This window comes from Bidens hawaiensis, unplaced genomic scaffold (assembly GCF_021521415.1).
Source record: "Bidens hawaiensis isolate Kalapana, Puna unplaced genomic scaffold, B.hawaiensis_p1.1 tig00038070_1, whole genome shotgun sequence".
Taxonomy (NCBI): Eukaryota; Viridiplantae; Streptophyta; class Magnoliopsida; order Asterales; family Asteraceae; genus Bidens; species Bidens hawaiensis.
The window spans coordinates 46541-186481 of NW_027505522.1; the positions used below are offsets into that span (position 1 = coordinate 46541).

Below are 139941 nucleotides of genomic sequence, written 5' to 3' on the forward strand. Positions count from 1 at the left end.
GCGGGGTTCTAGGGGCGGCAGCCCCTAGCGGGGTCCAAGGGGCAGAGCCCCTGGCTGGGGTTAAGCTGCCAGGTCAGCTTGGAAAAATTTTATTTTCGATAACTGCCTTAACACATTTTCCATTAGGTTTTTAATTTATTTTATAGACGAACTTCGCTTCAGGCGAAGTTAAACCTTAGGCGAACTTGGAAACAGCTTGGTTCTGGCTTGATTCGATCGAATAGGAACACGTTCGATCGAATAGGAACACGTTCGATCGAATACATCACGTTCGATCGAATAGGAACACGTTCGATCAAACAGGAACACGTTCGATCGAATACATCACGTTCGATCGAATAGGAACACGTTCGATCAAACAGGAACACGTTCGATCGAATAGGAACACGTTCGATCGAATACAACACTCATTCGATCGAATACAAAACTCATTCGATCGAATGAGTTGGAGACCATTCGGTTGCTTCCCTATTCGGTCGACTGGACTTGTTCGATCTACGCATTCGATCGAATGGACTGATTCGATCGACTGGTTCGATCGAATGAGTCTGATTCGACTCCTTCAAGCTGGGCGACGGAGAAACCCACGGGTTTTCCAGATTTTCCAGATTTTTGACCCAAAATCGAAGTTTTTGACATGGAAATGCTCGGGATTGAAAGGGCTATCGATCCCTAGTACTTTTAAACACAAAAGCTTGTATTTTGACACCAAAACAAGGCGGTTTTTGACCCGAAAACTCAAGTTACGAAAATGGGAGTTTTTGCTCGATTTGAGGTCGGAAATGGTTATGAAAACGGATGATTTTCGAGAGGGACTTACCAAAAACGATTAGGAACAAGATTGTGGACTCGGATTTGTGATTTGAGAACTTTCTCTCTCTAGCTTCTCTCTCTAGAAATGAGAGTGTTTGGGTGGGTGTAAGTGAAGGAAGATGGTGAAAATGGTGGAAGTGTCAAGAACTTTCGTTTATATACTACGGGTTTGGTTAGGCTCGGGTTGGCTTCCTACGGGTCGAGACAGGCCGAGTTCATAAAATAACTAAGCCCAAGACCCGTTCCTTACTCGACATTAAATAACTAAAACGTGAAATTACTAAACATAACTTTCTCTATTCAACATTATAAATTTTAGGATGTTACAACGTTCCATATCAAAGAATCCTTGACCGCCAAACGCAGCTTCAAGGTTTACATTTTCCTCCGGTGCCACAACAGGAGCAGCAGGTAAAGCTTGTTGTACCTCAGGAGGTGGTTGAGGTGCTCCAGCCTGTTGTGGTGCCGGATCCCGAAACTCGTCACCACGAGCTGCAACATACTCTGGATTGATCAAGTACCCAAACAATGGAGTATGTCGAGGACGGAGCTCAGGTTTACTTCTTGCACTTGATGATTTACACTGAGCGAAGATTCTCTTGCTTACACTCACCACATATCTAATCGGGCGGCGCTGAGGTAACGTGGGAGCAACGTGATTCAAGATCATTTGAAGGAATCTTGGATACATCAGGAATCTCTCACGCGCCACCGCTCGTCTTTGACGGTCTATCTCGTAGAACACCATCTGACTAAAGCTATAACGCTTATTGTAAGTCAGTGCTGTCATCGCCGACTGCATCGTCGCACCCATTCCATCTGTACCAGCCTTTCTCCCCGACATACACACGATCATCACGTGCATGAGAAAGCGCCATTGGTCCAACAAGAACCCTTTTCGTCTTTGAGTATCCCCCAATGGACCAGAATAGCCCATTCTTAGAAAAGCACCATCTCTGAATGGAGCCACGAAGTCTGTAGGATCGTCTCTCGTTTCATCTCCAAATTGCAAGGCCACCCTGATCTGCTCAGACGAGAACTGCACTACCTGATTGTTAATCGTTGCACGCATAACCGGGGGCTCGACTCGACAATCATATTCCACTGTCTCCCAGAAATCTTCTATGTTTGGTAGGGAGATGGGCAGTGTTGTAGTAATAGCGTGGAAGATACGCGAACGGATAAGAAACGTGATGATCTCGCGAAAATCATCAACACCGCTCGCATCCGGGTCCAAAGTTATGTACATGTTGTGCCCCGGGAAAAACTGCCGATTGTTATCTCCTCCTTCGTCACCACCTGCACCACCTGCTCCTGCAACAGCTGCCATATATGCAATACAAACGGTCTAAGTTAGAGAAATGTCGAGGCAGATCGTAACTTCGCTTATTACCATGAGCGAAGTTATAATTTATTCTGTATAGGCGAAGTTAGGGGTGGGGCGAAGTTGATAATAACTTCGCCTTAACTTTAACTTCGCCTGATAAATGTTAATTAAAAGAAAATTAAAAGGGCTAGGCGAAGTTAATGATAACTTCGCCTAATCACAACTTCGCCTCATATATTGTTAAATAATTAAATATCAGGCGAAGTTAAACCTTAGGCGAAGTTAAGGATAATTTCGCCTAAACTGTAACTTCGCCTGAATCTGAAGCGGCAACAGTAAAGACGTCCAAACGAGGTGAATTTTATGAGTTTGATGATTGTGGACTCTACAAAACATGTTTTTGAGGAGATCACGACGATCAAGATGATTACGACCACGTGAAAATAAGTTTGAAAAGCGGGTGTTGAGGGTTTGAATGAACGGGGTCACTATCGGGTCGAAACGACCTTGATTAACGTCATTGTCATAGATTATAAGATATGACGACACTACACACCTTTATATCGGATTAAAACTGAGATAAAACAACGAGGTGTGAGTCGAGAATTAACTTCGCCGAGAGATTATTTGATAAGTTCGCTGGTTTTTGAAAAAGTATAAAGGGTTTGACCAAGATTTTCTTTATATAGGGTCAAAGTTGCACAGGCGAAGTTGGGGCTAACTTCGCTTACCCCTTAACTTCGCCTGTTTTATTAACTTCGCTTGATAACAATGTTACATAACAGACCCTCATAATTAGGACGTTATGCCACTAACTTTTAAAACTTCCTTTAAAGAGTAAAATGTTACGATCAACTACCAAGTAACCAGTCATAAAACCACAAACCGACATAAGTAAAATAAAATTTAGAAATAAAGTACACGGGATCAAATTTCAGTCTCGACAGGGACTACCACGTTTTAGAAAAGATCCGAACAGGAATCATACTAATTAAGTGACTGTCACACAGATCCATGTTCAGCTGTATTATGACATAAAGAAACAGGTTGTGAGCAGGTAAACAAACTTAGTATGGTTTTCATCGCTTCTGTGATACAATTAGGTTCAATTAAACTCAAAACTTAAATGGGCAACACATCAGAGATTGATATGTCTCCTATCTATCCTCAAAGCGTATTAGGCTTTCCCCAAGTCACCCCGAGTTGACTTCGACCCGTAGTGTCTGATTAAGCTGTAAATACATCTCGATATTCATCTCGTTCTCGGTCTTGCCTCTTGATTGATAAGTATAACATAATAGACTTCAGAAGGCTTAAATAATAATAATTTTTTTTCTTTTTTTTTTTTAAAGATTTCCATAGTCGTAAACAGTAGACTACTGCAAGTCCCGAATCTGGAACACTGCAGTTTCTTGACACACTATCTTCTCGGGAACCAGAACACTCACGGGCTCGTGTATGACTGGGTAATCGCTTTTCTGCCTATCATTCGGAAAGATATATATGAAGACATGCACAACTCTTAATGAGTTTCCACTTAAAATCGAGGAGAGTTAGTTAGTATCACTTCTACTCTTATGCACCATAAAAGGCTACCATGACAGACAATGACTGTTCTAAAGTCTTTTAGGCCTAATAACTTCACTAGTTAAGCACACAGAATTAGTTTGTCTATCACTTTCCAAGGTTGGATCAAATTTTCTTTTAAACATTGTATAGACACTTCTTACGAAGTAGTAGACTTGAAAAATAATTTCATCTCCCTTTAAAATATTTTTAACTTCTATCGCCCCGATCAAGTCAAAGTCTTCAGGTAAACGGCTATCCTGAAGATCCAATGGATCAGCTGGACCGACCACATACGAGTATGTGTCCTTCTAACTAAGTATGAACGACTAATTTTCAGCGAAAGAATAAAAACACATCATAAACCGCCCCGGTCACTTTCAGTCATCTGGTTAATGGCTATCCTCATACTCTACAGGTAGAAATGAGGACCAATCATATCCGAAGATATGTCCTTCAAACTGAAGCAACCGACATAATTCTAAGCGATAGTGACGTTTTTTTTTAAATAAAAGAAAAACACGGTTACTCGGGATTGATCATCCCATTTAGCTCAACAAGGTTTTGAAAACGATTTTTGTCAAACGCTTTAGTAAACAAATCAGCGAAGTTATCTAACGAGTCAACCTTTTAAAGCACTATTAATTTCTTCTCAGCACAATCCCGTATAAAATGATGACGGATGTCAATGTGTTTAGTTTTGCTATGCTTTACGGGATTGTTAGTTACTGAGATTGCAGCAGTGTTATCTATGCAAATAGGAGTATGAGTGAAATTCAGACCGTAATCGCGCAATTGCTGTTGTATCCAAAGAACCTGAGAGCAGCAGTTCGATGCTGCCATGTACTCTGCTTCACATGTAGAAATGGCGACTGAGGTCTGCTTCTTGCACTGCCATGACACTAATCTGCCTCCAAGAAACTGACATCCCCCTGTTGTTGACTTCCGATTCTGATTGCACCCTCCATAGTCTCCCCCTTTCGTGTACCACAACCCCAGCTTAGGCTTGCCATTGAGATACCGCAATATCCTCTTCACACCCTTCATGTGAGATTCCTTTGGGTTTGCCTGAAAGCGAGCACAAAGACAAACTGCAAACATAATATCAGGTCTAGATGCAGTTAAGTACATTAAAGAACCTATGATTTCCCGATATTGGGTGGGGTCCACGTCTGCATCACTGTCTGAGTCAGCACCCAGTTTGTGATTGACGCAGACTGGAGTATCAATTGGAGTGTTGTCCTCCATCTTGAAGCGTTTGAGAACGTCTTGGACATATTTAGTCTGATGAATGAACATCCCATCTTTCTTCTGATCAACCTGCAATCCTAAAAAGAAAGTTAGTTCACCCATAGCACTCATTTCAAACCTCAGTTTCATGACGGCTTCAAACTCCTGACACATGGCGACTTTTGATGCAGAAAAGATGATGTCGTCCACGTAGACTTGAACCAGAAGAAAGTCTCTTCCTTTTCTCTTAACGAACAGTGTGCTATCGATCTTTCCCCTTTCAAATCCATTCTCAAGCAAGTAATCGGATAGAGTTGCGTACCAAGCACGAGGGGCCTGACGTAGCCCATATAGCGCTTTTCTTAGCTTGTACACGTGATCAGGAAAGTCTGGGTCAGGAAAACCCGGCGGTTGCTCAACGTACACAACCTCATCGACTTTACCGTTAAGAAACGCACTTTTCACGTCCAACTGGAACACATTCATCTCCTTGTGTGCAGCAAATGCCAAAAACAAACGAATCGCTTCCAATCTCGCCACAGGAGCAAACACTTCATTGTAGTCGATCCCTTCTTGCTGATTAAAACCTTTTACAACCAGCCTTGCCTTGTTCCTGATAATTATCCCTTTTTCATCTCTCTTGCATTTGAAAACCCATTTTGTGCCAATCGCATGCACATTTTTCGGTTTTGCAACCAATTTCCAAACCTCCATCTTCTCGAACTGGGCTAACTCTTCTTGCATGGCTTCGACCCACGAGCTGTCTTTTAGAGCCATTTGATAGTTCTTTGGTTCAATCTGGCTAATGAAACAGGTGTACAAGCACTTGTTAATGATACCTGTTTCTTTGATACTTTCGTAAACACAAGTGTCCTCATTCAAGCTTCGTCTTGTTTGTACACCATCAGACAGATCACCTATCACGTTCTCCAAAGGGTGATATTTATGAACTCCTGTAGTCGGAACAGAACTGACTTGCAGATTGTCTTCCAGGTTCGAAGATAGTTCATCAATGGGCGATTGTTGTTGAGAGTGAAAAGGATTGAAGAATTCGTCTTCAGTAGAGGCAGCAGGGGTGTCAACAGCAGTTGACGAGGAAGGTTGACATTCATCGTACTACGGTCGTTGCACAAAATTTTCTTCCTCATCATAAAGAATCTTCGTGGCTACTCTCTCATCAGCTTCTGCACAATCCAAGTAAGGCAAATTAAAAGATTTAAAAAGCTTATCATAGTCGAAAGCCCTAGCGGGTCCCGTGCTTGGTTTTGGTGGTTTGTAACTTGTGATGTCAGTGTTACACACCACCTCAACCTTGCTGGTCGATAGATTAAAGACTCGTCTGTTGGGTGTCCGAACAACATAACCGACTAAAATACCTTCGTCGGCTAGCTCACCAAATTTTGAGTTCGTCTTTAATATCGAACACGGGGACCCGAATGGTTCGAGACCATTAAAGTTAGGCTTTCTACCATGCATAAGTTCATAACATGTTTTATTCAATCTTTTAACAGTTAAAACTCGATTAAGGATATAACAGGCTGTTGCAACAGCTTCAGCCCAGAACACCACAAGAAGTTTAGCATCAGCCAGCATGGTTCTGGCTCCTTCAATTAGCGTTCTGTTCTTCCTCTCAGCCACCCCATTTTGTTGCGGAGTATACGGAGCGCTGTACTGGTGGTCTATCCCTTTCTGTAAGCAGAATATCTCCATCTGATAGTTTCTGAACTCTGTCCCATTGTCACTCCTGATGTATTTAACCTTTCTCCCCATAATATTCTCAACCTTGGTAATCAAGTTAATTACCAACTGAACCGTTTCATCCTTTGTCTTCAGGAAATATACCCAAGAATATCGAGAGAAATCATCAGTTATCACCAAGCAGTATGATGTTCCACCTAGGCTTTTTACATTCACGGGACCGAAAAGATCCATGTGAAGTAGGTCTAGGGTACTGACTATTGAATTAACCTTCTTGGTGTGATGAGATTTCTTGTGTTGCTTTCCCTTCTTGCACGATAGACATTGGTCTTCAAAGTTGAAATTTTTCAAGGGAACACCCAGCACCAGCCCATTCTTGACAATGTAGTTCATTTTTCGAAGATGTATATGCCCCATTCTTCGATGCCATAACTCGGACTCCGATTCAGTTGCTTTTGACAGAAGACATGATTCTTCTGTTGCCATCTCAGTCGATCTTATGTCCATTACATATGTATTCTTTTCCCTTGGAGCCTTCATCACTATCCATGCCCCTGGTATCTTGAAACCAGGATACAGTACAATCGCTTCATTTTTGGTAAAGTGCACAGTGTAATATTTGTCACAGATCTGAGACACACTCAGCAAATTAGGCTTCAGCTCTTCAACGAAATTCACCTTTTCTAACTTCATTTTACCATTAGTCACCGTCCCAATTCCAGTAATTCTACCACCACTCTCTCCAGCAAAACTTACTCTACCTCCCTGAACAGGTTTCCATTCGTGTAACAAATTCTTGTTACCAGTCATGTGCCGGGAACAGCCGCTATCCACAACCCGTAGATTGTCTGCAACCCTGTTCAACTGTTCCTGCACGATTAAAGCAAAGGATTAAAATCTGGGGACCCAAGACCTATTGGTCTTGGGTCGATTATATCTGTTAAAAGGCATCCCGTACTTTGGCTGTCCAGAGTTAGTATGAGAATGATTTCTGTAAGTCCTAAAAGGATACCTTCTTGTAGATTGACTATGAGGCCATCCAAACCTTCGTGAATTAAATGTATTATGACTAGTGGTTTGGTTGTTAACAGGGAAAAACTGAGATCGATTTCTTTGAAAACCTGGATTAGTCTAATATCTGAACTTTGATGAGTTTGCATTCTTACCATTATAGTAATTACTGTTAGCTCTATTCTCAGTTTTCGGAGGTCTCATACCTCTGAATCTCTGATTCAGAGGGCAATCAGCAATCAGGTGTCCTATTTGATTACATCTGAAACAACTCCTGTGTTCAACTTTCATCTCAACAGTTGTTTCTGATGTTGAGGTAGCATTACTACCCGTTTGTCTAACATATGGTGGGACATACGGGTTTAGAGGAGACTTCTTTTCAGTAGGTTTATACTCCTCCCCACGTCTTAGTAACACTACCTCTTCTTTTGTCTCACTAGATTCGGATGTCTTGTCCGAATTTGATGAGACAGAGCTTGGAACAGAAATCTTAACACTCGAAACAGGCTTAGTCGTATCTTTTTCACTTAATTCTGGTTTATAATTGAAACTTTGACAGGTCCTGTCTGACTAATCTCAACATCAACAGATTTCTGATTACTAGGATCATAAGTATAGTTATGATTATAAGGTGGTGGTACTTCAGAATATCCAATTCCTCACCTTTTAACTGGGGAACGTTGATCACTTACGAGGTGATCAAGTATTGCAGAGGAATTTCTAAACTGATCAAGCTTTCTGTTTAGTCCCACCACTTTCACCTGGTAATCAGCTATTTGTTTATCCCTTTCAGCAATTAGTTTGGTTTTCTCTTCTAACACTTCATAGCTAAGATCAATTACTTGTATTTTTTCAGCTAGACTGGCTTTAAGACTTCTGATATCTTTTTCACTAGCTTTTATTTTTACCGAGTAACTGTTTTCTCTAGTTTTAGTGTAATGATGATCTTCTTTTAATGTTTTAAATTGAGCATCCAAACTAACAAACTGATCAGTTATTGTTTTCAATTGTTCAGACAGATTTTCACATTTCGTACAAAGGAGTTTAGAACTTACCTCAGAAAGCTGATCGTTCACTTCTGCCATGTAAGCTTGATTTTCTCCAGTCACTTTCTCACTTCTTGCAGTTTTAATGTTCACCAAATTTGCCTGTTCGAAGTCTTCCTCAACTTGTAGATTCCAGTTATACCCACTATTGTGTCTAGATACCATAGCCTTATTTTCACTACTTCCCCCATTCGGTTGTGCTGGCCTGTTCTGACTACGTTCTACTCTTTCATTTGTGCATTCTTTAGCAAAGTGGCCATTCTGTTGACAGTTATAACACCATACCTTTGACTTATCAAAACCTGGTCTTTCACCAACGAATTTTCTACCAGTCTTCTTCATAAACCTTTTAACTCTTCTTACTATCATTGCCATCTGCCACTGCAGATCCATCTCTTCTAGATCATCAGCATCAATCTGATCATAATCTTCATCCAAAGTTGCGGGATCGACTATTTTACCTTTGATGTAGTTTTCATAAGAAGCAATGAAAGATGCATAGAGAGCAAACTGCTGTTCAGCAGATTTAACACTCATGGGCATCTGAGAGTATTTGTTGTTCGAAACACTTGAGGAAAAACTACCCTTTGTTGCTTGAGGTTTAGAAGTATTTGTTCCACCAGCCACGAAACACACATCACCATCCATGTTGAGAGTTACATGACCTTCATGAGTTGAGTTAGCGCTCGAGTCTCCCTTTGAGTAGTAAGCAGATGATTCTGACCTTGAACTTGAACTTGAATTAACTTCCGCACCATACATTCCCGGATCCTGAACCTGATCAGTTGGTGTCTCTTTTCGAACCATGTTAAGTTCAAAAGTTCGTAGTTTATTGACTGCTGTTTCCAAGTCAATGTTGGCAAACTCTTTATCTTCTCTTATCAAGACAGTGTACATTTCTCATTTCGGTGGGAGAGCATCAAGAAGTTTTTCTACGATCTCCTCTTCTTTGTAAACAATGGAATAATTGCTGAGTTCGGTCATCAGGTGATAATATCTTGTGATTATATCATCAAGTGATTCATTCTTCAAATACTTGAACACCGAGAATTGGGTTTTGAGTAGCTTAATCTTGGATGCACGTATCCCCACATTACCTTCATATCAGTTTTCAAGCGCTTCCCATAGCTCTCTGGCGGTTTTATATTTCCTGAAGGTGTGAAGAATCTCTTGTGGAAGAGCCATTGTTATCGCAGCATGAGCTTTGCTTTCAGCCTCATACATCTTCTTTTCTTCCTCTTCCATCTTATTGTACTTCTTAATTTGTTCGCGACCCTCATACAAGGCCGTTGGTGGGATGTATCCATCTTGAATGCACACCCACATCTTAGCATCTTGATATTTAACATATTGTTCAAACCGATCCTTCCAAGCCACAAAATCGGTACCCTTAAGCATTTTCGGTGCCTTAGTAGCTGAACCTGCTTCCACCTCCATCTTCACCAGTTCCGTAATGTTTATAGAAGTCATCTTTAAAAGAAATACGGCTCGAAAACATAAAGAAACTCAAAAATAATATTTATAATTCTGAACAATACCCAGTAGGCGAAGTTAATAATAACTTCGCTTAAGTCTTAACTTCGCTTGCTTTCTTAACTTCGCTTGATTTAAGCGAATTTGTGATATAGGCGAAGTTAATGACAACTTCGCTTAAGGTAAGCGAACTTGTGAGGTAGGCGAAGTTAATGACAACTTCGCTTAATCTTATATCTTCGCCTAAACCCTACAAACAGTGGCGGCAACTTCGCCTGATGAACACAACGATTTTGCAGGTTTGATTTAGACGTATTGCGAGGTATGTGAAGGTGTAATGGGTTGTTTTTGATGGTGGGAGAAGGGTAGGACACGAAAACTCGGTATATTAACGTAAACTCGTCCCGCGAATAGTCGAACGGAACGATTTCTACACCCGTGTGATAATCCCGAACCACACAATCACGAGCAAATGCTCTGATACCAATTGTAGGTTCCCAGCCGGATCTACACGGAAATATCTCGTTCTACGTAGGTGCGGAATCCCTACATAAGACGATACGAGCGTAGAATCGATATACGTTAAACACAAGCAAACACACGTTACAATAAACAAAGAACACGTTGTATTGCAACTAATAACACGTGATTCACCGATCACAATTACACGTACTGAATCGTTCATTACAAAACAAGCCGCAGCTAAGCTTTTATGGTTATCGACAACTTTGCCTAACATGTTAGGCGAAGTTGTTGATAACTTCGCCTGTTCCACAAGTTAGCTTATAAGAGGCGAACTTGTGAAACAAGTTAACAAAACATTAATACAAATCCAACTAACACAATTGCAGACACTAGATACTGAACTACTGACATCATGTACCAACAACAGGTCAAAGTACATGATGCAACCCTGTAGTGATAAGATGTATCACAACCTTAAGCCTAACTACTGGTGGAATGGAATGAAAAGAGATATTGCCTTTTATGTTGCTAAGTGTTTAACTTGTTTACTATTAAAAGCTGGAAAATAGAAGCCGTCAGGCTTAACGCAACAATCAGATCCTCCAATTTGGAAATGGAAAATGCTAACTATGAATTTCATTACGAAGCTTCCAAAGACTTCATGATAGAATGATACCATATGGGTTATCATTGACAGACTAACCAAGTCTGCTCATTTCTTACCAATCAAATAAACATTCTCTATGGATAGATTATCGGAAATACACGTGAACAATATCTTATCATTACAGGGTGAGCCATAATCTATCATATCCGATCGAGACAGTAGATTTACATATCATTTGTGGAAAAGTTTTCAGAATGCTCTAGGTACGCAATTGAACATCAGCATTGCTTATCATCCGCAAACAGATGGACAGATCAAAAGAACAACTCAAACCCTAGAGGATATGCTATGAGCGTGTGTGATAGATTTAGGAGGAAGTTGGGGTGACCATCTCCCTCTATTGGAATTCTCATACAACCACAACACTCACATGTGTATTCAGACTTCTCCATTTGGTGCATTATACTGACGTAAGTGCAGAACGTTGATATGCTGGTCTGAAAGTGGAAATAATCAAATGTTTGAACCAGAAATAGTCTAGATAAAAATAGATAAAGTATTGCAAATTTATGGGCGACTCAAAATTGCCAGAGATAGACAGAAAAGCTACGTAGACGTTCGTCGTAATCTGTTAGAATTTCAAGTAGGCGACAAAGTGTTGTTGAAAGTATCTCCTTGGAAAGGTGTTGTACGATTTGGCAATAAAGGAAAATTAAGTCCTCATTTCATTGGACCATTTGAAATCCTCGAACGAATCAGTAGAGTACCTTATCGCTTACGCTTTCTAGAATACATGAACGGAATAACTGTTTGGCAGGCGACTCTTTAGCCATGACAATAAGAGATGTTGGCATCAATGAATATCTAAATTTTAAAGCGACCTCTATTGATAAGATTTAAAAATTAAGAAACTTAAGAGACAGGAGCTAAAGCTAGTCAAAATAAGATGGAACTCTCAAGAGGTCTAGAATAAAGAGGTCTAGAATATACCTGGGAGTTAGAATCCGAGATGAATAAGAAATACCCACATCTGTTTTAATAAATCTCGAGGACGAGATTCATTCCATGTTGGGGAGGATGTAACATATCGTAAATTTCGGGTCAAATTTGTCAACTTCCAAAAGTTTAAGAATAAAAATGAAAAATCTAATTTTTCAAACTCATCAAGCTACGAGATGGACTAGAGATAAGCCCGTCGCGAAACACAATGGAGTCTCACAAAAATCAAGAAAATGGTAGTGTCGCGCTACACGAAAACTTTATCCATTAAGTCATCCCGATACGCAATGACTAGGTTAAGTAACTGATGACATGTGTCGAACCACGTGTCAACACGTGGCCTAACTGAAGTCATGATGTTGCGCACTGGCCACTTAGAAAGGTCATCGTGATGCGCGATGGTTCCTATACTTTGCCTATATAAAAGGGAGACCAGGGTCTGCTCAAAGCATCCCAAACACACCTTCTTTAACACACACAACACCGGGAAGCGTTCCCCGATTCCCGAAATTCCAAAGGTATAAGCCCCAATATATGACGTAGAGTAGAAGTGCTGCTCGTTCAACCTTATGTGTCCAAATCTATGTACCCGTATAAGGTAGTGGTTCTGCTTAAGTATTATTTCATTATGGCTTAGACCCTAGTCGGAGGTATATCCTAAACCTTGATAAATATAAGTATAACATAGTTTTTCATATGCAAAGGTTATAGTCAAAATAATGTTTCTTTATGACTAAGAAACCTATAGTTTTATACAAAAGGGATATAGTTAAATTGACGTTTTTTTCTTAAAGAAGAAACCTAACATAAGTGTTTCTTAGTGAAGAAGAAACGTGGTACATAACTGACAAATAAACAGAAAGACTAAAAGTCTAAATGTTTTATACAAATAAATAATTTGTCAAGGTTAAATCTATTATACAAGGTTATTCTCGTACGACAGGTCCGAGGTAACACACAAGCAAAAATCACTACAGAATATTGATCATAACAAAGGTGAATAAGCTTAAACTATTAGAACTCCTCAAATCGAGTCATTAACAATTAAATAGGACCAAGCATCCCTAAAACTTTATAAACAAAAGTAATCGCTGGACCTCAGGCTATCGTAAACATTTTTTGGATCCTTAAATATGTGGGTAGTTGGCTGGCACATCGCACTATACTTGGTCATTCATCCGCCATGATTGGTCGGGTCCAAGTTATACCCGTGTGGGGAATGTATTTGTGTATATTGGTATTTTCTAAGTACTCGTACGCTACGATGTTTGATGAGCAGTTTCGATTTGAGCTACGAGTTTCCTTTTCCATCACGGGCATGGTCACAAGATACCCGTAGGGAATAATTAAGTATATAAAATGTTTTAGAGTCAACGTGTTCACCAACATGTGTTCTGACGTATTTTATAAACTGTTTTACAGGTAATGAGGAATAGAGATTAGAAGATGGTGGTGTTAGCCATTAAATGTTCTGATGGCTTATATGTTTTAATAATGTAAAAGATGTAAATTATTGTTTTTAAAGTTAAACACTTTTGTACCATCTATCGGGTATTTAATTCCCGACATTTTAAATATAATATTATTTTAATATAAAAGACATCCTCTCTGGAATATTTACAAAACAAGTACCAATGTTGGTCAAACGCCTAGGCCCATGGAGCTGGGTGTGACACAAGCATAAACTTAAAAATATTAAAGTTTGATTTGGTTGCCTTTGGTGTCTCTAACATTGGCTTGTCATCCTCAGGTTTGTCAACCTTTGGATTCTTATCTTTAGGCTTTGTCACATTGGGCTTAACACGATCTTCTAATGTATCATGTTTCTTGTTTTTCCAGAAAGGATTTATTACGCTTTTTAGTTTTTCCAAGAAGGTTTCTTTTTTGCGTTTTAACACGAATTTTCTTCACACAATTGGGTTCATTATCAACTTACTCAACCTCTTAACTTGAGCTAGTGAAAGTCCTTCTATGAGATTTTGCAAACATTCTTTGAATATATATTTGTTGATTGAGCCAATGCTTACAATTCCTTCCAAGGTGTGAAGGATTACCACAAACAAAACAACATTTGCGTCTAGGATAGGAATAATGGCAATCAGTTTCATAATGTGAACTATATCTAGACGAAGGAGAAAATGGGGTAGGGAAGCAATAACCTAAAGTATAACAACCATTCAATTACACATTTGGATAATAACCATAGCTATCATTGACATAAGGATAAGAAGGTTGAACATGAGCATGATTATCCGTAACAAGATTGTAATATTGAGGATGATTCAAGTGATTTGTAGTTTGGGAAAATGACTGTCGATTATGTGGAGGAATACATGTGGTAGATGAAGAGTAGAATTTGTGGAATATTTTTAATCATCCTTAATTTTGTTTTCTTGTTTTGTGACTGCTAATCCTAATATTCACAAAATCAGCTTTTCAATATTTAATAACAAGTTTTTCTAAGTTAGCACAACCACTCTTAACGAAGTTATCATTAATACTCATGTCAGTCTTAATAAACGAATATTGTCCAGATTTGGGACTAGAAACAAAATCAATCTCAGATTGAGACGAACCATCACCATTGATACCATACGAATAAGGAATAGTGTTAAAGTCATTACATACTGATGTGTCAAGTTTCTCAAATTTGTTACATTCAAAATTCAATATAGAAGAGGAACAACTACTATGGCTAACACTACCCTCCTCAAACTCCTGAGAGCTTACACAACCTATTTTGCCAGATGAATTAATATTATCTATCTTAGAACTATCAGTGTGATCTATAGTGCTAGCTGGCTTAGAGGCGATCCAATAGTGCTAGCTGGCATAGAGGCAAATGGATCATGTCATGGTTTGTATCCTATACCATACTCCCTATCCTCGTCATCCATTTTTATGTGGAAAGTGAGACATCTGAGTGTAGTCAATGATTGAATGGGGGAGGCATCTCAACGGATTGAGATCTAGTTCCCACTTTAAACTTAACAAGTATTTGAGATTTAGCAACACCATCAAATGCGCGAGAGGACAGTTGGAATTTATCGATAATAATGGCTTTATATTTTAACTAAGCACGAAGTGTTTCTAATTCAGCATTGAGTTCATGAATCATTGTTTAAAATTGTCATATGACAATTTTGTTCCAATAAAATCCATTTTCAATTGTATAAAACTTTCTCTTTCAACTTCTAAGTTTTTTTAAAAAGATATCTTCAACTTTTAAGAATTAAGTTTTAAAATAATGCATTTTATCCATCTCATGATGTAGATGTATATTCTCACCATGATACCTATTAACTTAGGCAGTACACATAGGAGAACAGAGAAAGTCCTGTACCTCAGGCACAGCCTGGAGAGCATAGTTGACTTCACTTGCATTGCCTCCAACTGAAGCCGCTTTGCCCCTTGACATGCATCATTTTTCATCACGGAGCTTGATCCAACACCATCAGCAACCTTCTTTGCATGATCTTCAGCCATGACCGTGTTTGTTGAATTAAGTGGCTTTGTTAAATCAGTCATCTGCAAGATTGCGTATGGTTTTGTTGGTCAAGAGTATTCGTTGGTTGTGGTTGCATGTTCATATTGATGATAATCGAATAAATTGTCGTTGGAATGGTTTCTCGAGCCATCTTGGGTCCACTTATTGGAATGGTAACAAAGGGTCTTGGCAACGATGTGGTTGTTGGAGTTGATGGAAGTGCTGGAGGCGTAGGCGGAGTCGGGTGTGGCAACGGTAGCGGTGTGGTTGAAGAGGAGGAAGCATATGATGGAAGGAAGTTGGTGAGTATGGTGTCAGTCTGCCCCAACTGCGCAGCGATTTGCGTGATAATATTTTAAGGTTTAGATGATTGAACTTGCATGACTTTTGAATTTGCCGGTGCCAGTTTTGTGATTGAGGGTTCAACTGAATCATGGTATCTAGGGTACCAATACGGAACTGATTAAGCATTGCAGCAGTGAAAATATCCCATGTAATTAAGTCTAAACTCCGATGCCAACCATTGAACCACCAGAATGGTTCATCAACGAAGGATTCAACAACATAGGGAAACCGATCGTCGCCACAGATCGCGTAAAAGAGAAAATACCGTTCGGCTTGAGAGATCCATAGAGCGGGATTAGATCCAGTAAAAAGAGGTAATCGTGGATGCTCCCACAAAAGTTCTTCCAAAGCCATCTAGCCTAAAGCTCAATAAAAGCACAAATTGATACGGTTTATTCAAGACAACCTCAAATCTCCCAAGAACACAAGATAAAGAAGAAAGAAAACCAAATAATTATCCTCTGATTATTATTAAAAAGTTCAACGGTATTTAAAGAAAATAAGAAACATAGAAAACATAATCAAACTAGGAAACAAATTGATAATTAAAATAAAAAACTTGCAGATCAACAAATAAGATTCGTCTTCATGACGAGTCGGCTTACGACCGGGCCCTTTGAACTATTTGGATCGTATCAGCACACCTCCTAACTTGTGTGTCTCTGTCTAGTATGATTTCTCATTGTTGAAAAGTAAATCCGATAAATGACTTCATAACACTAAAATCATTAAAAGAAATGCCTGTTTAACTTTGGAAATATCTGGCGTGCTAGCTTATTATTACAGTTACCGACTAAACACTGCTAAAAGTGTCAGAAACCATGCATATACCATGCTATATTTGTGGTATGAAAAGGGAACAAATTGGAACAAAAAACATTATGAGAAACAACATCAATGAACAGTTAACTGGAGACACCGAGTAAAATGGTATGGCAAAATTCTGATTTTAGCAGGCTATTATTAATACCCCTAGCTCAGAAAAAATTCACCCTCTCAATTCTAACACTAGTGAATGATCATGTAGGTACAAAAATGGTTGTTTATCCATTTTCATGTTTGTGTCTATACATATATATACAGATTTTCATATAAACATATGTAATATGCTACGCATGCATATCCATCATATCTTAGGTTCAATCAGAGACATGAACACAAGACTCATATTATAACTCGATCTTAGTAATTCGATCTCTCAACTCGAAATCACAATACAATCGATATAACCCTCAAACTTGGATATATATACTAATGAAGATTGAAAACCTAATTAGAGTCAAATACAATTAAACTAATCATTAATAAATACTAATTAATAAAACCGAACATTCCTTGTGGCCCAAGTCAATTGCTCAACTCGTCCACCAAGTAATTCTACCTTTAACCCAAAAAATCATATGCTCAACTTGGTCATTAAGGCACCTAACTCATCATAGGCTCGGTTCGATGGACCGGCCCAAATCGATATTACAGGCTAATGATCTATCTATACATCTATTGGTGTATACATGTTATGCATGCATATATATATGCACCCATGTGCATTGGTGATCCATCCATACGTTTATACGTACCTACTTACATATGTACATACATGCGGGTCATATAATGATATAATGGATAGTTAAGCATATCGATCACCGCCACCCGAACTAGAAAGAAAGCCTAATAGCCCATATCCGGGATGTACACAACTATACCAAATCAAGAAAGTTTCAATTTGGTACTGCCTTACCAAACATTGGAGTTAAATCTCAATTTTAAAGATTTCAACAACTTAAACAGAAGTATTTACTACAACCCAATGCATGCTTCATCCGCTGTGTTGGCCGCCAAGGAATTGAAGTGGCGGTTTTGGAGAACATTAAAATAACTGGAAAAGAGGAGGATGTTAGTTCTCATGAAGATGATGATTGGTGTTATGATCCTTTTAAGCAAGTTATGGAATTTCCACCATGGTTGGTTAATGCGAATGAAACCTCTTGCTCCCAACAATTATATGATCATCAACTTTCTCATGAATACTCTCCTGATCCTGCATTGCCTTGGTAAGATTCTCATTCTTGATTCATTTTCAGAAACTAATACTTTATTTATCAAGCTTGCATTTTTTTTTTTGAGTGTTTTTATTTCTTGCGATCGCTCTTAAAATAGCATTTCGACTTATTTGCACAAAGATGCAACATTGCAAGTTTGCAACTTACTTTCACTGATGCAATTGTATCTAATTAAAAATGGTAAGAACCTGAAGCAAAGATAACAAAAAAAGTAGAAAGAAGGCTCTTAATGTAATACTTCACAAAAAAATTTAAGTGAGAGCAAATGTTGCACGAAGCCAAACTAATTTTGGTAGTTTCATAAAACTTAGGAAATGAAAAATAAATGTCTAAAATATGATTAGATCACGTACTAAGGGGATGTTTGGCACCTTATGTTAAGCCATGAAAAAACCTGATCGATTAAGAGATAGTCTTTGAATAATTTAGCATATCTTTAAAACTTACCTATTAGAGGCTTCTATTATTCACATTTTTCTACAATTAATAACGAGTTTTAGGGAATACCGTTAAAACAGCTCAAAGTCGTTTTTGTCCATATTTTATGGGCATGCAACTCCACGGAGCAAAAGTTAAGCTTATTTTAAGTTTTGGACCTTTTTTTAGCTCATTTACTTTTTTTAGCTCATTTACTTTTATCAAGTTGGTTTTAAATACTGTCTACCAATTCTTGAATAAGATTCGTATCACAATATTTTGCATTGCGTATGTTGCGAAAAAGATGAACACATGTTGCAATTAATCCTTACCAAATCTAATCTCACTACCACTAGAGTTTAATTTAGGTTACTAACCGAGATGAAGCAGTGACTGGCTTTGTTTTTCGTATTATTATGGAAAATAAAATTAAAAAAAATAAATCCAACACAATTGCATTATGGGACTTCAAAACCATGACATTGAGACCACAGAGGTCCCCATCACCATATTTTCTAGGTTGTGCTATTATATATGTACTTGGTCTAGTTTTTAAATTTTGTGACAGTTGGTATTATGACCTCTTTTAATTTGTTTCTGGAATTAATCGTTACTTTAAAAACTGGAAATATTTTGTGACAGTTTGTATTATGACCTCTTTTAATTTGTTTCTGGAATTAATCGTTACTTTAAAATTTTCATGTTGGGTTACCTGCTTATGATAAACTGGAAATACTATCTTAAAAATCTGGAAAAATAATGTCTAGTAATTAAGCAATTAGTCTGTTTAAGTTTAGCTGTGTCAAAAAATCCGATTTTTTTATGTAAGGTCAATTTTTATATTTGTTTTAGGCACTTAAAATCTCGGAGATGACCTTGTATAATCTTTCTCACTACCCTCTTCATAAATGCTTGTTGGTCCGGCCATTTTTCCCCAACCCGTATTATTCGGATGTCAAACGTGTTTTGGTCATGTTGAGATTGTGTTTGCATGTTTTATTTGATGAGGAAATATGTAACTAACAGTATATGGTTAAAAAATTGCAGCATGGACATAAGAGCATCTACAACAATAAAATTTATCAAACCGTCACATCAACGTCACATCAGATTTCAAACTTTTCTCAAAAACCTCTACTTTTTTTCACAACAACAAACATCCACAAACCATCACATCATCACCTACTTTTACAATTAATTTATGTTTAATTAGATTATTTTTATAAGAAACTTAGTTTTTATATTTCCCATATATTTAATTGATACAATAAATATTTATAAAATATAATTTTTAAAGAAAAAAATATTTAGAAAGTATAACTTTTGAAAAAAAAAACATTTAAACACAAAGCATTTAAGAATATGAGAAATTTAGTTTTTTGGCATATGTTATGTGTTTGCTAAAATTTATAGAAATGATTATATATTTTATTTATTTTAACATCTAGCTATTGGAACATGAATTCAATTTAGTTAAAGAAAAGATGAAAAAGAAATAAAAGAAATACAATGTAAAAATCTAAGGTTAATTTTGCTAAACATATAAAAAGAATGATGAAGAATATAAATTAGTTAAAAAGAAGTGTAAAAAAGAAAGAAAAGAAAAATACATCATACTATTTAACCTAATACTTTCTTCTTTACTTTCACTGCCGTCAACCATTTTTCCATTTCCTATCCTGAATATCTCTTGGAGCTTCATCCATGGTTATATAACAAATCCATTAATCCATTGCATTTGATTTCTTAACCATTTCTATTCAAGATTATTATTTTAATTTTTAATTTGGCCTTTGGTGAAGGGCCCACTTTTTCCCGTCCGCTGCAGGGTTGCAGATTCGGACCTGCAACACAACCACCACCTCCACATCGGTTGCATCTTCAGGATCCCTCGTCCGTGATATGCCATGTGTATTCAGACCTTAAGGATTGACCCCCCGTTGTAAATGCTCTAAGTACCTTGAAGGGATGGATGGTGAGGAGTGACTGGCCTGAAAAGAGAACTTGATGGCTTATTTAGTTAATCAATATATTATATTATATTATATTAATGCAACATTTTGTGTGTGTATAACAAAATTGCTATTGAACACGGATGTATTATTGCATGAAAATAAACAGATAAATTTATAAATAAAGTTTTAAATGAATTATCAAGTTATATTTTAAATTAATGATAAAAGTTCATAATTTTGTGTATCGAATGTGCCACAATAGTCATGTATATCATTTAAGACCATATTATATTACAGAAATAGCTATTAATTTTTGTTGACGATATGATGTATATTTTACATTACATATATAGGGTTTGGATCAAATACAAATAAAATTAACGTGTTAATGTAAGGCTCCGATCCCGGTGCCCTACATTGGACGTCGGAATTACTCATAAACACAGTTCTACAAATCAGAGTTAATTAAAACTTTTCGCGGAATATAAAACATCAATCATTCATTACAATTCATTTCAAATCTTGTCTTTACATATAACATAGAATATCAGATCACTTCTTCTTCCGATGCCAGTCTTTTAACTCTATGCCATGTGTCCATCTCTCAAACCAGTCGTTTCATTCTACTCACATGCGTGCATACTAAAAGTCAGCTACGCTGAGTGAGTTCTAGTTAATTAGGCAACATACATTACATTCTCCTACATTCCTTCACGTATCCGAAGACACGTATTAATACCTTAACTTTGTGTAAATATCCATAAGAGGAACGTCACGTAATATCTAACAAAAGAACTATTAATATTTCCCATACCATATATTCTCCATAGAAGGAACAATCTATATATATTTTCCATAGAATGTACACTTTATATATTATACATAGAAGGAACACTATATATTATCCATATAATGAACGCTATACATTATCCATAGAAGGAACTCTATATACTATCCACAAAAGGAACACTATACATTATCCATATAAGGAACTCTATATATTATCCATATAAGGAACACTATATACGTTATTATTTAATATCCATTTAAGGAGCATAAACTTTATTATTAAATATCCATTTAGGGAACACTAATAAGATCCACAGACCTTATCTACACTATCCCTTCCCGGGTCTATACACAATAGAAGTTAGAGGGATTTGTCATCATAACTTACTATATTAGACATCGAGCCCGCATACCGTTCATACACTTGCTTCCACATACCATACGTACAACTATAATCACTTCCCTTGGCGATACGTGCAATGTCTGAAGACCATTCACGCACCGACAAGCATTCATCCATAACCTTAATATAATATTTATCACATAAATCATCTATGGCATACACTTACCACTCAAGGTAAGTGTATTAATATTTCACATTGAGTATGCACACAGCTTCGAAAACATAAAAAGGAAATGAGGCTAGAAACTCACCTGGATTCTGTTACGTTCTCTGTTCACTGTTATTCCTTTATTTAACTGAGCTCTGCTAACTGCATATGAATCATGTGTATCAATACTTGTCCTAATCACATTATTCATATTTCAGCCAAAATGGCTAAATCTGGTCTATTCTAATGGTCTTGTTTTAGAATACAATTTACTTAGAATATTTGCATACCTTGTATTTGAATGGTATTAGAATACATTTGCGTTAGCATACATTTGTATTCTAATGGCATGTGATTAGAATACATTTGTGTTAGCATACATTTGTATTCTATTGATCATATTGTATTCTAATGATCATATTGTATTCGAATCTTTCAATGTATTCTAATGAGTCCATTGTATTCTAATCTTTCAATGTGTTCTAATGAGTCCATTGTATTTGAATATTTCAATGTATTCTAATGATTTCATTGTATTCGAATCTTTCAATGTATTCTAATGAGTCCATTGTATTCGAATCTTTCAATGTATTCTAATGAGTCCATTGTATTAGAATCTTTCAATGTATTCTAATGAGTCCATTGTAATTGTGTGGTTCATTGTAATTTAATGAGTCATTGTAATTGAATGATACAATGTATTCGAGTCTGCCCATTGTAATCGAACATGGGCATTGTAATCTAACAAGGGCATTGTAATCGAACAAGGGTATTGTAAGCGAACGATATAATGTATTCGAGTCTGCCCATTGTAACCGAACATGGGCATTGTAATTGAAAAGGGGCATTGTAATCGAATGATACAATGTATTCGAGTCTGCCCATTGTAATCGAATGAGTCATTGTATTCGAATCCTCATATTGTAATCGAACGAACTGAAGTTGTTTGGCCTTTTTATCACTATTATCATTACGTTCCATGACCTTAACACCCTATTATGGTTTGGTATCATCCCATAAACGTTTCCCTAACCGTTTTCGGCCAAAACTTGACCCGTCCAACCATAACGCTTGGACCTTTGTGGCTAAAACGTTTAAAGCTAAATCTAAGGTTTATTTATGAACCGTTTATAACAATGAGTTTGTTAAGTCCATTTTAAACATCAAGTTTGTAACTTTATGATTCATCTAGACCCGATCTACTCTAGGGTTGAGTTTTAGGGCAAACCGTTCATAAAAACATAACCTTTAAAGATAAAGAACATACCTTTACTCGTTTTTAGGCTATGAGTTAGCTTGGTTATGAACTTTAATCTTGTATCTCGCTTAAATATCTGTAAGTCCCGAATCTGGATCACTACAATATGATATCAACCAACACATGTCAAATATGCGGAATCTAGTTAACGTGGTGATTCAAGAACAACGATGAACAATATGAATATAATAAACACGATAATACTCCAAATGCACACGATTATATTATTAAATCGTCTAGTACATGAGATTACCCAAATCGGTATTTGCTCTCTAGGATTATGGTGGCTCTCAAAGTTCTCAACAACTGCTCAACCACTAAGCCCTATACAATAAGATCTATATATAAGGTAGCCAACAATCAAGCCCAAAGTAAAGCCCAAAGCCCACTGAGATCCCTTAGTGATCTCGGTTAACATACATAGCCCAACACAAAACCCAACAAACATAGAACTAAGTACAAACCACCAAATATGGACCCAACAATCTCCCCCTTGGTTTGTAGCTTCGTTCTTGTTTATTTCACTTCAGTTTTGATCATGTCATGGTCTTTTGATATGCGTCAGTCTAACCAAATCATGACCCAACAATCTTGCCCTTAGACTGATGCTTTCAAGATATTCATAATCTTTACTAGAACATAATCAGCAACTTCAGTGATAATCAACTTCAGCATCTGCATCCAATAATCTATCATCTCCCCCTTTTTGACAGCATCATCCAATTTGAATCTCAGATACTTCATATGTTTCCGTTGCAAGAAATCAGTCTTGAAAGAACAATCAACTTTGATAGAAAGATCAACCAAAATATTTTTGAAAACAATTAAATAAAACAAAATAAGACAGACATATTTTTGTAATTTTTATGTTTTTCTGTTTTTTTTTAATTTTCTTGAAAAGACTTGAGATGAGATCATACCAGCTAAACCAAATATAACACAATAATCGATATCGGATTTTATAAGCTAAAATCAAAACGATTTCTTAACACATTTGTTTCGACAAGAGTAATCAAGAAGTAAAAATAAAATAAAACCAAAAACAACAAATAAAACAAATTTAATCACCCGGTCTTCTTGTAATTTAGCAAAAATATGGGATCAAATTTCAGTTTTTGATAAAAACGCCGCCTTTTATGAAAAGATCCGAACATGGAATCATATTGCTTAAGGTGTTGTCACAAGGATTCATGTTTAGCGTTATTATGACATAAAGAGACAGGTTGATAGCAGGTATAACGAACTTAGCATGATTTTCATTGCATCAGTGATATGAATTAGGTTCAGTTCGGCATAAAGCTTAGATGGACATCACTCATGGACCTGTGATGCCTCCTATCTCTTCTCAAAGCGTATTTGGCTTCCCCAGATCACCCCAATTTGACTCTAACCCCCTAGTGCTTGATCAAAAGATTTTTATAGATAGACAAACAAGAATTTGAGCTTTAAGGTTGAACGTTGGACTTACAAGCCATCCAAACTTACAGGCCTATCATTCGAGACATGACAACACTTACTTTTGTGCCCCCATCTCTGTAGTTCTAGTTTGACGCTTTAAGCTTTGAAATACGAAAGTTTTTATTTTTGCTTCACAATAATCCCTTTTTTTATTATTCTGATTTTTTTTTTTTTTTGTTTTTTTTTATAACTTGAGCAAAACCTTAGAAACATAATATTTTTGGTGATCAAAACACTAATGGGTTCGTGTATGACTCGGTAATTTCTTTTCTGGTAATTGCTTTTCTGCTTATCCTTCGGAGAGATGTATATGGAGACATGCACATTTCTTCAAAATGACTCTTCACAGTAAGTTTAGCAAATTTAGTTTATATCACTTCAACTTTTACGCATCATGGAAAGCTACCATACAAATCAATGACTGTTCTAGAGCCTTTTAAGCTTAATAACTTCACCCATTAGGCACACAGAAACAATTTATCTATTAATTTCCAAAGGTTGGATCAATTTTCATTTGAAAATGTTTTGAAGCTATTAAAAAGCTGTTAACTGAATAATGATATCACTTCCACAGAGTTACAGAAGACACACATGTTAAGAACTCAGTTACCCCGGTCACTCTTCAGTTTTCAGGTAAATGGCTATCCCGTATGACCACTAGTGGTTAACAGGACTAAAACACATATGAGAATACGTGTCCCTCTAACTTGGAATTACCGACATAATTTTAAGTGAAATAATTCAAAACTCAAAAAAAAACAAAACACATCACAATCGCCCCAGATGCTTTCAGTCTTTAGGTGAATGGCTATCATGTGAATCTACAAGTAGATCACCGGACCAAACATATACAAGTATATGTTCTTCAAACTTGAGCAACCGACAAAATTTTAAGCGAGAGTGAATCTTGAAAAACGTAATCAAAACTTTTATTATTTTTGTTGGACCCAATTTTTTTATTAATAATAAACACACACACACACACACACACTCTTTTTGAATTTTTTTATTTTCTCCCACTAAATTTTTGCAAATTTATAAAATATGTACAAATTTAACCTCAAAAACACTCAATCGTCGAAACATAGTAGTACTCAATAATAATATGAAGAAGTGTGGTAGTCAGCCAACTGATGTACTATCATTTCTCATGTACATTCAAGTCATTTTATCATTTTTGGAAAACAAAATACACTATACTTGAAAAACTATAGGTGAACATATTTTCGTTATTTTTTAAAAATTTAAAATTTTAAAATCTTTTTGATTGATCAATCTTTCATACCAAAGTGATACAGTTACCTTTTATCTTCAAGACATCATTTTTCCATTTGTGAGAATCTCCCCCTAGGAATAAGCTTGTTTTCAGATTCTGCATCCTTGCGAGTTGAATGTCTGGAACAAACTTTTTAATATGCAATGTATTCCCTGATTTGTTCCTACACACTTAGAGAGCAGATTAAAAACATTCTATTACCCTAAATCCCGTCCAGGCAACAAATAATCCATTTTATGGTTTAAAGATTTAAAAACAATGGATATTTGCCCTGTCATGTGCCTGGAACAACCCATTTAATAAACAATGAATTTTTGGTTGTTCCTACACGCATAGCGGGATCAGCTGGACATAGGAACCCAAGTCATAAATGTCTTGGGGTTCCCTTGAGCATCAACATATGTGACCTCTTGCCAACTCATATCTTTCCCATCTTTAACAGAATCATTTGTTAATACAGATTCTGTTTGCTGAGTCTTAAGTTTCCAAGTCGGTCTTGGTTTAGTGAAATTTGAAAGAATAGACTTTGGAGTGGAACAATTCGAATTCGAATTCTTAGAACTCTCAAAACTCTTTGATTTCTGAAAAGTTATTTTTCTTTTAAAAGTTTCTAAATCATTTGAGTGCAAACCTGTCATATTAACTTTGAATCCTTGAGTATATGTGACCCGTTGTACAGATACTTGGGTTTTTGTAAAATAAGCATTTTGTTTAACCACGGGATTCGGTTGAAACTTGTTACCTTTCACCTAAGAAGCTTGTCTATTAACAGGACGATAGTGACACTCCTTTGCCAAATGCCCGCCGTTCCCGCAGACGAAACACGCCTTCATCCTTCTTCTAATGTCAACGGAAGCACTTGCCTCATGTTGGAATTCCTTCTTAGGAAAGGTTTTTCCATTCTTCTTGCCCCTTGGTGCAGCCTTCTGATTTTGCTTGTAATAGGGAACATATAGACGATGAACACAATTTCTGGCTATATGTCTAGGCGTGCCACAGTGGTAACAAGTTTGCCTCTTAATATAAATAGTACCCGATGATTTATCAACACATGGAGATCCGGGCGATCTATGAGGACGAGACTGTCCTTGTTGTGCTGATTTCTTATGTGCATACCCTTTGTTGCCACAACTCTGTGTATTATTATTAGTACAATTTTGTGTTGTGGTGTCATCTGAGTTTGATGAAACGTTAGAATAAGATTCATTTTCACTAGCCTGAACCCCTTTACTATCAGAAGCAACATCATTTACTATATCTGCACATGAAGTAGAAGCATCAAAATTGTTCACACATTTAAAAACAGGCTTGATTTCCTCTAGGGATCCTGATCCAACAATTTCAGGTTGAACCTGTTTACCATACTTCATGTATTTTACCTTTTCTTCCTGCTCTTTGGTAAGAGGAAGACTAGTATAGTTGCTATTGTATGGTGGGAGTACTTGACTATATCATATACCCTCACCTTCGTTTTCTTTCCACCATAATTGATTTTTAATCATTGAATTGACTACTTTACTGGAACCAGCGAATTTTTTAAAGTCTAGTTCAGCCCTTTCAAATTTACTAGTTAGATTCAAAATTTCTAACTTGGAGACTTCCAGTTTAGCAGTTAATTCAACGATTCCTGTTTGGCATCTAGGTGGTGACAACATTTTATACTGAAATCAGATTTAAGCTTAGAGATGTCCTTTTTCTGTGCTTCTATCTTATCTAGAAAGCCTTTTCATTTTTCTTAAGTTTGAAATTTTCAGATTTTATTCTTTCCATGTCTCTAATTAAGTTATCATTATAGAGCTTATATAACTCTATCTGCTTATATAACTCTATCTTATCAACACAATCTAGAGAACATGATTGAAAACTTACCTCAGATGAACTCTGAAATACTACTTGTGAGGGAGCAGACTGATTAAGATTGATTCCAAACATTGAGATGGGTTGTGGAGAATCTATTGAGTGAAAGGAATTAATACGATTTTTCCAGCCAAATTTTTTCGAAAAAATATGATCGCCGAAATTCTCAAGAAAGATGTTCCACTCAAAAGAGGCGTCTAGGAAAAATTTCGTTCAAGACAAATTTTTCGAATTTTCCCGCAAAAATTCACCGAAATCACCCAAAAAAATTTATTTTTCCCAAAATTTTCAAAAATGAATTTTTACTTATAAAGAGTTGTAGAGGTAGGGTACCAAAAAACCCAAATACCCTTAAGTACCACCCGCGGGTCACAGATAATGTTCTTATAAGCCACCCGCGGGACATATGGATCACCCACATATCACGATAGAGGAGGAACGTCCTCATAACACTCGCGGAAGCATCCGTGCATCCTCAAAAGTCATCCGCGGGACAAGACATCTGTCCGCATAAAACAACTGGAGGACAATGTCAGCGGGACAGCTGTCACCACTCAAGTACTCTCTAGAAGAAGGCTCATGATTTTTACTTGGGGAATACGTGACATATTAGCCAATGAACAAAGGACACCTAGCCAGGTTGTTATAACCGTGCACATGGCCAGGGTGCGATTCGTCCTATCATTTGGCGACACGTGTCCAGGTTGTTACGCTCATGGACATGAGATGTATAGCTCAACCAATCACAAGAGGACACGTGTCTAGGCGGTTATCAAAGGTCTTCTAGAAGAGGACAGATGCCCCAATCATCTTCCATCATCCTTCGGCTATAAATACCTTGTCAAACTGTATGAGGTATTCATTCACTCACCTACATCCTGACTGCACTTAGTCTATATACTTCAGTACTCTCTATTAAGAACGTCACTGATTCTCACGCCGGAGGGTGGTTACAGGAAGACCTCCCCTCTTGTCCTTCCTGTAACGAGACTCACGGTGTCTGCTTTGAAGGTTCCGATCACTAGACTTTGAGAGGTTGTACTCATATCTTGGTTGTAATTATCGTATCCTACCTTGTGGACTCATTAGATCCAGGACCCATACCTGGGGAGTGGATCTGTGTTTCTTCATTGGCGCAATCCGTGTTTTGTGTTAGAACAGCAATAGTTTTCGTTGGTTTTTTGGTTCGTTTGATATGAGTAAACTTCCTGAAGGGCCGACGGGAACCCCTGCACCTGATTCACGTGTAACTAACACATAAGCACCTACGGCTCTTAGTGTTTTTGCACGTATTACGACTCCAAGTGGCCGTACTCTTGAGCGTGTCACAACTCCGTGGTCAAGAATCACCAATGTAACACCTGGGGGTTTTACCCTAGAGAATGTTACAACACCAACCGGTCCCACTCCCACAGATATGGGACGTGGCTCGGCACCAGAAGGTTCAAATCTGGGTATGATGTGCGAAAATATATATATAATAATCACGAATCGCAACTAAGCTTTAAAAACCAAACAATCTATCCTAGTTCACACAGACGGCAAGTGTACCGGTCGCGTATAGCAAAGATGAGGAAAGTCCAGATTTCGAACTCGAAGACACGTGAGAACGGCTCAGATTATAAATCCCAATCCAAGTCCTACCTTAATAACTAATTGATTTTATAATTTTTTATTTTATTTTAATTAATTTAATTAACTTACTTAACTTAACGAAACTAACGAGAAAACTTAACGGAACTTAGCGGCACTAACGGAGCTCTCAAATATGATGAAGGTGAACCACCTAGGTAAGGTATCTTGACGACTATCAACGACGATCGGGTGACAACGAACACATAAAACCGGGTTCTAAAGATGATCTCACTAGACAATAATAAGGGAAAACAGGTCCCCACGGTCAGTTTTACTAAAGACCCCTAAAAACGTCTAGAAAAGAATAATAAAGCACAGTTGATTTTCTAAGTACTCAATTGATTTATTACTTGGTCCGTATCAAAATCACAAATTCCTCTAAAGCTCGTAATCGTAACAAACCTAGGGAATAAGCGGTAATTCAATATTAAAGATTAAATAACTTGGCTTACAAATTAACCTAATCAACGGCTAGAAAACCGCACGTGGTCTCGCAATGGCAAACTAAATTGAATAGACCAAAGAGACAAACCAACTCCTAATGTTTTGGTCCAAGTAAAAGGAGATGAACCATTGAGATGAACAACTTTAACCAAACAAACCCTATGGTAACGTCTACCACAAACAACCAAAAACACCAAGTAATTAGTCTAACATGCAATCCTAAACAAAACACGAAACTAATTCATGTTAAGATAAGATCACACGGGGTTTAATTAATATAATATTGAACAACTCAATAGCAATCATAGAATAAAATCAATATAATATGAACTTGACACTAGAAAATCAAATATATGTTCGTTACTCAACCCGAAACAATCATCAAAACATCGTCATTCAACCAAACCTAGGTAGTTCTAATTAGTTTAGCCAAGCATGATGAACGAGCAGTAGCAAATATCAATAATAATGATCATCATGTGTTTAAAAATCAGATTACAAATTGTGTTTAACTGATGAAATCAAAACTAAACTCACAACCTTGGCTGGAATCTTTTTTCTGCTTTCTGCCTTGATGTATGCAACTGCTCAAAGTCTCCTCTTAAATCAACTGCTCATTGTCTGCGGCTGCTGTCCCACCAATAGTAGCTCCTCCAAATATATTTATTACCTTCGCCGTCACAAGTGGTGTCTTTTTTATAATATATTCTGCCTTCCATGAACAAATTGTTGTCCAAGCAATCCCACCGACATCACGATAAAACCCTCCAAACCAGCACACCACCACATGTTCCTCGTGGGCTGCATATGCTTCTTTTTCTAATAAATCTCCCTGGCCCAAACTACATCAAGAAACCTTTATTACTTAAGCATTTATTTAACTTTAATTATCATGGCCCAATTAAAACAATTGACTCCAAAATCCCATGTAACATTTCATTCATTTTCTAAAATTTGAATTAATTACATTGTGAACATGAATGAATTGGAGTCATTCGAATTAATTATTTTATAGATTTGAGCACTTGTCTTTCTTCGTGTAATGAAAATTTATTGATATTATATAATAATACTATTGGATCAGATAATTTAAAGATCCAAGTGCATAGGATAAACAATGTTATCAATTTTAAGTGAGTTTACTCGTTTTAGCCCTTTTGTTTTTTCAAAACCTTTAAAATTCAAATATGAATCAAATAGAAGTATATTTAATAAAAAATATGACTCAAAAGTACTAAAAAGTGTATGAAGAATGTATATCATTTAAATATAATTTAGTGCACATCAAATATCTCCACACTTAAACTTTTTTCGTCCCTGAAAAAGAAATCTACACAGGATCATAACCAAGTGAAAACAACAAACTCTCAGATTATTTAATATTATTAAAACAATAGAAACAGCTCGACATACTGACCGCGATTGCCGATATTGTTGTCCACTTAAACCCAGCCACTAACCTATCAAGCCCCCCTTTTGCATTAAACATTTTAAGTTCAAAAATCATGGCTACACCTACCCCATCTCAGACAAAGAGAGCTAGAAAACTAGAGTCGAAGCAAACTGGCTCGACAAATCACCATAAGCCAAGGACTCGTTGATGGTACTAATTAGATGCACTCGAAGAAATTTTGATGGATGAATGGTCATGTGGAGTTCGTACGAGTTATTCCTAAATATTATTGGACTTTGTCCTATAAATTCCTAATTTGATATTTATTGACTAAGATCCTTCGAGCCCCAATAGTGTATCCTCAGAGTCACTATCCTCTTGGTAACACGTAAACTCTAAGTCCCGTCTAGTATGTGCATCTTTGGCCTCTTTTACTATTTTTGAGAATGCTTTTTTGACATTTTACAATACATAACTTTCTTCACAAGCATTTTGCTTTTCTTGAACAAATTTGAGAATACACAAACATAACATTCAATACATACTTTTCTATTTCTTTCTTTTCTTTTCTTTCATCTTTTTTTTCTTTTTCATCTCTTTTTTCTTTTTTTTTTCTTTTTTTTTCAATCTTTTATATCACCCTAAAATATATAACTATTTCTAAGCTCGTAAAAAGATGGACATGTGGTGGTGTGCTGGTTTGAGTGCATCTAAGTATACCATCTCAAAGTTTTTAGATTATGGTAATCCTCCCTAAGCATCGAAATTCAGTTTCACCGTTTTTCAAATTATTATATATATAAAAAATGCTAAAGAGGACTATCAAAGCTAGTTGGGCCTACCGACACATCCCAAATCAGATATGTGAACCATCCCTTCTTTTATTATTATATTATATATTTCAAAAGTTCCGAGAGTTCGTTAGCACATTGGTAATAATATCATTTCCTGCTTAACGTAGAACAAAAACAATTTTCTAGGGACATTTTTCTTTAAAACTTTTTTTTTTCATTTTTTTATTATTTTTTTTCAAATTCAGTCGCCCCAGCCACTTTCAGTTTTCGGGTCAATGGCTATCCCGTATGTCTACAGGTGGATAAAAGGACTAAACATATACAAGTATATGTCCCTCGAACTTATGTAGCCGACATAATTTTCAGCGAAAGAACAAAACAACTTTTTTTTTTAATATATATATTTTTTTAAAATTTTTTCCTACAACTAAGTAAAATAAATTCCCATCCCCACACTTAGAACGAAATCGTCCTCGATGAGAACAAGGAAAAGAAATAAAATAAAATGAAAATAAAACTTAAAGTAATCAAAAGTAAAACAGAGAACGGGTTACTCCACTGGTTTATATGCATATTCTTCATCAGCTGTGTATCATTCGAGCGACCGTATAGCATTTCATTCGCGGCCGCAACCTCGGGAGAACCAGTTCCAAAACGCCATCAGAGCTACAATGCGCATAATAATACCTGCAATAACTCCAACTCGCTCGCATGTAGCGGCGTACAAAACAGAAAACAAAACATAAGAAATAAGCATATTTTTGTGTTTTTTATGAATTTTTTATAATTTTTTTTTTTTGCTTTTGTTGGTTTTATAATTTTTTTTATAAATGAAAAGATAAACAGAATACCCTCAAAATCAGCTGCTCGAATGGAGATTGAGTACGAGCGGCTTCAATTGGGAAGATCCTTAGTAACAAAAATAAAAATAGCTAAATCAAAAGCTCGGGCTGCCTCCTGAGAGCGCTTGGTTTAACGGGTCCTCAGCCTGACCCCTCTCTCACTTCTAACCCAAAGATGTTGTAAGGCGCAAAACCTCGCCTTCCTCCATGCTTGCCTTCTCACCAATGAAGTGCTTCAGACGGTGACCATTAACTTTGAAGCTCCCATTCTTGTCTTCAATTTCTATTGTTCCATACGGGAAGACTTTCTTAACTGTGTATGGTCCATACCATCGAGACTTAAGCTTTCCTATAAATAATTTAAGTCGGGAATTAAACAAGAGTACGACGTCCCCACACTTGAACTGTTTATCACTTCTCAACTTCCTATCATGCAGCTCTTTGGTCTTCAACTTATAATTTTACGAGTGTGCATAGGCATGATCGCGGAGTTCCTCTAACTCATGTATATGATGGAAACGGTTATCTCCAGCAGTCGAAAGATCAAGGTTAACTGTTTGAAGCGCCCAAGAAGCACGATGCTCCAACTCAACAGGCAGATGACATGCTTTCCCATAAATCATTCGAAACGGTGTGGAACCGATCGGAGTTTTGTACGCTGTACGGAAAGCCCACAAAGCATCATCTAATTTGTCGGACCAATCCTTTCGGTTTAGCCCAACCGTCTTCTCAAGAATGCGTTTAATGCCCCGGTTACTCACTTCCACTTGTCCACTGGTCTGTGGGTGGTAGGCAGTCGCAAGCCGATGGGTGACCCCATAGCGTTGCAACGCCTTCTCCATCTGCGCGTTGCAGAAGTGAGTGCTCGATCGCTGATCAAGGCTTTCGGTACACCAAACCGAGAGAAAAGAGTTTTTAGAAATCTCACTACAACTCGGGCATCGTTAGTGGGCAAGGCTTTGGCTTCGACCCACTTGGAGACGTAATCAACCGCCACGAGTATATACTTGTTCCCTCTAGACGACGGGAACGGGCCCATAAAATCAACACCCCAAATGTCAAAAATCTCGCAAACCTGATTTGCATTTTTGGGCATCTCATTTCGAGATGAGATGTTACCAACACGCTGGCATCGGTCACAGCTATTAACGAACGCGTGAGCATCTTTGAAAATCGAAGGCCAATAGAATCCTGAATCGAAGACCTTCTTAGCAGTAAGAACAGCACCATGGTGACCTCCTGTCGGTCCCTCATGACAGTGGCTCAAAATCCGCCACCCCTCTTCAACATCCACACATCTCCTCACCAGCTGATCAGCACCTATACGAAAAAGAAACGAGTCATCCCAAATGTAGAACTTTACGTCAGCAAAGAATTTTTTCTTTTGCTGGTGAGACATCCTCTTAGGGAGGGAACCATCGACTGGGAAGTTAGCGAAATCGAAAAACCACGGGTAGCCGTCATCCTGGGCTCTGACAAATATGAGATTCTCTATCGGGAAATGGTCATTGATGATGACCACAGCATCTCCAATCTCGGCTCTCTCAAGACGTGACAAGTGATCGGCCGCTACATTCTCGGCTCCCTTTTTATCACGGATTTTGATATCAAACTCCTAAAGCAGTAGGATCCAACGGATGAGACGAGGTTTAACGTCCTTCTTGCTGAAAAGATAACGATTGGCAGCATGATCCGTGTAGACGATTGTTTTGGAAAGGACAAGATAGGACCTAAACTTATCGAACGCAAACACTACAGCTAATAACTCTTTCTCGGTGGTAGTGTAATTCTCCTGGGCACTGTTTAGGGTCCGGCTAGCATAGTAGATCGGGAGGAAGTGCTTCTCCTTCCGTTGTCCAAGCACTGCTCCAACTGCATAGTCGCTCGCGTCGCAAGTCAATTCGAATGGCATAGACCAGTAGGGAACAATCATGATCGGGGCATTAATGAGTTTGTCTTTTAGAAGATCAAAAGCCTCGATACACTGTTCAGAGAAGACAAATGGAACATATTTCTCTAGTAGCTTGGTCATCGGTCTCACAATTTTCGAGAAATCTTTAATGAACCGTCTATAGAAACCAGCATGACCTAAAAAGCTACGGATGGATCTCACAGAAGTGGGTGGGAGAAAATTAGAAATGGTTTCAATTTTAGCTCGATCGACCTCGATCCCCGCACTTGAGATCCTATGTCCTAGAACAATGCCCTCGTGTACCATGAAGTGACACCTCTCCTAGTTGAGGACTAGGTTAGTGTCGACACAACGAGCCATCATCCTATCAAGGTTAGAGAGACAATGATCGAAAGAATTCCGGAAGACAGAAAAATCATCCATGAAAACCTCCAAGGAATCCTCGATCATGTCGTGAAAGATCGCCACCATACATCGCTGGAAAGCAGCTGGAGCGTTACAGAGTCCAAAGAGCATACGTTTGTAGGCAAACGTGTCGTAGGGGCAGGTGAATGTGGTTTTCTCCTGATCATCGGGAGAGATCGGGATTTGGAAATACCCGGAGAAACCATCTAAAAAACAGTAGTACTGCTGACCCGCCAAACACTCAAGCATCTGATCAATGAAGGGTAGAGGAAAGTGATCTTTCCTAGTTGCATCGTTCAGTCTGCGGTAGTCGATGCAGACTCTCCAACCGGTCACGGTCCTAGTGTGAATAAGCTCGTTTCTTTCATTTGTGACAACAGTCATGCCACCCTTCTTCGGAACCACTTGGACCGGACTCACCCAGGCGCTATCAGAGATGGGAAAAATGATTCCCGCATCAAGGAGTTTAATGATTTCTTTCTTAACAACCTCTAGCATTTTCGGATTAAGCCTCCGTTGAGGCTGAACGACGGATTTGAAATTATCTTCCATGAGGATTTTATGAGTACAGAACGAGGGATTAATCCCTTTTATGTCGATAATCTTCCATGTTATTGCCTCCTTATGCGCTTTCAGCACCTTCAACAACTTCAACTTCTCGACCTCCGTTAAGGCAGACGCGATGGTGACGGGTAGCTTCCTCTCTTCATCTAGAAAGGCATACTCCAAATGATCGGGTAGATCCTTAAGTTCTAAGGAAGGAGGAGGGCTCTCAATGGAAGGTCGGTCTCTCGGATCGTCTCGCACGATCTCAACAGCTGACTCTGAATCTAGGGGTGGTGACACGGTGTCATCCATCAATGGTGGAACGGTCATGGAAACCATCTCTACATCTGAAATCTCCCTATCGAGAATCTGTGGGTCCAAGGTAGGTCCTCCACAGATGTCAGTGAAAAACTCCCGCACATGAGATACGATGGTGTTAACGAAATACAGGGAGTCGTCCGCCGACTTGGGGTGTTTAAGTGACTGTCTTACGTAAAAGGTGACGTTATCATCCCCAACTTTCAGAATCAATTTGCCCTCACGGACGTCGATCAACGCCTGTGCGGTGGCAAGGAATGGTCGGCCTAAAATGAGCGGGACACTATCGTCCTCATTCATATCCAGAATGACAAAATCCACCGGGAAGATGAACTTGTCGATACGAACAAGCATGTTCTCGACCACCCCTCGCGGATATTTCATGGAACGATCAGCAAGTTGGATACTCATTCGGGTTGGCCTCGGTTTGCCAAGACCCAACTTACTGAAAACAGAATACGGCATAAGATTGATGCCATCTTACTTGGAAGAATTTGATAGTTACGACTCAACTTACCAACGGGGAATACAGTATGTACACTGGTGATGGTAGGATGAGTTCTCAGGCAAAAAGAAGCCGTCCGCATGACATAGTCCGCCACACCGAATACCATAGCAATGCGGAACGAGACTTTACCAAACCATACCGCCCCACGGCCTTTGCCAAAAAATCAAAATTCATAGCAGTAATTGCCATTGCACCCTTCCCTGTCAATGCCAAAATACCTACATCAGTAGGCAAGTACAATGGTATGACTGATCCAAGTGATCATCTCTAGAACTTCATGGAAGTGGGTGGTGTCAGTGTTTGGACGCTCCCTTATTGGTGTCATATGTTCGCATTGACACTAATAGGGGCAGCAAGGAATGGTTTGAAAAGTTACCCGACGGTGAAATTTCTAGTTGGGACGATCTGGTGAAAAAATTTTCTCAGCAGTTTAGCCAGCAGAAGAAACATACGCGAGACCAATCAGAAATTTTAGATGTTGTTCGCCGCGATAACGAGTCCATAGAAGATTTTATCACCAGGTTCAACGATGAGAGCTTGAACATCGGCGGAATCAGTAAAGACATGCTTCACAGTGCCTTTCGCAAAAACGTCAAATGTGATTATTTAGTCCGCACACTTACGGGCAGAGATGGAATGCCAAAAGTGTGGGACGACCTTATGACTGCGGCAAAGGTGTATGCTAACACTAAGAAAACATTGAGGAATGGTAACCCGAAGCAAAAAATTTAAAGTCGAATTTCAGAATCTGAGACCTAATAAACAGGCGAAAAGCCCTATCTGGTCAAGGCTTCAGCCAAGTGCGGAAGTGTCAAAACCATTTGATGCAAGATCCCTCATAGGCAATAAGAACAAGGCGGGACCCGCAAAACGAGGTCCCAACAATTGGACTCCTCTTTCAAAGACTCCCGCCGAAATTCTCACTACAGAGAACATAAAATTTAGAAAGCCACAGCCACTAACAAGAAGATCATTCTTGGATGCTACCAAGCACTGTTCGTATCATGACGACATTGGCCATAATACGAATGAATGTAGAACATTGAAAAATGAAATTGAGACGGCTGTGAAATCTGGAAAACTCGGACACTTGGTAAAAAATGGAAAACCGGACAACGATAAAGCCCCCATTCGAGACAACCAACGTCCGGGCAAAAAAAAAGTCAAAGATCTGAATGTTCATATGATACAAGGCGGATACAGCACAGAGAAAAAGAGGAAAGAGTCTGACGACGAGGAATAGAAGAATGAGCCAGTGATCTTTCCGCGGATCAAGGGAGGCCGGAACAATAAGAACCCCCTGATCATTACTGCCGTCTTCGGACATTATCGTTCCCAGTACGTCTTCTTCGAAACAGGTAGTACATCAGATATTATGTACGAACAATGCTTTGAACAGCTTGACGAAGAAGACAAAGAAAGATTGAAACCCATTCATGCTCCAGTATCAGGGTTTGGAGGGGAGATAATGCATCCACGAGGGGTAATTTCATTTCCAGTCACTCTAAGTGACGGAACCCATTCGAGGACCGAAGAGGTTGAATTCTTAGTTTTGCCTGCAACGTCAAAGCATGATATCATCTTAGGACGTGAAGCAATTGGGGATTTCAATGCTCATCCGTCCACAGCTCACGGAGCAGTAGGAATTCCAACTTGCACTGGCATAGCAATAATTCATGTTAATCGGCATTGATTTGCAACTGAAAGTTCAAAACCTAGCAAGATTCCAAAACAGTCTCTGAGGACTGAATCAGAAAAATGGGTTTTGAACAAAAAGTTTCCTGATCAAACTGTAACAATAGGACCTGCTATCTCTGCGATAGTACGGACGTTCTTGAAACAGTTATTATCAAAAAATATCGATGTTTTCGCGTGGCAACCCGCGGATATGACGGGTGTCCCGCGGAACATTGCGGAACACAAACTAAGGGTAAACCCGTTGTTTACGCCAACTGTTCAAAAACAACGTAAGATGGGTCCGGAACAAACAAAAGCAATGAACGAACAAGTCCAGGACTTCTAACAGGCAGGGATCATTCGTCCAATCCGTTATCAAACTTGGGTCGCCAACCCAGTTATCGTCCCCAAAAGCAATGGGGCATGGCGGATGTGTATCGATTTCAAGGACCAAAACAAAGCATGTCCCAAGGATTGTTATCCTTTACCCGAAATAGATCTCAAGGTTGATGTTGTAGCACCATTCAAATTTAAATGCTTCCTGGATGCCTATAAAGGCTACCATCAGATCCGCATGGCAGCGGGCGATGAGGACAAAACAGCATTTTGTACCGATCAAGGCACCTTTTGTTACAAAATGATGCCTTTCGGACTGAAAAATGCGGGAGCCACATATCAATGATTGATGGACATAGCGTTTAAAAGTCAAATCGGTCGAAATTTAGAGGTGTATATGGATGATCTCGTAATCAAAAGTGTTGAGGAAGATCAGATGTTGAGAGATATTGAAGAGACTTTTGAAACCTTGAAAGGTATTAACATGAAGTTGAATCCGGCTAAGTGCTCGTTCGGAATGGAAGAAGGAATATTTCTGGGAGTGATTGTCACGGATGCGGGCTTCAAAGCTAATCCGGATAAAGTTCAAGCTATAGCTCGTATGTCTTCTCCTTCTTCCCTCAAGGAAGTTCAGACACTCAATGGGCGATTGGTTGCTTTGAATCGATTCTTGGCAAACCATGCAGCCAAATCTCATCCATTTATCTCAACACTAAGAAATTGCCTTAAGAAAGCACATTTCAATTGGACTGCGGAAGCTGAACAAGCTTTTGTGGAGGTGAAAAAATGTTTGATGGAACTGCCTACGTTAACCGCACCCTGTGCGCGGGAACCTTTAACGTTATATTTATCAGCTTCAGATATTGCCATCGGGGCTGTCCTTCTGACAGATCGAAAAAACGTCCTAACGCCGATCTACTATGTCAGCAGAACGCTATCAGACCCGGAAATGAGATACTCCATGCTCGAAAAACTCGTTTTGGCACTGGTCTATGCTGCCCGACGCCTCCGTATGTACTTTCAGGGGCATCCTATCAATGTCTTAACCGGGTACAAGCTCAAAAACGTTCTAAGTAAACCAGATGTGTCTGGGCGTTTAGCCAAATGGGCCATCGAACTAAGTGAACATGCAATAGAGTACAAGCCTAGGCCAGCAATCAAAGAGCAGGTGTTGGCGGACTTCGTGACAGAGGTCCCGCATCACAAAGAAAAAGAATGTTTAATCGAGCAACAACCCCGAGCACCTCCGGAATTAGGACAGATTTGGTCTTTATTTACGGACGGAGGTTCAAGCAGTGAGGGATGTAGCGCTAGCCTCAGGTTGGTAAATCCCGAGGGCCATGAGTTTACATATGCCATAAAGTTGGATTTCAAAAGTACCAACAACGAGGCAGAATATGAAGCTTTCTTGGCGGGCCTACGGATTGCCAAGAAGCTGGGGGTTAAATATTTGGAAGTCCGGGTGGATTCCATGTTGATTGCGGGGCAAATCAATGGCACATATGAAGCAAAAAATGATATCATGGCTTCTTATGTGTCGCAGGCAAAATATTTGATGCTCCAGTTCTCTTTTTGCAAAGTCATTCATATAAAGAGAAGTGAGAACAGATCAGTAGATGCTCTCAGTAAATTGGCTTCAACAAACTTTGAACATTTCGCCAAAGACATCTGCATCGAAATATTAGACCGCCCATCTGTTTCGCAACATCAAGTTTTAGTGATTCAAACGGTAGTGGAATCCTGGATGACACCCATTATAGAATACCTGTCATCCGGAGCACTTCTGGAAGGGAAAACTGCGGCTAGGAAGGTAAAGCACAAAGCCTTGAATTATCAGATTCTTGATGGTGTGTTATACTGACGTTCCTTCCTCGGACCACTACTTCGATGTGTGGATGCCGAGGACGCGAACTACCTAATCAGAGAGGTTCACGAAGGCATTTGTGGTCTTCATGCTGGCCCGCGCATGGTCGTGGCAAAATTAATGGATGCCGGTTACTATTGTCCAGGGATGCACTTGGATGCTGTGAATGAAATCAGAAAGTGCGATTCTTGCCAACGGCATGCCCCTATTACGCTACGACCAAAAAACGAGTTAGTTCCAGTCACTTCAGCTTGGCAGTTCCAGAAATGGGCAGTTGACATAATGGGACCTTTCCCTGAAGCCCCCGAACGCGTCAAATTCTTGATAGTAGCCATCGACTACTTTACAAAGTGGGTGGAGGCTAAACCGATGGCTTCCATAACAGCAACAAATGTTAAGAAATTCCTATGGGAATTCATAATATGCCGGTTTGGCCTTCCTCTGGAACTCGTTAGTGATAATGGAACTCAGTTCGCGGACAGTGGGCTACAAGAATGGTTAAAAGAATTACACATTTCTCAAATCTTCACCTCAGTAGCCCACCCGCATGAGAATGGTCAGGTTGAACGAACCAATCGGACCATCAAAGAAGGAATTAAGGCCAGACTAGGAACTAAAAGGACGGGTTGGGTCGATGAATTACCTCACGTGCTATGGGCTTTCCACACTCAAAAGAATTCTAGTAATTCTAAAACCCCCTTTAGTTTAACCGATGGCACGGAGGCCATGATTTCGGCCGAAATCGGAATCCCATCCACCAGAGTCCTTACGATCGAGGATAACGATCATGAACTCCGGATGAACCTTAACCTCCTTGAGGAAAGGTTGGTAGGTACCGACATGGCATCAAGCCCATCCCCATATCTCGGTACCGGTACCAAGTTTATAAGAAAATCAGGATCAGGAAATTCAAGATCAGATCGGTAGGTACCGACATGGCATCAAGCCCATCCCCAGCAAATACCATAAATATTTTCTTTAGGGAATTTTTTTAGACTACAGATGGGAGATTGATCATGTACTATTCAATATTCACCGTTATTCATACAAGGAAATATGAATCCCTCATATGTGTTCCATAGGTTAGACCAACCATAAAAAAATTCCAAATTTGTCCAAAACTATCATATAAAACAATTCTATCCATCATACAGTACACCTGCAAACTCCGCAAGGAAAAAAAGTACAAATACAGTTAACAGAACATAAAAAGTAATTTCTGTTGGTTACACCTTCACTATACACAAGTACATTTTCGGCTTTTTGGCTTCTGTTTCCTCTTTTAACTTTCACGGGGGTTAAAAGTTTTTTCTATCTTTGTCTTCTATTGTGTCAAAAAGAGTTCATATTTCCGGTTGATTTGATTTTTCTTCAATATATGTGAACTCGAAGGAGCCCAGGCTGAGGCTCAGAGTAGTCAAGGCCCTCTTCTTCCAGCAGGTATCTCTGAACAACAGGAAGTCTAGCTGGCATGTGGGTTCCTCTAGTGTGGTGGCCCGATCCAACACATATGTACACATGTAGACACTGATCTGCTGACCTGGCAGCATTTCTCAGCATTGTGAGATCTCGTTTTAATACATGAGTTGCTTCGATTACATGTAGCCCTTGGAGATCTATTAACCTCTCATGTCCTCTTCTTCCATTAGCATGCATAACTGGACTCACTGGATTCCTACATGAATATTAACAAGAAGGATCCCAGAAACAAATGATTTGAAGTTAAGTGACAAAGTGCATAAAGTTTATACATGTGATACTTTCAATCTATTTACTTAGGAATGGGTCGATTCAACTTATATTTTATCTCTAAAAAAGGAATTGATTATTGACCTATTATTTCTCCAATTGAATTGACAATCTTTAAATTGGAAATTGTAAACAAAAATCAATAATCTTAACTATGAAACTGTAGGTTGCAATCATGATACATCATTTGAATAACGGATTCAGTAGAGGCTCAAAGCAAAACTAAATTGTATATGGGTTCATTTGGGTCCACCTTAAATTAGTCAACAGGTTAAAATGAGTACCTTATTAATGAAGGCCAAATTGGTTTACCTTATATTAGTCAGTGACTTCCCGGGTCAAACCAGATAACTATTATAAAACTTCTTAACTTAAAAGAAGGTCTAAATGGGTTAGCAGTTAGCACTTAGCACCACCCAAGACCATTGATTGTCTTCACCTACTTGTCACCACCATCACCGGTGCAGCCGCCATCGATACTCCACCGCTGGCACATCCACCACTGTCGCCTTCGGGGCAGGGCGGACACCTTTTTTTTCTTTTTCTAAAACGACACATTTTAAACCAGGGGTAAGGGCAGAGATGGGTTTTTTTTTTAAAAACGACTCATTTTAACCACGGGGGTGGGGTGGTTACTTTTTTCCTAAAATAACTTACTTCAACGGGGATGGGGTGGGTACTTTTTGTCTTAAACGACTTATTTTTTTTTTCTGACATAACTAATTACAACCCGGGTGTGTGGCTGGGTACCTTTTTTTCTAAATGATTCGTTTTAACCTGATTACAATTTAGCCAAACCTATTTTGACCCCAACCAAATTAATACGTTTTTGCAAAACAGCCCATACTGACCCAAATTCATTTTGCTTAGAACCATTTTGACCTGAATTCGTTTTACTTATAACATGTTCTGACCCGTAACCTGAAACCGCCCAGTTTGCTGGCCTATATGAAACCATTAATTTTGTTTTCTAAAATAAACTTCCTGATAGTAATAAGGCAATGCAAGCAAAAGTTCCTAGATTCATGGAGATATAGAACAGCTTATAAGGTATCATGCTTGCATATTCATCATTTGAGTCTCCAACAATTATTCCAATAACTACATATCCGATTTGCCCTGTGGGTGATATGCAAGCATACATTTTATGCTTGTTTGAGTAATTGTAATGAGATTCCCCACTATCATGCTAAGAATAGCTAGGATTTCCAGAATAAGATGCCATTCGTTTGATGAGAAATAGAAAGAAATATCGAAAATTCGAGTGGCTGAAGAAACGCAGAAACATAACTAACCTCTGACGATATATAGATTCTTGAGCTTTTACATGAGCAGCCTTCATTTGAATGTTGTGCAGTTGCCCCTTTACACTTAGTTCCTTGGCTAAAGCCTTGTGTCCAATAAGGTAAGCCTGACGTGCCTATTATTATCGGTTGTGTTTTATTTCAAACGGGTCAAACCAAACCAATAAATATCGCTAACTGAAACTTGAAGTTGACCAATATCTACTTCTAATGAATATACCTGTTCAAAGTATGCATTGCGTAGGCATGCATGATCACGAGCTTCACCAAGCATCTCAGAATACATATTTGCTGTGATATCAGCAAAATAAAGCATTCGATTAACAAAATGATGAATTTAACAAATAATCAAATATTGTATTTCATCAAGAACATTACGGAATGCATCTCCAGTTTCAAGCCAGACAGGAGCAGAACGGGCTGAACTCCGGTTAGCCAATCTATCTCTATATTTCATCCTTCCATGGGCATCATAATAAGAGCTGGTCAAATCACGAGAACTTCTACTTGACCCAATGGTGGCATCTTGATAAGGGTCTCGGTTATGTTTCTGATTAAAACCACCATCTGCTTGAAGCTGTATTATAAGATTAAATTTTTTTGTTAATGCAATAAATTGTCATATGATGGTTTGTGGTTGTTACATGATACTAATTGAACTGTATATGATAAACCAACTCTGTTAGAGATGTGAAGGATATACCTCAAGCTGAGCCAGCCTCTCAGTAGTCAAATTCAAGTTTCCTGCAATTGCAAAGTAAGCATCTGCAGGACTTTCAGCAGTAGAACCTGCAAACTGTGAAGCCAAAAAGTCAAGAGGGTTGACTTCCGTACTTTCATGTTGCTCATTAAGCATGTCATCTAGGTAAGCATGCCCACGATCGCCATTGTAGGGAGGCATGTCTCTGACACCATTGACCAGCTGTTGACCTTGCATATCCCATGGTTTAGCAGACAGACTTTGAAAACTAGAAGCAAGTGGATGATGAGATGATTCCTTTTGAAAATTGTTAGTGAACCGTGATGTTTCATTAACATCTGCTAAAGATAAAGTTGACAAGCGAAGTGCATTAGTTCCCAGAGAATCATCATCTGTTGCAGCATTGAAGTCGGGAGTGATGTCATCAGGTAGTTGGTGACGCCAATAATCGTGCGCCTCATCATCTGAATTATGTGACACAGATGACTCCGATCTATCTAGTACTGCTTTCCCTAGTGTTGTAGTAGTACCGAAATCACCAAAACTTGAAGATGCATCAGGAGCACCAACAGTTGCAGAAGGTGATCTTAAAGCAAATGGAACAAATTCTTTTGCATCTGGATTTAAACGTATAGTTTTGCCTGTTGCACTAAGTGTTTTGTCAATGGAAGAAGACCCTTTGTTGAACAAGCTCATCCTTATTCAAGATCAAAAACTAAAAGGTATATAACAACACTCTAAAATCAACCTGCAAGTTGCAGACTGCCTTACCCAAAGCCTGCGAAACGCATATCTTGTATCATACTTTACTCATACCAACATGGTTTGCGACAAATAAATAACTCCTAAACTTAGGTTGTAAACGAACAGAACGTCCTGCAACCGTTCGCTCTGAATGAACAAGGAACTTCGTTCGATTTACTAAACGAACAAACACGAATAGAGGCTTGTGTTCGTGAACATATAATAATAATAATAATAATAATAATAATAATAATAATCAAGGTTGCAAAAGTCGCTAGGCAGAACCTAGGCGGCCGACTGGGGAGTTGGGTGTACTCGGGGAGTACTCAAAGAGTACTCGGACATGGTAAATATAAAGAAAATTAATATTTGGATATTATATACATGTCAAATATCATAAATTTACTAATATTTATAACAAAATAGGTAAAGATCAATAAAAATAAGAGAAATACATTTTTAAATAATAAATTATTCTAAAAATTGTTAGTCATTAAGTAAAAATATGATATTTATTCTTTAATATTAAAGAAATATGAGTTATGATTTATTTTTTTTAAGCTAAAATCGGCCCAAGTTTACCTACTAGATGCGATTCTGACTGAGGTTGACCACCGTCAATTAATTCTTAGTAACTAGGCGGAATTAAAGAAACTCGCCTCGGCGACATACCTTGTAGCGAGTACTCGGGGAGTACTCGGCTTTGGAAACCTACTTTTACAACATTGATAATAATAATAATAATAATAATAATAATAATAATAATAATAATAATAATTTGTCCATTTATGTTTGTTCATGAAAGGTTTTTAATATTTTTAATGACTTTTCTAATCTTATCACATATATATGAGTATGATGCGATTACTTTGTATGTAAAATAAGCATATGAATAAGAATGTTAAGAAAAACACCAACACAAACTCGGTAGCCTAACCGAACCGATCGTTGGCACAGACCACTCGTTTACAGCCCTACCTAAACTTAAGGTCCACATGAAAATGCATAAAGCTTGAAAAACCTAAATTATAAGCAGAATAATAATGAAATATTCAGCAACAAAAACTTGTTGTAACAAGTCCTGATAACAAGTAATAACAATTGAACGTTATCGATACATGAATCCGTGAGTGTGAGTTTGATATACCTTGGCGGAGGTGGATGATTGAAGAAACCGTATTATATAATGGATCCATATCCGATTACACTATTACAGCAGATGAAGAAGACAGGTAAGGTAAGAATATCACACGAGAAGATAGAAGATGATTCAGGTAGGTTATGTTGATATTTCTAGCCTTTTATTTAACTAGGTAACAATCCCGACACATTTCGACGAGGTTCGGTTGGTATCGGTTAAGTTAGTTACATCACCAACATTAAATCAAAAACTATATTTTGTAAACGTTCAAAACAGTATCAACACACATATAACTTAAAATAAAAAGTGACATGAATGCCACTATTGGTCAGGCACGTACCGATATATGCATTTAACCCAAACATAAAATAGTAAACACACGTAATATTAGTGACACTGGTGCATACAAAATACCAATGTGTTTAAAACAAAAATATCCGGCTACGTTTGTTATGATACCGGAACTAAACCAACATAAATTTTGTCAAGATAACATGTTTAAAGCACGGATGTAGTGGTAGCGAGTTAACACGAATTCGATCGAAATCAACTAGGTTCGTTACGTGTACCGAAACTAAACCTAAAAAATTTCAAGCTATCATATTTAAAACAAATAAAACATGCTTAAAAAACTGAAAATAAAAATAACAAATAAAGCAATCAAACAACAGATGCATACAAAAACATACAAGAATAAAAAAAACGTTCACTGCCTGAGGAAATAGAACTTGCACACACTACACATAATAAAAGTTACATACAACATCTTCAACCATTAGATCAAGTTAATTGTTTGTTTAACTTCAAAAATTTTAAATTTTGTTGTACAGAAGATCAAACATAATTTTTTTAAAAAGAGTATTTGTGAAGTTAGCATTTTGATTTTTATCTATATAGATAATGAAACAATTGCACTTGACACAATAGACACTCGACACCTCATACAAATATGTTTTAGTATTTATCTTCACTTTTAAGATTGACGCTAGCTAGAATTATTACTATTGTTGTTTTTACTTTTTAGACTTGTTGTGAAATAAGGGGAAAAAAATAAAGAAAAAAAACAAAGAAAAAACATAAAAAGTATTTTAATAAAACCACAAAAATGTGAAGGAAAAAAACTAACCAGTAAAACACAAAAAGATATATTATAATCAAAACACAACAAAACAGTGGTAAAAAAGACTGGTGAATATGGGTAAATATGTGAATTTGGAAGTTTTAATAAAAGCAAAGGTAAAATTGTCATTATAAATTATCTAATTAGTATAAAATAAGAGTTTAGTGCCATAAAGTGGGTACTTTTTGTTTTTATTTATGTATTAATGGTTTTGAAAAAAGACAAAAAGATATATTATAATCAAAACACAACAAAACGGTGGTAAAAAAGACTGGTGAACATGGGTAAATATATGAATTTGGAAGTTTTAATAAAAGCAAAGGTAAAATTGTCATTATAAATTATCTAATTAGTATAAAATAAGAGTTTAGTGTCATAAAGTGGGTACTTTCTGTTTTTATTTATGTATTAATGGTTTTGAAAAAAGAAACAAGCATTGGTGTTGGCTGGTTGGTTATGTTGGTAAGGGAAGTTGTTTGTGCCAATTTGGAACCTAGGTTCTAGTCCTTAAAGCAACAAATCATTGTTACAATTTTTTAATTGTGTTATTTATGTTTTTGTGTATGGTAGAATGGTTTATCTTTCAATAATTGTGTTATTTATGTTTTTGTGTATGGTAGAATGGTTTATCTTCAACATTAACTTTGGCGTGCACCGGATAGTTGTGTTGTAAGTGAAACTGATTGAGTTTGCGTACAATCACCGCATTTTGTTTTAGTATCGATATAATAACGAAAACCGATAGGATACCAATTTTGTTTTTTTTTTTGTTTTTTTAGTTCCAGTATCGTAACGAACATGGCAGAGACTGTCCCAATTTGTGTAGACTCATCGGCTTAACGCTCGGGTTTTACCAAAGCCCGAGCTTTACTAACTGACACCACCTCATTGGTACACCTCAGTTTTTAAAATGTTTTTTTAATTCTGATGTCATAACGCACATAACCGAAACTGACCGAATTCGTGTCGACTTACCACCTTGAAAGCGGGACCTACAATGTTTGGGTTTTACCAACACTCGAGTCTTACCAACCTACCCGGCGCATTTGCGTCGGGTAAAACACTAGTTTGTTATAAACTAAATAAGTCGAAACGAATGTATTTGCAATTTTTTTAATTAAGGATACGGAAATACACAATTGAAGTTTTTAGACTAGGTAAATATGCAAATAAAGAGGGTGTAAAACAAGAAATATATCATTGAATTTTTGGATTGTGTATGTTAAATATAACAGTGGATCCGATGGAGATCAAGAAGAACTGGTCTTCTATATGCAGAACACAAAACAAGTATTGCTTCTTTTTGAATTGTTGCTATCGTACGTACAGAAAAGTAAACAAATGACAAAAAGCTTGACTTTGGTTGCGCTCCACAATTATAATTGCAAACAGAAAGAAATTCTCTTCCACAAACAAAAAGACTTCGATATTATTATTAAGTGAAAGACACACGAAAAAAACTTAATAATCCTATGTGAACCAAGGGTTACACCCTTAATTCGAGTCCTACCCGTATTCAAACACACAATTTGAATCCAACTCAAATAGGTTTTAGGATAAGACTAACTTAATAAAAGAAGAACAATTTATTAATAAATAATAAACGAACTATTATTTAAAATCTCTTCCAAGCCACCTATGAGATTTACTGAACCGCCCTTTAAATATCATCTCGTTTAACACCCCCTCTCGATATTTGCTTCCTTCATTTCCAAGCGAGTACAAAACTTAACAAGCTTCTCTTTTGACAAACTCCTTGTAAACATATCAGCAGCTTGCTCCAACGTGTTCACGTATTTAAAATCAATTTCTCCATTTACTATTTTCTCACGAATAAAGTGATAATGAACTTCAATATGTTTCGTACGAGCATGAAACGTGGGATTCTTAGCCAATAAGATTGAAGACACATTATCCCCATACAAGGAATTACCTTCTCGTTCTTACCTTGATTTAACTCGTTTAGAAACGGAATCAGCCTCACGCACTCTTGCGTAGCCATAGTCGCAGCCCGATACTCCGCCTCAGTAGTCGAAAGTGACATTGCAGGCTGCCTTTTGCTACACCAAGTTACAGCACTTGAACCAATCAACAAAACATACCCAGTAGTACATCGTCTCATGTTCGGATCTTTCCCGATTAATTCCATACTCGACTGCCTCTTAAACTTAACACCATAGCTCATAGTCGACTTCACATACCGCCACACTAACCTAGCAGCTTCAAGGTGCGGTTTTCTTGGAGCTTGAAGAAATATGCTAAGCACACAACCGACATACGCAATGTCGGGTCGAGTTAAGGTCAAATAAATAAGACTACTAATTATTTGCCTATACATGGTTACTTCTTCCAACTCATTTCCTTCTTCGGCTCAAAGAGACCCATTTGGTTCCATGGGTACCCATATCGGTTTGCAACTTTCCATACCGAATTTCACCAAAATATTAACGACAGACTGATTTTGGTGAAGTATAAAAATCATCATTCTCGTACTCGAGCTCTAGACCCAAAAAGTGCTTAAATTTTCCCAAGTCTTTCATGAAAAACGAGTGCACAGGTTCGTTTTTAACTGCTCCACCACGTAGACTAAATCGCTAGTTATAATTAAGTCGTCTATATAAACGAGGACAACAGTGGTTTTGTCACCTTCGGCTCAGACGAACGTATCGTCTATTGTAGGAACAAATCCATTAAGTTCTAAAAACTTACCAATCTTACCGAACCAGGCCCGCGGTGATTGTTTTAAGCTGCAAATTGCTTTCTTTAACTGACAAACATAATTAGAAAAATTTTGACTTAAAAAACCTCCCGGTCGATCCATGTATATTACTCTATCCAAATCCCCCTACAGAAAAGCGTTACTCGCATCCATTTGCCATAAATCCCAACCTTTGCACGCGGCAATAGCTAAAATTACTCGAACCGAAACGAGTTTAGCTACGGGACTAATATATCTTCATAATCGATCTCGTACTCCAATGAAAAACCCTGTGCCACTAATAGAGCCTTATATCTTTCTATCGACATGTCGGCCCGTCTTTTAATCTTAAAAACCCACTTACACGAAATCGGTTTTACATCACCCGGCTTCGGAACAAGATGCCAAGTCTCGTTACCGACTAAAGCTTCTAACTCTTGCTTCATGGCTTCCATCCACTTAGGATCCCGTAGGGCCTGCTCTACGGTTCGGGTTCACGTTAAGTTTCTCGACTAACAAGTAACGCGACGTTTGCATACCTTGGGTTTAGTTTACTAACCCGTTCGGCCCTCCGGACAGCTAGTGAGCTTCCCTCGACGGTTGCTGAAACATTCGGACTTTCGGACCGAGACCTGGACTGACCGGTTGATGTCCCGGTGCGCCACGGACTGATCCGTGTGTTGCTTTGTGACCTTATTCCTTATATTTGATTCTCAACAGGTTGAACAATGGGTTCAACCTCCTCTTCATTGTTTAACTCCACATCAACATACTTGTCAACTTCTTGTCTTAAGTCTTGAGTGTCGGGTAACACTTCTTTACTTGGAGATCACCATGATGAATTTTCATCAAGTATTACATCCCAAGACACATAAATTCGCCCGGTACTCGGCTCACAACATCGCCACCCTTTCTTTTCATTATCGTAACCAACAAAAATATATCTCGTTGCCTTTTTCTCTAACTTGTGTCTGAGATGCCCCTGGATGAACACGTAACACACGCATCCAAAGACTCGAAAGTAACTAACATTCGGTCGGATTTTGAACATTTTCTCGTATGGTGACTCGTAGCCCATTCCTTGTTGTGGCAATTGGTTACTTATAAACGCATGTTACGGACTGAAACCATTGTAAGGTATGAGACTTGTACCACATTGGTTGTATGGGCAACTGATGTGGGGTTTGTAAGACAAATGGGTTCCCTCACCTATGAGACCATTCTTTTGGGTTGAGTTCTGATATGGTTTAAAATATACATGTTATTTTATAAATATTTCCTACAGTTTTAAGTATTTTGAGCCAGTTTTTTATTGAATATATTTTTATTTGGCTCATAATTGGATTTTAAAGATTAAATTTTTAAATGAGCTAAATTAAAGTATTTATGCTAAACTTGAGACCACAATGGCAACAAAGTAATTATTGGTGGAATAAATGGCCACATATTTTATGGAGTTTCATGTTCACATGCTTAATAAAAGATAAAATTCCACGTTAACCATGCTCCAATTACTTATGATTTTTATTTCTCTACAAAGTGCAGGGGAGCTCGTTGAACTATTTCAAATGGACTCCAAGGCTAAACAAGTGAACAAAAAGGAGAAAGAGAATTGGGCCTATGAAATTAAACTTGTTGGTGGAGTTTGGAGTAGGGCTCAAGTTGAAGAACTATTAGAAACCCTATTATATAAATATTAAGAGAGCCGAAGCCGAGAAAGGGAACATAAGATTTTGGTGTGGTGTCTCATAATCGGCTAAGGTGGAAGGCATCACACAAAAAATCAAAAATCACAATATATATATTAAGTTTTTTTGGAGAGCTTCCTAGGGTTGAAAAGTGCAGAGAGGACGAAAAGAAGAATAATAATAATATTATTATTGTTTGTCTCGGCTACTGTTCATCGAAAAAGTGAAGCCAAGTTGACGTATACCGGCAAGTTACTAAATATTATTTTAATCTTCTGATATGAACTTTAATCTCATTTACTTTTTGAAGAGGTATGTACCCGCCTCAACACCGAGCGAGGCGGGTCAACCCACAAGATATAGACAAGAGGCTTGAAATCAAGACATTACGAAGGCACAAAGCCAAAACCTATGCGCATGGCGCATATCACATATATGCTCATGCATCACATGCTCAGGCATCATATGCCCAGGCACCACAGATGCTCAGGCATCATATATGCTCAGGCATCAAATGCCCAGGCACCACAGATGCTCAGGCATCACATATGCTCACGCATCACATATGCTCACGCATATCACATATGCGCGTGGCGCATCAGCGCGTGGCGCATATCACATGCTCGTGCATATCACTTCTGCGCATGAAACATCTGCGCGTGAGTATAAAGAGAAGACCTCGCGCATCCTCAGGATTGGCGCATATCACACATGCACATAATCAATCTCGTCCTTATCCAAATCAGGATTAGGGCAACCTTGATTGTGCACGTCAGACAACCTTCCAGAAGGTATCTTTTTAAGGAATAAGAATATGCTGATGTCGACAGCTGCCAATGAAAGGTGGACAACTCAGCATAAACCATGTGCTACCACGTGATTATAACCAATGAAAGAGCACCAGGTGTCCCCAAGGACACGTGGCGTAAAGCAATTGGAGGAGGCCAGCAAGGCCCTGATTAGGTCTAAGCCCAATCAGTGGAAACCCTAGCACTATAAATATCACATCAAATATCATCAGATAACACACTGAAACAGACAAGAACAGAGTATTCAGCTATTAAGCAATACACTCTAAATTCCTTACTCTCACATATTATTATCTTCTCCCACAAATACTTATTCTCACACCGGAGGGTTACCCCAAAGAGGACCCCTTTGTCCCTTTCTGAGGGGTAAGTTTACGGTGCTGTTCATTTTGTAGGTGGAAGAACCCAAATCCAAGAGAAACCATCGGTGAAATAGCATAATCACACCCGAGGAAAGTAGATCGTCTACCAGTGAGTCGATCCACGTTTCTTCATTGGCGCCATTCACTGTTACAACGGCAACAAGATCTCATCAGATCTCTATAAAAAACCAATTTTCACCATGGTTTCTGGCGTTCGTAACGTTGATCAAGTTCTGGAGGATATTAAACGTGAGGATGTTAATGAGGGACAACAGTTTCTGAGGGCGCCGCGTGATTCTACGCGCGCCACCAGTAACCGTCCTTTCATCGCAACTCCTCATGGCCAGACTGAAACTCTTCCAGACGATCTTACGTTACAAAATCTTGCCGGCGCGAAACAAAAAGGACCAATGGGTCCAGAAGATGAAACTAATGACCCCAAAGAATGGCTCATAAACGAGCAACGACGTCTAATGGACAAGTACAATGAGATGGTCAAACAGAAAAAGTTAGCCGACTTAACACAAAGGCTAGCGTTTGACAAGCAAGCCATTCAGGGAACAAAAAGGGCGCGCGCGCCGGAAGATGGTCATTCCATTCACACTGCACACACTGAGTTTAGTGATGAAGAAGTGCACAGCATGAGGAAGACGCGAGATACTCATGCAGGAGGCTCACAGCCCCGCGCGCACGTGAACATGGCGCCTGGAGCCAGAGACGATCTGGATCTGCACGCGCCATACAGCCCACCAGTAAGAGGGCAAGTGGATGTAACCACACCATACAGGCCAGCCATCTTGCTAAAACATTCAAAGTTCACTGAACGCATCGCGAAGGCCCCCATCCAGCATAAGACCAAGATGCCAAGTGGTTTGGGTAAATATGACGGCACAACAGATCCAGACGATTTCTTACAAGGGTTTTACAACACTGGAAACCTAGAAAGCTGGACGATGCCAACATGGTGTCACATGTTTGCTCGCTGCCTCGCGGGCGCGGCGCGTGTCTGGTTTGAAAGCTTGCCTACTGGGCAAATCGATGGGTTCGAGGAACTATTGGAAAAGTTCCAAGCTCACTTCGTACAACAGCGCAGACACACGCGCGACCCTGATGACATCATGCACTGCGTGCGCAGGAATGATGAAACGATTGAAGACTACATCACTCGTTTCAATCAGGAGTCTCTGGCAATCGGAGGTATCAATGAGCAACTATTGCGCGTGGCCTTTATACAAGGCGTGCGCAGTGATCAACTCCGCCGAGCTCTTGTGAGCAGAGATGGCATGCCAACCACTTGGGCCAAACTAATGGAAGCATCGCGAGTCTTCGCGAGAAATGAAAAACAAATTGCCCAAGATAGGGCAAGAGAAAGAGCGCATCAAGCTGAGTCACCGCGCAAAAACGAAAAAATGGGCAAACAGAACTCTGTATGGTCCAGGTTGCAATCAACCAGTTTTTCTTCCACAGAAAAGCAGGCGCAACCAAGCTCACCCCAGCCCCAAAAAGACGTTCGTAATCGCGGGGAGGGTGACAAGAGGGAGGGCGGCAGAGATCCTAGCAGACCTCTGCCAAGAATATGGACTCCCCTCACTAAAACGCCTTCACAGGTGTTAAGCACTGAGAATGTCCAATTCAAAAGCCCCAAGCCACTACACTACAAGGGACCATCAGACAGTGGCAAGTACTGTGAATTTCACAAGTCTACAGGGCACAACACTGATGCATGCCACCACTTGAAGGATGCAATTGAAAAGGATGTGAAATCAGGCAAGCTGGCTCACCTGGTGAAAAACTCAAGACCAGAAAATGAACAATCAGGAGCCTCAGCCAGCAAAAAGTACAAAAGAATCTGTGTAGCCGAGGGAGGAAGGCAAGGGCAAACATCAAGAAAGAGAAGCGCGCAAATCCAAGGAGATTGGCGCGAGCAACAAGTAATCTTCCCAAGAATCAGGGAGGCCCTTCTATCAGCAGTCCTCTTGTCATCACTACACACATTGCTCATTACGAAGTGTCGAAAGTCCTGGTGGACACTGGCAGCGAATCAGACATCATGTATGAGCAATGTTTCAGGAAACTGGATCCGGCAGACCAAGCAAGGCTGGAAATTGTGAATGCACCAATCTCTGGTGTTTCAAATGAAATCATTCATCCCCTAGGTCAAATACAATTTGAACTAACCATGGGGGATGAAAAACACAAGCGAGCCGAAGTTGTCAACTTCTTGGTCTTGCCCACCACCTCATGCCACAATATGATCTTGGGTAGGGAAACGATTTCCCAATTCAACGCCATACCGTCGCCAGCGCACGGCGCATTGGGGTTCCCAACACCAACAGGTGTAACTTTTGTATACAGAGATCATTTGTGTGCAGTGACAAGTACTCCGCGGGAAGGGAGAATGAAACTTCCAATGGCAGACAACGCGCCAGAGGAATGGATTCTCAACCCGAAATTCCCGGAGCAAAAAATCACAATTGGCGCTACGATATCAGACGACACGAGGTTGAGAATGAAAAGGTTGCTCACAGCATACATGTCGGTCTTCGCGTGGCAACACTCTGATATGACTGGGGTTCCGCGAGACCTGGCGCAACATTCTCTCAACACGTTCAAGTCTGTAGAGCCAATTGCTCAAAAGAAGAGAGTCATGGGGGATGAGAAGGCGAGGGCCATGAATGAGCAAGTTGAGGATCTATTGCGCGCAAACATCATCCGCCCGATACGATACCAGACATGGGTAGCCAATCCTGTGATGGTAAAGAAAAGTAACGGGTCGTGGAGGATGTGCATTGACTTCAAAGACCTCAACAAAGCATGCCCAAAAGATTGTTACCCCCTCCCAAACATCGACGCAAAGGTGGACTCCGTGGCGCCATTCAAACTCAAATGTTTCCTGGATGCCTACAAGGGCTATCACCAGATTCAAATGGCACCACAAGACGAGGACAAGACCGCATTTAGAACCGACAAGGGTGTTTTTTGCTACACAAAAATGCCCTTTGGCTTGAAGAATGCGGGCGCAACCTACCAAAGACTTATGGATGCTGTTTTCAACGAGCAAATTGGAAGAAACCTAGAAGTCTATGTGGATGATTTGGTGATCAAAAGTAGGGAGGAAAAGCAAATGCTCAAAGACATCGAAGAAACCCTTGGGCGCCTAAAGGAAGTTAACATGAAGCTCAATCCGAGCAAATGCACTTTCGGCGTACTAGAGGGAAAATTTCTAGGTGTAATGGTCACCAAGGATGGTTTCAAGGTGAACCCTGAGAAGGTGGAGGCCATCCTTGACATGCCCTCGCCATCCACCATGAAAGAGGTCCAGAAGCTGAATGGTAGATTGGTTTCAATCAACAGGTTCCTAGCGAACCATGCAAGCAAATCTACCCCATTTGTCAACACATTGAGGAATTGCTTAAAGAAAAGCCAATTCAAATGGACTCCTGAGGCCGAGCAAGCTTTCAGGGAGATAAAAGAATATTTGATAAATCTACCCGCGCTCACAGCTCCACTTCCTGGTGAAACTTTGACATTATACATATCAGCAGGAGACCGCGCTATCGGCGCAGTATTATTGGTGGATTGCAAGGGAATCCAAACGCCAATATACTATGTGAGTCGGGTGCTGACAGATCCTGAGACGCGCTATTCCATCATGGAAAAGTTAGTTTTATCACTAACACACGCGTCGCGCAAGCTTCATAGATATTTCAATGGTCATCCCATTGAAGTTCTGACTGGTTACAACATCCAGCAAGTTTTGCGGCGCCCCGCGCTCTCGGGAAGGCTGACAAAGTGGGCGCTGGAATTAGGCGAGCACACGATCGCCTATAAGCCCCGTCCAGCAATAAAGGGACAAGTCTTGGCTGATTTCATTGCCGAGGTCCCCGAAGGAAAAATTGAAGAGGCTCAGCGCGAGGTAGACCCTCCGCGAGCCAATGATGAAGAAAATGTGTGGAGATTGTTCACTGACGGAGCTTCAAACAACGAAGGGTCCGGCGCAGGACTAAAACTGGTGGATCCAGATAATCATGAATATACTTACGCCATCAGGTTGGATTTCAAAAGCACCAACAATGAAGCTGAGTATGAAGCCCTGCTGGCTGGCCTGCGCATCGCGCACAAATTCGGAGTTAAAAAGCTGGAGGCCCATGTTGATTCATACTTGATAGCAGCACAGGTCAATGGCCTTTATGATGCCAAGGAGAACACCATGCCTCTGTATCTAGAGCAGGCGAAAAAGCTCATCGAGCAATTTGACTGCTTCAGAATCATTCATATTCCGCGCAGTGAAAACAAATCTGCTGACGCGCTGAGCAAGATGGCATCAACCAGCTTCGATCACTTTGGCAAAGATGTCAGAGTAGAAGTAATGAGCAGCCCGTCGGTGGGAGCGAAGTCTGTCCTTGTAACTCATACAACCCCTTCATCATGGATAACTCCAATAATGGAATTCTTGAAGGAGGGAAAAGTACCAGACGATCGCGCACAGGCGAGGAAGATAAGACACAAGTCGCAGAACTATGAACTGCTTGATGGTACATTATATAGACGCTCTTATCTTGGACCGCTCATGAAATGCCTAGATGCTGAGGAAGCAAGCTATGTGATCAGAGAGATACACGAAGGAATCTGTGGAATACATGCTGGCCCGCGCATGGTGGTTGCCAAGGCAATGAGCGCAGGTTACTATTGGCCAGGCATGTACTTGGACGCGTTAAAAGAGATCCAAAAGTGCAAAGCATGTCAGAGCTATGCGCCAAACACCATGCGGCCAAAGAACAACTTGATTCCGGTGACCTCCGCATGGCCTTTCCACAAATGGGCAATCGATATTGTGGGTCCCCTACCGCAAGCGCAAGGGCGAGTAAAATTTTTGGTAGTGGCGGTAGACTATTTTACAAAATGGGTTGAAGCCAAGCCACTAGCAAAAATAACAGCCGAAGCGATGAAGCAGTTTATCTGGAGCCACATCATATGCCGTTTTGGCTTGCCCATGGAAATAGTGAGCGATAATGGCAAACAATTCACTGACAGGAAGATATCCAGCTGGCTCAAGGAATTGCGCATCAACCAAACCTTCACTTCGGTATACCACCCTCAGGGAAATGGCCAAGTGGAGCGCGCGAATCAAAGCTTGTTAAATGGGCTGAAGAAAAGGTTGGAGGGAGAATCCCATTCTTGGGTTGAAGAGCTACCTAATGTCCTGTGGGCACACAGGACATTAAGCAAAACCAGCAATGGCGAATCCCCGTTCAGCCTAACCTATGGAACGGAGGCAATGATTCCAGCAGAAATTGGATGCCCGTCCCATAGAGTGCTCATGATGAACAAGATTGATAACGAGCGCGAAAGGAGGTTGGACCTCAACTTACTTGAAGGGCGCAGAGAGGTGGCTATCATCAATGAAGCCAAGTACAAGAAAAAACTGGAAAAATATTACAATCAGCGCGTGAAAGAATACAAATTCAAGAAGAATGATTTTGTCCTTCGAAACAATGAAGCTAGCCGCGCGATACCCCCGGGAAAAATGTCCCCCAATTGGGAGGGACCTTATCAAATCTCAGAAGAATTGGGAAAAGGCGCATACGCTTTAAAAGATTTGAATGGAAAGAAGATCCCGCGCGCTTGGAACGCGGCACAGCTTAGAAAATGTTTCATGTAAAAATGTCAAGTTTGTAATCAAGGCTTTTTAAGCCATTATGAATAATGATACGCGCTATCTTCTCTTAATGTGGATTTTATTACCTTTTGCATACATGTTTCACACTTCCCTTTATTAGTTTTGAGCAATATGACAACATTGTATTGACATCAAAACAAAATAAAACGAAGTAAAACATACATGCGCAAACGCGTTAACGAGTCTTAACTCTAAAACGTCAGGGCCTTAGCCCAAAATTATGAGCCTTAGCTCAGGGCCTTAGCCCAATAATGTGAGCCTTAGCTCAAATAACTCACAACATCCATCCTACATGCTGCGCAGCCTGACCATAAAATACCTAAACACAACTAAGGCAAAGCAAATGCCAAAACATAGTTGTTAAGGTCTCAGGTCGAGGTCGCGCATAAAATTGTAATGGATATCTGAGTAACACATTGACACGTAAAGGCTAAAAAAACTCATAATTCCATAATGCGCGATAACGTCGCGCAAAAGAGGAATAATGGAAACGCCAAGACATGTGTCAACATAATCAAGATATGGCAAAATCACTTACAATATGACAAAGATTAAGTATAATAATTTCCTTACAACCTTGTTCTTATTTCAACGTGCAAGCATATCTTAAATTCAACAAGCAAGCATTCAATATAAAGAGATGAATGGGAAATGGGCAAGATGCGAAGAAGGGAAAAACAACATTTCATTCCAAAGCGTTGAAATTTACAAGTTTACAAGATGAGATACAAACTACAAATAAAAATAAAAAACATGAAGGGCTTCTCAAGTCTCCACGTTGACATCAGCCTCTTCATCATCCTCATCACCGCCCTCAGCATCTGGCGCAGCCTGCTCCTCGTCATCTCCAAACTGACCATAGTCAAGTTGTTCATCAAGAATGGAGTCTTCTATCACAGTAGTGTCAGGAGCGGATCCTTTGGCCACGCCAGAGCCGCTTGCAGGAGCAGTATTCCCCGCGCCATCATCGCCGCCACCAGCACCTTCGCACTCGTCAAGTAATTTCTTTAGCGCGCCGAGGTCGGGCTGGTCAACAAGCGCGGATATCTGCAAATCATAAGCAAAAATATGAGTACAAAAATACTTGGAAAATAAATCAAAGTAATCTCATTAAAATTAAAGTACCTGCCCAAGGATGGGAATGGGAGTATTCAAATACTTCTCCCCCATCGCGGCCATGTCCGCGCAGGCAACGTCGCTCTGATAAGGGTATTCGGATGGGTTCTTCTTCAGCATCCCATATTCATAGCCATCCTTAAACCCTTCAGCTCGACCCACCAAGCGCGCGGCAGCGTTGCAGTCCATCACAAGGGCCTGGAACTCGTCTGAGTATTTCATCGCATAAGCGCAACGAGTCATGCCCTGTGAGACTAGCCATTGGCGATCCTGCGCGAGAGAAGAAACAGTCGTCTCGAGGGCAGGAATCTGAGAGTTTAACAACTCAACAGTTTCCTTAGTCTGTTTAAGCTCCTCTTTGTCGGACGCTGCTGCCGCCAAGGCTTCTTCCTTTTCCGCCCGCGCAGAATCAAGTGCTTCCTGGCTAGACGCTGCCATCGCCAAGGCTTCATCCTTCTCGGCCTGCGCGGCCGCCAGCTCCTTCTTCAGGCGCGCAACCTCACTCTCCAGTGATGATTTTTCAGTTATAGACTGGACAAGAGCTTGGTCACGCGCCTCCGCCTCCAGCTCCAAGTCGCGCGCTCTGCGCGCGTACTTGGCCGCGTCCGCCTCCGCCGCTTGTAGCTTCTCCCGCGCAGCCTGAAGCTCATGCCCGCGCTTCACGAAGGCGCTGTTGGCACTTGCTCTGTTCTCACTGAGCTCTGCTTGGAGCTTCTCAGCTCTCTCTCGAGCATCAGAAAGATGCCAAGCAGACACCTTAGCCTCTTGCTTGGCTTCCGCAAGAGCATCACGTACCTTTACGTAATCATAGCGAAGCTCTTGGGAGGCAGCAAAGAAGGCCGACCCAGCAAACAGATGATCGTTTAGCAAGTCATCGCGAGCGCGGTCCTCCTGGAACCTCCTTTCAGCTGGAGGCACAGCATGAGCCCAGAATTCCGCACACACACCCATGGACTGAAATGTGTTGTCTTCAGTAATATTCCATCTCGGGCGGTAAATGTGATCGGCTTCCTGCAAAAGCAAAGTAATTAGCTAAGTCATCAAAACACAAAGATGGAAGTCCGCGCAGCGGAGCAAAAAAGAACCTATACCTGCGGGGATGAAGCAGAAAAGTCAGCGCCAGCCCCACGAGAAGGCTCCGCCGCGAAACCTCGTGGCGCAGCAGGGCTGGCGCGGCCGCCGTCGGAGTCTTCAACTTCAAACTCCTCATCCTCCTCGGAAACAGGCCTTTTCTCCTGCGACCTAGAACCAAAATCGGTCTCGCGAGGAGGGCTGTGCGCAGGAGGAGGTGAGGGAGGTCTCGACGCCGCCAGGTCGGCGCATAAAACGGCCTCCTGCTCCTTAGTAATCCCGATGAGGGGAGATTCAGCACTTACAGGAGCAGGAGCAGAAGCAGCGGCGCTGGCACCGGCGCCAGGAGTGCCGCCAGCAGCAAGAACGCCAGCAATGACTCCTATGAAAAAAGTCAACAAAAAGAAATGTTCATGACTTACTCTAAAAGAAATAAGTCAGAAAATAAAAGCGCAATACATACCATGGCGCAACTCCGTTCGCGAGGCAAACATCGCCATGAAGTCCATTCTACCCTTTTTTGAGGGTAAAACGGGGGACTTCGAAGGGACCTCCGGCGCAACCTCGGCATCTTGTGGCGCTTGAGGTTGATCCACCAGGGTCGCCGGCTCTACACACATTTGAGTGAGCAAAGATTCGTTAGTAATTCTATCAGAATCGCGCCCACAGAACCATAAAAGATAGGCAAAGGATAAGCAAAGTATACCTGTCGAAGGCGCAACACCGCTTCCCTTTTCCGCCGCGCGAAGGGAGGAGGTAGCGCCACCATACCTCAAGTGGACAGGAGGTCTGCCCACTTTTTGAGGCAGGGAAGACAAGGAAAACTTGGTGGTAACCACCTGGGTTTTCTCAGGTCCCTTCGCCTGAGTAGGAGGATCCTGAACAACAGGGGCATCATCTTTCTTCTGTTTTTTACTGGCCCCTGCACCAGTTTTCCCCTTAGCTTTACGCTTTAGTTGGGGCGCCTCCTCTTCCTCCTCCTCTTCCGCGAGCTCCAGCTCGTAGTTCTCGAGCACATCTACAATACACGCAACAGAAAGGTTAGCCAAATTTGGTATTATAAAGGCATAAACAAAAGTACAAAGGCTTACCAGGCGCATCGCTGTCAAAAAGAAATCCCAGATCAACAGGGATGAACATGTCATCAAAGCGATCGGGGAAACCAACCTCACCAGCGCCGAGCGCGACGGAGCCACCCTCCATATGCTCATCATAGGCGGCGTGGATATACTCCTTGGTGACTGCACAAAACAAGTGAAATGATATCAGCAAAACGAATTATATTCGCGCAGAAGTAAAGCAATGAGATTAACTTACACAAGCCGTCAACTTGGATAACGGGCTCAGTCGCGCTGTCCGCCCAGCGCCTGCTCATACCAACCCCCACCAGCGCCTCCTCACAAATGTTCTTGGCGGGGGATGGTTCAGCGGTCAACTTATTAACCCAGGCGCCAGTTGGGTTCTTGAGGACACCCACATCCGCAGGCGCAGCAGAGATCTCGCGCATGGTCATGCGGATGGGGATCACACCAGCCCTGATGTAAAAAAACCTCTCAGACCAGTCATGAAGGCTCTTGAATGAAACAGTGGAGCACTTCACCTTCTGACTGCGAGGAATAAAAGAGAACCAAGAGTCTTGGATCTTGGGCTTGTAAAAAAACTGAAAGCGCCGAGGGGTGGGCTCCTCGCGCTGAGATTTGCACATGAACTCAAAGTGAGTCATGCGCACGAGTCCAAACGGATGGACTTGGGATATATGAATCCCATAAAACTTAAGCAGCGCACCCACAAACCTTGTCATCGGGAGACGAAGGTTGCAGTGGCTGAAAAAATGGCAATACAAGGATATATAGCCGGCAGGCGGGTCCGCCGCCGTTTGCCCGGCCCCAGGCAACATGCAGCCAAAAAGAGGGGGAAAACCCTGAGAGGCGATAAGGCTGTCAAGATCGGCCTGCTTCAGTTTGCAGGGGATTTCATTCCACCTCTTCACGGCCTTGGTCCTCCCTACCTCCTCCGATGAGGCCTCAGCAGCCTTCTTCCCCTTGCCGGTCTTCTTCAATGTAGACATTACTAACGATTTAACACGGCAATGGATGGGGGAGATTGTGTTGTCTGAGCTATCAGACATACAACGGTGAAAACGGACAAACGATGCTTCTGAAGAACAGAAATCTGGAAGCAGAAGACACGTAATCGGAAGAAAGAAAGGAAAGCAGAGAATAAAACAGCAAAGAAGATGAAGAAATAAAACTCTAAGGGCTGGCTTTTATAGTCCCAGGAGAGAGAAATATTGGTGCTGATCGGACTTCACGCGCCCCCACTGGCAGGTGTAAGCCAACGCGAGCGCGACACGTGTCCCTGACACTGTGTGAGGGGACACGAAAAGAAACTCTACAGCTGTTGCCAGAATTCACGCGCCACCACTCGCAGGAACGGACCAACGCGAGCGCGACACGTGTCCCTGACAGCATGTGAGGGGACACGAAAGGCAACTGTTGGTGCATTTTGTGACCGTCGCTATGCAATTCTGACCAGCGGAACGCCACAGGCGAAGTTAGCACAACTTCGCCAACGGCGAAGTTGTAACAACTTCTGCCTTAGGCGAAGTTATCACAACTTCGCCAATGGCGAAGTTAGCACAACTTCGCCTACTGAAGCCCAGGCCCGTGAATGTTTGTCTATATATAGTTGTGTCTTGTTTAGTTTTAGGTATCCAGAAATTAGTGTGTGTTTGAGCAGCTTGTTTATTGAGAGAGAGTAAGAGACTAGAGTCGTGTGAGACGACCCGAGGTAGAGCTCACCTCGGGTCAGTCGTGTTTTCTGTTTTTGTTACGGTATGTAACGTGATTATTTTATATATGAATCTGCAGATTTGTTTATCCCGTTCTAGTATTTGTTTGTGTATTTGATCGTGTACGTGTTTGTGTTATTTGTCTGTACACCATAAACGAGTCTAGGAGGATTCCGCACTCCTAGACCTCGTGCGGATCTCGTATCGATCGCCGACGCCCCGGGGGGACTAACAAGTGGTATCAGAGCCTTAGGCTCTTATGCTATGGTTCGAGATCTGCGTTTTGGTGTTTCTGGCACGTTTCTGTGCGTTTCTGGCCGAACAGCGCCGCAGGCGAAGTTATTGTTCATCAGGCGAAGTTATTGTTCATCAGGCGAAGTTGCCGTCACTGTTCGTAGGGTTTCAGCGAAGTTATGAACAGGCGAAGTTATGAACAGGCGAAGTTATGGCCAGGCGAAGTTATGGCCAGGCGAAGTTAGCAGCCAGGCGAAGTTATGGCCAGGCGAAGTTAGCAGCCAGGCGAAGTTATGGCCAGGCGAAGTTATAGCCAGGTGAAGTTAAAAAAAAAAAAAAAAAAAAAAAAAAAAAAAAAAAAAAAAATTGTTTGGAGTTTTCGTCTGTATGGCCAGGTGTACACGATTATTGTGAGACCAGAGATGTTGTTCCGTCAACAAGTGATCTTGTTATCTCTTGGTCTTACGTGTGAACAAATACGTGTCAACTCTGGATTTGGAGTTGAGGTTGTGAATGGGATATTGTTTGAAACTGGATATTGACACATATTCGGGTGTTTGTGGGCAATGAAATTGTTGTTGTTCGAGGTTAACCAATTGAAGAAAGTCAAATTCAACTGAAGGTTTTTGTCATTACTGGATGGCGGTCAGAGCATATTATTTATGTTATTTTCAAGGCGTTCGAGAATTGGATCCTGAAACGTGATGCTTATTTATTAGAGTGAAAATTCTGGAACAAGTTGGATGTAATCGGGAACTAAAGTGTTTATGTTCTTGATCGTTATCCCTGGTAATTGAAGATGCTTCGGATGAATTAATGGTCATATGTTAGATTCTGTCAAGGTGGTTTTGTGATGAAATTGATCACTTGATGTTGAGTAGTTGAAGATTAAACCTTATCGTATGCCGACGAGTTGGTGAAGTTGTGGAGGAAGCCCAACTTCACGTGTTGGTGAAGTCAGATGGACTCACGTGATTGGTTGAGATGATCTATTGGCACGAGGATGCATGCATTACAAAGACCTCAATCGTTATAGTCGGAGAAGCTTACACTGAAGGGGAGATCTGATATGGAAGACGCTGGGTGATTGGTAGATTTGTGAAGCTACAGGACAGTTTCAGACACGGCTGGTTGACTGCAAACAGAAGATCATCAGTTAAGAGGGAGTCTGTTGGTGCATGTTTTGTAACAGATGATCTTTCGTGTTTGTTAGAATTGAGAGCAACGGTCAAAGGGGAGACTGTTGGTGCATTTTGTGACCGTCGCTATGCAATTCTGACCAGCGGAACGCCACAGGCGAAGTTAGCACAACTTCGCCAACGGCGAAGTTGTAACAACTTCTGCCTTAGGCGAAGTTATCACAACTTCGCCAATGGCGAAGTTAGCACAACTTCGCCTACTGAAGCCCAGGCCCGTGAATGTTTGTCTATATATAGTTGTGTCTTGTTTAGTTTTAGGTATCCAGAAATTAGTGTGTGTTTGAGCAGCTTGTTTATTGAGAGAGAGTAAGAGACTAGAGTCGTGTGAGACGACCCGAGGTAGAGCTCACCTCGGGTCAGTCGTGTTTTCTGTTTTTGTTACGGTATGTAACGTGATTATTTTATATATGAATCTGCAGATTTGTTTATCCCGTTCTAGTATTTGTTTGTGTATTTGATCGTGTACGTGTTTGTGTTATTTGTCTGTACACCATAAACGAGTCTAGGAGGATTCCGCACTCCTAGACCTCGTGCGGATCTCGTATCGATCGCCGACGCCCCGGGGGGACTAACAGCAACTGTAGCACCTCGAGCACACGAAAGGTCTGACACGTCTCCATCATGGCCCACGTCAGCAACAACCAACCACGTACAGGGACGATTCGTTTGCAACCAAAAGGATAGAATTTCGCGCAACGATGAATAATAAGAAGAAAAAGACAAACCCCTACTAAAATGACAAACTGTTAAGTCTAATATCTATCTTGCCTCGCTCGCGCGAGACAAGACACACATTAGACTGGGGGGGCTTGAAGAGGTATGTACCCGCCTCAACACCGAGTGAGGCGGGTCAACCCACAAGATATAGACAAGAGGCTTGAAATCAAGACATTACGAAGGCACAAAGCCAAAACCTATGCGCATGGCGCATATCACATATATGCTCATGCATCACATGCTCAGGCATCATATGCCCAGGCACCACAGATGCTCAGGCATCATATATGCTCAGGCATCATATGCCCAGGCACCACAGATGCTCAGGCATCACATATGCTCACGCATCACATATGCTCACGCATATCACATATGCGCGTGGCGCATCAGCGCGTGGCGCATATCACATGCTCGTGCATATCACTTCTGCGCATGAAACATCTGCGCGTGAGAATAAAGAGAAGACCTCGCGCATCCTCAAGATTGGCGCATATCACACATGCACATAATCAATCTCGTCCTTATCCAAATCAGGATTAGGGCAACCTTGATTGTGCACGTCAGACAACCTTCCAGAAGGTATCTTTTTAAGGAATAAGAATATGCTGATGTCGACAGCTGCCAATGAAAGGTGGACAACTCAGCATAAACCATGTGCTACCACGTGATTATAACCAATGAAAGAGCACCAGGTGTCCCCAAGGACACGTGGCGCAAAGCAATTGGAGGAGGCCAGCAAGGCCCTGATTAGGTCTAAGCCCAATCAGTGGAAACCCTAGCACTATAAATATCACATCAAATATCATCAGATAACACACTGAAACAGACAAGAACAGAGTATTCAGCTATTAAGCAATACACTCTAAATTCCTTACTCTCACATATTATTATCATCTCCCACAAATACTTATTCTCACACCGGAGGGTTACCCCAAAGAGGACCCCTCTGTCCCTTTCTGAGGGGTAAGTTTACGGTGCTGTTCATTTTGTAGGTGGAAGAACCCAGATCCAAGAGAAACCATCGGTGAAATAGCATAATCACACCCGAGGAAAGTAGATCGTCTACCAGTGAGTCGATCCACGTTTCTTCACTTTTGTTTCTTATTTTCATATGAGTAGCTAAATATTTTAAACTACCTAGGTTTTGGTTGAGCACTATGTTAGATTTGATGGTTTGACGGTAAAGTTACAAAAAATCAAAAATCACTATACTACAACCAAATTACTAAATTTGGTTGATTTAGTATTATGGTAAAGTTTTTTATTGGTTTGTTCATGATATGGTTGAGTGATTAAATTTAGTTTATTACTTTAATATTTACTTCACTTGTGTTTAATAGTTTTTGGTGATTGTTAGACGCATGATTAGGTTGTTTACTTTGTGTTTTCAACTTGTTTGCGGTTTATGGTCGAAACAACCGTAGAAATAAATTATAAAAGTTTATTAGATTTTATTGTTCTTTCACTAGAGAGACCGGGAGGTGATTTAGTGTTGTGTCATCTTTGTCTTTTGCGGGTTTGGGTAATAATTGCACGGGAGTGAGTTATCCTAGGTCCCTAAGATTATTGTGATACAAGTTGTGTTCAAGTTAATTAAAAATACCCTCTTTATATTAATATATTGTATTTAAAGAGACCGGGAGGTGATTCCGGTTTTGGGGTACCATAATATTATTAGGCAAGGTGAGACCGGGAGGCGATCTAGCGTACTTTAGTGGTCTTTAATACCATATTTTTAAGATATTGTTTTTCAACCAAGTCAAGTTCGTTAACTATTAATTTAACTAGTATGATTCCAAAACTTAGGTAGTCGTTTCTCATATTTGTTTTAAAACCAAATTTTTATAAAGTTTTATTTTTAGTTAATTTATAATTAGTTAAGTTTTATTAGTTTAATTAATATAAAAAATTATAAAAAAATCAAAAGAAAGTCTAGATTAGTAATCTTTTTGGTTTAATAATAAGAGTTTACTCATAGTGTCCTAGGTTCGATATCCGTTCTTACTTGCTAGCTACATTGCGTCCGGTACACTTGACGATTGTGTGTGGTTTTTTAGGTAAATTCGGTAAAACTTGGTTTTTAATATTATATACCGCGTTTCAGCACATCAAGTTTTTCTGTTTAGCTTGTAACATTGGTATCAAAGCCGATCTATCCTCTTGACCGGTGAGCTACACACGGTAGGGCGACAAACGGTTCTTCAGCATCAACAACATATATTGCAAAAGAATCACGAATTAATTCAATGGAAAATGATTGGGAGGAAGTTTTATCCCTCAATCAAGAAGGAACAGTCCAATAGTACTGCGATGTATTCGAGTCCAGGTATAATACCATCAACGTCTGCGAAGTGTATGCAATATACCTCTTTATATCTGGTCTTAAACCAGAAATCACTGAAGTTTTTAAGGGGCGCCATAATATTGGAAGCAATTTAACTTTGAATGATGCGTTTTCTTTAGCTTGGATACAAGAAGTGTCAACATATTCTCGGGTAAGAACATATGTTTATCAACAAGAAAATAGTTTGATTACCCCTAGTTATAAAAGTGATAAGGAAATTAAAACTGCCCACAAGGTGTTTGATGAAATTCCTAATAGAGCGGGTGATGTGTTTAAAGAAGCTATGGATGAATATGATATTAGAGATAAGATTCAAGAAACCATTGGTGTTTTATTTGATACTAATCAAGAACATTGGGTTGTTATACACAAGAACGTTCAATGTGAAATTGGTGTTTTAGATCTGGATATGCAAAATAAAATTTATGGGAAGGTCCAATTCAGCCCTTGGTTAGATAAGTTCAGTTTCATGTTATTAGATAATCAGCTTAAATCTGATGAAAATGTTCGAGTCTTGGGTTTAACTTTAACGAAAGAATTAGCTTCATGGAAAGGGACGAAACGTTTGAATTATTATTGGAGTGATACAGGCTGGGGATGAATTGAGAATTCATGTAGAAATGATTATGGTTACCAATTTGTGGGTACTTTTGATGATGTTAATATGAGTGTCAGGTTCGGAGCATGTCACCAGGAGATAATAAAAGAAGATTATTATTGGGGTGATATATGTTGGGGGACGACTTGAGAATTTTAGGAATGCTTGTTGTTTCCAATTTGTGGGTACTTTTGATGATGTTATTATCGGTGTCGAGTTAAGAGCGTGTCACCAGGAGATAATAAAAGAAGCATTACTTCTTTTGTTGATTCTTGATGCGATAGACCAGGATCTCTTCAAGATGAAGGCATGGGTGTATATGTGGCACCAATGGAAAACCAAATTATGGAGTGTTAAAATTAGCTCAGAAGGGTTTTTACAAAGTCTTACCTACCTTGTTTTCATGACTTTTTTCTACACAAGAACTGGTTGCATATTATAATGGGCTTGAATTGTTGGTCTACTTATTATGCGTGGTTTGAAATTATCAAATGTGGAGATAAATTGCCATATTGTTGATGTCACCATTGGAATATTACTCGACTAAACCAACAAATTGAAAGGGCACTCTTGAATGATGATATTGCCTATAAAAAGGAAGCTTATTTTGAAATGATATGGTACAGTAACATTTCGCATACACCCTTTGTGGAATGTAAGAGTGGTAGAAACCTGAACACAGTGGACAAGGATAAATTTAGGTTTTCAAAAGGTGATGCACTATTCATTAACACAATACAACAATACCTTTATCTGATTTCACGGATGATTCCAGAGTTGTATTGGGAAATCATACCCGAGTAGCATTAGGAGTCGAATGCGGTGTGCCAAGATTTGGTGCCTATCTATTTTCAAGGGATGTACTCAATATGTCTACAACTCAAAATGATATACATGGAAAAGATATTTAAATTGCAATGGAATGTGGTAAGCTTGTAAGGGTGACAACTTTTAAAGCAAAACGTCTTCCATACTCGAGTCAGAGTTATGCAACTTTTGTACAAGCGGTAGTGAGGTTGTATTTGGTAGTACATCCATATATGCTCAAAAGAAATAAAAGAGATGTTGAGCATACACTGTCTCACAAGAAAGAGATTATTTTATATGCTAATTTTACCAAGTATCACTAGAAATTTCAAGATCGTCTGGTCAACAAATCAATGAGAAAGCACATTAGAGAGCATCGATTGAAAATAAAGAATATGACTTGCAGTTTTGGGTTTTTTCTCTTCAAGTCGTCAGATTTGTTTGCATCAATGGCACTCTATTCTCATGTTAAGCTCACAACAATTCAAGGGTACATTAGTTAAGTTTCTCCTGGTTGCTGAAATTTGTTTTGTCTTAGCCTGGTATGATGGAGATAAATATGAAGCAAGGGGTATTGGTGCCTTTATTGAGCCTCTGCCTATTATTTTACTGCTAACATTTCACGCAACAACTATTTTTTTTTACAAGAGATAAGGGCTAAAAAGTTTGTAGAAACACTCAAAGACACTACATCAAGAAAACCAACTATAATATGTTATGGGAAAATGGCTTTAATTCTTCGCATTACAGGGTATCGGTGAGGGAACCCATATGACTTATATGTAGGGCCCCGTTACCGGTAGCCATACTTGGTGTTGGATTTACTCATAAACACAGTTCTACAAATCAGAGTTAATTAAAACTTTACACGGAATATAAAACTTCAACCATAATATAATACATAACCTTCAAATCTTGTCTTATAAAACATTCATAGTCATTTAAAACAAAACATTGTCTTTAAAACATCACAACATTTCTTCGAGATGCCAGTATCTTCGATTCCATGCCATGTGTCTTCAATCAAGCGAGCTGCCTCAACCTATTTGCCTGCGTGCATACTAAAAGTCAGCTACGCTGAGTGAGTTCTAGTTAATCACATAACTTACTTTACATACACATATGTGTGCCCGTAGGTACGCATTACATACTTAAACTGTCCATCGTTCTTTCATATACATTCATAACTAGCCTTACGTTATAAAGAGCATTCGCCTTACATACCTCGGATATTATTAGGGTCCGGTACCCTCCATCCTCGGATATTATTAGGGTCTGGTCACCCTTCATCCTCGGATATTATTAGAGTCCGGTCACCCTTCATCCTCGGATATTATTAGGGTCCGGTACCCTTTCTTCCATGCCTCCTTAACATACTTTCTATATACATAATCGTAAGTTTCGCACATACATACCTCATTCACTCTTCATCTTACAACATACATATAACATCAACCATTTCCTGACAGTACATGCAATTCCGAAGATCGTTCATGTACCGGCAAGAAACCATTCATACATTTCACATAATACATATATGGCATACACTTATCACTTAGGATAAGTGTATTAACTAATCACATCGAGTATGCACACAGCCCCGAAAACATAACAAGGAATGGGGCTAGAAACTCACCTGAAGTCGGTTACGTTCACTGTTATTGTTATTCCCTTCTTCAGTTGGGCACGGCTAACTGTATAATAATTACATGCATCAATTAACTATCACTACTCATCTCGCGTTTCTAATCTAATTATTACCCTCAACGAGCGGGGGTCCGGGGGCAGCGCCCATGGCAGCGGGGTCTAGGGGCGGCAACCCCTAGCAAGATCCAAGGGGCAGAGCCCCTGGCTGGGGTCGAGCTACCAGGTCAGCTTGGAAAAATTTTATTTCCATTAACTGTCGTAACACATTTTCCATTAGGATTTTAAATTATTATTTAATTCGCTAACTCAAAAGTTCAAGGGACTGTTCTGTAATTCTGTTAAACTTCTAGTTCGTTACTTATCCTTAACGAATTGACTTGTCATGACGAACTGGTTCTTTGTAACGAATTGAACCCTCTAACGAACTGGACCCTTAACGAATCAGTCCATAGCGAACCAGTCTATGCAACGAATTGGATCTTCCAATTCGCTATCTTTTAACTATAGTGAATCAAGGGTAGTTCGCTATCTTTTCCCCTTAACGAACTGAAGCTAGTTCGTTATATTCCCTTAGACGAATCAGCTAGCGAATTACTTCTAATTCGTTAGCTACCCGTTAGCGAACTAGGGTTAGGTTGTCAGAGAATGTCAGGAACATTCCCTGACATCCTTAAATACCCCAGCCGCCTTTCCAGCGCCGTCTTTCCGGCGTCGACGTGCCGGAAAACCGAGCGGTGGCCGGAAAAACGTTGTTTACTCGGTTTTTCACCGTTTTTCATCCCGTTCGATCCAGATCTGAGCTAGGGCGATCCCTAAGCTCATCCTAGGTTCGGTTTATACACGATTCCATCCGGATCTCGTGATTTAAACGGTTTAACGGTGTCGGCTCATCATTCCGTGACCATATCTAACGGGTTTAAGCTAAAACAACATCATACTATCATTACCTTGGGTCGGTGCTCGGTTTCCTTCTTGGTTTCGGCTAGAGAAAAGGGAAGAACTAGAGAGAAAGCTTAAGTGTGTGTTTTGGATGGTGTATGGAATATGTGAAATGAATGATTAAAGGTTTATATATTTAGGGATCATGGGCTCAAGCCCATGGACTCTACTTCTTTCTTTTATACCCAAAGTCATAACCCATATCCATTTAACCCAACACTAGCCCAACTCATTTCTATTTATATAAACAGATAATGACCCACAGTAAAATAGACGAAATTTATATTATTATTATGATCAAAAGTAGGATGTTACATTATAAACCCCACATCAGTTGCCCATACAACCGATGTGGGAAAAGTCTCATACCTTACAATGGCTTTAGTTCGTAACAATAGACTCTCCTTAAGGTCCAACGTCCTCGTCGGTCACAACCACGCTGGTCACGGCTGGCTCATTCCTGGCCACTACTTCGAGTTCTCACTGGTCACGACCACGTTGGTCACGGTTGGCTTCCTCCAGGCCACCACTCCGAGGTTGGATTTGATACCAATGTTACAAGCCAAACAGAAGAACTCAACTCAAAAGACTAGTATGAGTAGTGAGGGAACTCATTTGGCTTATAACCCCACATAAATTGCCCATACAACCGATGTGGGGCAAGTCCCATACATTGCAATGGTTTCAGTCCATAACAATAATGTTATAAGCCAAATAGAAGAACTCAACCCAAAAAACTAGTCTGATAGGTGAGGAAACCTATTTGGCTTATAAACCCCACATCAATTTTCTATACAACCGATGTGGGACAAGTCCCATATCTTACAATGGTTTCAGCCCATAAAAATAGGCCCTCCTCAATGGCCAACGTCCTCGTTGGTCAAACTGGCTCACTCCAGGCCACCACTCCGAGTCCTCGTTGATCACGACCACGTTGGTCACGGCTGGATTTATCCAGGCCACCACTCCGTGGGCTATCACTCCGAGGTTGGCTCTGATACCAATGTTGCAAGCCAAACAGAAGAACTCAACCCAAAATACTAGTATGATAGGTGAAGGAACTCATTTGGCTTATAAACCCCACACCAGTTGCCCATACACCCCATGTGGGACAAGTCCCATACCATACAATGGTTTCAGTCCGTAACAACGCAACGATAATCATTGCCTCCGCCCAAAATCTCCCCGGTACATTCTTGTTGTGCATCATGCTTCCAATCATGTCGGTTAGGGTTCGATTCTTTCTCTCCGAAACCATGTTTTGCTCGGGAGTATTAGAACACGTTAGTTGGCGTTTAATTCTATTTTCTTTTAGAAACAAAGAAAATTCACTGGATGTATACTCGCCTCCATTATCGGAACGAAGGCACTCGATGCTCCTTCTTAGATCCCGTTCGGCTTCTAACTTGAATTCTAAACGTTAAAACGTCTCGACTTTCTCCTTCATGAAACATACCCACAAATATTTCGAATAATCATCAATAAATGATATCATATAACTCATACCTTTAACTGACGGTTGTTTCACCGGACTGAACACATCGATATGAACTAGCTCGAGAGGGGCTTTAGCTCGATAACTAGAGTTCTGTTGGGTCCATGTTTGTGGTTTGAGCTTAGTAATGTGTTTATTGGGCTGGGCTACGGGTTAGCTATGTAAACCGAGAACTCCAAAGAGTTCTCCGTGGGCTTGTGATTAATATGGGCCTAGGTGTTTGGTTTCCCTATATATAGTTTACCTAATGTATAGGGTAGTGGTTGTTCACATGAGCAGAGAGTGAGCAGAACTAGAGAGTTGCTGATTTCCAGTTGTTGATTTTCGAGCAATATTGTAAGTGCTTAAGCACCCGACGCATTCAATAATATACGTGTGTTTTGAAGCAATCCCGTGTTACTTTTACTGTTCTTATTCGTGTTCTTGAATCACAGAGTGTTGGTATTCCGCACCAATACTCGTTTAGTTGATATCATATTGTAGTGATCCAGATTCGGGACTTACAATTGGTATAAGAGCTTATTGACCTATTCTAGGCTCGGTTGTGATATCAAACGATTCAAGATTTGTTGGTTCGTTGTTGTTTATGGTGTTCTTCGTTTTTTGTTGGGTTTTTCCGGTGAACAGCTTATTGGAGAAGAAGAACTCTATTTTGGGTTATAGATCTGTTTAATTTGGAAACTATTTAAATCCCACATTTACGGGATTTAGTTGGTGGAATATTTGAATAAGTCAACTCTGTTCTCGGGCACATTTTGGTTGATTTAAGGGATTTTGGTCACTATTTAAGGGATTTCGGTCAAAGTAGTTCTCTATTATTAGTTCTCGGCCAGAATCTAGGTTTTTCGGCCAACTTTGTCAGTTCTCGGTTTCCAAACAAGTGTTCTCGGTTGAATCTCTGAGTTTTTGGCCAAAAGTTGTTTTCTGCCAAAAGGAGTTCTCGGTTTCAAAGACTGGTTCTCGGTCAGAAGGTGTTTTCTGTTAGTCTACTTTGTTCTCGGTCAAGCTTTGGGTTTTCGATCTAGTTTTCGGCCAGAAGTGCAACAAGGGTTCTCGATAAAAAAAAAGAGTTTTTTGGCGGGAAAAATTTTCTTAAACGAATTTTTTCCAGAATACTCCTTATAGGTAGGAATTCATTTTTGAAAATTTTGGCAAAAATATTTTTTTTCGGGTGATTTTCGGCGAATTTTTGGCAGAAAATTCGGAAAAATTTGTCTTGAACGAAATTTTTCCAAGACACTTCTTTAAAGTGGGACATCTTTCTGAAGAATTTTGGCAATCATATTTTTTCGAGAAATTTTGGCGGGAAAACCAGTTTAATCTCTTTAATTACTCAATGGATTCTTCACAACTCGTTTTTAAACTATGTTCTTTAAATTGTGATGAAAAATAGAAATGTATAAGCTCCATTTCGACTGTCTAAGTAGAGATATGGAGAGAATAAAATCAGAAAGTTTTAAACTTAAGAAAAATGAAAAGGGTTTTCTAGACAAAATAGAAGCACGGAACAAGGACATTAAAAAGCTTAAGTCTGATTTTAGTATAAAAATTTGTCATTACCTTGATGCCAAACAAGAAATTTCTGAGTTAACTGCTCAACTGGAAGCTTCCAAGTTAGAGATTTTAAATCTAACTAGTAAGTTTGAAAGGGCTGAACTTGATTTTAAAAATATTTGATGGTTCCAGTAAAGTAGTTAACTCAATGATTGAAAACCAATTGTGGTGGAAGGAAAATGAAGGTGAGGGAATAGGATACAGTCAAGTTCCCCCCACCTTACAACCATAATTATGTTCATACCCATGTCACCAAAGAACATGAAGAAAAGGTAAAGGACATGAAGTATGGTAAACATGCTCAATCTAAAACTGTTGGATCAGTATCTCTAGAGGAAATCAAGCCTGTTTTTAAATGTGTGAACAATTTTGATGCTTCTACTTCATGTGCAGATATAGTAAATGATGTTGCTTCTGATAGTAAAGGGGTTCAGGCTAGTGAAAGTGAATCTCATTCTAACGTGTCATCAAACTCAGATGACACCACAACACAAAATTGTACTAATAATAATACACAGAGTTGTGGCAACAAAGGGAAGGCACATAAGAAATCAGCACAACAAGGACAATCTCGTCCTCATAGATCCTCCGGATCTCCATGTGTTGATAAATCATTGGGTGTTGCTTACATTAAGAGGCAAACATGTTACCACTGTGGCACGCCAGGACACATAGCCAGAAATTGTGTTCATCGTCTATATGTTCCCTATTACCAGCAAAATCAGAAGGCTGGGCCAAGGGGCAAGAAGAATGGAAAAACCTTTCATAAGAAGGAATTCCAAAATGAGGCTAGTGCTTACGTTGGCATTAGAAGAAAGATGAAGGCGTGTTTCGTCTGCGGGAATAGGGGCATTTGGCAAACGAGTGTTACTACCGTGCTGTTAATAGACAAGCTCCTCATGTGAAAGGTAACATGTTTCAACCGAATCCAGTGGTTAAACAAAATTCTTATTTTAGAAAACCACGTGTATCTGTACAACGGGTCACAAATACTCAAGGATTCAAAGTTAATATGACAGGTTTACACTCAAATGATTTAGAAACTGTTAAAAGAAAAATAAATTTTCAGAAATCAAAGAGTGTTGAGAGTTAGTTCTAAGAGTTCGAATTCGAATTGCTCCACTCCAAAGTCTGTTCTTTCAAATTTCACTAAACCAAGACAGACTTGGAAACTTAAAACTCAGCAAACAGAATCTGTAATGATAAATGATTCCGTTAAAGATGAGAAAGATATGAGTTGGCAAGAGATCACATATGTTGATGCTCAAGTGAACCCCAAGACATTTATGACTTGGGTTCCTATGTCCAACTAATCCCGCTATGCGTATAGGAACAACCACAAATTCATTGTTTATTAAATGGGTTATTCCAGGCACATGACAGGGCAAGTATCCATTGTTTTTAAAATCTTTAAACCATAAAATGGATTATTTGTTGCCTGGACGGGATGTTAGGGTGATAGAAGGTTTTTAATTTGCTCTTGAAGTGTATAGGAACAAATCAGGGAATACATTGCATATTAAAAGGTTTGTTCCAGACATTCAACTCGCAAGGATGCAGAATCTCAAAACAAGCTTATTCCTAGGGGAGATTGTAACAAATGGAAAGATGATGTCTTGAAGATAAAAGGTAACCGTATCACTTTGGCTTGAAAGATTGATCAGTCAAAAAGATTTTAAAATTTTAAATTTTTTTATAAAAAAAAATATACAAAAATATGTTCACGTATAGTTTTTCAAGTATAGTGTATTTTGTTTCCCAAAAATGAGAAAATGACTTGAACGTGCATGAGAAATGATAGTACATCAGTTGGCTGATTATCACACTTCATAAAAGTTTTTATTAAAATACTACGTTTCGACGATTGAGTCTTTTTGAGGTTAAATTTGTACATATTTGTTTAATTTGCACAAATTTAGGGGGAGAAAATTAAAAAATTCAAAAAGAGTGTGTGTGTGTTAATAAAATAATAAAATAAAAATTTTAAGTTATAAAAGTTTTGTCTATATCTTTCAAACTTCACTCTCGCTTAAAATCATGTCGGTTGCTAAAGTTTGAAGAACATATACTTGTATATGTTTGGTTCGGTGATCTACTTGTAGATTCACAGGATAGCCATTTGTCTAAAGACTAAAAGCATCTGGGGCGATTGTGATGTGTTCTTGTGTTTCGTGTTCTTTCACTTAAAATTATGTCGGTAACTCTAAGTTGAAGGGACAAGTATTCTCATATGTGTTTTGGTCTTGTTAACCACTAGTGGTCATACGGGATAGCCATTTACCTGAAAATTGAAGAGTGACCGGGGTGACTGAGTTCTTAACATGTTTGTCTTCTGTAATTTTATGGGAAGTAATATCTTTATTCCGTTAACAGTTTTTTAGAAGCTTCATAAGATTTTCAAATGAAAATTGATCCAACCTTTGGAAAATGATAGGTAAAGTGTTTATGTGTGCCTAACGGGTGAAGTTATTAAGCTTAAAAGGCTCTAGAACAGTCATTGATGTGTATGGTAGTTTTCCATGATGCGTAAAAGTTAAAGTGATTTAAACTAAATTTGCTAAACTTACTGTGGAGAGTCATTTTGAAGACACGTGCATGTCTCCATATACATCTCTCCGAATGATAGGCAGAAAAGCAATTACCCAGTCATACACGAGCCCGTTGGTATTTGGTCCCCAAAATGAAGTATCTCATTGAGAATGACAAAGAACAAATGTGAACAAAATTACTTTAAATATTTAATCAACCAAAAGTTGATAAATGTTCACAAGCTTTTAAGAAAAACACAAACATGAGGGTTAATAACATAACTACAGGGGTGGAGGCAATAATATAAGTCCTTTAACATCCCGAATGAAAGGCTTGTTAATTTAAACTGTAAGTCCAACGTTCAACCTCAAATATGTTTGCAAATTTGAAAAGAAAAATCAAATAAATAAGTTCTGTCATTAAAAGTTTTTAAACCAAATCCAGTGGGTCAAAGTCAAATCGAGGTGATCTGGGGAAAGCCAAATACACTTTGAGAAGAGATAGGAGGCATCACAGGTCCATGAGTGATGTCCATTTAAGCTTTATGCCGAACTGAACCTAAATCATATCACTGATGCAATGAAAAATTATGCTAAGTATGGGATACACGCTATCAATCCGTCTCTTAATGTCATAATAACGTTGAACATGAATCCTTGTGACAGTACCTTAAACGATGAGATTCCATGTTCGGATCTTTTCATAAAGGCGGCATTTTTATCAAAAACTGAAGTTTGATCCCAATTTTTAGCTAAATTACAAGAAGACCGGGTGATTAAATTTGTTTTATTTGTTGTTTTTGGTTTTATTTTATTTCATTTATTTTATTCTTTACTTCTTGATTACTCTTGTCAAAACAAATGTGTTAAGAAATTCTTTGGAAGTTTTTAGCTCATGAAATCTGATATCGGTTATTGTGTTATAGTTGGTTTAGCTGGTATGATCTCATTTCAAGTCTTTTCAAGAAAATTAAAAAAACAGAAAAAATAAAAATTACAAAAATATGTTTATCTTATTTTGTTTTATTTAATTGTTTTCAAAAATATTTTGGTTGATCTTTCTATCAAAGTTGATTGTTCTTTCAAGACTGATTTCTTGCAACGGAAGCATATGAAGTATCTGAGACTCAATTGGATGATGCTGTCAAAAAGGGGGAGATGGAAGAGTATTGGATGCAGATGCTGAAGTTGCTGATCATGCTCTAGTAAAGATTCTGAAGATCTTGAAAGCATCAGTCTAAGGGCAAGATTGTTGGGCCATAATTTGGTTAGACTGACGCATATCAAAAGGCCATGACATGATCAAGACTAAAGTGATGTAAACGAAGACGAGTTGAAGAACTACATTGGTGTACTACCGAAATCCCTATGAAATTCGGTTAGGCTGGTCTAAAGTGAAATAAACAAGAACGAAGCTACAAACCAAGGGGGGATTGTTGGGTCCATATTTGTGGTTTGAGCTTAGTTATGTGTTTATTGGGCTGGGCTACGGGTTAGCTATGTAAACCGAGAACTCCAAAGAGTTCTCGGTGGGCTTGTGATTAATATGGGCCTAGGTGTTTGGTTTCCCTATATATAGTTTACCTAATGTATAGGGTAGTGGTTGTTCACATGAGCAAAGAATGAGCAGAACTAGAGAGTTGCTGATTTCCAGTTGTTGATTTTCGAGCAGTATTGTAAGTGCTTAAGCACCCGACGCATTCAATATATACGTGCGTTTTGAAGCAATCCCGTGTTACTTTTACTGTTCTTATTCGTGTTCTTGAATCACCGAGTGTTGGTATTCCGCACCAATACTCGTTTAGTTGATATCATATTGTAGTGATCCAGATTCGGGACTTACAAGTTCTCAAACGGTTGCTTATGAGCCTTTCCAAACTGACAACCGCCACACACTACATATTTTTTTTACTTCGAGTTCGGGTATTCCCGCCACCAACTTCTTTTTCACGATTATTTTAAGAACAAGGTCGCTTTCCTCGGAATATGATGAGAGATCAACGTCACCAATATGAGCTATGCCGTGTTGCGAATCATCGGCAATAACTACCACCTGATTACCCTTGTACTTAACTGGATTCTTTAACCGCTCCTTTTTCACCCGTTAGGTGATTCGAACAACCCGAATCTACAATCCAATAATTTAACAAATTTAATGAGGGTTTTAACGTAGCCGTTAACGCATGAACTTCTTCAATTCCGGCATAATGGGCCTCGACATCCCAAGGCTCTTCAGTTCGATTTTGCGTTGCCGCGGCATTTCATTCCTCAGTTGCACTTGTTGTACAATACTTTACGATGTGTCCTCTCATGCCACAATTATAACACTTAAAAGTTTTAAACGACGGACATTTACCCTTTTTATTGTGGTTCCAATTCTTTCGATCAACACTTCCTTCCTGTCGTTTTGTTCCTCGGGTCTATTCCCTTTGTTGAAGTTGTTTGATTGATCCCACTGTTTCTTTTTTTGTAACTGTTGTTGGGTTTTAACTTTCCTTTTCCTTTGCCCACAAACAACGCCCCGTTTTCTTGCTTTGGTACAGCGGAGACCGACACCGACCATCTGTTTGGCTAAGGATTCCTGTCCGGATAATAAAGTTTCAAATTCCGAGAGTGACAGTTGAGTCGGCCAACCCTGAATAGCAGCAACAAACGACTAAAATTCCGGCCTCAACCTGTGAATAATAATCCGTTAGATCCTCGCGTCTCCGATCCTTGATTGCTGATCTAAATCGGCAATCTCGCGACAAAGCGATTTCACTTTATGGAAGTACTTTGGAATCGCCATATCTTTCTGAGTAACCGAAAGCAACTCGTTTTCAAGAAGTTGTAATCGGGTGTCGTTTTTCTTCGTGAATAGTCGTTCAAGAATATCCCATGCTTGCTTCGGTGTTTCGGCTTCTTAAAAGTGATCTAACATCTCCTCTTCGACTATTGTTTTTAACACGAACATCGCTCTCTCGACTTTTACTCGCCACTTCCCGACGGCACCTCCGGTGTCGTTTCTTGGTACTTGCGTTTCGGTTCCGTTGGTAGCCTCCCATTGGTCCTGACCTTGAAGGTATGAAAAAACACATGTCGACCAAACTTGGTAATTAGTTTGATTCAAACGCTTGATTCCGGCAACAAACGACGTATCGGCCATCGTTTATTTCTTCGTCGGCTTCTTTTCTCACCACGAGTGTGTTTACAATCTACAAAACCGGATAATCGCCAAAGGCAACCGTCTGTGAGACTAATCTTTTGTCTGGACTTCGATCGACTAGACTCGATTACGTTCGGTGACCGGGCTCTGATGCCACTTGTTAATTGTAACAGTGAAGCCGATGGATATCAAGAACTGGTCTTCTATATGCAGAACACAAAACAAGTATTGCTTCTTTTTGAATTGTTGCTTTTGGACGTATAGAAAAGTAAACAAATGACAAAAAGCTTGACTTTGGTTTGGCTGCACAATTATAATTGCAAACAGAAAGAAATTCTCTTGGACAAACAAAAAGACTTCGATATATTATTAAGAAAACGACACACGAAAAAAACTTAATAATCCTATGTGAACAAGGGTTTATATAACACCTTTAATTTGAGTTTTACTCGTATTCAAATGCACAATTTGAATCCAACTCAAATAGGTTTTAGGATAAGACTAACTTAATAAAATAAGACCGCCTTATTAATAAATAATAAACGAACTATTATTTAAAATCTCCTCCAAGCCACCCCATGAGATTTACCGAACCGTCCTTAAATATCGTCTTGTTTAACAGTGTAAATATGCAATTAAGAATGTTTGGAACAAGAAATACGCTATTGTCCCCAAAATGAAACAATTCATCAAGGTGCACTTGTCTTGTGTTAGTTATAGGTGAAAACATATTTTTAAAACTCGATTTGTGTGAAGTTTTTTGTTAATATTTTTATATAACATTTGATATATATAATCACACATAAGTGGCTAACTTGGATTCGACGTGATAAACAACTTGCGATGTGGGTGTTCTTGGCAATAAAATACGATAAAATTACTTTTGATTCCTTGTTTATTCGTTTAACTATTATTATTCGTTTGATTATTTTCTGTTTGATCCTTCCTGGTGTTTTTAATTTGCCACTTACATGAACACTTGTTCATTTACTTTTGGCGGGTAACTCTACAACAATCATTTCAGTTCTGCCTTGTTTTCATGAAAAGGTGAAGAATGCCTTGGTGGTTTTTTACATTTTGTTATAACTGATAAATATCTTACATTTAATTCACACAAATCTTATAGTGAGTTCAACAAATTGCTGTTCTGGTAAAGTCCATACCGCTATTCTAAAGGATCGAAAATACAACAAAATCTACGTTCTAAAAGGTCAAAAAACACACATACGTACACTAGTGTCTACAAACATCACTATCAAAACAGACGCTCTTTTGTTGCCTCTTTTGTCCCAGAAAGAGACAACCTATAACTTGATCATACTCTTTGCGAGCGAGTGTTTTTGATATCTCATTGATGCCGCTCTTCAATTCTCAAAGAGACGAGTTCACTTTCATGTTGTGCTTGTTGACCTTTTGACTTTAACTTCTTCGGGAACCATTTTCTGACGCTTTCAGGTAACCTGGAAATAACCATGAACACAGAAGTAAAAAAGTTACGCCCTGCTTGCGGTGCGCGCATATAATGTATATATGCGTGAACCCTCAGGTGGGCAAAAGTAAAATTGCACTAATTTTGACATTATTTTACTAATCTCATGAAAATAACGTTAAAAGTGGCGGAAGGTTAATCAGGCATCATGTGGTGGCGTTGATAGCCGAATGACAAGGGCACATGCACCAATCAGCCGGTGTCCCGATGATTGAGTGCTATGTGCCTTATGTCCAAGGCTTGATGCAAAACTACTATCGAGCCGGGGGTCTCACCGGAAGCAGTCTCTATATCCCTATGGGATAGAGGTAAGGCTGTCTACATCTTACCCTCCTCAGACCCTACCATAGCATTGCTATTGGTGGGATATACTGAGTACGATGATGATGATGATGAACACAGAAGTAAAAAAGTTAAACCAACACTTGTACTAGAGGCTCCGAATGCTTTTTGTCCATAAATTTATACTTTTTATAAACAAATAGTTGTCAATGATACATTTGTAATGGACCTCTTGTTGTCTTAATACTTTTGTTTGCTTATGAAGTGTAAATGTAGACTTACAGATCTAGCCTTTCAAAGAGCGCACGTCGTACCGAAGAGTTGAGCCCATATGCTATTGAGTTGAAAAGACCCTGCATCACGTTGCAATGTAATGAATACCAAACTTTTGATAGTAATCGTTTGAAGTGTTAAGAAAAAAAACATAACCTAAATTGACCAATTAATGTGTATATGGTTAAAGTCGTCACTTCTAGTTAATAAATAAACAAAACACGAGAAACAGAGCTGTGATCATTTACCATTAGCGCAGCCATCCCAACATTAAGAATAGAAAGCCAGAAGATCTTATGACCCGGTTCAATGAAGTCATGAATACGGTTGACCGTCCCAAAACTCCACGATCCTATAAGAATGAGCGGATAATAACCCCATCGGTTCAAAGCCTATATATAAAGAAATAAGTCCTTTTTAGGTTTTTATAAACAAATACTGTCATATTCAATTACACAAGTTAAATTTTTTCAGTACTAATATACTATAATGAATCAAATGATTTTGGAGGTTTTGTTCATTACGAATACACTATTCACGAGTTTCATCCTGTTTGAGCAATTACTTTATAGCTATTTATTTTATTTCGTCAATTAGAAAACATAACCATCGATCCACTAATCACCTCTCATAAAAGCGATGAAGAATCAATACCTTCATGTCTGCTCGTGTATCTGATTGGGGCCCACGATCTGACATGCCCACTGCCATCTGAAGATTACAGAAAGTGACTTAGAACATGTTCAAGCCATCTTATTGTTTCTCACACAAACAAGAAGCTTAGAGCAATGTGAACTTACACGGGTTACATTGTTTAGCATGCGTATAACTTGAAAGTAAGTGATCCCATTGAAAAGAATTGCACCCCACAGAGGTGCATAAAAGGTAAAGAAGTGGACAGCCTGTAAAATTACAGAAATTTATTAGACATGCATGATCATATACTTTGGGATTCAAGTTTCAACAACCAATTTTTACTCTACATCATATAATAGTTGTGCAAAAGGGTATGTAGATTCTAGAACCACTATTTGTCCTTGTGAGTTGTGACAACTTAATTTAAGTGATTTTAAGCGAAAACGATGCCCTCTAAAGAAATCAAGATTCCAATCAGCCTCGTGTAGCATGTCAAAATACAAAAATCATACAAGATTTAACATTTACGTGGGCATAATTTAGAAAACTATCACTTCAATCTGTAATGAAGCTGATCATTGGACCATATTTCTTGAGTGTTTACAAACTTACAATCATTCATTAGAATCGGTCTGTACTCTACTGAAAAGAGCTCAGGAAGTAGACTCAAGACAAGACGTCCAAATGATGGTAAATCTCAATACAAGTATCTACCTTGAATTGTTTAAATTATATATTTTGATCGTGCATACAAGTTTGAAAACCAGGGCATTAACCTACTCATCACCTACGTTGATAAAAGTGTGAAGGAGGACTTGAAGTGCTGTCTCTCCTATTGGTATATACTATAAAAGCTGCAACTTTTTTTAAAAACATATTAGGACATAGGGTCTATTCTAGTTCCTCCCATATGCACATATTGCAGGCGCAACACTGAGACACGTGAAACAATAGTCCTAGGGGAACATGTAATACAGTCGCAGCACTAGTAAGAATCCCTTTTGAATATTATTTATCTCAGAAATTAGTTTATCAGTCATGATTACATATGAATACGAAATCACATAGCAGAAACAAGAGTATAAGAGCAATATGTAAAACAGAGAAACCAGAATACATATCAATAATAACCAAAACCAACCAGAAACTGTGAGACCGTGAAGGGGCTGGAGGGAGCTTTGACAACTGTGTTTACTAAACGGGGTCGATTTCTTTTTCTAGAAGTGACTCAAATTATGCAACGGTGGGAGTCAATATTATTTAATTCTCAATCACTTTGCAAAATGAATAGCAGATAAACATATTTCCAAACAAGAGAGAAATAAAAATGAAAGAAATGAACAATTCATACTTGCCTTTCCTGTTCGTCCAGCTTCTGTCCAACACCATGCAGCTACACGACCTATGTTGCCTACATGTCCATGTTCATTACCAATTGATCTTAAGACTGTCATAACAACTGACGTTCCTGAGAGAAAAACCGATGTCAGCTTTCATAAGTTAGAAAAGCGAAATGACCAAATGTATCAGTCTAAATTCATTTAACTATGAACTCAAATACAACTTTGTCATGCATCCAATCTAAAAATCAGTACATACCCCAAACATACAAATGAAACATGGGCTCAAAATCCTCGACATCAGTTTTGTGCTTGACAACTGTACGATGAAGAGTAAATGCAATAGTAGTAGTCCAACGGAAAGATGCCACACAGAAGAAATGAGTGCTATAGCCCTGAGCATAACAGAAGAATCCTTTAGAAGGATCACTGCATATATAAATATAACCATATCAGCAAATATAGCCCTAGGTAACCAGAAGAATCATTCAGCTGGATCACTACATAACATCCATACCCAACAATGCTGAAAAAGCTGCAAAGCATATCCTGCAACAAGAACAGAAAAGAACGAAAAACACAAGTTATTGCCCATCTTTTGATCTTTCAGTGTTAGGTATCAATCAGAGCAACAACACGGCAGAATCACTATCAAACACACAAATGAAAAGTGTAAACAGGAAATAAGAATTTACGTGGTTCGGTCAAGGTGACCTACGTCCACGAGCTGCAACTAGGGTTTTCTTTCTATGGTCGCTACACATTACAGTTACAAAATACAAGGATACAAATAGACTGGGATTAGAGATTATAACTTAGCCACCAAGAAACATAAAACCTGGCCCCAATAGCTCCTCCACGTGAACTAAAATAATCCAAAGCACAAAGGCGTCACAAATCCTAACATTCAGCACTGAATTGAGATTGATATATGCATAAACATGTTACTTTTCTACACAGGAACAATACCAGGGATTGTAACTTGATATAGAACCAGCGGAAGAAACTTTAACTCACAGGCAAGAAAATGAAACATCGGTGATTCTACAGTAGAAGCATCTTATTTACCCTACATTGGTCACTTAATTAACAATGGCAGTAGAACACAACACCGGAAATTTCATCTTGGAAGCGGTAAATAGCAAAACTTAACAGAAACCTAAATTGATATTCTGTTGATCCAGCCATATTTACATAAACAATAAAACTACTAGATCAAACCTAAAATCTAGTAACCAGTTTTTATATGTACAAAATAAGCCTCAAGTGGAGGGGCAAATGAATGTAGTAGAGCATAATAATAAATTTAGAAAGTGAAAGCAAAAGTAAAGTTGGAATTAGAAAGCGATCTGATGAATATAAGAGGTAATAGGGGTTAGTTAGTTAGTTAGTTAGTTAGTTAGTTAGTTAGTTACTGATAAAGCGAGGAAGAAGACTAGCTTATGATTTCACTTGGCATTTGTGAAAAACAAATTCATTCTTGATGGGCAAGGAACACATCCACGATCTCGCTTTTTGCTGCATATAAATCTAGACCAACGCTTTCTATTTATCTAAACAGTTAGTCAACTCTAACGTCACAAACCGTCGCTTTGGCCGAGTGCTTTTTTCACTACTTAACTCTCTTTGTTAATTTTATAAAAAATAATTTTCTTTTCATACGACCATTAAACAATGTGTTTGGGAGATTTTGGGTTGAAGTAACTAACTAAAGTTTGTCATTCAACAAAAATAATTAATCAGAAATTTAATGTGATTTCTCAAAAATATTTTGGCAACATAAGAGGATCTACAATGTAAGTTTTTGAGTTTTCTAGACAATAGGTGTGGAAAAGAGTGGCGACATATTGTCGGGTGACCGAGAACCATTTTAATCCATCCAAACCAAACTAAATTGACTGGTTAGGCTGGTGTGGGAGTGAACCTGCTTGGTTTAAGACTTACAATTTAAAAAATTTGTATTCACGATTTGATGTACAATTTGGGACCGATCGTCAAACCAAACAAGCCAAAATATTTAAAAGTAGAAGAATATTTAATTTTCTTTGACGCATATAGATTTTATTAAATAAAGTAATCTTTTCACGTATATAAATCAAACAATTATGTATACGTGTTTTTAGTTATTATATGTATATATAATTAATTTATCTGAGCTATTAAAAATTACTTTTCTTAACCCTTGAATACTCAAAAGGTAAAAACTTTTAAATTTACCATTTTACTCAACTTCAAATATATAAAGACATAATTCAATACTCGGGCGGTTCAGTTTGGTTTTCAAAAAGGCATACGAGTTCAGACTAATGAAAAAAAAGTTACAATCAATTGTCATCCAGGTGAATATAGTGAGCAAATACTTATAATCAAAGGATATTATGCATCTTGATGCTACTATTAAAGAAATAAACAGATTGATCGAGTACTTCAAAGAGTATAGAAAATTAGTTATTCAAAAGCGATTGATGATGCTAAGGAGATTGTTATTGTAATAGGTATTGATATGATATTTCTACAAAAGCATTTGATTCACAGCAAAAAAAAAAAGGTTGGTGAGAGTTTAAGTAGCCAAGATATATCATATACACTTGAAAAGAATTACAGAGTAAATTATTTCTTATATATTGTTGATCCAACTATTGTTTCTCTTGAGATAAGATTTGAACAATTCAAAACATATGAGAAATTATTTAATTTTTTGTTTTCACATTGGTTGAGGGGATTTGAAGATAAAGATCTTAAATTGTCTTGTCTTTTTCTTGAAAATGCAATCAAGTTTACAGTAAGATCGGAGTAATGCCGATGAACTTTATACAAATTAGAAGTTATTTGACACATTACAAACAAGTGAATTAATTAATGCATTCAACGTACATAATTGGCACTGTTTTTGTCACAATTCGTAGGTAAATTATGTTCCCAACCAGGTTGGTTCTAACCAAAGTACTAGTGTTGTGGTGCAAAATAAAATGCCAGCACCAGTAAGTATCTGACAGTTTCTTTGTTTTTTACAACTTTCCATATGATTATTCATTTTTCATAACCTAATAAATTGATTTGTAGGCCAGTTCTGTGGGAAACATCTTAACCTCAGGTGAGGCTGTGCAAAAAGAATCCGCTTCTCAGGTAAGCATTTGACAGTTTGATTGATTTGTTTTAATAATTAACTTTCCATGTGAGTGTGCTGATTTTGCATAAGTTAATTGTAGCCCAACTCTGCGGATAAAATAGTTGTCGAAACTGTACCCGCTCCCCATATCGCGACATCAGTAAGTATTTGACAATTTCAGTACTTTTTATAATTCGTTTCCAATGTGAGTATGCTCATTTTCTATTACCGAATTGCAGGCCAAGTCTGTGGAAAAAAGTGTTGACCAAACGGTGCTCGCTCCCCATATCGCGACATCAGTAAGTATTTGACAATTTCAGTACTTTTTTATAATTCGTTTCCAATGTGAGTTTGCTTATTTTCTATTTACCGAATTGCAGGCCAAATCTATGGAAAAAAGTGTTGACCAAACGGTAGTCGATCCCCATAGCGCGACATCAGTAAGTAATTGGCAGTTTTAGTTTTTATATTTTATAACCTAATAAGTCTAACAATTCCAATTTCTGTTATATTACCAATGAAGCCTGTAGAGAACAATGTTGACCAAGCATCAACACAACTACACCACACTCCGGATAGTAACGGCTCGAAAAAACCATCAGTAAGTATTTGGCAATTTCAGCTTTTCCTTTAATTGTTAATTGATTCATTGAATGGTTTTTAGGTAAAACGGAGAAGCCGTAAAAAAAAAGTTGATGTATCTACGGATGAAGCTTCCCCACCTGCTAAAATAAAGGTATGTACTGCGCGAAACATTGTTAATTTCCCACCAACATGGGTATGTACTTATATATTGACTTCAACTAAGCCATCTTAATTTCACATGCTGGTTTATAGGTGTATGAGTGTCGTTTGTGTGTGCATGACAAGCGTAACAAGGTGGCAAATGGTAAAGTTTATTGGTCACCGGTTCCACAACAGTTGCATGGAAAAGCAATCCCGGATGGTTGCTATAAATTTAGTATTGATGGAGCCATAAAGGAACAAGCAATTATTCCATGTGAGGCAGGTGAAATTACGACTGTTGGCAACGCAATTGGTACTTTTGTTGCTTAGCCAGAACACCTAATCTTATGTGACCAGGAGGTTTGTTCCCTTTTAACTTAACCGAACAAATATCTATGTTCTTTTTCATTTAGTTTAAAAAATGAACACTTGTGTTCGTTTATGTTCGTTTGTTTATAATCTAAACTAACGTAATTGAACAAAGATAAACGAACATAAACGAACTTCCCGCCGAAAGGTTCACGAACAGTTAAACGAACGTTCGGTATGTATGCATGCATACTATTTTGTTATATTCAATTACAAAATACGACATTAATTATACATATTTGTTTTTCATATTCTGTTGTTCCAGCTACCACCACTCACATCCTCAAAAGAACCAGACAGAGCTGGCAAGAAGGCAAAGGCAAAGTACACAACGATAGACCGGGTGACTAAATAGAAGACAAGGAGCAGTGCCAAGAAAACCGACGCCTTAGCTAGTATATAGGTAGTCGTATTTTTGTATTTTGTAAGATATTTTGCATATACATTTTCTTAAGTGAATATTATTGTTAATATAATTTGTTTATAATTTTGTTTTGTCATGCTTGCTTATAGCTGTTTTATATTACTGCACAAAAAATAAAAATAATTATGTATTGCCTAATTACACACAATTTGGCCACATAGAACACATTAAATAGGTGTGGCCAAAAGTAAGACAATAGCCACACCTGAAATTACAAAAATTAGAGTCTATAAATGACCATTAGCCACAACATAAACATTTTTGTGTGACGAAAAGTATTATAATAGCCACACTTTATATTACAAAAGCATTATGTGTGACAAACGGTAAAGACAATGACCACACCACAAACTACAAAAGGGAGTTTGAGTGGCAACTTCACATTTTTAGCCACATTGACAACAACCTCTAGTGTCTATATGATATTATTAGCCACACAGTACCTCACTATGTGTGACGAAAAGTTTGGCAATAGCCACACTTTAAATTACGAAAAGCATTATGTGTGACAAACGGTAAGACAATGGCCACACCACAAACTACAAAAGAGTGTTTGAGTGGCAACTTCACATTTTTAGCCACATTGACAACAACCTCCGGTGTCTTATGATATTATTAGACACATAGTACCTCACTATGTGTGACGAAAAGTTTGACAATAGCCACACTTTAAATTAGAAAAAGCATTATGTGTGACAAACGGTAAGACAATGGCCACACCACAAACTACAAAAGAGTTTTTGACTAGCAAGTTCACACTTTTAGCCACATTGACAACACCTTCCAGTGTCTATATGATATTTTTAGCCACACAGCACCTCACTATGTGTGACGAAAAGTTTGACAATAGTCACACTTTAAATTAGGAAAAGCATTATGTGTGACAAACGGTAAGACAATGGCCACACCACAAACTACAAAAGAGTTTTTGACTAGCAAGTTCACATTTTTAGCCACATTTACAATAACCTCCGGTGTCTATAAAATATGATTAGCCACACAGTACTTCACTCTGTGTGACGAAAAGTTGTACAATAGCCACACTTTATATTAGGAAAAACATTTTTTGTGACAAACGGTAAGACAATGGCCACACTATAATCTACAAAGGAGTTTCTGAGTGGCAAGTAAACATATTTAGCCACTTTTAATGTAATATCTAGTGTCTATATCATATAATTAGCCACGCTATTATTAAATTTAAGTAGCCATTTCTTTGCTATATTCACACGGTATAGGTCACAATGTAAGTTTAACACAACCCGATTGGCCACATTAATATAAAATTCATGTGGCTATATAGATGCAATGGTCACTCATAGTTAATTGACATGTGGCCATTTTCTACCATTTAGCCACACTTATTGGAGAGGCTTCTTGATGGCCAACAACTAATGCATGTACCCTTTAGCCACACTTATAACCACATAAGGCCACTAAAAACTCTTTGTGGCCATATCATACCCACGGTGTCGCGACCTTTGGCCACATATGTCCTGAACCAAATGTGTGTGGCTAAAGGCCTACGACCACACTTTTTTCGTTTGGCCGAAGGTCAATTTTCACGTAGTGTATATAGGTGACCAAGATGAGAAATTCTAAACAAGTAGTTCAATTATATGAAGGTTATCATCTAAGATCAAGAATCCACTCCATTTTATCCTTGATAATTAATATGTAAACATGTGATAAACTTTCCGTAATAATATATGATAGAGTAGCCCCTCATTTCTAAGTAAGCATACCCTATGATATAAAAGAAAGTAGTGTGCGCATTTTAAAGTAGACTCTTTCCTAATGTCATGCTACCACGAGAATGTCAATTTAAGTTGGCAAGTAGTTTGGTAAAATAGAAAGATTAGGATTGACTTCGATTTCTCAAATACCAATTCTAACAACTTCGGGTGGTTGTAGTTTAGTCACACAACCTCCCTTGGTTGATTTAAGTAGGTTATAATTACACATTCCGTTAACATATGATTCTTTAACTAGCATGATATCCTAAGCAATTGCATTAGCGATGCCATTTTCGGATTACCAAAACTTAGAGAAATAGACCATAACTTATATCTCATCATTTCTAAGTACAATATAAGGATCCATATTTCGATAAGTTATCAAAGTATTTCTATTTTTCAAGAACATGAATCGATCATGAATGATTGTCAATATGATTACCAATCACCAACTTTGATTGTCAATTTCGAATCGTTGAGCTAAACATTTCTCATCAAAAGATGATTGCATAATAACCATGTATTTTACTAAACTAAATCACATGTTTTATATAATCATCAAGTAAAACAAAGATTCTTCATAGATTTTAGATGGTAAATGGAGTTTAGATCATAATGAGCATGGTTATGAACATTAGAATGGATGATGATAACAAACACATGATTAAACTAGAACAATCTAACCAAATGTGGATGAATCTTCCCTCTTAATGATGATGGTGGATGGATGATGATGATGACCTCCAAACCTTCAAACTCTTCACTAAATATTCAATATGAGTGTTAGTGAGTGCTTTTATAAGTGAAAACCGTATAAAACTCTCTTCAAGGCACACCAAATGAGTGCAACATGAGCCACTGTTTATAGGCAAACTGGAGTGAGAAGCACGGCCCCGTGCTTAGGTAGGCACGCCCCGTGATTTTAATGACATGTGCTAAATTCGTTTTGTCTTTTTGTTGAAGGTGACTACGGCCCCGTGGTCAAGGGGCACGACCTCGTGCTTTTGTTCCTAGTATTTGTCTTTTCTTGTAGATTTTTTTGTCTTTTCTGGTGTTCAGAAGCATGAGGGCGTGTTTCTTGCTTTTCTTGTGTTTTCTTCCATTTTTCTTTGTCTTTTCGCTTGTTTCTTCATTTGGGGCTTGATTTTACCTGAAATTGTATTTTATTATGATAAGTAGCCTTCTGTGCTATGTTATTTGATAGAATTTGCAGCTTTTAGAGATTATTTGATGCTGAAAAGATGTATAATTTTATGTACATCACACAGTACAAAAGAATACAATACATGACAATGGTATATATAGAGAACAATTAGGCTAAATGGCTTAGGGACCAAGAAAACTCCAAACAGGACATCCTCCATAATTAAACGGGCCACCCCTTTTATCTTCTAATTGTCAACTAACGAACCCGACCCAAAGGGTTTCAATAATCCTAACAGTATACGTGTTTTTAGTTATCATATGTATATATAATTAATTTATCTGAGCTATTAAAAATTACTTTTCTTAACCCTTGAATACTCAATAGGTAAAAACTTTTAAATTTACCATTTTACTCAACTTCGAATATATATAAAGACATAATCCAACACTCGGGCGGTTCAGTTTGGTTTTCTAAAAAGCATACGAGTTCAGGCTAGTGAAAAAAAGTTACAATCAATTGTCATCCAGGTGAATATAGTGGGCAAATAGTTACAATCAAAGGATATTATCATATTATGCATCTTGATACTGCTATTAAAGAAATAAACAGATTGATCGAGTACTTCAAAGAGTATAGAAAATTAGTTATTCAAAAGCGATTGATGATGCTAAGGAGATTGTTATTGTAATCAAGGTTGTAAAAATCGCTAGGCGCTCCCAGGGCGGTCGACTAGGGAGTTGCGAGTACTCGGTCTTGGGGGGGTGCACTCGGGGAGTACTCGGATATGGTATTTTATAAAGAAATTCATTTTTCGGAGATTATATATATGTCAAATATCAAAAGTTTACGAAATATTCTACAAAATACACACGAAAAATACAAAAACAATCAATAGCAAATACATATTAGTTCAAAAACATGTCTCAATTGATTGAAGACGTACCTCAATTGAACTTTAATAAGAGGTTTGTGAGTTTAGAACTTCGAATCGGATGATAATAATGGTGGTTGCGAGTTTAGAACAAAAATTAGGTTGCGTTTAAGCGTGAAAAAGAAAAAAAGTAGTGGCGGGCTCTTGGAGAAATTGGGTTTTTTAATAAAAGTCAAAATTTTGTTAAGACCGAGTTGGACCGCCTAGGCCGAGTAGGGCCGCCTAGGTCCGAGTTGGACCGCCTAGATCCGATTCCGAGTTTTTTAACCTTGGAGAAGAAAAGTGGTGCAGTGAAGTGCCGAGGAGCGCCTAGGCGCCGAGTACTCGGCCGCCTAGGCCGAGTTTTACAACATTGATTGTAATAGGTATTGATATGATATTTCTACAAAAGCATTTAATTCACAGGAAAAAAAAATTGGTGAGAGTTTAAGTAGCCTAAGATATATCATATACACTTGAAAATAATTACAGAGTAAATTATTTCTTATATATTGTTGATCCAACTATAGTTTCTCTTGAGATAAGATTTGAACAATTTAAAACATATGAGAAATTATTTAATTTTTTGTTTTCACATTGGTTGAGGGGATTTGAAGATAAAGATCTTAAATTGTCTTGTCTTTTTCTTGAAAATGCACTCAAGTTTACAGTAAGATCAGAGTAATGTTGATGAACTTTATACAAATTTGAAATTATTTGACACATTACAAACCAGTGAATTAATTAGCAACCCTAAAGATGTTTTGAAGTATTTGAAAGACTTCTATTATTTCCCAAAAGGCAATGATCGCATATAAATATTGTTGACTGTTCTGGTCATGGTCTTCTTTTTCGAAATCGAAGTTATGAAATATTACTTACGATATGCGATGTACGTCCCAAGAAATACTTAGCATATTGGCGATGATAGTTATCGAGAACGGAGTCTTGAGAGTATAAACTGCGAAGATGTGATCAAATAATTTGCTTTCAAGAATGTCAGACGAGCTTCACGAATCATCGGTTGGCTATTACGGTTTGTCATTCTATTACTATATATGATTTTACTATGTTTATTGCTTTAATTAACTTAATCATCGTTTAAAAAAATTTAGTTTTTATAATTTGTTTGTGCCTAAAGGCATTTTGTTTTGCTCGTACGGGCATTTGAATTCTTAGGACCAGCCCTAAAAAGAACATGTTTTAAAAAATGAAAACCTTCTGATGGAGATCAGTGTTAAACCTAACTTTAGTGAACACGCGTGCCATCCTTTGTGATGTAATAAGTTGCTGGCTATATTTCTTGTGTCACAACAAATATCTCATAATTTACTATAAATAAATCTTGTAAATTTTTGTACTTATGATATTTTTCATATGAACCGTGTTTGCATATGAACCATGTTATGTTGTTACTTTCCTTTTAATGTTACCAGAAATTATCATATCCTCAAAGGAGATTTATTTAACCCTATGATTTCAGTGGTTCCTTACACAACAACCAAATCCCAATCCTTGTTCACTCAAACACCTCTTGATATGATGTATAACATTGAAAAACGACATACATAACCAACACAAAAGACCAAATGAGTGACGACTCTTAGTATATTCAATTTTCTAACACATCTCCTTAGAACAAAATAAAAACATTCATATTCATATAAGGTATATAAATAAACGTACTTGAAACATTGTAATAACTCATCATTTAATTTAACCCTTGTATAACGTAAGAAAACAATATTTAACCAGACATATCAAACATATGTAACTTTAAACTTTCCACAATTAATGGTAATAAATGAATCTAGGATTACTTGTGGATGTTGCGAGTTAATATTTATCAGCCACACAGTATGTACTTATACAATTTTAAACTCTTGGTTAATAGTAAACGTCTCAAATTAACCTTTCAAGTACCACCAAAACCTAACTCATTTTCATGCCATACACATTTACCTTCCCGCCAAAAAAGAAAACCAAATCTAGTGTTCTTTAATTAAGGGTCATCTCTAATGAGGAAATCATGCTGTTTGTCGTTCATCGTTTTCGCCGTCGTTTCTAGTTTCTGGCTGTGCGTAAACTCGCATTTCGATTACAAAGGCGCGCTCACAAAATCCATTATATTTTTGGAGGCTCAAAGATCTGGAAAGCTTCCTCCTAATCATAGGCCTCCTTGGAGAGGTGATTCAGCACTTGATGATGGAAAAGAAGCGGGTGTAAGCACGCCTTAGAAGATTTTTTTTAAAATAGTTAATATGTGTTTGTGATTTGTTTTGATGTGTGTTAATTTATGTATAGGTTGATTTGGTCGGGGGATACTATGATGCCGGAGATAATGTGAAATATGGGTTTCTGATGGCGTTCACGGTCACAACGATGGCGTGGGCTGCTTATTTCTATGAAAATGAGATTAAGGATGCCGGAGAAATGTGTAACCTTCGTAACGCCATAAGATGGGGAACCGATTACTTTCTTAAAGCTAGTCTTCAACCTAATCGTTTGTTTGTTCAGGTAATTCATTTATTTACTTAACTAAGTACTATTATTATTATTATTATGTGATTTATCATTTATTTTTAAAATTTTCTTTTTTAACTATAAGACCAAGTGTTGTGGTTGCTTTGGGGGGCGTCACTCCTTCGCCATGTCAAGACCTTTCAAGGTGCCAAAGAAGGCTAAACATGACCATTATGCAGGGGCGTTAAGGGCCGATGCACCAGTCCTTTGGTGGGCGTTAAAAAGGAGAGATGTCAGCCACTAAAACCAAGTTACAAGGCCATGGGGGCGTCACCTATTCCCTTCCACAACGCATGGTTTTATCATTATACTTATTTGATTAGCTTTATCATTTTTGTTTCCTTGTAAGTCAATATATAAAACATATATAGTTTTAAGTTTGTAACAATAATCAATGAATCATATATAAACTAGATTTATTCAAAGATTACATTAATTGTTAACTTGCAATATGATTGTTTTATAAAATCTTCAAGTTTTGTCTTATAGGTTGGCGATCCAAATTTGGACCATCAGTGTTGGATGAAGCCTGAGACCATGAAAACACCGAGGACGGTGTTGGAGATTAATCAAAACCGTCCTGGAACCGAGGTTGCTGCTGAGACGGCTGCTGCTTTGGCTGCTTCATCGATCGTTTTTCGCATTGATGATCCTGCATACGCTGAAACCCTCCTTTGCAGAGCCAAAATGGTTACTCTTAATTTATTTTACCCGATAACTTATTAATCAATCAGATAAAAGTTTTTAGTAGTTCACAACTTAAAGACTGATAAAGGGCGTAAAAATCACTAAAAACAAACGATGTTTACCGACAAGTCAGTCGGTTAAGTTGTGTACCAACAGAAATGTTGTTAATACTTCATTGGAAATCAAGGCGTGTGTAATCCAAGTACCGACAGATTAATGGCGGATCAACGATGGAATACCAACAACTCTTCCAGTGTCGCACTCAGATGGTTTTTCCAAAAGGTTACTGAAGAATATTTACCGAAATATTACTTAAGGATTACCTTCAGAAAATAGTAGTTCCCACAAAAAACGAACAAAACCGGACTTATCATTGTCAAATGCCTGTCGATGAAATAATTGTCTGTTTCGCCCAGGCTATGAAATCCATGGGTAGCCGACAGAGTACCGGCAGGGTTTTTAATTTACCTTTTGCGGAAAAAACAAAAACAAAAAAACGTTTTCTTGGTGTTCGTTTTCCTTTTGATTATAATCTTGTACTCGGGTGTATTGTTTGCGGGTGTTTTGTTGTTTGGTTGGCTAGCTTCTTGATAGTCTTTGTTTATCAATAAAATTGGCTGTTCAAAAAAAAGTTAATGGATACCGCCTGTCAGTGATCTACGGTCGGTGATACTCGTTTGTGTAATAGTGAATGTCCATTATCCATCGAAAATTTAGCGATGGAAGACACGGTCGCTAATATCGGTCACAAGTTTGTTTTCGTACAAAAATTAGTTGTTCTTAAACTATTTGCCACCAATTAACAATATATAGTTTTGGTTAGAATAAGTTGGTTGTATTTGCAGCTCTTTCAATTCGCTGAAGAACATCAAGGAACTTTCGACGGCGCGTGCCCTTTTTATTGCTCCTACTCCGGTTATCATGTAAAATCCCTAACCGCAAGTTCTTACTGCAATTTTGGCTTCCAAAATATGTGTTATATATTTATTTGGTGATATAATTTTTATATAAAATTAGTTAAAAAAAATATGAAATATCCAGGATGAGTTGCTTTGGGGGGCAACATGGCTATACATAGCAACAAAGGATCCAGCATATTTGCAATACATAAGTGAAGAGACCACCTCTGCTGTTGTTTATGAGTTCAGTTGGGATCTCAAATATGCAGGTGCCCAAGTCCTCCTTTCTCAGGTACGTATTAGAATAAATATTACCATAAAAGCGCTTTCGAATAGCATGTTACACAAAGATTGTTTAGTATGAATTTAAGGATTTGTTAACTTCCAAACATAATCATTATGATTTCAAGGTTTTCATTTAGGCTTTTAGCAATCCTTTCCCAGGAAGTTCATAACCATAACAAAAACCGACTTACCAATTCGTATGATTTTTGACAAACTAAACTAAATCATTTATTTTTATTTTTTTATACCATTATTTTTTATTGGGTTGAGCTTGATGACAAAATTTAAAAATAATTATTATTTGATACTCAGTTCGAACCAAATTAACCAAAAACCGAATAAAACCGAATATGTAATCTGGTTCAATTTTAAACGGTTGTGATTTGATCAGGTTTCGGCGTAATCAGTTTTAAACTGAATAATGAACCCCCTACTTGATGATTTTAACTAATATGTTTGTTCGGCTATTTTTTAATTGAGATCTTCGACACAATACATAAACCAGAATTAACAATTTTATTTATAATAATCATATGTTTATGGCACATATTATGATAATGCATTGATCGAAACAGTTATATTGGGAAGGACAAAGGGAATTTCATTCATTTCAACGACAAGCTGATCAATATATTTGTGCGGTTCATCCTGATAGCCCTTACCGTCAGCCTTTTATCACCCCAGGTAGACTATTCTTGTTTCAAAAATAGGAAGCTTATTGTACTTTTGTGCAGTTCGCGTGTCACTAGACAGCGAACCATCTGAAAGTACAAGTAGAGAAACACCTAGAAGTATTGGTCTCATTCTTAAACCACCGTCAAAACTTCTTCAGATTTGATAGAATAAACGGTTTTGGCTTATAAGTTTATAGACATACATATATACTCATAATCCAAACATGCATGCAGGAGGTTTAATTCACTTTAGAGATGGTGCAAACTCACAATATGTGACATCCACAGCATTCCTTTTCAGTGTTTACAGTGATCTGTTGGCTAGACATAATATGCAAGTCATTTGTGGTTGTAAAACCCTTACTCATACCGATCTTATGCGATTCGCTAAACGAGAGGTATATATATATATGTGTTGCACTACTCCATCTTTATGCGATTTTTTTTTATCTTTAGGTGGTTTGGTAATATCACCTTGATTTTTAGGTGGTGTTGCTAAACCATTTAAACTAAAGATACAAAAAACAATCTTCTAACTAAATATGTGTTCTTGTTTTGCTGTAGATGGATTATTTACTTGGGCACAACCCGGTACATAGATCAATAATGGTTGGGTTTGGTCACAACCCGCCTCTCCAGGCGCACCATAGAGGTGCATCAATTCCAGTAACGGCTAAGACTGATGATGTAACCTGCGGGATGAGCTTTGTTTATTGGTTCAACACAAATTGCCCTAATCCTAACGAGCTCACGGGTGCCATTCTTGGTGGTCCTAATAGGGCAGATGTTTTTGTAGACTCACGAACTAATTCATCCTTTACCGAACCTTGTACGTACATTAACTCACTTGCGATAGGTGTTCTTGCAAAACTAGCAAAACATCATAGAGTATGTTTTTGATCAAGAGTTGTACATATTGAACTCAAAGTCACTGTTGCTTTTGCTTTACCGTAGCCTATGTAAAAATAGATTTTTATTGGTAAGTTTAAATTATAGAAGTTTTTGAAATTTGAAGAGAATGTACACGAATCGTATAGTAAGTGGATCTCAAGGAATGTGTACCTTGATAAACAAGCTTCAATACATTAAGGAAAAATTTTCATGAGTTACAATTTACCCATTTTAGTATTATCAAGAGTAAGTTCTATGGGTGTGTCATCAAAGACCAAGGAATGCATTGGGATGTATTGAAAATATACTTTGAAACTAAGTGCATGGTAAACCAACTTATGTGAATATGCACATACGTTATTGATTGAAGTTGTATATGCTAACAATTTCAAGAAAATGCATACAATACTTGTTCGTCTAGTAGATGACACTTGTAATCAATACGTGTAGAAATGCACAACACATCTTCAATGATGTTGGATGGATGAAGAACTAATATATCTTCCAACTTATTTGAAATATTACTTATAAAAAATTCTAAAATATAACATTTTAACAAGAAAAAGTGAAATAAGAAGATACAAAGGATATACAAGAAAAAATAGAATATACATTTAATTTTCTTATCGAAATTTCCATCAAACGAGTTTGAGTTTCATACAACCGTACTGTTATACATATGGATGTCCCTCCATATTTTTTTTCGAATTATGAACTTCTATAAACAAAAGTTAAAGCCGCAAAAGGAATATTCTAGATGTTGATCTATCTTTAGCATATATTTATCTTTATTGGTAGCTTAATTCTTTCCTTCCATCTAGCCTAATTAGTTGCTACGACTTGTTAATATATAGGCTTTCCTTTTCTTGTACAATTTTGATTCTACTACAGTACCAATCTCGATCCATAAGATTTTATATGGTAGCAGATATATGGCTTCTTCGTAAGATCCATGTTACCGCATCTCTCGTAAGATTCATACCTCCTTCCTTTGGCAAAAGAATACCTTGTCCCGGAGTAGCTTTAAGATACCGTAAGATTCGTGTTATCGCATCATATGGCTTCGACGTGCATCGCTAACAAACTGGCTTAGGACATTCACGGAATAGGTAACATCGGGTCTCGTAGCCTGAAGGTAAAGTCTACCCACAAGTCTTCGATATTGGCTAGCAATATTGACACGATCATCTTCATCATCCTTTGTTAACTTCAGATTTTGTTCCATGGGGAAACGAACTAGGTCGACATCCTTGCATGTCGGAATCTTCGAGGGTGTCAAGTGTGTACTTCCTTCGACTTAACACCAAGCCGTCTTTTGTACATGCCACTTATATGCCTAATCAAAGGAGAGACCCGATATTACCTATTCCATGAATGTCCTAATTAAGCCAGTTTGTTAGCGGTCTTTGACGAAGCCATATGGATGCGGTAACACGGATCTTACGGTATCTTAAAGCTACTCCGGGACAAGGTATTTTTTTTGCCAAAGGAAGGAGGTATGAATCACAATATGCTTATTCTGACTCAGATTGGTTTGTGTGTCAGTTTATGAGGCGATCTAGAACCGGATATATATTTCTTTTAGGTGGTGCACCAGTATCGGGGAAGTCAAAGAAACAATTTGTTCTTTCTTGCTCCTCCATCAAAGCAGAATATTTTGCCATGGCATGTACCATTAGTGAGATACTATGGATGAGATGACTTCTCAAAGAGCTAGGGGCACCTCCTGATGCATCAACACCCTTATTCTGTGACAATCTAGCAGCATACCACATAGCAAATAATCTCGTGTTTTACGAACAAATAAACATGTGAAAATAGATTGCTACTTTGTAAGAGAGTAGAATCAAAAGAAGTTTGGCCTACACTCATAGCCACGAAGATGCAAGTCGCATACGTCCTTACAAAAGCTCTTGGAACTCAACAATTTCGATCTCTAATTAATTAGTTGGGCATTTGTGACCTTCATGCTCCAATTTGAAGAGGAGTAAAAGAAATATTCTAGATGTTCTATTTTGGGCATATATATTTTTTTATTGGTAGCTTGATTCTTTCCTTCCATCTAGCCTAATTAGTTGCTACGACTTGTTAATATAATAAGGTTTTCGTTTTCTTTGTAAATTGTACAATTTTGATTCTAATACAATACCACTCTAGATCCATAAGATTTTATGCCATATGTTTTTTGCGGGTAGATGTCACACCCCAACTTAAAGCCTAGGAGTGTGACCAATAGTTGATACATGATTTGTAATTACATCAGAGTTTAAGGTTGCAAATCAAAAGTCTTGATTAAAATATTATTATTTTTAAAAGTCGGGAATTAAACACCCGGTAGTTGTTACTAAAGTGTTTAGAATTTTAAAACCATAATTTACATTATTTTAATAATAAAACTTCAACTGAGCCATCAGATTATCTAATGGCTAACCATCATCTCCAAACACATATTCTTAATTACTTATAAAACAGTTATAAAATACGTTAGTAGCACATGCTGGTGAATGCGATTACACAAAAAAAATTAGTATACTTATTATCTCTTCGGTTATCTTATGACACGGCTCATCGTGGCTTAGGAAATAACCAAGTTCTGAAAGTCTGATTTACTATTACAAACTCCCGCTCAACTCGAAACCACTCAGCAAACACCCCAGCGTTCGAGTACTTAGCAACTACCAATATACACAAGATTATCCCCTCTCGGATGATGGTTGGTTAATTTGTATATATTTAAGTTCGTTTATTTACTAGTTTTAATCAATTATTGTGTGAACATCGATACTTCATACGTGTATATTGCATTTCAGGTCACAGGTGTTAAAACAGTTAATGTGAGGCACGAGATGAAGACACGGGACGTCCAGAACGCAAAACAATGCAAGATACTTTTGCTAGCTGGTGATTACTCCCATTGCGATGGGAGAGATTGAAGACCCAGGCTTATTGTGATGGATCCCAGAAGACCCCATCGCGTACCGCGATGGGTGGGTAAAACGGGGAATGTTAGGGTTTTATTAAAATATGTTTTTGACGGCCCTATTCGTATCAAACTCATTCCAGGCAGTGTCTAGAGCAAATAGAGGTCAATTCCATCATATCGATTCACCCCGAGATCACATACATGTTCCATATCATCATAATTGAAGACCTATCTATGACGATGCTCGGCTAATCTCTTCGAATCATGCCTAGGATGTAAAGTATATTATTTCAGTTTTCTCATGTACTAAGAACATACACTTTGTAATTATTGTTGATTAATCTATGAGTATTGATGTTTAGTATTGATGTGCATTCAGTCGGTTTAGGTTTACGTTGATCAGAATGATTAGTTTGTCGGTTGCTTTGCTCATATGATTGTTTTGATTAGTTGAATACAAAGAAGCACACAATTTCCCTTGGTTGAGTCACACTAACAGGGACCGTTTGATAACCAGTGTCGTGTGTTAGCGATTGTTGATGCCCAAGTTTTAGCTCGTTATTCAGTCTGTGTTAATCAATGATAGTTAATCTATTAGGTTGCATGAGATTACTGTTTCTTGGCATACTTGAACCCCGGGTGTGATATGTTTTTGTTAATTGCTTGAATTTGTTAAATTGCTTAATCAGTATTAAAACCAAACTATTTGCTTGTGTGATTGGCACTACAATTCATTACTTCATAATATTAGAAACTGGTTACACGTTACACTGACCACATACTCCTCGTTGTTCGACACCCTACTTACCCTAGCTTGCTTAGGTGATTAGGAACTTGATTTAATTGTTTTGACTAGATAGCGACAGTCTAGCATCATCGGACATTACTTAGGTCTGGCCCAACGTGGCGGAGGAATAACCAGGCGTGGTGCGGTGTGCCCACCGTCTACCCACATATGAAAGGATATATACAAACGTATACACTAGCCTGAGGGCCAGCGATTACATTTGTTTATAAAATTTTAGAGATGCTTAATCTCCTGTAAACATTTATAAGACTCAATTAAAGAGTTTGAGCGTTTTCACACTTGTAAAGAGTTTAGACGTATTCACCTTTGTTCGTGATAATTGTGTCTTACTGAGTTATACTTGTTTGTTACATCAGACCTATAGTATGAGAATAACCTTTTATAAATAACTAGATCAACGATCGATATTGAGACCTTTAGTCTATTTGCATATCATTTACCTTGATAATCATTCCTTTATAAATTATATAGGCCTTTAGTCCACTTTATGTTTATCATTTATATACTACGTTTCTTCTTCATGAAGAAACGTATTTACCGGGTTTCTATCTCATAAAGAAACATAAAAACTTTATATTATAAAGAAATAATATTTTAACTATACACTTGTCTTATAAAAACTATATTTCACTTATTATTCGATCAAGGTATGGACTATACCCCCGACTAGGGTCTAAGCTATATATAATAAAATAATCTAGTAGAATCCTTACCTTGTACGAATGCTTTTATAAGAAACACATAGGCTTGATGTGGCACACTTTACGAGGTTATGTGTGTGATTGGAGTGTGGATGGATGAATGGGGTTTCACCCCGTGGCCACCTATTTATAGGCCAAAATTGTGTTCCTTTGCGTAGTGCGAAGTACTACAATTTGGCCGTTCGCGTATCGCGAAGGACAAAGTAACCGCCTCTGAGTATTTTATTCCTTCATGTATAGCATAGGATTTTGGATTGGCCGTTCTCCTAGAGCGAAGCCGCCTAATAGGTCTGGTGTGCCGACAACTAGACCTGCCACGTGTCGATACATGGCACGCTTACTTCTGACTACTTCGTGTAGCGTGAAGAGTTTTATTCAGATCCTTCACGTAGCGCGAAGGATCCAATATTTCAAAATTTCTATTTTAATCCATTGCCTTTAGAAATTGACATTTTTGCTTGAAAAATTAGAAATGTTACAATAGATGAATAAGTAAATCACATATCACACTTGCGCGAGTTTATAATTGCATCTTAACCTTATATAAACCAAGTTTCGTATCAATGTATCAAATCTTCATGAGAATTAGAGCACTTAAAGTTGAATTTTATTTTAGTTAACCATCTTAATCATTTACCTAATGATGGAAGAAAGATAGAACCATGATGATAAATATCAGGGTCGTCTTCGAAAATTATAATGTTTCGACCGAGCCGAAATAAGAAAAACACCTATAGCCTTAACGAATAATGAATAATATAAGGTATTTTTTATAATCGATGATTCATATTGTTATAACGATTAACATAACAAAAATATAGTAGTAATTTAATGCCCCAAATTTCAAAACTATGCAATTTATTAATACAGAATTATGAGAATTGATATAGTTATTTTGAAATAGACTTAAGATTTTGAAATTGTTTAAATGATTATAGAAATGGTATGTTGAAATAAAAGTTATTAAGTTAAGGATAAAGTATAATTAAAACAAGAGTATGTAAATATTAAACTTAATTATGAAATAAAAAGCAAGGGCTATTTTTGTCATTTCTTAAAACTTAATTTTGTAGTCATTCCTACCTAGATTTCTTTTCTTTTTCTGATTTGTAGGTTTAGGAAAGAAAAAAAAAATTATAGATACTAGGTATATGGATGCGTTGGTGATGGAAACTAGGTATTCCGTCATCTCAGATGGCGGAATATGACACTTCATAATGTTTTAATGTTTTCAAACTAGTAATGTTAGTAAAATAAATATATAAATCAGCATCATCTCTTATTTATAAAGACACAATAATTACACGTCAATTGGTTCCAGTGTCATACATTTTAGCGTGGATTCATATGTAAATACCAATTCTAAATCTATTTTGTTGTTTCTTTATAATTCTAAGTAGAGGGGTTAGTTATACTAATTGTAAAACTTAAAGGTTAGAAGTATTTCTTTTTAAATTAATATTAAAATAAGTCAGAGACCACTCTTGCCTTATGCCAAAACTTTTCTTGAAACACATTCTAACTGCACACGTGCTCCTTCCGTCTCCGACTATCGTCTAATATTCCGGCGTTGTTGAACCTATTTTTCTGGCGAGTTTTAAACACCAAAATTAACGACCAATTAACGGCGTCGTTTCACTCAAAAATTACATGCCTCAGTCGAATCGCACACCCCCGAGCTGGCCCTGATAAGTATATTAATTTTGTGTTTCTAGATAATTTAGATAATTTTATTATTTATTGCTAAGTTATCTCTTGTTATAACTTAAGAATTGGCATGAACTTAATATAAAAATATATGTGAAAATTGGATGCAATTTTAAATGACGAGAAAACTATCATTTTCGTCCACATGGTTTATTCATTTTCGTCATTTTCATTCATTTATTTCTCTCTTTTATTTTCTTATCATTTCGTTCAAACTCACTAACATCAATTCTATTATGTTAAATTAGTGTGCAATGAGCAAAACACACCTACTAACAAATAGAAAAAAAAGTAAAGTGTCATTTTCGTTCTTATGGTTTGACAAATAATACAAATTTAGTCTGAAAAAATTTATTTTTTGCATGTGGACCCTTCACATTTCCTATTTTTTGTCAATTATATCAAAATCACTAACTCCGTTAAATTTAATTGTTAAGTCAGGGGTAGACATGTCTTTTCACTTTGTCTTATTATAATACTTATTTCAGTTAACTGCGGTTTCGTCCATGTGGTTTGTCCAAATATGTAGTTTTAGTACAGTTTTTTTCAAATTTACGTTTTTCGTCTCTATCAAATTTGCGATTTTCGTCCTTATAGTTTCATTTCACTTGCATTAACCCCGCTAAGTTTGATCGTCAACCCATCTGCATGCCCTTCACGTGACGACCAATTTTGTTGTCTTTCTACCAAAATAAACATTAGTCCTAATTCGCAAGTCCCCTCATGTGAGGGGCTGGGGTGTATTTGGGAAGAAAAAAAAGGACAAAACTGCCCCTCAAGTGAAGGGTACACTAATGGATTTAACGAGTAGACTTAACGAGATTAGTGAATTCGTGTTTAATAATAAGTGAAATGAAACCATAGTGTAGTTTTTTTTTTCAAAATTGCATTTTTCGTCTCTATGGTTTCATTTCACTTGTAATTAAACCCGAATTCACCAATCTCATAAAGTCTGGTCGTTAAACCCATTAGTGTGTCATTCAGTTGAGGGGCAGTTTTGTCCTTTTTTTTCTTTTTTCCCAAATACACCACAGCCCCTCATGTGCGGGGACTTGCGAATTAGGACTAAGGTTTATTTTGGAAGAAAACCAACAAAATTGGTCGTCACGTGAGGCACGCAGATGGGTTAACGACCAGACTTAGCAGGGTTAATAAATTCGGGTTTAATTGCAAGTGAAATGAAACTACAATGACGAAATTCGCAAATTTGATAGGGACAGAAATTGCGAACTTGAAACTATTTGACTAAAACCGCATATTTGGACAAACCACAGGGACGAAAACTGCAGTTCACTTAAATAATATTATAATAAAGAAAGAGTGATAAGACATGTCTACCCCTGAGTCCCCTGACTTAATGATTAAATTTAACGAGATTAATGATTTGGATGTAATTGAGAAACATAAAGGGTCCATATACAAAAAATAAACTTTTTGGACTAAATTCATATTATTTGTCAAACCACAAGGACGTACCTAATCTAAACAAAAATTGTATATATTAAAAAATTATAAATTAAATAAAAGTAACGTGTACAATTAAATAAAAGTGAGGAAACTAAAAGTCCAAATAAATGAAAATTGTAGTTTACTTGTTTATGAATTATAAAATAATGGGGTCTAGGAATTTAATCATTTGCTTTTCATTAAAAAATAATAATAAGTAAGTGAATTAATGAATACAAATATAGTAAAAGAAAAGGGTGAAATGAAGAAGCGTTTGACTTATCTATAAATATAATGATGATTAGGATCCTATTCAGCAATTATGACTTGGTTATCTTCAAAAACAAGCCTCACGTATAAGTACTATATATATATAATCCAATCGCAAATTCTGAATAAAATTACATTCGGTTACATTGGATCCATCAGATGAAGACGATCGGAGAAGAGGTTGATGGTTCCTGATCACCGGAGACAAATGTGAGAGCCGCCGGAGTAACGAATCCGACGATGATGATGATCTTACCAGAAGAAGAAGAAGAAGATGATGAATGCAATTCGTCTAGTAGCTCTTCCATCGGAGACGACAGCGATGCCAATGCCGATTTGGAAGATGATGCTGAGAGTCAAAATGATAATATCTTTGATGATGCCATTCAAGCTCTCGAGCAAGCGCTGCCTATCAGGTTTATATTCATTCTGTTTGTTGTGTTTAGATGTTACCAATTGAAGGGTTTTCGGTTATCATAAGAACCGAAACCATTCCCATTATTTTCAAATCCGCAATAGTAAATACCAGGGGGTTTCACTTGGAATTTCATACGAATGGATTCAGGTCCCATAACCATGGGTTCTAGTGCACGAGATCTTGTAGCACTTGCTGACGAGGCCCTATCGATTAGTATTGCACAAAAGAAATCAATTATAGATGCTAATACTTAGATTCGCTCTTTATGATGTAATAAGCTCTAGTTTGTTGAGTTAATTTGATATCATACGAGTCGTATAATGCCATACAAGCTACTTTACACTTTTGTTATGGTGTTTGTATAGCAACCACCTTTACTTTCACTTGTATTATGTTAGTTTGTAGTATTCAGTCTTGTGTTGTTCAAAAGCTCATGTGTGGCCCTTGAACAACACAAGGCTCGTATCAGTGACATGACCAATGGTGGTGACATGTTTTGTGTAATGTGGTGATGTTACAGGAGAGGGATATCAACATTCTATAACGGCAAATCAAAATCATTCACGTGTCTAGCTGACGTGTGGCCAACATTTTCTGTACAAGACATTGCAAAACCAGAAAACGCTTACACAAGAAAACGAAAGAATCTTGGAGCTTTTAAACTATCAAGCATACACACCGGACAGATACGTAAGAAACCCAAGACTTCAAGATTCAACTTCACGATCCAAAAAGAAGATCCCAACTTTAGCACACATGCTTCACAGCCTCAAATCAACAGACCGTTGGCGGCGTTGAGATCGTTCTCGATGGTTAATTTGCATTGAACATGTTAACCAAAACAGTACAGTTATAACCTACCATTTGATTTTGATTACAATCCACTAGAATTGACAAGTGATGAATACAAGCTTTACATAAATTAAAAAATAAAAAAAGGTTGTTAACATTTAATGTCATGCAACACTAGTAGGTTGTACACTTCATGTACATGGCTTGACAAATACTTGTCCTAAACTAAAACCATAAACATATGTTTCCACATTGCTACACTTATTATGCACAGAACACTCACTTGGGATTTTGAAAAAGAAACTGTGCTGAAGGATACTCAGATAAGAATGCAGGGGCCTCTATATCTGCAGGATCAATCGCGGGAATCGTCATGTAGATGTCTTCTGTCGAGAATGGAATGCTGCAATACACAAAACCGTTACTGAGGTTAACAAAAACAAAGGTCCAATGTTCGATACAAATGATTGTGCATATGTGATCAGTCTTGGAAATATGAGAAACATAGGCGACTTACCTCAGATCATCATCCAACAAGAATGAATTGGATTTAAGATTCTGAGAGTCCTTGCTCAGCATATCCCTCATCTCGGCAACAACCTATATGAAACCAAAAAAAAAAACATTTAGAAACTGTGTGTAACTAATATTACACCGACAAATTAGTAACGATACTAGCCTCGTTTGATACGCTCTGGGTCCCGTATTTGTCGTCCCAGTACATTGTACTTATACGATATATTTGCCTAACAGTTAACGCCTGTCCAAAACTGACAAGTTAATTTCATGTCTGATGAAAAGAAAATACAAAAGTTAAGTCATATTTAAGCTATAATTAAGGTATACCGGACATAGATCGTGTCTGATCTCTTCCAAAGACTTTTTCCTTTTTTGGTGTATTACCTACAGAAAAATTAAACTATATATAAGTCAACTTGACTAATAAACTTTATTCTACTAGTAAAGATTATCGCATACCAGAAACCCAACTGCTTGTCTGATATAATTTAGCTCATGCCAAGAAGGTCCTGTAAACTAAATTGAGTGTCTAGTCAGCCTCGAAAGGAATATAAGTATTTATAACACATCTAGCATTAAAAATCAACAAGAGTAAAAAAATACCTCTTCTTTTGCATTGGCTATCCATTTCTCCAGTTCTGCTAGACCAGATTTGACGTATTCCCCGTTGGAAAACGTACAGCATTCTCGTCGCAATAAAAGACTTAAAAATATGTTTTAATCAGTATAAACAAACTCATAAACCTAGAAAATATATATTTCCAATAAAATATCCAATACCTGTTGAAAAGTGATATGTTGATGAATGAAAAGACCTGCGTGGTAAGCTTGCGGATGAAAAACGAAGGTACCTGCATGTACGTTTACCGAGGTTAAAGCATATATTTAACAAATAATTACAACCCAAGTAAAAGAGTAAGAGATTTTAGTATTTTGTCATACATGATTTCCACGTAGACGATCCATAAGAGAGTCCATGAACTCTATGATTTTCTCCCACTGACTACCGGCTGCCTGCTGAGGAATACCGCTAGGTGACCTAGACGGTTTACCACCGTGTACTCGTTGATTTTTTGGAGCCTTCACAGAAAATTTTCATGGTTAAAAAACTAATAAAAGACCTAAATTATGACACCAACAAACACTAACCTGGATGCATGAATTTAAAAGAGGTGATATTTCCTTCTTCAAGTTATCTCTTATTAAGCCAAATATCTTCTCCACGCAAGCAGTTAACTGTTGTTTAAACAGTATAGCTGGATATCTTGCTTCCATAGGTGAGATTCCATCTTCAAACCCTATGTATTTGTGTGGAGTGTACCCCTGATAATTGCATACGACATAACATTAAAACATTTCTCGAGTATAATAAAATTTTTATTTCCAGGTGACTAGGTGAAAGGCGCCAAATAACCAAAAGGCCCCTCCTTTTTACTCAACCAACAGAAGTCAAGGTCACTAGTAAAAGGATGAAGTCTCTTAACTCAGACAAACCAAAGCCCTTAATCAGAATATGAAACTTACTTGTGTAGCCCTCCCATTGGCCAAAGCGGACACACCAGAACGCTGAGATACAGGTGTCAAGAAACCATTGGACCGGAAATTCCTTTGCAGCAGGCATAAAAGAGCTGAAGCATTAGATAACCAGTATGGCAAAGTAACACCTTCATCCCCTTCCTACATAACAGAGCATGATATATTAAAAACTAAAAAGAAATGAACAGAAATTATAGATCTACAAACAAAATACCTTAAGAACACTGTTGATCTTCTCAATAATGAAGTCAAAGATCGCAGTCCTTTCAGAGTCAAAGGCATGCCAATGAAGAAGACATTTATATATAACACTAGCAGCCACCGGTTTCCCATCTTTAAATCCCAAGTTTTCTTTAATGCACCGTAAGAGGATTTCAGAGTTCTCCTGCACCAAAAGTTTCAAAACAAACAATCATACATGTTGCAAGGTGTAACTCTCCAACTGCTAGTACTACAATCTTGTTGAGAGACAAACTGATAGAAACCGAAAACTAAAGTACTGAAATTAAGATAATAGCCACATTCGAGATAGGCTTGATCTCCAATTACAAGGTTAAAGAACCCTAATTCTGATAAACATAAACATCCCTATCTTACAAAGGAAAAACAAAGCAATTAATACTAATCTTAAAACGGTTACTAGAAACTGATAAAAACTTCCCCACTACTTTCCCTCCATTATATTCTTTTAATTTATATTGTTTAGGCGGGAACTTGAATATGTGACTTGACCCGTTTACTATTATGGCTATAGACCCGAACCAGATTCCTATCACAAACCTGGTGCCTTTCAGTAGTCATCTTTGACCGCCGTGAATCTGTCAAACCTTGAGAAATGGGATTTCCACTTTTGGTAGGTGTAGGTGTGTCCTGCACCCAAATTATCACATGTCATAAGAAAATAGAAAATAATATATTTTTGTTAGACAAATTAAGCACACTGATCTTACAAATAGAGCTTTTCGCTCAGGAAATGGAAGAGTAAGTGCACCAGAGAGTTTCTGTGTACAAACGATCAAAACCACAAGAAAATCAGCACTGTTTTGAGTCAAACAAAAGTCAACTTTCATTTTAATATCATCAACAATCAACATACCTCAATAAAAGGTTTGGCGTTACTTGGCCAGTTTCCTTTCAGAGGGGTACTTAATGTCTTCTGTCTTAGAACAAGGTTTTCCTTCTCCAAACTCGAGAACTTCTCCTCAAAACTACATTAAAAAAATAAAGAAAATGTAAAACAAAATAATCTAATTAGCAAGGTCTTCAAAGGAGGCCTTTTGATATGAGAATACATATGATAAATGAAATCTATAGAAACATAAAAAAGACCTCTTCAGCTTCTGCTGGAGTTGCAAACATGTTTTTTCAACCTCCCTCAATTTTTTGAGGTTGTTGGATGCATCTTCCTTAGCTTCAATAAGTTGGCTCTGTAATGAGGAGTTTTTCTCTTCTAATGTACTCAATGAACTCTGCAGGGAAGTGAAAAGTTTTTAATAAACAAGTTTTCAAATGGTGTCACTACATATTAAATTTAATAATACATTTTTAGTTACCTTCAAATATGAATTTTCATTTCTCAGGTCAGTCATCCCAACAAGTTCTCTTTCTAATGAAGATTTTTCTTTTGCAGACATTTCCAATTTGTTTTGCAGCACTGCATTCTTGTTGCATTCATTGACTGTAGCCAACTTTGCTGCATCTAACTCAAGGGTCAACGATTGCACTATTTTTTGAAGTCTTGCAATTTCTACAGACTTAGATTCATCATTTGAGCCCTGCATTAAATAGTGGTCACATTACAAATACAACTAAATTTTAGTGTGTAGTGAGAACAAAACTGAAACCAAAATCCATACCCTTAATTTCTTCTCAAGTTGCAAGCGCCACGTAAGATCCTCCAGCTGCTTTTCTAGCTTCGTTTTTGCAAGGCGCAAAGCACCAGTCTCATTAGCCTCCTGTGAAATATGAAACAAAATGATTTGTCAACCACAAAAAGAGATGATAACCAAACAAACATAAGGTTAATAAATGTTTCCTAAGTAGTTATAGTACAACTACAGCCAATACTACCATACCTGCTTAAGCTTCCTGAGCACTCTCTTTGCCAATTTTCTTCTCCAAAGACACTGTATTTTTGTGATATCACGATGACGATGTCGAAAAGCAGAACAAACCTTAAACATCCTCCATCGAGCCTGTGAAAACAAAATCATTAATATAATGACATGAAAATCTTGAAAACAGAAAAATGCAGACATGAATACTGTACCTGAATTACAGTGGCAGCCCTATGTTCCCTTATGTGTAGAAATCTTTGCCGAGTAGCGAAACCACGTATGCTTGCTTGCAAGAGTAGAGCAAAGAGGTATTTCTGTGTATATGCATTCCTCAACAGCCATCCACGAATACGCTTCTGTATCAAAATGGCGGCAGCATCTCTTCGTTTTGCAGCATATGTAACTCTAGCAAGATAGCCTGCATAAATAATAGTGAATTGTTAATCAATATCAAAAAATTTAATAGACTTTTAGATTACTACAATAAGAACAATGAAATATAAACTAATTTTAAAGGAAAGAACCTCTGCAGCATGCTTGGAAAGTAATTGCAGCTGCTCGTTTCAATTTGAAGTCTTTGTGTTCAACAAACGTGCGAAGTCGAAGCTGGATACACTTTGCAGCATTGTCCAATACTCCAGCACGTTGAGAGTCCAATACGCCAATTTGTCCAGCCCTCAGGAAAACTTTTGTCTTCCCCAACTGTATAAAATTACAGGGGGGATATAAAGAGGTTAAACCTCTGATAAAATAAAAGGTAGATATAATTGCAACAACGCATCAACTGAGTAACTAATAATGTAACTCTAATCACAAATATTAAGCATCATCATGTTTTATGTTGCAGATTTGAGTGAGCAAACCTGATAATTCTCAAGTTTCAGTTTTTGCAGGATTTTTTCTGTCATGGCTCGTCCATCATAGCTGCAAGTTACAACTTAGGCAGCGTTAGAAAATGAACTATAGGTGAGTATATATAAAAGAAAAGGAAACCAAACCATAAACTAGACATTTGATAATCAGAATCAGATTCACTAAACATTAAGTACGGTCCAACTCAACGAACCCGCCTTAGGTTTACCTTCCATCCATAACTTCCATGGCGATGATTCCAAACCGATCTACAAACTCATGGTAAGTTTTTCGAGTAGGATAACCAGCAAGACTAATTCGGACAGCCTCCAAAACACCCTACAAAATATCGCACTATAACTTCATACTGCTACTTGAAACAATGACAAAAAAGTGAACCTAATAGATCCATTATCACATATTATCTAAAATAAAGTATATATTCCTTCGAATTCTCACATTAACATTGATGAAGTAATGTAGAATCAGAAAATCACAAAGGTGCACATTAATGTTGATACAGAACACCGAAAAAAATCATATAAAAGAAACTGAAAAGGAATATAATGCCACTAACCCCGCAACGTAACTGATGTAACACACTCTGATTTTCAAACTTGTGAGGTCGATTCACTGAGTTTGGCTTCACACAGCGAACGTAGTGTGGTTCTGTTGAACTGAGGGTATCCATAAGAGCTTGTAGTTGTTGCTATAACCATTAAGGAACAAAAAAACCTGAACATCACAACAATCATTAATTCAACAATAAACTAACAAGACATACCTTAAATCTAGATGCCACAGAAGAGAACTTGTATGAAGATCTTGAAGATTCTTCTGGCAATTCGGGGAAAAGACCAGCAATAAAACCACACTTTGATGAAGACATCAGATTACAGTGATCAATTATAACGTAATCACGGTTTTTATCCAAGAATGAATCTGTTTGATAATTGACCTGCATTTGAAGAAACATGATTAAATATTATTAAGATGTGTATCATGTTAGTAACACCTGCGTTCTCTTTCCTGACATGCTATGATATTTGACTTACCTTGCCAGCATAGTGAGAAATGGTAAAATCTGTCTCGGAAAACTTTGCCTTCCCCAACCTGGGGTGTGCCCGCAAATTCTGGAAAAGCTTGTTTGCAAACGTTTCATGTGTTGACTTAGGGAACATACTGCAAGAACATGTAAACAAAGATAAGAATACTTCTCAGAAAAACAACCAACATATAACAGGGCACCAAGCCACCAGTAAGAATCCTGTAAATTAATATGTACCAAGCTTCATCCAGTAGAGCAATTACTCCTATAGGCTTCTGCAATGTCAAAAAACATGATGATAAGGAAGAACAGAAAACTAAGATCTGTCTATAATGCACAGATAACAAGCAGAAGTATGATACACCATGCAAATTTTCAGAACTGAAGCAGGGACAAGAAAGGTTTTAAGAATAAATAACCCAAAGGGGTGACTCAAGCAGAGAAACCATAATTGTCTCTCATAAAATATTATCAAAGACATGTCAATTGAAAATTGGATGCTAGCTAAGTCAGTTATAAGACATAAGAGACAGTTCCAAAACAACCGTCAAGAACACTATAAACTAAGATACATAGTAAATTAACTCATTAAATGTTTCTAAGGATAAAAACTGAACGAATTTACAGCAAACTACTGGTATCATAGAGCATAGTAAAACAGAAGTAAAGCCAAACAAAACACATCAGCCACCAACAGAATTTACTTTTGAGACCAAAATAGTGTGCCGAGTGAATGATTGAATCTATATAATGAAATGGAACTACAAATTAATATCATTATACATGAAAACAGTGTCAAAAATATCAAGCATGGAGATTGCTATTGCAAAATAAGCTAAAGCATACGAACTTAGTAGCAGTAATGGCCATCTAAACAAAGATCCATTCACCACAAGAGAAATGTAGCAGAAAACATATCCTTCTGTGTTAACAAATTTAAACAACTAGCACAAATCCCTTAAAAGAAGTGAAGAAAAGCTTGATTAATTCGTAAAGTAACCATAATCATTTGTGTCGTTTATTTTATCTTGAAAGCAGTGAGCATATGCATTTTAGAGATGACATAGAATACCATGTTATCAGAATAAGAGATAACCTTTTCAATGAGATCTAAAACATCTTGATTATCTATAAACTCAATGTAGCTCCAAGTGATTGCTTCTTTCCGGTACTCCTCCTGCTCCATCTTAAAAACATGCTACAAAAATACAGCAAAGCATGGTTGCAAAAATAAAGGTAAATATGGTAGGTAAAAATCATCAGTGACATTCTAGAATGACTTGCGAAATAAAACAAAAAATCAACGCGTAAAGACTGCTATTCAATTATTTGATACGCTAAAATGTTTCAGGAAAGGTTGCAGATACCTCACATCGCTTACTTTATATATATTAGCAATAAAACACAAAAATGCATGTTATATATCAATGCTCACCTCATTGAAATGTTGTTGAAGCTTTTCATTCGCAAAATTAATGCAAAATTGCTCGAAACTGTAAAACCGAAAAACAAAATTGAACATTTTTATAAAATCATGAAGGAAAACATGAAAGGTGTGTGTGTGTGTGCGTGCGCGCACATGTGTATCTTTGAATTCACAAAATTAATTCTCATATTTACCAGACTTCCTGAATGTGTTTCATATAAGGCATGACTCACAACAGCAAAAAACTACATAACTGAAGCGAAATAAGGTGTAAACTTACCTGTTATGCTTAAAGCATTCAAACCCATATATATCAAGAACTCCAATTTGCATGCGAGAATTACTATCTTGCCCAACAGACCTATTGATCTTTTCAACAAGCCTGAAATAAAACAAAAAGGTTGAGTAAATAGAGAATCAGCATCGAGACTGAGAGGATTAAGAGAGAAGATTTTGTAAATGCAAATAAAGCCAGACCAATCAAACAGGCGGGCATAAATAGTCTTTGCTAAAGCATCACGACTCGCAACAGCAGCATCACAATCAAGAGCTTTAGTTATGATCCCCTCACGAGTTTGAATGGAACGTGTGCAAAGAGCTGCCAACAATAGTTTTACATCACACCTGAAAAGAAGGCCAAAAATCACACATTCTCGACAATGAGAAGAAAAAAAGAGCATATCAAAACCAAAGCAAAAACACACATGATTTTCAACACTCACATAAAAAGATTAGCAGCGGTTTGAAGATGGAAGTTAGATTTCTCATCCTTCACCATTGAAGAATCATGCTCTTTCCCTGGAGAAAATTCTATGTTTCCCAAATGTAGAATGGCAGCCAATGTACGAAATATGGCGTCCTAACAAGATAAGAAACAGACATGAAGAAAACAGCACAGAAATATAGCTATGTAATCATGTTTAAAACATTATTTATTTATAAAGGCTGGTGGGCCAGCCCAGCCCATCAAATAAACTATGCAATTGACCCTTTAAGCAACCCACCCGAGCGTCAAAGTTTCCACCATTAAGTCCATATCGGAAACTTATAAAAGTGTTACATCAGTGAGTTAATAAATATGATTGTAGAAATGTAGAGGACCTGCTCATCATTACTGATTCCAACAATATCCATAGCCCTTCTGGTCTTCACATATTCCTCTGCACTACTCACACCCTCTAACTCATATACCGTGCTTTGATTTAAGTAATGGAAGTTGCTTGGATGGCATAGCTTGTAATTGTCTGCATCCTGTGAAAAATGGTATGTAGAAAGTTATATACCTTTTAAGACGTTAATTATTTGAAGTTTAGAATGACTTGTTCAGTTGTTCCTATCATATGTATTTAGGAGGTTATATACCTCAAGATAAAATGTGTGGAAAATTGGAAATGGTTCTCTTTTTACTATAAATATGTGTGTGCAATACATAAACACGTATCACTGAAAGAAAGTTAAAAGAGAAGAGAGTGTACTCTTCCAGATGCACACAGCTGGTAAAAGCAGTGGTAGTTTCTTTCAGGATCTGTAATCTGGACTACACGTGACCGCTCAAGTAGGTAGGTTCTGATTGCAGCACCTGATATTCTTCCATCTGCGTCAAACTGAATCTCCACAAACTTGCCAAAACGACTGCAATCGAAAGCAAAAGTAAATATTTCCCAATATTAGCATATGAGCACAAGTACTATAGCTTTTCACATTAACAAAACCATGTCTACACAACTAGCATGAGCTGTGCATTAAAACGAAAATATGTATAGTTGATGTGTTTTGATTGTAATAACTTGGATAGCTTGATCTTAAAAATTAAAAAGATCATGGTGACCAACAGAGTGAAAGAGTAGCAAAAATACAAATACTGAATCAAAAGCAAACCTTGAATTGTCATTTCTAACAGTCCTAGCATTTCCAAATGCCTCCAAAAGGGGATTTGACTATATAATGAAAAAAACCAAGTCAAAATAATGTGATTGACTTATACCAGACAATGGACCAATATAAGGACCAGCAAAACTTACTTCTAGAACCTGCTGCTCAACTGTTCTGTCATCACTGGCAGCACGGCCACCAACATAAGTAAGATACTGCATAATCAATTTTGTTGTTTCGGTTTTTCCGGCCCCGCTTTCTCCACTAACCAATATTGATTGACTTTTTGCGCCGCCCATCATTGCTCTGCATGTAAACAATCAAAAAGAGATTAATGCATCATACCATCGTCAAGAATTCATTAGATTGACAAAATAATACACGACAGTTAATAAACCTGTAAGACGCGTCTGCCACAGCAAATACATGTGGACTTAGCTCACCAAATGGAGCGCCCTTGTATTGCTCCATCATGTGCACGTTATAAAGATGAGGAAGTTTTGTGAACGGGTTTACAGAAATTAGGATGCTCCCTGTGTATGTCTGACATAGACACCAAGAACCAAATCAAAATAAGTAAAAACATGATAAAAATAAGGGTAGGATGGTGTTCACTATCATAAAATGGATAACAAATGACCATTAAAAAAGATTAAAAAGCTCTGTTTGAATATTAACTTTTAAGTGAGCATTAAAACAAGCAGCAGAAAAAAATAAACTGCCAAAAACTTCCACATTTGAAACACTAATACATTAACTACATAGTTAGCATTACTTGTTGGAGCATAAGCCCAACTTGTCAATTATAGGCCTAATGTATGATCCATGTAGCAGATTTGCAAAGATATACAACATTATCTACCAATGAAACCCAAATGATTCAATGAACAAAGGGTCTCAAATGGTTCAACCACCTTTTACAAATGCAGTGATGATCCCTCGATAAATCTTTTTTGCTCATAAGAATATTAGTTTGGAGATGTTCATAACAGTCTCATCATCATAGTGCATTTCCGTCAAACCAGTTGTGTCCCCTACTACTCTAATATCTCAAAAAAAAAATTAATTTGTTTCTTACAACTTTATCTAAAAGATACAGAATATGGGCAAGTAGGAAACTACTGGAATACTTATACGGTTGTGTATTCTGACAATAAAATGAGTAGGGATAACATATATATAAGAAGCTAAAGAGCTCAAATCAAACTAAATAACTAAGCTCCTTACTAACTGAAACAGAGTAGATAAAGAGGGTCTGATCTGCTAGCTAAAGTAGGCCCATTATAATTTGGAACGTGTCATCTACATATGAGTTATGAACAAGTCTGTAACAAACAAACATATGGCATTGCAATCCCAATGTGTCCTAAGTACAAAGGGCAAACAAAATCGTGATATGAGTTATAGATTCATGATTTGCCAAGGTGGATACGAAATTACGAATATATAAATACTGATTCACATTAGATGGGCTAGCTACCTCTTTCTTTTATCATCTAATATCAAAAGTACCACACATTAAAGTGCAATTATAAACCAACAAAAATGCACAAAAACTGAACAAGCATGAGAGTATGTTTTTGAAATTATCAATATACATGCATGTGTATGTTTTGAAATACATTAATAATTTCTATCAATAAAATGTTCTCAGGTTTAGAAAGAAGATGTCACTTACGTATATCTCATTAAGTGCATAGCGTTTCTTAAGATTGTCAAGCACTCCAGGTTCATTCAAGTAAGCCAATTTTGTCATATCATCCACCCCACCATAGTCTGCATCAGCATCTCTTAGTAACAGCTTCTCAGCAAAAGCCAAAACCTTCACAATGACATGAAAGGTTAAGACTGATCACACTTCAAACTCATTTTCAAATACTTATTTTGCATAAAACTTCACATCGTGAGTAAACAATCAGGAAACCATGTCAAGTTAGTTGTCATTTTTAGGTTTCTTTTAACAGCACCACATAGTATGAACATTACAATATTACTAGCTTTAATCCAATACATAGTAGAGGGGAAGAGAGGTAAAGGCCGGCCCAAATTGACTTGGGGTGAGAGGATTAGGCATGATTTGCTAGACATGCACCTCTCCGAGGACATGGTCAAGGATAGAAATTCTAGGAGACGTAGGATTAAGGTTAAGGAGTTTTAGAGAGAATGTATAGTTTATGGTTATAAATATCTTAGAGGCTTCCCTTTACCTTATTTTTGTCGCGTGCCATTATGATATTTCCTTTTCTTACCCCCATACTTCTTCAAGTTTATCTATTTTGTATGTTGTTTGTGTTTTTATTCAATATCCTTATTTGTACTGATTTATTATTTTTTAATTTACTATTACTATTATCTTTTTTTATACTTACTAAACTTAATTTAATTTATTTATGTGTTTACCTAATTTTAGTGTTAAATAATAAATTATTATAATATTATTTTTTAATTACTATTGTATATTTTTAATATTCAATACTATTATCACTACCTTTATTTATTTATTTTTATTCTGACAAATGTTTTTATTATTTAATATTAACTTTATTTAACTTTTTATTTTCTCTAATATCTAGAGGTATTGTGTCGAACTTTGTCTTTTTATATTATTTAATACATATGGGTTTCGGAGCCGAGAGTCTCTGTAAGCAACCTCTCTATTCTTTGGGATAGAGGTACGATTTGCCTACATCCCACCCTCCCCAGACCCTGCTTATAGCATTGCTATTTGTGAGATCAAACTGGGTACGGTTGTTGGTTTGGTTTTCTTCATGCTTTCCCTATTGCGCATTTGTTGCTGCTAAAAGCCGTTACCTTAGTCTAAACTCTAAGCTCTCGAAAAAGTACAAATTGTCCAAATCATTATTCATCATGTTACTAGCTTGAGGATAACTAAATATCCAAATCCAACGACCTTGCTCTGGTATTAAAACATAAATGTAACCATGAATAAGATCATTTACCAATTGCATAAATCAACTATTCCCAAACACCGAAATAAAGTGATACGAATATATCTCCATATTAAAAGTAAGATCCAACACGCGAAACAACAATAAATTCGACTTATAAAATCGTAGATTGTAATAAATGTATTAATATAACCCATTACGTATCAAGCATCAAACTTTAGATTTCATTCTGATTTACATCTAACAAAATTAAACCATTAACTTGATTGTGCAATCTTTTCACCATTTAAGAAACTCGAAACCAGTACTTGTCGATGGAAAACAGAAACAAAGCAGCCATGTCAGCAGAATCCGAATCCGAATCCTAATCCTAATCCTAAGTTCCAATGTACTTAAAAGTGTACATCAATTAACTTAAGCATCAAGTTATTAAGAAAAATCTATGGCAATTTGCTACATCAACCGACACCTAGATCTCGACTTCCTATCAGCACACCTTCTTCTGCACATAACCTAATACTCTAATCTCAAAGCATTTCAACCTCATCAAATTTCCGTGTACAACACAATCAAACAGTTAGGTCAAAGAGAAAAATCAAAAAGAAAACAAACACATCTCAACATTCCATCAATAAAGTAAGTAAGTAACTTAAACCACAAGTCAAATCCATACAGTTGACAAATTCCAATACCTGCTTGCCGGACTCGGTGGAAACTTGAACCTGTGTACCGGTGAAGGCGGTAACCTCACCGGCGACCCAGGCGGTGTCTATATCATCCACCCAGACCTTGGAGCCCTTGCGCAGACTCATACTGGTGTTGCTATTGCTATAACTCATGGTAACGAGTGAATTATATGAATTAGGTCATCGGAATTGGAAAGCCCCAAATTAAATGAAAGTTTGAAATTGAAATTGAAAATGGAACCCTAGATGGAATGGAATGGAATGGAATGGAATGAAATGGAATTTGAGTTCTCCCGCCCTAATAATGGTGGACTATTTTAATGGAGGGATGAAATTTGGGGATACAAATACAATACAGCAGTTACATAGATGGTGAACCAACTCTTTTGTGTTTTTATTTAAACCCTTCTTTTGTTTTTACTGTGGTTTATTATTATTATTATAACAGTCAATCAAGTCAGTTATAAGTTACTTATCTTATTTACAATTTTAAATTTAAATGTTTGTTTTTATGTTTTATTAATTAATTTCATAATGAGAAAATATTGATCATATTATATATAACACAAACCGAACTACATCTTGATAATGGGTAAGCGAGCAACAAGCTGCGCCGCTATCCCCTTTTGAATCGCAAAACCTACTCTACTAAAAGAAAGGTTATTGTAATATCATTTTGAATCTCCCAATGTCATATGTCACTATCGATATATATATTTAAGATGTTTTTTCTTTTTGATAATGACATTGATTATGAACGGTTACAGTTTTGAATTCATCTTTGATATTCTTTATTCAACATTGTGTTTACATTCGTCTTTGATTATGTTGGTTTTAAAGTAACAATAAATTAACAAAAAAGGACTAGAACTTGATTACTCTATTATTGATTGTAAATATAAGAACTACCTGATGCATAATCAAGTGAGAGGTAAACAAAATTCATAACGATTGATCAACCGAGACTTGATTTATCTAAATCACCAATTAGGATTGTCTAATGTTCAACCCAGAGAATCATTGATTGTTCTCTTGTTCTTTGCAGTTTTCGTTGATCACTTGGGTTCATCACTTCCTAATCCAGTTTTGTTGTGCTGCTAGTATGGATTTTAGTTTAGGGTAATTGGGGTAAATGTGTACATGGTTTTAAATGGTTAACGGACTATGTTTGCTGGGTTTTAAAAAGGCTTTAGGGGCCCGCACGGCCGTCCATCATGCATCTTGTTATGCCCCAACCCCTTGTATAATGTAACATATATAAATTACGTGACATGTGTAAATAATGTGTAAAATTATGTGTATAACGTAGAGAGGTTGTATGCATCCATAATCCATTTTTCCTATCTCTTTTTTTTGTTACATGTAAAATCCGTTAATAGTAAAACATAACTCTAATATGAATAAATAAATACAATCTATAACTAAAATGTAAATACGAAGGCGATCAACATGTCTAAAATATATGGATTCACTACAACATTCATATCCTACGCCCTACCAACATCTTAACCTAAGTACATATTAAAATCAACAATAAGTACAAGAACAACAATGGTATTCAATAATTAGCTAAAAGTGTTAAAGCCAAACATTCATAATAATTTATGCATTTATTACTAACTTCTGCTATGTTTCTTCAACATAGATATTGGACCGGATCCTTGGAGACTAGCCATGCAATTTCAACCGCAACAACAACCGGTTTGTTTATGTTCAAGTGTTAATCAACATCTTTTTCCAATTAAAGCTACCAAATAAATTATCAATTGTGAATTTCAAAGCCATTATATAACATATAACATAAGCACAAAATTGGGATGTTACTCATATGTTTACATGCATGTGTTTATATCTTTAAGATGTATTTTTACACAAATACTCGTTTTTAAAATAATAAATAAAATAGTTATTACATCAACCCAACTACGTAGACACGATAGGTAAGTATGCCTATTGTTTGTGTATTATAGCATTGGTAGTTTGGTACGTAAGAACTAAGTACCAATTCAAAAATACGGTTACCTTCAGTCCTTAACTTTAGTTATTGTTTAGTCAAACCCAAAGTTACATTACAAGGTTTTTGAATTATATTCATTAGAGACAAAAATAAATAAAGTAAAAATAAAAGGACGGGAAATACTCATCAATACATTTATCACTTTGGTTTCGATTCCTTTGATGTATTTAACAAAATGATTAAAGCAGGTAGATGGTGAGATTAAAAGCATGCTCACAACAATTATGTTTTTGTAAAAGGGAAATACTCATTGTTACAAGTTCTCAGATTCCACAAATTGTCATGAGACCAGATGGTAAGCACGTCGGTGACCTTCAAGTTTGAGTTAAAAACATCTTAAATACAATTAAACTTCAAATGTAGGTCTCAACTGTGGCTATCATCAAACATGTTAAAGTACCAGACCCATAACCTGAGGCTTACGGATCGAAAGGACAAAAACAAATGACATTTTTAACTTATAGTTGTACTTTTAAAGTAATGTTAACTCAAAAAAAGATAAAGTTTTAGACGCATCTGATTTTTTTAAAGCAATGCTCGGGTTTGTATATAAACCATACATCCCAAGAAATGTATGTTTTGCGTCTCAAGCCATGCTAAAAGCACATAGTAGCTTAAAACTGTAGTTAACAAAACTTAAACATGCTATAAATTATATAATATGCACTAACATTACATATAATTTTAGGCGCATCAGTTATATACAAATACATTAAATTTTTGAAATTAGAACAAAATGAGTAATCCATACGAGTTCTTCGAGCTCTATATAACTAGAGTTCTCATAAGATCTCTTGTGTACGAACTTGAACACAACACGAACTCAAGCTTGAAAATTGTGTTAGACACGTGAATCCAAACCCAACACAAATTTAACGATTAATCCAAACACGACCCGTTTTACCAGGTACAGTAATTTGATTTGTATTTTAATACTCTAAAATGAACTTTTAACAAAATGTAGAAAAATATATTTAAAAAATCTGCCTTAATATACCTAATTATTTTAACATGGTAATATTTAAAAATTAATAAAAACTAAAGTGTTGAAAGTCAATTCATGAATATGCCTAAACGAATAAAATACGGGTATGTTTAGCTACGCGTATTACCTAATATGACCTAAAAATGACTCGTATAGTCGTATATGTTTCGAATAATCCGGATATTGATAAATTTTGTGTCATGTCAATTGTCGTGTCAAAAACATGACCTGCTATGTACTGTATTTAAAGTTCACGTCCCCACCCCTACCTCTCCCGGTGTTGGTGTTGAAAAAAAAAATTTGCCATTGGTCATACAAAATGTTACAAGGTTAGTGTTAAATAATCAAGGGCATCACTCGTGATTTCATGATTTTATTATACATACATGGCTGACTTAATGATGTTGGAGGCTTAAATCGAAATAAGAATTTATGGCCCTTTAAAGACAATTGTGTTAAAAACCGAAAAGAAAAATTTGTTAATAACCGGTCTCAAACTTGGGACCTACAACTAAGCAACACATAGGTTTACCATAGACCAATAGTTAAGTATTCTTTTAATATGATGATTAAATATATATATATATATATGTATATAAATAATTTTTATTTTTTTTGTTTAATTTGAAAGCCTTAATTAAACGTGGATTTTATCTTGTTTCGCTGGCCCACAGACCGACCATGTATACATACAACAGATAAAAGAATTCATGTATGACAAGGCATCAAGCGACCTTAACCGATATGTTAGGGTTTGCCCCTACTTGCCATTTTAGGTTATAATAAGTCATACGGGTCTCATAGTACGTATTGAGTCTGGATGTATCGTATTTGATCGCAAACTTTAAAAATTGGTTTAAGACGAGGTTTATTATTATTTTCTATTAATTAATATTATGCATGCATGTTACTCTATGGTTCATAAAGTGTGTATTACGTGTTTACTACTTTGTAGATGCAAAGGCTGAGACACAATGGTGGAGGAGATGGCAAATATAATACTTGTAAAAGAATTGAAGAATTAGAAAACATATATAAATGAACGATGCAGAAACTTGTCACCTTATTTACGTAATTTCCACATCCAAACCGCTTGACAGACTACTAAATTCCAAACACTTATGCGGTCTTAGATATTTTTTAAGTTTTATACAATTTTGTAATGTCAGAAATTGATGCTTTGATTTGTGTTTATTATTCTATGTTTTGGTTATATTCGTATTTGCAGGAAAATGAAAAGAAATATGGATATTGAATTTCTTTTTTATTTTATTTTAATGAAAAACTAATATTTTAGAGATGGATTACGTTAATGTGACAGTTCTGAAAATAACTATTTAAAAGTGAGAGATTCCATATAAGTCTCCTCAAAATAGTGTTTTTAAATTTGTCACTATCTAACGTGTCGCCGACGATGAGTTAGCTAGTTAACACATAGTCAACGATGTGTTAGACCTCCAAACACATGGTCAAAGATGTGGTAGGCCTCCGAACACATTGTCAAAGATGTGTTAGGTGTTAATTATGGTTGAGATGCGTTACGTATTAATATTTAACGTATCGTCAACCATAAAATAACATCTAACGCATCGTGTAACCACAAATTAACACTTAATGCGTCATCAACCATGTGTATCCCCCCCCCCCAACACGTACACACCATTATTTGATTGGTTTACTAACTCATCGACGGTATTCCCTAACACATCGCCCATCGATGAGATACGTAAGGGACAAAACTGAAAACTTTAACTTTAACTTTGAGGACAAACTTGGAATCTCTTTCTATAAATGGGTTATTTTAGGAATTTTCTAAACGTTAATCCACTTTCCAAAACAACCAAAAATTAAGGCTATGCGTAGTGGATGAGCTATATTGGGGACAATTTTTTACACGTTAGCAGGGGGCGATTTTCATTTTAGGGTGTAGTGGTTTATAGGCAAATATTATCCCATCACATTATATATATATATATATATTACACAGATAAAATAATCAAATATTATTATTTTCAAACCAAACACCGACGACAAATGCCCCCCCCCCCCTAAAAAAATCGGCCGGGGGTGTTCAAGCTACATTGGGGTGATTTGCCCCCAAAATGGGGTAAAATCGCTCCACTATACTTAGTCTAGCTAATAGATATAAAATCCCGCTTTTAGCAAATCCATAAAATAACTTGTGAAGAAAACCATCGTAAACACATATAAAATAGTAGAAAATTCATCACGTCATAGTCGATAAATCACGGTCTTTGTTTTAAATAATAAAAACCGAAGGTTATCTTAAATTATTGTTGATGTTAAGGATTTATATTGTTTTGTGTTATTAAAGTTGATTTATTTTAGTTATGTAATAGGTTTAGGAAATGTTTAATTGTCTTGGAAGAAGAACTACCAATAGGTTTACTATTCACACGTAATAAACACTTTATGAACCATATGTCTAAAGTAAAGGTTTAGGTTATTGTTAATTGAATTGAACTGTAAGGGTTTAGGGTATTGTTCTTACCAAGTCTCTTTTGATTTGCAAGTTTGTTTGATTATAATAAAAGAGTCACGGGTTACCCCAATATCTCGTGTTTGTTAGTTAGATATGATTGCTTGTTCCTTTTAGATCAACAAAACAACTAGAGAGAATGCCAATAACTGAAAATAAAACAAATTAAAAAAATCATTTTAACTTCACAACCTGGATGACGTGGCGACTTAAATTGCAACTTTCACTGGATCCGTTTTCTTGCCATATGTCCATGGAGTATTGGTTGGTATTTCATTTTTATTTCATGTTAAAATTTAACTGTTTTGAAAGACAGAATTACAAATTTTGTCCTTTAAAAAAAGTCAAATTACGGTTCGTGTCCTTTTCTAAGTTTCCTTGCAGGCGGTGTACTTTAAACTTTTTTTTTCTACACGTTATGTCTTTTACGCTAACTGGGTTAGAAAAACTCAGTTAAATGCCCTCACATGAGGCGCATGTGAGGGCATATTGGTCTTTTCGTCTTACATAATAAAAAAATATAAAACCCTTTCTCTCTCTTCTTTTATATTAATAACCTTTTTTCTTCTTTTCATCTTCTCTCCTCTCCCCCTCTGTTCTTCTTTCTCAGGTGACCTCCGACCACCGCCATACATAACCACCTCCAGCCATTCAAATCCAAACACTGGATAATCCACCATCCCAATTTGCAGATCTTAATTTCATCACCATACCTCATTATTATTAACATCTATAAATATAAATTCATTCCATCCTCAACTGCATCTCCATCTTCCGTCTTCTTCTGCTTCTGCTGTTAATTTAAAATTAAAATAACAATAACTAAAAATATGGAATTGAAAAACATTGTTTCAATGGTTGCTCGTAGAGGCCGTCAGTTGCAGCGTTACAATCACGGCCAACGTCAAGTCGTTGGGTCAGTCCACACCACTCCTCAATCCATCATTTTGTCTTCTGTTATTCGTTTCTGGTTTCCCCCAAATTCGGATTCATACCTTCATTCATTCCTGCCCTAATTAACAAATTAGGTGAAATTGAAGGCTGTTAATGAACCTTTACATGTTAAAAATATGAAGAATCAAGCATCAATCATCTGAAGTTAGAAGACGCATTAGAGGTTCTTGTCATCACTGCTCAAAGGAAAGGCAAAGGAATGCTGTTCCCCAAGGGAGGCTGGGAATCCGATGAGTCGATCGTTGAAGCCGCTCAGAGGGAGTCGATAGAGGAAGCTGGAGTCTTCGGAACAGTTGAGGTTGGTTCCTCATTCTAGAATATCAATTTTGACTTTTTCTGCAACTAAAAGATAGACATCAGACAAGACCAGGCATCAGGCCTCAATCCAACAACAATGGCATTCAATGTAATTACCAAATAGGTCCCAAACCCCCCACCTCACTGTTGTGGTGGTCAGGCACGGCTGAGAACGGTGGTTGGTTTGGTGGTTAGGCAGTGGTGGTGTTGGTGTAGTGAGAGGGAGGGAGAGAGTAGAGAGAGAGAAAGAAGACGGGAAGAGAGAGAGAGAGTATTTATTTAATATCTATTATTTATTTTTGTTATAATATATTAATTTATTTTTTAATTATAAATAACTACCAGTAGACGAAAAGACCAATATGCCCTCACATGCTATGCACATGTTGTCATTTAACTGCGTTTTTCTAACCCAGTTAGCGTAAAGGACATAACGTGTAGAAAAAAAAAGTTTAAAGTACACCGCCTGCAAGGAAACTTAGAAAAGGACACGAACCGGTTTTTGGCTATTTTTAAAGGACAAAATTTGTAATTCTGTCGTTTTGTGAAAATCTAAAAACATAAACTTGCTCACCTTTTGAAAAAAAATTGTATATGTTTTATTAAAAAAAATTAATGAAAAAAGTATTTTTTTTTTTAATTTTTGTAAAAATCAAATATTATCTTATTTTCCATTTGTCCACATTCAATTTGTTTAGAACGATGACTTTCTTGTGTATTAAGCCTTTGCACTCTCCAGTTTGTTGAGCCTCGTTGTCTCACTATGGCCAGACTTTGTTGTCTTAACCGGGTCCGCTCTGGCTTCAGAGTTTGGCTTGGGCATCACCCCAGGAAACCATACAACTGACTACCATTTGGCAGTCATTGTGCTATTACAAGAGCAAAACTCTCTGGCGTAACACACGGTGAAACTAAATCCCGGGTGGGCTTGAGATTCGAACTGACAACCTCGCAAGGACTCTTCATTGCCGATATACATCCAAAGTGTCATAAGTGGGGATCAAACTTGAGTTTTCATTGAATAACCCAAGGCTCCTACCACTAAGCCAAAAGTAAAGGATATTTGTCCACATTCTATAAAGCTGTTTTTTTTAAACATGTTATTAAAAAAAAATTTAACATTATCTAATTTAAAAAGATATTTCAAAAATATATAAAAAGTTTTAGACTTTTAAATGTATTATAAATATTTTATAAAACTAACATAATATGTTTAAATCCAATTTTAATTCTTTATCGTTAATCTCCCTTGATTTACATTTTCTTAGAAGGATCATTCGTTTCCAAACTTTTAGTCGAGTCTTGGAGATTCTGAAAATTACCTGAATAATCAATACTGTGAAAACGCTCTGTTTTAGTCAAACCAAAGTCAAATTCCTATCACTAAAAAACTTCAAACCTCACAAAATATTAAAAAAACATCAACGATGGGATGCTGCTTTTATGTCATCATGGTGTATTGTTAGTGAAATAAAATTCGTGTCAAACACCAAAAATCTACAACATTGTAGGCACAACAAAAGAAAGTTGTATGATGAAGCTCGTGCAGAAAATCTAGAAAAACATGGTAAGAGGAATGTTAAACAAATGAAAGGTCATTATAAATGACTTAACTTAAGTGTCAAAAAGGGTTGGTGCGTATTAGGAAACATATCGCTGTGTAAAATGCGAAATAAGTCAAAAAATGTTGAGGGTGAAGCTCATAAATTTTATGAGTAAGAAGTTAAAAGCTAGTTTATTGATTATGTTGTTTTTAATGAAGTTATGAGTAAACATCCTAAGTGGGAGTTACAAATACACCGTGACACCACGTTTTCGTCTTGAATGTGAAGTGGAGAATGAAGAAAGTGGTAGTACAAAGGATCGATGAGTACTGAAGAAGGGGACTATTCCAATCCATAAACACCAAATATGTAGTGGTGGTTCAACAATTTAACGTCAAACATACCATGATGCGGCTAAAACAAAAGGAAAATGTAATTTTCTAATACAGTTGCTGAAAAACTTCATGCAATGAGTCTAAGAGAGACCATGGAAATGAACTCTTCAAAATAAAAGACGACATGGAGCAAGTAAAGCAAAGTCAAAAGTAAGAAATAGAACAAAATAAAATGCAACTCGTGCATCTTAAAACACTATTATGAAAGGAGTATTTGGCATATAAATTTTATGAGCTTCATCCTCAACATCTTTCTACCTCATTCTGCTTTTTATGCAGCGACATGACTCATGGTATGCACCAACCCACTTTTGGACACGTTAAGTCATTTATAACGACCTTTTATTATTTCAACATTCCTCTTACCAAGTTGTTATGTATTTTCTGCCTGAGCTTCATCACACAACTTCCTTGTGCCCACAATGTTGTAGATTTCTTGATTTTTCACGGAGTTTATTTTCACTTTCAATACACTATGATAACATTAAATTCGACATCTTCAACAACATCACATCCAATACTCCGTGGATGTTTTCAGTATTTTGTGTGGTTTGAATTTTTTTCACTGCTTGAATATGACTTGGGTTTGAATAAAACAAAGTGTTTACATAATGTTGATTATTCGAGTAATCTTCCTATATCTAATATTCAAATGAAATGAAAAAAAAAGATCCATTGTAGATAATACGAAATCAAAAGAGATTAGCGACAGAGAATCAAAAGTGCATATGAAAGCTTGTTAGTTTTATACAACATTTATACCATATCTTAAAGTCTCTTAAATTTTATATTTTTAGTGTCCTTTTGAATTAATTAATGATAGATTCTTTTAGATAACAAATTTTATTTAAAAATTTAATAAACCAATAGAATGTCGACAAGTTACAAATAAGATGTTAGATTTTTACAAAAAAAAATACCTTTAAAAATATTTTAAATAACATAAAAGGATCGTGTTATTGTTACACTAACCCATCTATTTTGACACACCCTATATGTTCAATATTGCCCCATATGAAACATATTAGCCCCTGTTGAGAGACAACCTCGTACCTAACACAGAATCATGCACACAGTGTGTAGGTCCCACAAATCAAATCAATCACAATATTCTCCTTATTGCCCATTATGAGCATATTAAGAGCATGTTTAGGATTGAATTTGAAAATTTGCTTATTAGCTTTTTAAAAAAGCCGTTTTGAAAAGCTAGGATTTGTGGCTTTTGAAAACCTGATTTTTAACCATTTCAAAAAGCTAAAATAAGAAGTTTTTTGTGATTACCGAACACATTTAAACTTATTGGCTTTTTTAAAACATCAATAAGCCAATAAGCATTTTTAAAACTCAATCCCAAACATGCTCTAAGCTCCCATTTAAAGACAAAATTGTCTCTCCTCGTACCTATCCACAATCACATGCACAACATGTGGGTTTCACATAGGACTGTTCAAAGGGTAAGACCCGACCCTTTCACCTAATACCCGGCCCGTACCCTTTACCCTTTTAGGAATAAATGTGGACCCGAGACCCTACCCTTTATACAATAAAAGCAGCGAGTATTGACGCGTGCGTGCGGTGTGGTAAGATATGAAAGATGGGATGATTTAGCTTTTGCACAAGATCGTGTTTTAAATTTATAAAAGTGATTTCAACTAACACTAAACACACACAAAATATGCAAGTGTACCTATCGTATATGTAGAATAGTATTAGTAAGAACCAAGTATCGTTCCGTGGACACAAATGTTTCTAATAATGAATCTTCTTTTTACTTTAATCGGAGAGTTTAATCATTTGGGGTTGATTTTTAAACTTTTTATAAAATAGAAATACTTATATATATATATATATAGGTGACAAGAAGAGAAATTCTAAATGATTAATTCAATTATATGAAGGTTAACATCTAAGATCAAGAATCAACTCCATTCTTCCTTGATGATTATTAAGTAAACATGTGATAAACTTGCCCTAATAATATATGACAGAATAGTCCCTCATTTCTAAGTAAACATATTTTATAACAGAAAAGAAAGTATCATGCGTATTTTCAAGTCCATCATATGCTTAATATCATGCTACCACGAGAATGTCAATTTAAGTAGACAAGTAGTTTGGTAAAGTAGAACGATTAAGATTGACTTTAGTTCTTCAAATACCAATCCTAACAACTTCGAGTGGTTGTAGTTAACTCACACAACCTCCCATTGGTTGATTTGATTAGGTTATAGTTACACATTCCATTAACATATGATTTTTTTAACTAGCATTATAACCTAAGCAATCGTGTTAACAATATTATTTTAGAATTATCAAAACTAGAGAAATGGATCATAACTCATATCTCATCATTTCTAAGTACAACATAAGGATCCATCTTTAATCTTGAATAAGTTATCAAGGTATTCTTTTTACCATTTCTAGTCTTCAAGAACATGAGTGAACATGAATGATTTTTAGTCATCAACTTTGATGTATTGAATTAAGGTGATAAAACACTTCTTCATCAAAGGATAATTGTAAAATAACCATGTACTTTACCAAACTAAACCTCCACAAGATCTTCAATATGAGTGTAATGTGGGTGTTTTTATAAGAGAAACCCATATAGAGATTTTCTTCAAACACACTTGATTAATGCAACATGCTCCTCTATTATAGACAGTCTGGAGAGGCGGGCACGCCCCCGTGCTTCTGGAGGCACGCCCTCGTGTCCAGGTGTCCAGTTGCATTAATGCTATGTGAGATCGTACATGATAACTCACTATGGGGGCGTGCTCTCTGAGGCACGACCCCGTGCTTTTGGTGATCTGCTATATATCTTTTGTCTTTTATGAAAGGTGACCACGACCCTATGCTTACTGAGCACAGCCTCGTGCTTCTGTGTCTAGTATTTTGTCTTTCTTGCAGATTTTTGTCTTTTCTTGCATTTAGAGGCATGGGGGAGTGTCTAGGGTGGCACAGGGGCGTGTTTGGGGGTTTTCTTGGGTTTTCTTTTGTTTTTCTTCGTCTTTCCGCTTGTTTCTTCGTTTAAGGCTTGAGTTTACCTGGAATTACATTTTAATATGATAAGTAGCTATTTGAGCTATATTATTTTATAGAAGTTGCAGTTTTTTGAGATTATTTGATGCTAAAAAGATGTATAATTTTATGTACATCAAATATCCCCACACTTGAACCTTGCTTATCCTCAAGCAAGCTATTTATAAATGTTTTCTAAAAATAGCAAGTTTAGGACCATAGCTTAACATCCCCAAAAGAGTTTCAAGAAAATGAGAACAACATAACCAACCTTAAATCATAGGAATATGTGTACTGAAATATATTGAAAGATGATTTTTTATGAACTTCCGTTTATGCAAAATGTCACGTTATCACAATGTTCACTCACACTCGGTTTTATATATGATCATACATGTGATGTATGTATGTGAACAGTCTTAGTCACGATGTAACCTGTGATACATAAGATTGTAACAAGTTCAAATCTCCACATTTGTGAAGGGTTGCATAGATCATAAGGTAATATGAGTTGGTTTTGTTTGAGTAGGGACTTGGTATTCTTTTTGTTGGTTCAATGGGTTTAGGTTAATGATGATGATGATGGTGATAATGATGATGATGATGATAAATACAACTTCTACTGATTGTCGGGAATCTTAAGATGTCTTCAATGGTTGGCTCTTTTCTCCCAAATGCTTTTTTTACAAACCTAGTGACTCTTTTAAGGTTAGATCGTCAAGACCAGTTTTGTCGAGGATGTGGATTAGTTCTTCCTCAGTCCTGCTCTGAACATAACTCCCAACTCTAATAGATCGTTCGACTTTGAGCCTAATAGTCCCCACCCTCATTAATTCGTAATATTCATGTTGAGACTGAGTTTGACTTTTTCTACATCTTCCTTCGTGGGACCAGTTTCCGCATCCTAAGCATCGTTCGTATCTTTTTTCCCTTCTTTTCATCGAGCTTTTGGAAACTCCACAAAATGGTGGCCTTTGTTCGTCCTGGCGCCATTTTTTCCTCACCTCATTGCTAAAGAGAAAAATTATCTCCCTAAGTTTTGAAGGCAACCTAGGTTTTGCGAGATGTATGCAGCAAAGAAATTTGAAATCGAAAGAATGCATTTCCAGTTCTTTAGGGTCTGCCGGTAAAAGACCAGTGTTTATTTTACCGGTGAGAGGGATAAAGTGGTAAGGTTTTTGGGTTTTGTGATTTGGAGAATGGTTTGAGGGAATGGTGACAATATTACCTTATTCTTTATACAACACTTCGTGCGGTCTTGAAATGAATATTTGCGACAAGTTCTAAATCACAGGAAACATATGACTCACTCAAAACTTTCGAAAAAATATTTATATGGCATGAGGTTTATCTCACAGTAATTGAGGAATTGGGTAAAAACGCCATATTTTACATAAATTTATTCTCAGTATTAAAAAATTTCTTTTTACTTTCTCACTTTTTTGGTTATAGTAGATTTTTAGTTGGTTATTTACAAAAAATTCTTAGATTTTCTTTTGGTTTTGTTATAAAAGTAGTCTTTATTTTCTACAATACATTGTTATTAGAGAATCTTATAATTAGTTGAACAAGCAATTGGTCAAGTAATTACCCTCCCCACACTTGAATTTCACATTGTCCTCAATGTGAGAAGATTCATAAAAAGATTCATAACAAGATTCGAATGAAGTATGGTGGGTAAAATGAAAAGGATCTTTCCTACGGGTTAACGAAATTTCGACAGAGCGTCCCCTGTTTTTCGTCCGTTTTCCTGTATAGTACCGGAATAATAAAAACTGCAAACAACCACAAACAACCCAAGCATAATACTACTGAAAATCGGGCATGGAATCGTCCACACCCTGCCCACACGGGCTAAATAGGTTCCTAATAAAGTGTATTTGGCACCCATGGCCATAATAAGTACCAAACAAACAAACAACATAATGTAAATTATTTCAACAAACATAATAATGTCATAAAAGTACTACCACCCAAACTCATGCCCATACCAGACCTAACAGTGCCGCTGCTCGTTAGTTACCCATGTTATCCGGGTCAAACGGTCCCCACTGCATGTCCATGCGCTCACCCAAACGGTTAATCTCCCGCCTTGTCTCTGCGTATACTGCTGCTCGCTGTGCGTTGGAGTCAGCAATATGTCCTGATAACCTGTTAAAAGAGGCGGTAGTGTGAGTCTGGAACTGGTCTATGAGCCCCTATAGGCCCTCAAAAGAGTACTGGTTGTGGTACGACGAGCTGGGGCCGGCTCCTGATGATGATGGTCCGCCCTGCTGAGAGTAAGTGCGGTGACGGGTCTGTCGGGGTGGTGATCCTCCTTTCCTCTCGGGTAAGTCCTAGATCGTCATATCAGCTGGGTTCTCTGGACCCCAAATCTGGTTCATGGCATCCTGAAACCTCCACATGTCTGGGTTCCTGCCAATCCGTTGGACCATTTGCATGCTGTTACAGAAGTTGAGGTCAAGTGCGATCGGGTTTGGGTTTCAAGTTCCTTCTATGTCTGCACAGTAAGCTTTGTAAAGCTTGTAGATCCACGCACCACCAAAGATTGGGGTATTCGAGCTCTTTGCATTTGCATTGGTTCTGAATAATTGACAGAACAGGAATGTGATGTTGCAAGGTATATCATTCTTGATGCAGAAAAGGGTCCATAAATCATTCAAATTCACGACCCCCTCACTCTCACCACGTGCAGTGACTGTGTGGCTCAGTAGTCGGTGAATGTATCTCATCAGTGGGTCGCGTAAGGCGGTGCTTTTTGTGCTGCTTGCACAGTAGGATTCTTCCCCTAAACTCAATTGTTCCCATGCTTGTAATCTGGTGTTACCTGCCTCAGCTGACTAATCAACATTTTCATATGCAAATGTGGTCATGGAGTCGTACCAAATGGGCCTTTCGGTTTCATCACTCATACATATACCCAAATCTATCCCGAGCTGGGTGACCGATGTTTTGTACCATTCTCCCCCACACCTGAACTCAACAACATCTTCGTCCCACATGTACAAATCCTTTGTCTTGATAGACAACGAGGCAAAAAAACTCCTTGGTCAATTCAGTTACTACTTTACCCTTTTGATTCAGAACATGCGTCCATGGCTCTTTGACAAGCTCCTTGTATCTCCCCCGTTGGTTTACTTGCATTAAAGTTTCCTTACAAGCATAGAAGTTTGGTTCTGGGAGCCGATTGTTCAGGTAGCCCATTCTTTGTCTGGTGCGTTCGTCTATTTCTGTGTCCTTGTGAAAGATCAAGAAAGCATACTTATCCTCCCCGTATTCAGTCTTTGCAATTTTAGAACCAGATCAGTTTAATCTTCTCAAAATTATCTGAAAATGTGGAATAGAACGTAAAGCACGATACCGTGCTTCTAGAAGCACGACCCCATGCTGAGGCAAAGCACGGTACCGTGCTTTTAGAAGCACGTCCCCATGTTGCGGGTGCTTGACAATTTTGACCACTTCGTCTGATTTTGACTTATGTTGACCTGTGGTTGACAACGGGTCGTGTTTTGCAAAGCACAACCCGTTTTTTTAATCTTCAATTGCCAAGACTCAAACTTGCGATTCAAACCGGTTTAGAATATCATTCGGGTTTGACTTTGTTATATGAATCATCCAAGATCCGAACCCGAATGGTTTTTCCCAACAAAAGTTTCTCAATCTTAAGTGTAAATCTAACTATCATATCAATACCCTAGATTTAAACAATTGACCCATCTATTTTTCCGGGTTTAGACCGACTATCATCAATTGGCAAGATTTGGGGTTTATTTTAGACCTAGAATGATAAATTTGAACAAAAAATTCACTAAATTAACATACCTTTGGTTGGAAATCGAATATTTTAAGCAAAGAATTGAGTAATTGGAAAAGAGGCGCCGGTTTTCGGTTGTAGACGAAGTTGTTTTAGGGTTAAGTGAGTGGAAAATGTTATTTTATTGGAAAAATATGTAACTGCACTGTAGAGTAGGGCACGGCCCCGTGCTTTTTGAAGCACGGTACCATGCTGCATGTAGCAGTTATGTTTTTCTTTATTTGTTGTTTATTTGTCGAGCTGATTTGTTTTTTAACTGATTTTCTTTGAGGATTAAGGTTAAAATAGAAATAAAAAGTCCTAATAGATTTCATTAACTTCATTAAACATCACAAAGAAATCTAAAACACCAATCCCGAACACTAAAAACATGAAACTAGCAAGAGTAAATCCTAACGAGACAAAATCCGAACTACTAACGACCACCATTCCCGAACAAGTCTTGAATGTGTGGTGGGGATCTTTTGGCTTCCAAGAGCTCGGAAAGCTTTTTGTCAAGCTTTGCGATCTTCCGGTTAAGATAATTGAGCTTTAAATCCACATCTTTGTGGCGACTTTCAACAATCTGGAAATTCTCGAACCGAATCAGTTCGACTTTGTTGGTCAGCTCGATTAAGTGAGCTTCGGCTTGGATGTTACTCTTGACTTGGTCTCTTACGATGCTTTGGATCCTAATGATTTCTTCCTCAAGTTGTGAGGAAGAATCACCATTCTTGCTCTTTCTCACTAGTCTCCATTCTATCGTGTTGTTTTCCATTTCAATAAATATTTGTTTGGTATGAATGGAATAGTGAGTTTTGCATGCATTATATAGAGACTGGAACGTCGAGCACGATCCCGTGCTTGGCGAAGCACGACCCCGTGCTGCTAGGGGAATAAAGTTTCTGATTCAGAGAATTGTACGGAGTCAGCGCGTATCATGCTGAAGATTCTAGGGTGACCACGACCCCATGATTTTTATCACTGAAAATTTTTCTTTGATTTTTCAGCAAAACACGAGAATATGAATTCTTGGAAGGATGTTTAAGATGTTAACTGAACTGTTTGATTGTCCTAAAATTACTTTTCATTAATTAAAAGTCCTAGTTACAAATTCGGGATAAGCCCTGTTTTCCTAAAACATAATTTAAATCGGGTTAAGCCCGAGGGTCCTAAACTTCGTGCCTATTGCACTTGATTACACATGAAAACATAAAGATTAATGTCTCTAGATCCCACCGAGAGGATCTCCTCCATCGAATGGTCCGGGCGGAGGAAAGTACGTGAAACGAAGGACTTGAAATTGGAGTTGTTCGTTGATGTCTCGAAGCTCCATTTTCATGCTCTCAACCGACTCGGTGAGTTGGATGAGACGCATCTCCGCAAAGAGATTCATCTTGGTGAGTTCCTTAACGAGATCTTGGAGTTTAATGAGAAGCTCGGTTCTGGAAATGTGTCGGGTTTCATTCCTCGGTTGACGAGGAACGGAAATTTCTTCGTTCATCTTAGTAGGCATTTTGAATTCTCAAGGGAGAGTGTTTGTGTTTGTGTTTGGTTTGGTGCAAGAAAGGCATTGGCAAGAGGTGCAATTTATAGCCAAGCAGTTGCCAGGCATGGCTCCGTGATTTTAGGAATACGACCCCGTGTTTTTGGTCTAACAATTCTGTTACAAACCAGTCTGACTGAGATTTTTGCAGCGAAAATTTCAGCCCATACTTTGTGGTATGAGACCGTGCTTCTAGAAGAACGCCCCCGTGTTTGTGACACTAATATATATATATATATATATATATATATATAACAAGGAAAACATATTTACAAGGCCTGTGCTAACGAGGGTCTTGGCCATACCCTATTTCCAGTATGCTCACCTCCAAGACATCTTCAAATGGCCAATCAATGTGCGTTTTAATCGTGTCCATTAACTTTGAACTTGTGGCCGTCAGAATTTGAGATCTCGACTATTCCATAGTCAAAAACTGATTTGACTATGTATGGACTTGTCCAACAAGAATTCAGTTTTCCTGGGAAAAGACGTAAACGTGTGTTACATAACAGTACTCGATCGCCAACTTGAAACTTTTTGTTTCCCTTTAGATGGGAGTCGTGTAAACGTTTAGTCTTTTCTTTGTAAGACCAGGAGTTTTCATAAGCCAGTGCTCTTAGTTCTTCGAGCTCGTGAATTTGATCTTCCTGGTTTTTACCGGCGGACGTTAGATCAAATTTTACTGCTCTAAAAGCCCAATAAGCTTTGTGCTTCAGTTCTACGGGTAGATGACATGCTTTCCCATAAACACGTTTGAAAGTTGTTGTTCCTATGGGGGTTTTGTAGGCTGTCCTAAGGGACCTCAAAGCGTCATCTAATTTTTTTGCTCAATTTTTGCTATTCATTCCTATAGTTCTTTCGAGGATCCTTTTTATTCCTCGATTCGAAACCTTTACTTGCCCACTAGTCTGAGGGTGATATGATGTTGCCCATCAGTGGTGAACTCCATATCGTGATAAGACTTTGTCCATTAGAGCGTTACAGAAGTGAGTACCTCTGTCGCTAATTAGGGCTTATCGGAGAACCGAAACGTGAAAATAGCTTTTTCAGAAAACGTACAACTACTCGAGCATCATTAGTGGGAAGAGCTTGTGCTTCTACCCATTTAGAAACGTAACGACCACTACAAGGATGTACTTGTTTCCGAATGAATTAGGAAATGGGCCCATGAAATCTATACCCCATACATCAAAGACTTCACAAATTTGAATGCCTTTTTGACCCATCTCATTTTTGGCTGAGATGTTTCCGGCTCTTTGACAAGCATCACATGCTTGGATCAAAGTGTGTGCGTCCTTATATATGGTGGGCCAGAAAAATCCTACATCAAACACTTTTCTGACCATGGTGGCGGTACTGTGGTGTCCACCAGTAGGTCTTTCATGGCAGTGTTTGAGAATATCTAAGGCTTCCTATCCTGAAACACACATACGAACAAACTTATCGGCACCTATCCTAAACAAGTAAGGATCTTCCCAGAAATAGAACTTTAGGCCAGAGAAGAATTTCTTCGGCTGTTGATGATTTAGTCCTTTTCTTAGGATTTTACAGGCTAGATAGTTCGCGAAATCGGCAAACCAGGGGCTTTCATCCTCCTCTTGCATGACCGCTTGGATATGCATGAGAACTTCATGTGGAAAATTATCATCCATAATTTCCTAATGATGTTCTTCTAAAGTTGGGCATTCTAAGCGTAAGAGATGGTCTGCGGCTACATTCTCTGCTCCTTTCTTGTCCTTGACTTCTATGTTGAACTCTTGGAGTAGTAGAATCCATCGGATAAGTCTTGGTTTGCCATCTTGCTTGTTGATGAGGTATCGTATGGCGGCTATGGTCGGTGTAAACTATGGTTTTGGAAAGAACTAGGTAGGATCTAAATTTTTCAAAGGCAAAAACTACTGCTAATAACTTTTTTTTTTTTTGTTGTGCAATTTTCTTGTGCATCATTAAGAGTTTTACTGGCATAGTAAATTGGGT

The 139941-nt window shown here is 37.7% G+C and overlaps 6 protein-coding genes across 8 annotated transcripts; 3 read left to right on the forward strand and 3 right to left on the reverse strand.

The window, feature by feature from the left end:
* The first annotated feature begins 36510 nt into the window (after positions 1-36510).
* Positions 36511-37728, forward strand: LOC143613710 (uncharacterized). Its single transcript, XM_077087348.1, has 3 exons — positions 36511-36719; positions 36833-37160; positions 37252-37728. The coding sequence occupies exons 1-3, from the start codon at positions 36511-36513 to the stop codon at positions 37726-37728; spliced, it is 1014 nt and encodes a 337-aa protein (XP_076943463.1).
* A 3845-nt stretch (positions 37729-41573) lies between these two features.
* On the reverse strand, positions 41574-46124 carry LOC143613712 (polyadenylate-binding protein-interacting protein 7-like). 2 transcript variants are annotated; one of them, XM_077087349.1, is made up of 6 exons: positions 46007-46124; positions 44119-44893; positions 43794-43992; positions 43636-43706; positions 43407-43531; positions 41574-42037 (listed from the first exon to the last, which is right to left on the reverse strand). In XM_077087349.1, exons 2-6 carry the CDS (start codon positions 44809-44811, stop codon positions 41734-41736), a joined length of 1392 nt encoding a protein of 463 aa, XP_076943464.1. In that variant the 5' UTR covers positions 44812-44893; positions 46007-46124; the 3' UTR covers positions 41574-41733. The 2 variants fall into 2 exon arrangements, with proteins under 2 accessions (XP_076943464.1, XP_076943465.1); XM_077087350.1 differs by having other exon boundaries at positions 44119-44863; positions 46007-46095.
* Positions 46125-81683: 35559 nt separating this feature from the next.
* LOC143613713 (G-protein coupled receptor 1-like) lies at positions 81684-85998 on the reverse strand. The gene is made up of 9 exons (XM_077087351.1): positions 85978-85998; positions 85080-85111; positions 84822-84991; positions 84578-84690; positions 83387-83488; positions 83241-83297; positions 82835-82978; positions 82596-82666; positions 81684-82002 (listed from the first exon to the last, which is right to left on the reverse strand). Exons 2-9 carry the CDS (start codon positions 85106-85108, stop codon positions 81891-81893), a joined length of 798 nt encoding a protein of 265 aa, XP_076943466.1. The 5' UTR covers positions 85109-85111; positions 85978-85998; the 3' UTR covers positions 81684-81890.
* Positions 85999-94593: 8595 nt separating this feature from the next.
* On the forward strand, positions 94594-108244 carry LOC143613708 (endoglucanase 16-like). 2 transcript variants are annotated; one of them, XM_077087346.1, is made up of 9 exons: positions 94594-95205; positions 95288-95500; positions 95996-96196; positions 97039-97116; positions 97235-97384; positions 97953-98061; positions 98286-98449; positions 98616-98923; positions 108220-108244. In XM_077087346.1, the coding sequence occupies exons 1-9, from the start codon at positions 95002-95004 to the stop codon at positions 108242-108244; spliced, it is 1452 nt and encodes a 483-aa protein (XP_076943461.1). In that variant the 5' UTR covers positions 94594-95001. The 2 variants fall into 2 exon arrangements, with proteins under 2 accessions (XP_076943461.1, XP_076943460.1); XM_077087345.1 differs by lacking the exon at positions 108220-108244 and having other exon boundaries at positions 98616-98998.
* Positions 106963-108174, forward strand: LOC143613709 (protein OXIDATIVE STRESS 3 LIKE 2-like). The gene is made up of 2 exons (XM_077087347.1): positions 106963-107213; positions 107736-108174. Exons 1-2 carry the CDS (start codon positions 107038-107040, stop codon positions 108040-108042), a joined length of 483 nt encoding a protein of 160 aa, XP_076943462.1. The 5' UTR covers positions 106963-107037; the 3' UTR covers positions 108043-108174.
* Positions 108106-121174, reverse strand: LOC143613707 (myosin-15-like). Its single transcript, XM_077087344.1, has 38 exons — positions 120919-121174; positions 118996-119139; positions 117715-117860; positions 117467-117623; positions 117324-117382; positions 116921-117077; positions 116547-116696; positions 116168-116304; positions 115923-116069; positions 115726-115827; positions 115455-115512; positions 115116-115217; positions 114257-114294; positions 114027-114153; positions 113756-113929; positions 113549-113680; positions 113201-113310; positions 112983-113043; positions 112644-112821; positions 112332-112537; positions 112138-112257; positions 111919-112017; positions 111616-111837; positions 111392-111531; positions 111159-111270; positions 111013-111063; positions 110843-110932; positions 110277-110447; positions 110051-110203; positions 109676-109849; positions 109469-109606; positions 109307-109377; positions 109130-109229; positions 108986-109042; positions 108854-108910; positions 108687-108767; positions 108525-108607; positions 108106-108410 (listed from the first exon to the last, which is right to left on the reverse strand). Exons 1-38 carry the CDS (start codon positions 121063-121065, stop codon positions 108287-108289), a joined length of 4575 nt encoding a protein of 1524 aa, XP_076943459.1. The 5' UTR covers positions 121066-121174; the 3' UTR covers positions 108106-108286.
* Between the last annotated feature and the right edge of the window lie 18767 nt (positions 121175-139941).

Excerpts from the sequence above, each read along its gene's own strand:
- LOC143613708 (XM_077087345.1), top strand. The coding sequence starts at position 95,002 with ATGAGGAAATCATGCTGTTTGTCGTTCATCGTTTTCGCCGTCGTTTCT. Across the intron at positions 97,385-97,952 it reads CCCAAGTCCTCCTTTCTCAG|TTATATTGGGAAGGACAAAG; the intron begins GTACGTATTAGA and ends TGATCGAAACAG. Across the intron at positions 98,062-98,285 it reads TCAGCCTTTTATCACCCCAG|GAGGTTTAATTCACTTTAGA; the intron begins GTAGACTATTCT and ends ACATGCATGCAG.
- LOC143613710 (XM_077087348.1), top strand. The coding sequence starts at position 36,511 with ATGTACACTGGTGATGGTAGGATGAGTTCTCAGGCAAAAAGAAGCCGT. Across the intron at positions 36,720-36,832 it reads ATACCTACATCAGTAGGCAA|GGGCAGCAAGGAATGGTTTG; the intron begins GTACAATGGTAT and ends TGACACTAATAG. Across the intron at positions 37,161-37,251 it reads ACCTTATGACTGCGGCAAAG|GCGAAAAGCCCTATCTGGTC; the intron begins GTGTATGCTAAC and ends CCTAATAAACAG.
- LOC143613712 (XM_077087349.1), bottom strand. The coding sequence starts at position 44,811 with ATGAGCTTGTTCAACAAAGGGTCTTCTTCCATTGACAAAACACTTAGT. Across the intron at positions 43,993-44,118 it reads AGAGGCTGGCTCAGCTTGAG|CTTCAAGCAGATGGTGGTTT; the intron begins GTATATCCTTCA and ends CTTATAATACAG. Across the intron at positions 43,532-43,635 it reads GCAATGCATACTTTGAACAG|GCACGTCAGGCTTACCTTAT; the intron begins GTATATTCATTA and ends CGATAATAATAG.
- LOC143613713 (XM_077087351.1), bottom strand. The coding sequence starts at position 85,108 with ATGCTTTGCAGCTTTTTCAGCATTGTTGG. Across the intron at positions 83,298-83,386 it reads TGCTAAACAATGTAACCCGT|ATGGCAGTGGGCATGTCAGA; the intron begins GTAAGTTCACAT and ends TGTAATCTTCAG. Across the intron at positions 82,667-82,834 it reads TTGGGATGGCTGCGCTAATG|GGTCTTTTCAACTCAATAGC; the intron begins GTAAATGATCAC and ends AACGTGATGCAG.
- LOC143613709 (XM_077087347.1), top strand. The coding sequence starts at position 107,038 with ATGATGATGATCTTACCAGAAGAAGAAGAAGAAGATGATGAATGCAAT. Across the intron at positions 107,214-107,735 it reads GAGCAAGCGCTGCCTATCAG|GAGAGGGATATCAACATTCT; the intron begins GTTTATATTCAT and ends GTGATGTTACAG.
- LOC143613707 (XM_077087344.1), bottom strand. The coding sequence starts at position 121,065 with ATGAGTTATAGCAATAGCAACACCAGTATGAGTCTGCGCAAGGGCTCC. Across the intron at positions 110,933-111,012 it reads CTGAGCGAAAAGCTCTATTT|GACACACCTACACCTACCAA; the intron begins GTAAGATCAGTG and ends ATTTGGGTGCAG. Across the intron at positions 109,230-109,306 it reads AACATATCACTTTTCAACAG|TCTTTTATTGCGACGAGAAT; the intron begins GTATTGGATATT and ends CATATTTTTAAG.